The sequence below is a fragment of the Parambassis ranga genome, chromosome 14 (genome assembly GCF_900634625.1).
Source record: "Parambassis ranga chromosome 14, fParRan2.1, whole genome shotgun sequence".
In the NCBI taxonomy this organism is placed as follows: Eukaryota; Metazoa; Chordata; class Actinopteri; family Ambassidae; genus Parambassis; species Parambassis ranga.
In genome coordinates, this window is record NC_041034.1 from 10,341,115 (window position 1) to 10,456,262 (window position 115,148).

A 115,148-nucleotide genomic window follows, 5' to 3' on the forward strand; every position below is an offset into this window, starting at 1 on the left:
TGGGCCTTTTGAGAGTCGTTTTGGACAATTTAATCCCAACATTCATATTTTATATCAATGCTTTGTTTAAATTACTACTCTTCTTATTATCCAAGGTATTCCTGCATGTTGTTTAATGACCCCACTGCTGTGTCCTGGCCTGTTCTCACATACTATTCTCAGTGACCTCACAGAAAACCTTGTTGTCATGTAGTTGTCTATTTCTTTGTCTTGACAACATCCGGGTGCAATAAGTGCATTTCTTCAGCACATCTGTCATCGGCTTTGGGCAGAACATCACATGGCTCTGCTGCCATGAATCTTATGATTTTCTTCTGACAAGAGTGTGAAATCAAATGATTTTAAAAGCCATTCATCGATAACAATCAGTGTGTATCTGCATGAGAGAATGTATACATTGTACAAAGAAACAGATTTTTAAATTACATAACAGTTACACAAGGCACTATTTTTACTTCAGCACATGTGTATGTAATATTAAACAAGTGTGCATCATTCTGATTCATATTTTCCCTGCAATCTATCATTTTTCCTGCTGAGAAGCACACAATGATGGGACGGTTAGCTGAAAGATTCTCTTCTGCGACATCCTTCAAATGATTTGTGGCAAGAAATTACTGTACAGATTGTGAAAGATGTGCTGGCTCTCAATGAGATGAAAGAGGCCATGAGAGAACAAAACATGAAGTCAACATTTTTTGTGTCAACAAGTTGCACCTAGTGGAAAATGGCTTGAAAATAATTGGAATATTTTGTTTTGACAGTAATATATGTTCATATTTTCATTACATTTTAATAATTAATCACTGTCTGTGCAGTGTTTGTAGAGGTATGGATTGTGTGTTAATGTCATCACCCATTAGAACAATGAGTAACACTGCTTCACACTTCATATTTTGTCTCTTTGGGGGATTAGTACAGCTGCTCGGATTTCAGTTGAGCATGTATTACTAAGTCTTTCTACCAGCAACGTTAAATGAAGCATTGACAGAAGTGAATGGAGTTTGAATTAATCACTAGCACAGCGCTTCATTAAACAAATATTTAATTCCTCCAGACATCCTTGCATGAGCTGCAAGTGATACATGCCTGGATTATGCTGCATTATATATAGATGTTCATAACAATAACAGAGCAACTTGAGAAACACCTGGAGGGTTTCCACTGGAAGCCTAATGACTTGACCAGGTGTCAGACGGAAGCAGCAGCTCCAGCTGTCCTGACAGATGGAAAGTGACACATCTAGAAAGGAATGAGTGGTATTCATCCTGTATGCTTCATGTATTCACATTTGAAGAAATTCAAAAATATATATAAGCAACTGCTCTGGTCGTTATCATTGTGTGATACTCAATACTGAACTCCACTTAAATACACATTGGTCCATTGTTGTGCACTAGGAGCTTGGATGTTGTAAATCAGTGGCCCTGTTGTTTCACTCTGCCAGCTGAAGTCAAAACTATTGGCTGACTTATGCAAAGAAACATTCAGTCCAGGATCATTTATGTGATTTACACCGTGTCCTCCTGCACAGCCCTCTGCATCATTATCAAATACCAGAGTGTGACACTACAAATAAAAAGAATGAAGAATGTATATTTATCAGTGCTTTTTGAATATATACATATTAGCATTAGCATGAGTAGTAGCCTAGTAGTATCTGTACTCCTGCTACTTTCCCCATAAAGACACATTTGGGACAAATGTTCCTGAAACTCTACTCTTTGCTTGGTTTTGACTAGGTTAGGTTCGGTGCCAGAGAGTTCTGTTGTTGGTCCTCCAACTCTTAATTAAATCCAGCTGACCCATAGCCATGGCTCTAAAATTTATGGAGACTGAGGGTAGTCTCTGCAGAGACAAGAGCATAGTGCCTTCCAGGATTCACTTTATGATGGATGCACTGTGAAAGAGAGGCTACCTCTCCAAATGTGACACTTGTGTTTATACAGACAGTGTGCTTGGATTTGTCATAATAGATTTGAATGTTTGTTAGTCAATATATATCAGATCACATTTTGAAATATTATTTGCAGGTGTTTTTTTTTGCGCCCCATCTGTTTGGCGGCGGTTTTCTGTATGCTGAAGTGAGACCATACCTCCAAGAAGGGGAAAAAGCCCTTTTGAAAGATTACACTGCAAAAATGTATGTTATAAGCAATACTGACAGGAAGTCATTATAAATTCAAACTGTATTAATTAAATCAAAGCTGTGGCTTTGTTATTCTTTTGGATACGTTTTAGGCAAAGGAGATCACAGGTTCCTGGTTCCTCCCAAAGACATGTGTCTAAGGTTAAAAGGTGATTCTGTGTCCCCCAGACTGGTAACCTGTCCTTGGTGTAGTCCATCTCTTGTCCATTGACAACTGCAATAGGCTGCAGCACCCCCGTGACCCTAAAGGACAAAGCAGGTTAAGACAATGGATGGATGGCCTGTGTCATGGCCAAAGTTGGGTTTTGTGAACCTTGACATTTGACCCTTAAATCCTCAAAGTGTTAGCTACAAATTTACCTTTCTGAAATACTATGTACACAAGAACTGGAGAGACAGGCATACATGGTGATTGGAGCTCAGTGTGTGTGTTTGTGTGTGTGAGAGAGAGCGTGAGAGAGCCTGAGTACTGCACTCTCTCTCCATTATCTGCAGCAGTGTGCTACAAGTCGAGGAAGCCACTCTACACCTGGACCACTGAAACACCGTGCCTCTTCTTCTTTTGCTTTTGCTAGGTCATTTTTTTTGCACAAGGTTAAACCATGACCACATGATGTGGTGAACCCCGGAGATTTACACATTACTGAACTGTGTCTGTGATTTCCAACCTAAATGGACAGCAACACATGCAAACCAACACACAACTGAATCTGCTCCGCATCCATTTGTGCTTCTGGCCAGTAGTTCCTCCAGAGAGAGAGAGAAATTTATGTGTTTGTGTGTGTGTCTGTGGAGAGAATGATGTCATGCCTCTATGCCCTTTGGGAGCACAAGCCAAAGAGCCTGAATGTGTGTGTGTGTGTGTGTGTGTGTGTGTGTGTGTGTGTGTGTGTGTGTGTGTGTGTGTGTGTGTGTGTGTGTGTGTTGAAAAAAATTGATACATGAAACTGGCATGTAGATGCTTGTTGCTTAAAAAGGCATGATGCAATTTATGGATTTGTATAATTTTCCTTCACAGAGGTTCAACACACACCTACGTATTTGCTTAGCATCTTTATTTCAGTATTTATTCTTATTTTTATTTGTCCTTATTTTTTGGAATTAATGAAGGTAAACTCCCGATTAAAGTGGATTATTTAAAGACAGCTGCTTACTGCTCAGCCTTGACCAATCTCTAACAGAGAACATGCACGGTGAGATCATTCAGTTCCAGCCATGATCACAGGAAGGATTTTCCAAGGAATCAGAAGGGAGATGGGGGGGGATTGGACTGGCAAAGAGCCAAAGCTGGAAGAAGACAGAGGAAGGGATGTGAAAACACAAAGGGAGGAAGGCTGTGTGCTGTCTGTCCCATTTCCTGATAGCAGTGACAACGCAGAGACACCTGCTTTATGCATTGTAGTGTGTTGTTACTGACCCAATGTGTGGACGGGCAAAATCATGGCAAAATCATGCAGATACTTATACATTAAAGTCCTGTATGACTGAGTAGCCAGGCATAGCTGCATTAGAGCCTGGTTGTGCTTTTTATTGTGTAAAGGAAAGAGCAATTTCATCTGCCACAACACATTGTCGTTGAAAGACAATGGAGGTATGTGCGATCAAGTTTGGAAGTACAGTATCTGAATATAGAAGGAAATACTGGAATATTTGGACAGTGCATTTAACACAGAAAATGAAAACAGCTCTTAATGTTTATGTGCTGCTGGACCATTTCAAATGAGAGCTGCTTGAATTGTTTAAATAGAACAGAATTATTTGCATTAATTGGTTTGGCCTGCATCACTGTTGATGCTATTTACACGCAAGAGCATTACTTCTTCCTACTTAGATTTAGTGCCCACCCACTTTTTCAATACTATATAAGACACAGGAATCTTTAAGATTTCTGTTTAAAATGTGGCTCACTGGCAGAGCAACCCAGCAGCAGGTCAGCTTAAACTGTGATTTACTGCCACTCACTGTTATAAGGATTTTACAATTTTGTAAGGTCACTATTTTCTTTTAGGTATGTGCTATATTACCATAGAGTTGTTCATTGTCAATGATATTTACATTATCTAAAGGGGAATAGAACATCCCACGCTTTATTGAAAATATATTCCTAACAGTATCTGTACACACAAACACAAATAATTATCCTCTCATTTGTTTCTCAATCTGTATTCAACTGTTATTTTGGCCTAGTAAATCGTATCACCCATTCCACACCTTGGATTATTTGTCAGTAAATCCAGAAAACTCAGGCTTTGTATCACAGCTCGATAAGTGAAATGTAATTTAGCTCCATATTCTTCAAATCAAACCCATGTGAGCCTCTATCGAAGAGAGCTTTCAGTTCCAGACTTGATTGTTTCAAGGCATCTGTTTTGTGGAAACACTTTTAATATGGCCTATTTTGAGAAAGTACGTTTTTCCATAGTCATTTTTGAGGTTTGTCCTTTCACTTGCTTTGATTTTAATTTAGCAGATGATGTAATTTATATAGATAAATAAACAGAACACTGGGCATGGCCTAATCAGTCTCTTAGTTTTCCATAAAAGCTGCCTGTGGCATCCTCTTAGTGCAACTCTGACTACACATGCTCTTGATTTGGGTTTAATGTTTTTCATACTGTAATATGCCACTGGGGTCTCAAAGAAGAAAATGCATTGTCTTTTCTAACAGATCAGTACATGTCCTCACCAACCACAAATTCAATCCCTTCCTCAAAAGAACCTCTGGTAGGCTTCCGCCCAGGGACTTCTGCATTTTCGGGTTCCTAGGATCTTGGTCCAGTGAACACAAACTGATGAAAAAATAACACCTATTTTCCACTCCCTGGGTTATCTTTTGTTCCCCTGTGTTCCTGCCTTTTGTGATTGTTTGCCCTGTGTCTTGTTACCTTGTCTATTTAGGTCCTGTGTTTCCCTTTGTCTGTGCCGGATCATTTTGTTACCTTGTTACCCTGTGTCTCCTGGTTTGTTTCAGTTTCGCCTGGGTTCTTGTAAATTGTTTGGATAGTTCCGTAGTTGTTTTTTTCATGAGTTAGTTTTTTTGGGTTTTACTGAACCTGCGCCTGAATCCTCTTAACCAATCCTGACAGTAACTTTGTGCTGCCCCTCCCACTGTCTGACATGAACAGGTCATCAGCCTTCTGGGCTGAATGAGCTGGCATGTGTTCACTCTGTTTCTCTTTTCCAACCACTTTGCATCAACCTTTCTGTAATGTTTAGAATTAATGATTTTATGCTTTATGTAATTTTCTTCATAATAGCCACATTTTTTCCGAGTTTTGTGACAAGCAAAACAAGCACAGTGAAGTCAGACTTTCAGGAGTGACACTGAAAGCACACACAGTTTTCCAATTAAAAATGTATTGATACATGCACAACTAATAAAATATGTTGATTGTTGTTACATTTGAATTGATTTTAACCCAAAGATCTTTAATAGAAGTGTTGACATGTAGAGTAATCAGTGGATACTGGAGCCAAAATCTTCAAGGTATTCTGGACATAACTGATTATAAAACAAAAAAATAGGCTCTTATTGACAAATTCTGCATTATAAATAATAAAGATACACAAATAAGGTACTTGTGTGGTTTAATTTATGTTTCTAAACAACTTTGTCAGTTTTGTTTTGTTTTTGTCTTTTGTCTTCTGTCTATTTTGTCTGTTTTCCTCCTGCAGCAGAGAAACCTAATAACAGCAACAGGAGAGAGCAGCAGCAGAGTCACTGCAGTCAGCATCAACAGCAGTACATCGATATTATAGTACGAGTACCAGGGCATCTTGTAAGCTTCGGTACGCAGATGAGCAGCACCTTTGTGGCGCATCACATATTCTACCCAGAAGACTGCCTGATCCATCGGTGCTAATGGCTGATCTCTGTGCAGACGAGACAGTCTTTGCATGTTCTGCCTGTAGCTGTCTTGATAGAGCACTTCCTTAATGCCTTGCTCAAAGCTGTGACCATTAACTTCACCCAGCTGAATGATCTTTCCAGCTCCTCGCTCCTTTAAGCGTAGCAGATTGTCGTACTGGTCGAAGAACAAAGGTATGCCGAGCACAGGGACCCCATGGTAAATGGACTCCTGCACTCCGTTAGTACCTCCGTGAGCTACAAAGACTTTGACCTGAGGATGACCCAGGAGATCTCTCTGCGGCATCCAGTCCACTATTCGAGTATTGTTGCCCAGCGTTGAGGGACGCTCACCTTTGTGTCTCCATATAACCTGAGAACAAGAAAATATGAAGTGACAATTTTGCGCACCAGACATAATAGAATAAAAATGTTCATAATTAGAAAGAAATAGAGAAATAAAATTGTGTGAACCACGCAGAAGGTGAGCTTACCTTCTGAGGCATCTTGGCAAAGACACTGGCAATTTCATCTGCAATGTCTTTGGGCAAAGCATTAACCAATGTTCCCAGAGTCATGATGATGACTCCATGCTCCCCAGCACTCTGAACAAACTCCTCCAGGTCTGCTGGCAGAGGCTGGGCTTCTTTGCACTGGAATCCTCCGATGTAGATGACATTAGGCATGGTGGGCCGAGGGAAGTCAAACACAAAATCTGATCTGAACAGCCAAATGTCTGCATCCTGAAGAAGTGAGATGATGTCACATCCACCCTCAAAATATTTTTCACAGACGGCATCATAACTTGGTCCCACTAAGAATTTCTGCTGGAACAATATAATACCATAAAACAATAGGTTCTTGACCCTTTGGAGGAAGGTCATTTTGTCGGTTAAGCCTGATCCTGGCACTGGGATGTAAGAGAGAGGTGAGGGAGCTAAGACAAAGTGTCCTTCTCCACTGGTGATCCAACGTACATTCAGCACTAAGGGTAGTTTGAGGTATTTGGCTAGTAAAACCCCTGGCCCCATGGCTGGATCAGTGAGGACCAGGTCATATTGTGAATCTGTTAAGCTTTTGACCAGATTTTTATCGTCAATGATTTGACTCATGCCATCAACCCACATTGAATGGGCCAGAGCAATCATGGAGAGGAAATCCTTGGTGAGTTTCAAGAATGTCAGAAAGGAAGCCCCTTCTCTCTGTGCCTAAAAGAATGGACAAGACAAAATGGTGGAAAAAAATGGTAATAACTCATTCATTTACAAATTATTATATGGTCCAATACTTACCCTCATATTCTCCTGCAGGTACACATCAAAAAAGTCCTCCATACTTTCACCCATGTCTAATGTAATGGACGTGTAGAGTGGTGACTTTTCTGGTATGTACCAGCTGGTGGAGGCCCTGATCACAGTGAGGTTATGTCCTCTGGCATGAAGTTCTTCCAGAAGGATCTTCATGTTGATCCAGTGGCTGCCATCCACCGGGAACACCAAGATGTTTCCACCATCACAGTGTGGTGTGAATGGAATGAGACATAAACTGAGGAAAGCAAACAATCCACACAGACGGCGCAGTGACATGGCTCCTGAAATATCAGAATGGACTTTCCTCAGAAAGACACAACATAAAGACGCAGTGATTGCTCTTTAAAACATGAAGACAGTGTTTTATATTTGAAACTGAAAATGACTTACCCATGGTAAGGAGATGTGACAACAACGGCAGCTGCCAGCAGACTAACAGTCCATCAAAAGAATAGAAAGTACAAACTCCAGTGCGAGGTAAATGAGTTACATGTGGTACGTGTCACTGTGGCATGGCTTTGAATGTCCTGCAAATAACAAACCAGGTGATGTTTTCTTTTTTGTAATGGTGTAGTATTTATTCATCCAGTTAGAAATGTTGTTAAACAGTTGATAGTATCTTTTACAGTGTATTATGTGTAGCTTTTCTGAAGAGGACTTGCACCATCCAAACCTATGACCTCTTCCATAAGCATATTAAAGGTGGTTATGTAATTTCACACAAGACACACAAGTTTTTAATGATGTGTAAAAGTTACCACTGAGTGTTCTCAAGGTTCAGTGTTGTATTCTTTCCTTCAAGTTTTGAAATACGGTTTGTTTACTATAACTTATGGTACTATGAGATAAGCTGAATGTAGGTAGCGGGTCAAAGAACTGAACGTATCATTGAAAGCTTAATCAAACTATTTAAAATACACACAAGGCCCCTGTGTGTTTTTATATTATTACTAATGATCGAATGTTCAGTATGCAGAGAAAAGAAGTCTTTGCACAAATCAGCATGTTGTTTCTTACCTGACTTTTGATGTGTTCTTCTGTTTGGGGATTTGGTGCAAATGAATTAAACTACTGGAAAAAAAAATCAAACCTTTGTACGTCTTGCGTCATGAGGAAGAGGAAGGAAATACTTTTAAATCTTTTTTTTTAATCATAAAGTTGCAGAGATCATGCTGCCTGTGTTTAGGATGTCTCTACACTGTGCTGGTATGCTTTAAAGATAACCTGCAAACATGTGAATCAGTTTTTATAGAGCCGCTTCTTTCTGTTTTGGAATCCAGAAAAACCTGGTCTGGAGAAAAAAAAAATCCAGGAGGAAAAAAAACACACTGCACTCATTGTTCAGACTTTGCTGGGTCCTATTGCCTGCCTGATATTTTTCATTTCTTAAGGATTCTTATAAATAGAGAGAAAGAAACGTCTCATAGTAGGTGCACAGTGACCCTCGGAGGCAACACTCAGCTGTAGAATCTGGAAAAAAAATCCATCATTTCTGCATGGAACAAGGAGCAGCAGATAACTGTTTAGTCTGTGGTATTTTGGCTGGTTAAACCTCATATTAATACGAGATGGAGGAGACACTCATATGGAAGGTATGTTAGAAACAGGTCTGAATAACTTCACAAACGATAAGGCCCAAATGTGCTGACCCATAGTATGCAAATTATCTTCTTCATGTCAGTCGGAGGAAAGGTGAATCAACACCATCATGGGCAGCATTCCAGAAAGAGTTAAAACAGGCTGATATGCTGTTATCAAGTTTACGCACTCATGATAACATTTAATGCTTTATTTGAGATCATCGAATAAAACGTCTGCACAGGATGTGTAAAACAAAGACAACCTGACAGATGGCGTCAGCCACAGGTAATGACATGGTTTGTAGAAATAAAATGACAGCTCAGAATCACTTTGTAAACACTGCTGTTTAATTTACCCCCCGAGCAATTGATCAGCTATTACAGGAAACTGCTCCCCATCGGCTTTTATAGTTTGTGTTCCATATTTTTCCAGGTGTTTCCTCTTTTTGGATAGTTGATTTTCTCTCCAGCAATGAGGACTAACACCAAAATCTGACTGTATCTGCTGCCAAATAAATCTGATTCAACATGATTAACTGCAGAATGTACACACACGTCATATATCTTTAAATCTGAATAAATAAACATTGCCATTACAAGGTTAGAGAGGTTATTTGTGTTACAGTCTGTACAAGCAGTTTTCATTTTTCAGTAGGGCTCTGGACAGGATAATGACCACTGTGAAAACAGGGATGTCTGACTCATGCATCACTGAGGGGTCTCTGCAGCCAATGCATGACAAATGTGAAAAGTCCAAAACCACGCTCGGATTGTAAGAGCAGATGCACAAATGAATGAGAAGTTTCTCACCTGTAGATAATTTGTTCAGTTACACAATCTGTTTCATTTATTCTCTTCATTTTTAATCAAGATGTTTTCAGTTTAGAGAAATGGGTTTAGCCTTTTTTGCAACTTTGTAAATCACTAATTTGTTTATGACTAAGGTTGTGCTAAATTATTTAATCATAAATATTAAACCTATTAAATCAAAGTGTAACTCATTAATGCAACTTCCCAGAAGTCATGGAAACACACTGTTGGAGCCAGATTAATTTTGAATAGACTTAAATGTGTTTACAATCAGAATTTATGTTGCTACTGATTAGATTAGGATTTTAATTATTTTTATAGATAAATGTACTTATTGTATAGAATGAATGGATCACTCCTCTCTGGCAATCAGCTCTAAAACACCTGCAGACAGGTGGGGCAAGGTGTGTGTGTAGGAGAAGGAAGTCAGGAGGAGGAGAGATACGGTTTTATTACCGCAATTTGATTTGATTAGTACTTATTTTGAATTACTTTTTGTGAAGGACAACTATACTATAACTATAGAGAAAATCATTTTTTGTTAATAAAAGAGACAAGGAACCAAGCTGTGGATCTCCGCAAGTGCCTTTTTTTTATTTTGCGAGTCACAAACCTCCAAACAAAGGGCCTGACCACTGGCCGTAACACATGAGTGTGTATACATTGCACTGCTTATAGGCTTGGTTTCAAACAGGATGGCACATCTCTTTGCAGATGATGCTGTCCTGCTCACTTAAGTGGTTTGAGTGTAACTTCTGACTTTAGCCACACAAGTGGCTGAAGCTAATTGTCAGGGAGTTAATTTTCTTAGAATAAAGTATGGACAGACAAACACTGCCAGATTTTGCTCTTCCTCTTTTGTCTTGAGTAGAGGGCTAAACAATATATTCTTATTAATTAGTTACTGGGAAAAAGTTGTGAGACTAGTGCTGAAAACCTTGCCATTGTTAAAGTCCAGATGCTTAAAGCACCTGCAGAACAAATATAAAACACTCACTGGGCTTTGTGATTTTTATCAAGGTTGATCACAAGCACTCACTCCTCATTGGAAACAGATAAAGAAAAAAAGGAAAAATAAAATCACCACTGGAAAATAACTTGCAGGCCTTTAAAATTCTGGTTCGTAAAATTCTCAACCTGGTCAGACAAGTAGAGCCTCACTCAGTGCTGTTTATGCTTTGTTTCCATTTTCAGACATAAAGAATGCAGGCATACACTTGCCAGCCGACTATTCCATCATAGTGACACTATGTGTGTCTATCTGTGTGTAGGTGTGTGTGTGTGTGTGTGTGTGTGTACTCGCAACAGAGCTGTTCAAGTTTCCTTAGGGTGGAGATGATGATGATCTCAGTGTGTTATAGCAGAATCCTGCAGCTGACAGATGAAAACCTTAAAAACAAACATGACTGCTAGAAACACCCTGATGAAGCTCCTCCCTCGTGTGTTAACCTGCTCGAGGAAGACGTGCTTCGGTGTTTCAGTGATGGATGTCTTAAAAATTAATAATAATTATTCCAAAAAAATCTAATTCTTTGTACTTTGCCAACAATAACTCTCTTCAGGAGTATCAGGAGCAAGACTGGCAACGTTGGTGGACATGGTTACTCATACAAGAGGTTGTGTTATTCATACACACCCATTACTGACCTTTAATTTTTCTAACTTCCTTAAGTAAATGACAGATCAGAAAATACAAGTGATCACAGGCTCCATTTTAGCTTTGATTTATCTTTGTGTAGGTGCTTTTATTTACACATTGAAGGATAATTAGACACAGCAGTGTTTCCTTTTTATCATAAAATTACATGCAGCTCACCATGAGGCCAAACATGTCTGCCACAGGTATACATGGACAAAATATTGAGGTACTGTCTTATACAGTATACTACACAGCACAAAACAAAAAAATATTTTCAAAAGATGCAGTTATTACAATAAGTTGTCTGTGTGATAGTCTATACTATACAAAAACATTAGCATGCCTCTGTAGTAACTGAAACTGTAACTTTAAAACTTTAAAAAATTATTCTTCCTGATGTCTTGCCAAAGAACCTTCTTATAATACTTCATTCCTTATTCATTATACTTCTTTTATTATCTGACTCTTGATTAGAAAATATGGATCCACTGAAGAGAACAAAGGAGATTGCATGATGTCTTATTCCTATTTATTACTAATGTAACAGACAGATGTGGCCAACTATCTGTTCCAAAATCTATTTGTGACCTCTCATCTCAGATGTTTTTAGAAGAAGCTTTTAGAAGATGTGTAAAGACAAACATCCTTTACCCAGTCAACAACATATGGTGCAACATAAGGGGCCTCACACATGTCTTTTTTAGACTGTTTACATATAGACCCCACACACTGAAAGAGACATTTATCATCTTTTACGGGTCAAGGGCAGATGTAACTGATAAAAAAAGACTGTGTTGATCTGTGTTGCTTTTGACACACAGTTCGAGATGTAAAGCACATTTTAATGATGACTTTGAATGTATTTATATCCACAGACAACAACATCTACAAGCAAAATCTGAATTTACATCCACTGCATTCACATCAAGTTTAGCAGCTTTTGACAAAGCTCTGCTTTATTTTCTTCTGTGTGGAGCCATCTGGGAAAGATCAATAACGCCTCATGGTTTATGGTTCCTGTTTCATCATCTTCATTACTGAACATGATGAGCGTAGCACCTTAGTGACCTCTGCACATGTGCAGATGAACGCAGTCACACATGTGAAAGCACAAAGGTTGATTTCTATCCATAAGGCTGTATCCGTCTGTAGAATCTCACTGAAGCACTGACAGCACTCTGGTCAGGGTATTCAACTGTACACATGCAGCACATATAAACACACTTCTGATTTAGCAGTCTTTCAGTATAAAGTTTCTTTTTTAGATGACTCTCAACATGCGAATAAATGGACGTCCTATATTTGACATATTTGACACATAAACGTTTAAAATGTGTTTAAAATGTGTAAAATGCTCAGTAAATCTCTTTGGCACGCCATTCCTCAGAACTGGCTGTCTGTCTGACAGCAGAACAGATCGCTGAAAGCTCTACAGGTAGACATTAAGTATTCATCAGGCTGACTGACAGCAGGAATGTACTGTTTTTTTTTTACATAGGCCCAGCAGGATTAAAAAAATCATCAATGGTTACATGTGTAATATGATTGTCCCTCATGTGAAGTAAAGCTGGAAGGCTCACAGTGACACTGGAAGCCTAATCAATTCTGATAGGCACCCCTGAAACAATTCAAAACGCATTGTTTTTTTCATGCTTTACTGAGCATTAAATAAAGAGTTAATGCAGACAAACCGCAGTTCTTTGAACAGCCACTTGATGCTGGCTTGCTTGAAAACACCTATGATAAAATGTATTTTGCAGGTGTTCACCCTTTGTACAGTGCACGTACCATTACACACATTTTCAGTGCTAAACTGTCAAGAAAGCTATTAGAATTTACCTTCTAAGGACCACAAAACAACAAGCTTATTGTAACACATCTTGAAAATTGTTCAGACAATTGTCCCTCGTAATTCTCTTTACAGAAAGCAATCTGTGCAGGTTATTTTGCACATAATCTTCACAGACAACGCTTAGCTCTGTGGATAACAAGGAGCATACACAGGAAGAGGAAAGGGCATGCCTACCATGCGTCATCCCTCATGGGAGCAACATTTGCGCTCTTTAGTAAAATTCCACTTTGTTGAAACACTTTAATCACTTAACTGAATCCTTTTCTGAAAATACTGAAAGCCAAAGTTGAAACTCTGCAGCGCTCCAACTGTCACACATGATCAAAATATGAGTTTTGCATTATGCATTGTGCATTGTGCTTAAGGGTAAGCTTTGTGGATGGTTGTACTGTACCTCTGCTGATTGCTGCACATTCTTTTTTTCCCCTCTGTGTATGCTATTATAAATGGCAGAATACAGCACAATTGATGTGGCAAATGTATAAATTATAAACATATAAATAAATACATTCTCTAACCTGGTTTAAGAAAGCTGCACTAAACATGTTGTTTCAATTCTTTGAAGGTGTTTATGACTTGAGGGACTTTGGATTGTTCAGTGTTTAACCCACAGTGTGTGAGAGGTCACGCAATCTTATCAATGAAAAACCTGCTATCTATTTATTTATTTATTTTGCTTATGCTTTATTACATTATTGTCATTTTATGTCCCGTAAAATCAAAAAGATACTTCATAAACAACCATTTACAGCAATTTTAGAAACTTACATCATGGATCTTGAAAGGAAATATTAACAGGCCACAGGTGGGGGGGGGAGAAAATAAAAAGTCATGTATGTTGTGTGTGAGTGTGTAATGAGTGTGTCCTGAGCCTTGCATGAACCAGACCTGTGTTTAGACATGTGGACATCATGCAGAACACAGAACAGTTCAGTCACAACTTGTTAAAAGTTCTCTGTTACTTAATGTTTACACTGGAGTGTCCCACCATGATGTAAGCATTGGAGAGCTTGTGACCCTGCCACCTGTACACACACACTGTACTACACTGTGCAACACTGTTTTGTGGTGTTAAATGGCCAATGGTGAGGTAAATTGGGAAATTACAAAAAGTTGCAAACAGACAGGAAGAGTTATGTTATTTATCCATGTGTACAGTAATATAAACAGATGTAAATAATAAACAAATACAGTACTAAAAATATTAATGAAAATTCTAATATTATTGATCATTTTTTTAACTCTTATGGCAGCATAGAAAGAGCTTTAAGGATTGTGACCGTCAGCAACTATGAAAGGAAAGAAACATGCTGTATTATTCTGTATTATTCACCCAAATTGTTTGATTTATACATATGCTGTCCGGTATTCAGACACTATCTCTGCAAATCCTGCACCCGCGCAGCATCTGCTGAGTAGTTTAACAGTTTTTAAAGTTTTTATTCACCCACCTTAAAATCCCACTCCGGATCAGTTGAAGCTGTAATTACCTCCCCAGACCCCAGGTTCAGACCTGTTCCGCCCACCCCCCAGTGTCATCTGTACTGTATCATAACCTGGACACACGTCAAACACCTTTTAACGATCCAGCCCACAGAAAGAGCCAAATATCTGTCTCCTGTTCAAAAGGAGTCTTCACTCCCACTCTTCAGAGTATTACGACGCCCCTGTAATCACAGGCTCCATAGGTCACGTGGGATGTGTGCAAAAGATATCGTGTGTACGATATTCATGCTCAAATTGTTTTTTCAGACTGTTCTCACAACCTCCTACACCACACACACAACCACACACAGACAAACCAGACCTCAGTGTAGCTTTAATCTTAATATATGTCTGCAGTTACACAAGTTATTGGACTTGAAGTCTGTCCATGTCATACTTTATGTACATAAAAGAAGATAAAGTAAACAGGTCTCAGCCTTGACTTTGGTCTCAGTTTTTTAACAGAAAAAAATTAGAAGATCTTTGAAAGCTTTTTTTGTCTTGTTTCATCCACACTCACATTGGCCGTTGTCGGTTCTATATCTTAGATGGAAAGCAATATTTAGGCCTGCTCCAAGACCATGTCAACTACTATTTACTCACAGCTGATGAACTCTGCGTTGCATCTCATACAGCTAGCTCTCACTTCTTTTTTTGTTCTTCTTTTTGGCCCACAGTTTGGTCTTTGAGGCCCAACACACAGATCAGGAAACAGAATGAAGGCTGCTTATAACACAAAACAGTGCTGAATTGTGACTAGAAGACTAAACTTAGCAATACCTGACAAAAAACAGCCAAAAAAAGAAAAGTTTGCTGGTTACATGAAGGTAGCTCTACCTTACAGTAACATAAAATGTTCCTATTCCCTCCTGTGTTGAAACATGTTCAAACACATGTGTCTATACACATATGAATGCACACATACAGTGTGATGAGTGTGCTGAATGTGTTTTTAAATAGAAATTCCATCCATTTTATAGCAGTGATTGACACGTTGGACTTGTTCCTTGACACAGACCAGCCTGAGAAAATGCTACTCTTATCATATCCGCTCTTAATCAACTTACTAGAAACAGAGCTTTTTCTATTCTTGCAGCATTAATCATATTTTCTGTCAATGCATAGACTTAGCTTTAAACAAATTACCTTTAAGGGGAAATGACTCATCCTAAAATAAGACACTCACACTGACTCATTTATCATTAACAAGACCAATACTGTATATTATCCTATTATCTTAAGAGTGGGAGCTGGACAGAGCTATTGAGCTGTAATACACTGGCTTCCATCACTGCATGAACTTTTTGAGGTTTCTGGTCATTTATCAAATTACTAAGGCCAATTTATGTGGTCAGTGAGTCAAGTCTTACAACCAACAGATGATTTAAAAAACACAGAAAATTCCCCTGATGTGCTTTTACTGGAATATTATTTTGTCTCCAGACAGAGACGTGAGGCAACAGCGTCCAAACAGACATGGCCATTGATGTCAATGCACAATGCACAAAACTCTTCTTGTTCTCTCTTTTGCCGCATATCTTTTTTTTTCTCAGTTTTTCCAACATCCACTCTGCTTGACAGTTTTGTTGAGTGGTTTTGAGATAAGGAATTCTCAATTAATCCGTCTCGTTGGTGTTGGTTTTGCCACAGGCTGATGTCTCTTGAGACTTCTCCAGGGGGCTTGTTTGAAATGTCTGGCACACGTCCAATGAACATCCAAACCTGGCAGCTGGATTGGAGGGCAGACTTAGGACACTGTGATGACAAAAACAACACAATTCTCTGTTCTTACACTCACATTGATTTTTGTATTCACAGTTCAGTTGATCTGCACCTGTGCTTAAAATCAGTACTCTGTTCCTCATGGATACAGTAGCAGAGTGTTTTATTGCTGGTCTGTGCTCTTTGACACCCTTTTCATCACTGCACCTATTAACTGTCAGTGTGGTGTGGTGCCAGCTGGCCAGTAGTCTGGTCTGAAACTGATCTGAAAATGTGAATTTGATGTAAATTTAAAGTGTTTAGATAGTTTAGATACAGAAGCCCAATGATGGGCTCAAAATGACTCACTTCACATTGTCAGTTATATTGTCATAGTACTTTAATAACTTGTAATACTGAAGTATTAATCCTCACACATCTTTTAGTGAGCATGTTATACTTGAGTTCACTTGACACCTGCATAGTCTTCATAACAACTCTGTATGTTGTGGTATCTATATAATAAGGAGTTGTGTCAGTGTGTGTTGACAGACACATTGACACATGATGTTTCTATGCATGCTGGAGCAGAGTGAAAGTCAGCATGTGATGTTTGCGTTTGATGATGCTTGCATCAGGCATTTCAGTAAAGTTTAGTTTCCTGAGAGCTGAGGCATATAGTTGTACAAGCATGCTGCACCCAGCTTTATGTCAATTAATAAAATCTAAATCACATTTCACAATAATTGCAGCTCTCAGTTGGGATGCCATAATTCTTTACCGGATAATCTCTCAATCTAATAATCATCCAAGCATCATATTTCCTGCCGGTGCCTGTAGTCTGTTGTTCGTTTGAAGGTTGACTCACATTGGATATGGTTGTGGATGATTATGTAAGGCAAGCACACAAGGCCAGACCAAACCAGACTTCAGCTGCTGGGCCCACTTAGCATCGTCACTCAGTCACTGACTGAATGATGAAGCTGAAAGGGGAGAACCATGTGGCCTGCTCTGATGTTACATACTCAGGTTTCACTGTACTGATTTACTTACTGATGTGTTCAGTAATAGCATGTTCTTATTACTCTTGTGGATAAAGTGACAAATGACTTTTAAATGACTTACATCTTAAGCTTTACACAGTTTGGGTGATTTAGTGAGCTGAAATAATTCTCAGTGTAAACACTTCGGTCCAAGTGAGGTATAATATGCTGCGGTGCTGAAATGACTTTTTAATGACAACTTTACAGACTTTGGGTGAAAAAGTACAAATATTCCAACAAAGTAGGAAAGTCAATTAAAAAGTGATTTAATCACAAAGAATAGGATACATGTGGTTTCCAGCTTTACAGTTCATAAGGTTATAGTTTGTTTTTGTTTGTTTATTTGTAGCCAACCTAATAACAGGGAATGCCGTAGTCTTATTCTGATTAAATAGGTAATTGGAGCCACTTTTTACCGCAGTTCTCTGGGGATCATATAAACTGGGACATTGTTAGTCCAAAGAAACATTGCTGTTGAGCTCTTCCAAATGTAAGTTTTAAACCTACTACATCAGTGTGTGAAGATAATGGAAAAATAGGTTTACCAGTTTGGGGAAGTTTGTTGAAATGATCCATCATGTTTTAGATGAAAGATAGTTCACACTGTTAATGGATGTTCATGGTTGCTTAATTCCGATCACTAACCTTGGCCAGGCTCTTTGTTTGGCATGTGTTTAGAGTTTGAGTCTGGAAGCTGATTGAAGAGAACTCTTATTGATTTGGATGGATAATGCGTCATGTTCTTATATGCTTATAATTTTCCAGAGAAAAACAGTGAACAGGCATGCAGAGCTCAGTTAGGCTCCTATGTGACTAACTAGTTACACAACCGCTTTAGAAAAGTGTTGATGAGTGATGGATGGAGGCGTGCTTTTATGTCTGTGCTGCTGTTTATTGTCAGGGTGGTGGAAGATTGCATGTGGTAATATTTGCCATGGTCAGCTCAGATACATACAGCACACAACAAGAAGTGATTTCTTCTAACAGCAGCTAATTCACTTCTTACAAACATTCACTACACGTAATCACATTGTCACCTTAACATAAACTGATCAATACTTCCTTACAAGCTTACATCTTACTTCACTTAAAACTGCACCACTATAAATGATGTCATCTTGACATGAGATGATTCTAATAATTTCTTCATTGTTCTGTAGCCTGAAGTGAGCAAATGTTTTGAGTTAGTTATTTGATTTAGCTGAATAAATATGAACAGTTCGACATCAACACATGCTGAGGTAAAAAGCCCCGTATTTGTTTGATACATACAATACAATACAATACATCATTCAGATATGACACATGGTTAGGTTTAAGCTAACAGTTGTATTGCCCTACAAATGTTACATTTATGCTAATGGCACGCATGATTAACTTGCCATCATGGAACTGATACAGTCGCAAAAGTCCCAGTAAGGAGGCAGGTTGTTGATGGTAGTGAGTCTGAGGTTCAAGTCCCCCTGACATCACAAGCTGCTATGTTTTCTGGCATAAAGAACCTATTGGTTAAGGTTAGGCATTAAAAGGAAAACCTCTCCTGCTCCATTTCCCGCCCCCATGACCACATCCAAATATACATAAAATATTGACCCCAAGTTATGATTTGATTTAATAATTATGATGATAATGATTATGAGGCCTATAGTTTACAGTAAAGGATTTTTTTTAATCAGGTCTCTCATTGTCCACGACTTTGCCTCACTCTACCCCAAACATTTGCTTAACATCTAGAGTAATAAGCAGTTGAATATAATATGATCTCTGTTTGAGCTGACATCATAGCCCAGTCACTTTGACCAAACAGGCCCTTTATGAGCTGTACAAGCAAATATGCACATTCTAGAAATCATTCCATCCATGTCGGACAGGTTTTGTTGCTGGTAGTGGTTCCAACATTTTTGGCCAGTGAGGTTATGTGACAGCAGAGGTTAAGTGTATATGAGGGCTTCAAGGTTTATTTACAGAGCATACAGAGCTTTGTGATTACTGCAGCATAGCTCCTCTATTTGATGTAATGAGTGATGTGCTGAACTACACACAAAGTAAACAGATGTGAAGCACAAACTGCAAATGATGTTTATACTGCGTTTATTACTTACGGAAAAATATATGTTTTCTTGGTATGAACTGAAAAGTTCCCTGAGTGTTGCCTTCACTCATATCAAGCTGCCACCACTATTATGAAACTCATTATAAAACTAAAGGGGTCCTGTGACTCAGGTCATCGTCACTCTGGACAACCAAAGTTTTGCCTGCTATCAATAACCTGGACACAAGCACAAACACCTGGAGTATAAAGTTCATGCCTGAGCGCATCCCCACTCAGTCACAGACCTGGAGAGATTTGTTTTTGGCAACAGTAAAAGACAGGAGAAAGGATGTGGAATGCTAATGGGCTGTCACCGAGTTCAACTGGGTTCATAACAGGGATGGGATTCTGAGTGTTTCTATCGTCTCCAAGACACAAGAGACGTTCTCCATCCAAGTCTGTGTTCACTTGACACACTGTGAGCGTGTGTTTTTCACACAGCATCCTAAAACTGTATTTTGTTATTTGAATGGGTACCTGTGGAGCAGCAGGATGATCATCATCACTCCTTCTAATTCATTCTTACACCCCAGAAGAACCACATCAAATGCTACGTGGGTGAGAGTGTGTTTTTGCATCGGGCCAATGTTTTCTGCGAACCAATTTAAAACAGATGAGTAACAAAAAAGTGTCAAATTGAAAAGAAGCATAGTCACCCAAAATCTCTGACTTCAGCTCATTGTAATCTTTTGCAGAAACACCACAGCTCTGAAAGGCAATCAACACAAAACAGTACAGTCTGAATCTGAGCCAAAGGTGATATTTTGGACAGATTTTCTGTGCCTCACATGAGAAAAATTCATATTGCAATTGTAAATTTTGGTCCCATTAGAACAAGTAACTGCACTGCTTGCCTTCCGTCCAGTGATCTGGCTTAGTGGTCACATTGTGACATGCCGAAAACCTGCCTTTTAAAAAGGCATAGTCCCTCTCCAACAAACAAGACAAATTTCTCCTTAAGGGGGATTAGTGGGGCCCTGCAGTATAAAACTTCTGCAACAAAGGAGCCATAGTATCAATTTCAATTATAAATCTAACCATCTTCCTTTATGCATTTCTTTGGCTTTTGCATGCTGTCTGTTCTCTTTTCCTCGTCGCTGGAATTTGTCCCAATGAATCAAACATATGAGGTTATGCAATGAAAGAGAAGATCTCAAACATTACAACCCCTGAGGACCAGGCTGAGTAGGTTAAGTGATTCTGGGACTGTTGGGTCCTCTGGATACTGTTACTCGCAGGCTTTGTTTTGTAGATGAAAAGGGAAGGGACCTGTTTGTGATTTGGTTCACATTGCCTCAGTCCATCCATGCAAATGTTGAACGCTTTTATGCTCTCCTTAACTAGTCATCACTTTTTTCAATATAGTACCGTTATCATGATTTGGCTCTTAATACAGCCCACCCTGGCGGCACATGGCATAACCATCCACTGATTTTGTCATGTAGCACCCATTGTTTTGAGTAGAAGCCTCTGCTTCTTTTCTTCTTCAGAAAATCCCTGGATGAACACAAGCATGTTAAACACAACATCTTGAGCTCATTCGATCTATATGTGAACCTTGCACTGTGGTCAGTGGTTTAAATATAATCGGCCCATTTACACTTTTCAGTCATAATTTAGAAGCTTTCATTATAAGCTGTTTCCATTCTCAGGTTTCTGTGTTTCCCCCCTCACCTGATTACATGTAATTCAATGTTTACCACAGTAAAATCTCACAATTTCCAGAGAAGTGCTCTTTCCATTCAAGATAGCAAACAATGAGTCTGGCACTGGGTGACTATTATGCAGGTTTGGACAGGCCATGGCTACAGATTCATGCATGCTGGACTGTCTCTAACTTTACTCCAAGGCAGTATCCATCATTATGATAAATACATTGGAATGTTATCTAACACCAATTAAAAAAAAACATGTTTAAATCCTGCACCGGTTACTTGGCCGCCACTTCCATCACCCCAGAGAAGAGCACAGCATAGCCAAGGCTATCAGGGGAATGTTGGAAAAGAAAATAAGAGCACACTATAAAATAAAATGAGATACAGTATTATTGATATATAGTTAAGAAAGAACCGGCCTACTATGTTTTGAATTATCTGATTTTACAGCTGGCATGACTGTATGATTCTGTGTGATAAGGTTTAATGATTGCATGCAGACAGCAAGAAGCATAGTGAAGAACTAAATGCAAGATATATGTATTTAAACAAAATATAATCTTAAATTAAGAATTAGCATCTAAATAAACATAATGTACTGTATACAGTAACTAATAATTCAATTCAAGGTGGTCTAAATATTCTATGAACTAACACTTATCCAAGTCATAAATCAAAGGGTCAGCAGTTCCTGGGCGAGACATGAAAGCAGCCACTTATGACAAGAAAGGGGTATAAGCGATAAATTTCTCAGATCCCAGAGTTATGAAGTTTGGGTGGGAGAAATGGTTGAGCTTCCAGCAGCCTGAGGCAGCCGCTCATCAGTCTTTGTCTTTGGCAGGCAGCCCTTGCAGCTGGAGTTCTCCTATTTAACATTCAGCCTTCAATAGTAAAGAAATGTTGTATAGGGATCTTTGTTTCTCAACTTTTACCTTTGACACCTGAATGATGGCAAAAATATATATGCTCCTGTAAACATGCTGAATACAAACACATAGTTAAGTCAATATCATCAGTCACATTAGACTGATGCAAACAAAGGTGCAGTGAACAGTGGATCAGTGGCCTGTTCCCCCATGTTCAACTATACTCCCAGACATATTGTAGTCCTGTATAATCATTCCTTTTCAGTTTATCCTTTTTTTTATTATTCCTGTTCTTGGTTAGACTCCCGAGGAAGTTGGGAGTCACTTAACTGTGTCTGTATTTAATGTTACACAGTCACCAAACTGACCTCAGCAGATATTTTGTCTTCCTATTCAAACTTTCCTTCCATCATGCATTATACATTTGGCCAGAAAAGACAAAGACAAAAGTGCAAATTAAATACAGTCCAACATGCTGAAGCAGGATATTACAAAAGTTGATGTTTCAGTGAGTCACTCTGTGTGTCAGACTTCTTTATCCAGCAAGATGTGGCTTTAAAAGAGAGCAGGACAGAGACTGGATCAGACATGAAGGAGTTCATTCAAGTTTGGAAGTCCTGAATAGGCACGAAGACTAATTTATCAATTAAATAAAATAATAAAATATTTTTGGTTGGATCTAAAATAGCTTGTACATGTGGATATTTGTCACTAAAAGTTAGCGTAGAGTCACAAAGGATTTCTTCATTGCCTTAAAGGGATGCTCTCAGAATTTGGTTTATTTGCAATCCAAAAGTCTGCTGTGAATTCAGCAGGTATTTCAATAAACTCCTTAACCTGTATGCAAAAGAAGCAAAATATGTCTCTCCTGCCAAAAACTGAAACATAATAAGTCTCAAAAGCACTCAAAGTCAGCGTGCCGGACCAGTGTCAGTTATTCCAATTTATGGAGCCCTTTAGTCTATGTGTTCTGGCGAGCCTCATAACATTGTTGCCAGTGAATTGTGTGTGAGGAAAACACAACTCTCACCAACCTGTGCCATGATACAGTTGTACAGAAATGTAAGGCCTCAGTGTGTGCTGTTTAGCTAAAAGAGTTTCTGTGCACTCAATTCATTTTTCACAATATTAGTGCCTCATTGTAACATAAAACACAGCAGATGTCACCCAAAGCACTGAACACAGCAGGTACAGTAACTAATAATGATGAATCAGGTTTCTTGGATCTTCTTTGGAGGCTAATAGTCCGATGGTCATTATAGTTACATGACAGCACTTTCCATTGTTGGATATGAGGCGGTCGTTGTACAAGCGTGTGCCCTCGAAAGTCCAGTTAATCCTCTCAGACAATTGCAGCTGGAAAGTGGGCACAGTGGTAATGGAGTAAACTTGTCACTGCGTTGGAAAACAGAAGATATGTGTTCACTCACTGGCTCGCTGTGTGTTTCTCTTAGCCAAGACCTCATGCAGTGTTGTCCCATCAGGCCATTCCTGTCTGAAATTATTCCTGGCTTTCTCTCCTCCCTCCTTCTCATTATCTCTCTCTCACACACACACACACTATCTTACACTGGGTTTGGCTCTGTTTAAAGTTTGATGTTAGTGGAGCTCTACAGTGTGTTGAGACGAAGTCAAAGGTTTGCCCACACAAGGATAGAGTCAAAAACAACTGATTCATTTCCAGCACAGCGCTCTGTATAATAAGAGCCAGCTCACACTTCAGAGTGACTCACTGATAACTTGCTGAGTCTGGCTGTTCCAGATGTGTACCTTGAAGGACAAAGACCTGCACACCTGTTGGGATGCAGTTCATCATGATTGCCGTGTCCTCTTGTGATATTCATCCCTTAGGGAGACAGGTTTGTTTAGACCTGCACTTTACCTGCTTCTTCCTTTGCCATGTTGTTTGATGTCATTTGTTTCACTCATCTTCTCTGGTTAAATGTATTTAAGATGGAAGTTACGACCATGTCTGTAAATATGTGGTTTCATTTGTCACAATAAATCAATTTATCATTTATTTGTACTACAATCACATCCCCTTTTGTTCTTGACACCATGCAGTGGAAGGTTTAATCCTCCTGGGACATAAAACAAACAATTTTGTTAAATGGAATTTCCTTCTTGTCTTCTTTTCCGGCACATATTTCAAGTGACTCATCAGACTAATGCTTGGAAGAACTAATTTTTTCCCATTTAGACAATTATGGAAATCAAACACATGTTCTCAGATCTGCAAAAGAAGATATGATGTGCGATTGTTCTCTCTTTTTCTTTTGCAACCTCCGTGTGTTGAATTACTGTGGCATTTTAGTGAGTTACATTTTAGTCACTGACACTGGAGGTTGTTAGAGAAAAACATCTGTTTAATCACCCGATGGAAGGTGGTATTTAAAAGCAGATGTGCTAGTTCACATGTTTTTTGTGTGTATTGACTTTAAAATGAGTGGAGGTATCATCGCTTTTAGATTTTCTGATTTTCTCCGTAATAAAAGAGAAATTGAATTAAGGCTTGATTGTTATGCGAATTGACCTTTTAATGTTTAACATGGCCATGTGTCAGACCCGAATGTTTGCGATACGAGTCACGTATGAGTTCCTGAAGGGATTTTTTTTTTGTTGCAGTGACCATTACCTTTATAGCTTTTCAACATGTCAGCAGCCACAGTCACAAATCCTGCCTATTTCATGGCATACATTACATCCATGCAATGGTGTGCATGTGTTATTCAGATAAACTTTGGCCTTGTGGATTTTTGTCACATTCATCCAGCTGCATATCTGGAGGAAAGAAGCAGAAGATCTGGAGACACAGACGACACCTGTGTGTGTGTGTGTGTGTGTGTGTGTGTGTGTGTGTGTGTGTGTGTGTGTGTGTGTTCTTTTTGTTTCTTTAAAGCTACACTGCAGAGCTGCTGTCTCCCCCTGCTGGCAGTAGGGATGATTGAAACACTGACAGTATGTGGGTATGCTATACATCAGGGATGTCAAAGTCAAATACACAGAGGGCCAAAAAAACAAATTGGCTATAAGCCGAGGGCCGGACTGATTCAATGTTTATTAAAACATATTGAAATGATTGCACGTAGCCTATTGAACCAAGACCTAACACGGTGTATTATTTAATGATTTAAATGATTTTTCAGCAATCACACAGACAAGAACAAACTGCCTTCAAAGAAAAATCACATGTCCTGTACATTCTTCTTCTGTAGCCTTTGTTCGGTGTCCATATTCTTGTCTTTGTCTGTGTGTTTCTTAGACATTTCATTGTGCCTTCTTAAATTGTATTCTCATTACAGCCAAACTTTCTCCACACAGAAGACACACAGGTTTGCCATTTACCTCAGTGAACATGTACTCTGCCTCCCACCGAGCTTGAAACCCCCTGTTCTCAGCATCCACCTTCCGTTTAGCCATTGTTTGGGGAGGAGGTAGCTGAAAGTTGACATCTGCTCTGACTGCTAATGAATGATGAAGCCGAAGTCCGTTTGCTGCGCTGCAGTGAGTTCGCGGGTTGCTGTTGCATTGTGGGAAATGTAGTATTGGTGCGTGCAAAACACCAGTGGGCGGCTACGGCCTGCGGGCCGGTTCTAATACTAATCAAATATCATCCTGGGGGCCATAGATAATTCATTAGCGGGCCGGATTCGGCCCGCGGGCCTTGACTTTGACATATGTGCTATACATAGTGTACACATGGTTGAAGGTGAACTTATCTCAGAACAGCTAAGAATAGCTAAGTGGGATGTAGGGACTTTTCTGTATTTTCTGAATTCTTCTGTATTATTATTATTCGTGTTTATCTTTTTTTAGAATGTAATCTATTCTCCAACATGTTTGTATTTTATTTTTATCTGAAGCATCAGAAACTGGTCTTGGATTCATTAAACTCCTTGTTGTCACAAACTGACCTAACTACAATGGTCAGTTCATGACAACAATAATGAACTCATCCGCTGTGTGTTGGAAGCTGTGAAGAGAAAACATCCTGTCATCGCCTTTGTGGCAGTTCATTCTCTCTGAAGCTTCATAGACCTTCTCTGGGCTTGTTTCCAATCAAACTGTGAGAAACTGACTACTTCACACGGAGCAATTTCAGCGTGTTGATTTGATAATTGGCACAACAGGAAAACGTAGGTAGAAGTTTAGTCAGTAGTGCCAGCTTAGAGATGTCTTTTGTCTTTCTATACCATATCTTTGTTTTTATTATCCAAAATATTTTTAACAGTATGTTCATATAAAAATGTAGACGATAAGTGATGTAGTAAGAGAGTAAGAGTATTGTGTATTTCGAATGATTGCAAAAAAATACAGTAAAAGTAAGTTAAACAAGGACTAAATGGTTTATTTAGCCAGTGAAGACCTCATTACACTAAATCAGTCAAAGCTGTTGTTTATTATGGCTCCACAGGAAAAAACTGTCCAAGACTAATAACCGCGCCATGCCCGCTAAAATCAAACAGTGTTTGTTGGTTTGGACATCATCCATGTCTCATTCTGTTCTTCCCTCGACCCCTCACACCACAATCCCCCTCCCCACATATCCCTTGTTCCCTCCTGCCTGTTTTGGGATGATGTCCAATACTGACGTTGACTCACACTCATCCAGCATCTCTTGTGCTGCTTCTCCGGGAGCGAACCACCCCACAAGTTGTTGCCATTAACCACAGACAAAGCCAAAAGGTCATGGAAGGTCACTTTATAGAACTGTAGACAAGTAGTCTGCTACCATGCTGTAACAAGAAAAAAGGTCCAACTGCCAAACCTTCAGGCCTTAAGACTCAAGTTTCCTTCTCTTAAGTAATTTTATTATGGCTGCTCCTTTTATTTCTAAATGTCTCAAAGGGGGGAGGATTTCATATCATTCTCTTCCCCCCAGGAGAAGTACAAAAGTAATTAAAGGACAGAATTTATTGATTTGGTCATCATTGCTGTGGGTGATGGATTGGTGAACTTATTTAAACCCTTGTCCATCAGAAGAAAAGGAAAAAATATGGTGTCGCAAAATATGAGAAAATGTTCTTGAACACATGACAGCTGCCTGGGGTGTTTTACTACTGTGTTGTCCACATCCAGCTGCGATCTCAGAGGGACTAAAACCTGCCCATCTCTGCATATTTTCTCCTAAACAGAAATAAAAATGTGTTCCTGAGAATGTTGGATTTAAAGTGTAACTGAAGAAAATTACCAAGAAGCTGTCTCTTTATCTGTGTCTCCCTCTCTCAGCTCTGTCTGTTGTCTGTGATGGATGATGTCAGCCCAGACCTCACATAGTGAAAAGCTGCTGAAAAAAAAACACACAAACAACTGGATTCATTTCTGCATGTGTTTAGACAGTGTCACAGGGACATTTCTCTTTCACTACATTGCATATAATTACATTAGCACACTACTTGCCTGAGCTTTCAACGCCATTGCTTGACCACATTTAAAACATATTGTCATGTCTGTGTGGATGTGTATCTAACATCAAGTTTGACTTTGCATAAAAAGAAGTGTTTTGCTTTTCTTACCACACACATTGGTTATATTTCAAAAAGAGTAAGCTCATTCATCTCACTGTTGCTACCGGCCAACTCTCTGTGGGTCCTTTGCTCCTCTTCCATGTGAAATCATGAGATTTTTCCTCAGCAGTGTAATCCTATACAACGAGGCCGAATAGCTCATTGTTTGGAACAAAAGCTGAGTCACAAGCTCAGTGTGCACAGTCCAGATATGCAGATATAATCCCCTCTGGACCACAACTGAACCCTATAAAGTGCATTTGGTGGCTTATGGCACTACAAAGCTGTTGCTTTTTTTACAGTTATGGAGCTAGCTTTCTGCTGTACACTTTTGAACATTTAATCTTCATCTGTGAAATTAGAATGTGGGATGATGAGAGGTGAATTTCACAGTTAATAGTGCATAAAAACGTATGTCTTATGAGAATACAAAAGAGAATATGTATTATAATTATCTGAGTGATAAATAGTAAAAAGTACATTCACTCAGTTATTGTACTTATGTGCACATTTGAGATATTTGTAATGGAGAAATTCAGTTTAATGAATCTTAATCCTTTCCAGGGTTGAATACTGGATCCTCAAATCTGCTACATTTATGTAACAGATTAAATTACTGTGTTCAATTACAGCTGCTGTCCTCATCTCTTCACTCCGGAAGGAAAAAAAAAAAAAAGCTGATGGAAACACCATCTCTCCCACAGGTCCTATGTTTATCAAGGTGAGAGAGGCAGTGGAGCATTACAGACACGCACCCTTCTAGATTTCACAATTTGTCTGCATATTCTAATGCCACAGCCCTCACTTATTATAGTGTGTGTTTTTTTTCTTTCTATTCCCCCCACAGATTATCAAGTTCATGGCAGAGCAAAATAATGACTTGCAATGTCACTGCATCTGGATAAAGCCCCACTGTCATCTCTATAAACAAAACCAGCATGGTTCTTATTGTGAAAGGCTTTTTATGGTGAGTGATCTGTCACACCTCAATGCTTTTTGGATTTGAAAGTCTCCAACAGTTTAGACTAAAAAGCCTGCTGCATATTAGTAATTATGAGCACCATTGTGTTCTTTTGTTCCCTGCAGTTTTGTCAACAATTTAGCATGTTTCAAAAGGGAAATAGTATGAGCCAGACAGCTCAGACAGTGTCAAAACTCAAAAAGCAAAAAACAAAAAAACACCAATATTATTTGGTTAGATTTAGGAAAATTCATGGTTTGGGTTAACTTCTCAAAGGAAGACACACGGTTATGAAAACTTCATTTCATTTCAAATCAACAATAATCACAATCAACACTAGGATGCATACATCCTGTGATGCATACATCCAAACTGACAGTCCATGTTCCCCTGAGGTCCTGACTCTGGATGCACATATGAAAACATATGAAGTCGTTTACAGTGCAATCAAAATGCTTACATAGACACCCCGCACAGTAAGTCTTCAGCCCTGGCCACATTGCCACCGCTGCATTGCCTGAGAGCAGCTTGGATGAGTTAAATAAATGATTGCAGATCCACATCTGCGCAACACAAAATCCTCAAATTAGAGTTCATTTGTATTGAACTGTCATATTTAATTTGTCAGGACAGAAGCATCAGCATAAGACAAATTTACACTTGATCCAAGAGTAGCTCTTAGATACATATTGAGGCCTTAAACAGTATGTTAATGTGCACAGACGTCTTCAACAATGTTAACAAAACAACATCAAAACATGCAGAGTGATTTTAAATGATCTCTTACTGACTACTGACCAAAAGAGAAAAGGGGTGATGTTAGATGCATTGTACCAGCTTGTTGCTCACCTAACTGACTGCCAAACATTTTCCCTTTCACTGTGTGCCTAGAGTCATATTTATGATCATCAAAATGGACCTTACTTCACTTTTAATATTGCATTCAGAATAACCATGCTTGGAGCAACTTAAGGAGATTAGTGTGACTCTGCTTCTTGACACACTATAAAAACCTCCAATAACACTTTCCAAATCTAGAAAGGAAGACTTATCTACAGTTGTGTCACAGTGTTGCACAGATCTCCAACTCCTTAGCTGTTCAGAAAATATGATTATTCAAACCAAGTTCCAACCAGTATACCAAAGATGTATATCAGTTCAGCATCACAGCCTGGGTCTTGGCTAAAGTTCTGGCAAAATATTAAGCTGGAGAGATCCCGTTCATCATCCAATGGGAAACAGACTTTTCCTTCCCTCCATTTCTGTATATATGCATAAAATGTTACCACATTTTTTCTATTACTGTCCAGACAGCGCTCCTGCAGTGATGCCTCATTTCTGGTCAATTGGTCACATAATACAGCTCCCTCTGGGACTGTATCATTAAGAGACATTTATTACTGAAGTAATCCAGACTAAATTAATTTGACAAAAACAAGAGAAGTGCTGGCAGCACCCGCCATTGAAATGTAACACTGAAGCAAGATTTATCATGTGTATGTGTGTGCGCGTGCATTCATGTACTGGTCGTAACTGCAACCCCACCCAGCACCTCCCTGTACTAACATAAAGGAACCACTTTTAGTGTTGAAACATTGATGTTGAGAGCATGGCAGACAGCCTGTAGTGATAAAACATCCTTGAACTGACAGTGGTTATAATCCATACATTCTTCTAACAGTATCACATCATGTCATCTTGTTATATATTAGAATTATATATTAGAATCTGCTGTGCAAATTACTGTGTGGAGACCTGAATTCGTCATACCTCTGTGTTTGCAAAGACACATTTGGAGCTGTTACAAGTTATTTTCCTCTATGTTGCTCCTGCTGGCCTGTGGCTTTCAGCCCAATTAATCTGTTGTCCTGCTCCTCCCCCTACTGTACAACAATGGCACTTCATCCAACTAGTACGTGTATATACACCATGTGCATGAGAGTCTGTGGTCTTTAGGTCTGTGTCTACATTTTTTTATGTATGGGTCTATCTATCTATTTATATGTCTATCTAAACATATCTTAGCATCCCAAATAAAGCAGACTTTTTCAGCTTCTTATAACAAGCTGTGCAGTGTTTAGATTGTTTTTCATATTTGAATACTAGTTGTCTCTAGATATGTGATAGCATACTGATTCTAAAACTTTCGTGTTTTTATATGAATGTGACTTCTACTGTTCTTTAAAGAATTTATTTAAAAAAAAAGGTAAGGGTAAAATTTAAGAGTATATTCTATGCAGATTCCTTATATCAGTATCTCTTTGCTTTATTGATCAGGTATCAAGCATCAGTTGTGAAGTGGGAGCTGATCGTGGCTCCGCCCACCACGGCTCAAACCGGAAGTTTAGCTGTTGTTGTCACACTGGAAGAAAATGGCTGCTGCTCCGACTTTTTTTCAATGAAGACACTGATATTTCAATTTCATTTAGTTTTCTTGCATTGGAGCTACAGTCGACCGCTATGCAATCTCGAAGGCAAGTCGATCCTGCTTGTGAAGACTGACGTCGCTTTGTCGGCTTGTGTCTCAGACGACGTAAGACCATTAGCGTAGCTAGTAACTTGCAGCTTGCCCACTAGGAACGGGCTAGCATGCTAACGTTAGCTATGTTAGCCTCAACGGTCAAGCATCAACGAGCTTGTTGCTATTCAGCCACTCTTGTGACTGGGCCCACAGTCATCAGAGTTTATTAACCTCAGATATCCTATTCTGTCGACTTTGGGACATGTGGTGCATGTATTTATTTAGTCCAGCATTTCAGATGTGAGCAGGTATTAAAACAACTTAAATAGATTACTTTCGCTCGTCAGTCCTCTTAGCTGTTGGTCTGTGGCATCTAATTGAGTGCCAGACATGATAACTGGCATTAGCACTGTCCTTAACAGCCTGACTGAGTGTATGTCTGTTAATCTACTTATTATCTGCGTTTGTTTTGATACTCTGCTTCCAATGCTGCTGCTGTGCAGGGTGTGAATGGTCACTCTAGAAAGGTGACAGTGTGGGGCAGAAAGGACAGCATCGTCTACCGTCACTCGCCTTGCAGCTGGCGGTGGACCACAATGGTAAATTTACTCCTGATCGTTTCATATTTCATATCTTTATATTGTAATTTGGCACTGGAGGTTTTCTTGTTAAATAATCACTTTCACTTTACACATCTTTTTCCCCCCTAAGCAACAAGTTTTGGAATATGCATTGGATCGAGCCGAGGTAAGAAGATGTGATGTCGGTCCTCTGTGTTTATGTATTTTAATAGTAAAAAAACATGCCTATTCATGTATGTGTCCAATTACTATGCCATAATCACGTTGTCTATCCCATCATCCTTTAATACTGTGTGTTATGGTTTGTTTTTCAGTACATCGTTGAAAGTGCTCGACAGCGGCCAGCCAGAAGAAGAATTTCATCTGGGGGGAGGAAGAGTTTGTATCAGAAGCTCTATGAGCTCTACATAGAAGAATGTGAGAAGGAGCCAGAATTTAAGGTTTGTTTTACAGAATTCTTACTATTGACAGCGGATTCATTGGCATATGTCAAACCTTATTTGTGTCAATCTAATAATAATGACAGAAAAAGGCAGACACTAGTTAATCAAGTTAAAGTTATCTTAATACTTATTTTTAAACATGTGTGCGCTAGTGATCTGTCAATGTCATGAAGTTGTTTATTTTATTTCCTCATAAAATGGTTTTGTTTACAGTGTTTGAAATTGAATATGCAATTGAAGTTCCCATCTGTTCCCATCTGGTCTTGCAGACATGATCGATTAAGCTTCTGTTAAAGTCTTATAAATACAGTTCCATCTAATATTTTTTTACCCTAAAAAATAACATACATATAATATTTAAAGTAAGATAATTAACTTTTTGTCTTGTTTTGCCATTGTTCTGAAGAATTTGAGGAGAAATGTGAATCTGCTGGAGAAGCTGGTGTCTCAGGAGTCTGTGTCATGTCTGGTTGTCAACCTGTACCCTGGGAATGAAGGCTATTCTTTAATGCTCAGGGGCAAAAATGGATCTGGTAAGAGTGGGTCACACAGATCCTTTCAGTTTTTTTCTGTGGCGTTTCTAATATTTGTGTTGCCTCCTAGATTCTGAAACAATCCGTCTGCCATATGAAGAAAGAGAACTGCTGGAGTACCTCGATGCCGAGGAGTTGCCTCCTATTCTGGTGGATCTCTTGGAGAAATCACAGGTGTGTGCACCAGATTTAAAAAAAAATTGTAAATTTCTCCCTTCGTTGTAATTACCATTGGCTGACAGCGACTTTGTGCATGTCCCAGGTGAACATATTCCACTGTGGCTGTGTTATAGTAGAGGTGAGAGACTATAGACAGTCTGGTAATACCAAGATACCCACCTATCAGAGCAGACATGTCCTTCTGCGGCCAACCATGCAGGTAATGTTGTCAAATACTTGCAGTTGACAGAATGACCGAATAAGTAATAACCTGCAGTTTACTGTATGATGTGTACATAATTTTACCTGATTTTACCAGACACTGATCTGTGACGTCCATGCCATGACTAGTGACCATCACAAGTGGACGCAGGTGATGGATACTATATTTTACACAGATTTTGGCACAGCATAACAAATGTATTTTTATGATTTCATGTAAGATTGATTTTGTTTTATGTAAAGTATATCTAGATATTATATGTTTTTAAGTCCGCAATCCCACCCTTGTATGCTTTAGCATGCAGCATTAGCACAGGTGTTTTCTTTTAACATTCTTTTTCCACACTTCAGGATGACAAATTACAGCTGGAGAGTCAGTTGATTTTGGCCACAGCTGAGCCTCTGTGCCTGGATCCCTCCATTTCTGTTACTTGCACAGCCAACCGCCTGCTCTACAACAAACAGAAAATGAACACTCGCTCCATGAAACGGTACACTCACACTCTCATCAGTGTTGGAGTATTTGAATTCAGTCATGCCAGGATTTATTCCTTTTTTTAAGAAATGGAGATTATGAATAGTAAAATCTGTGACTGTGTGAAGGGAACAAATGGCCTCTATCATGTTAAGGACCCATCCTTTTTTTATTCGTCACAGCTGTTTCAAGCGACACTCTAGAGCTGCACTCAACAGGCAGCAGGAGCTGTCCCATCTGCCCATGCCACCACAGCTACGACTCTACGACTACCTACAGAGGAGGAAGGAGAGGAAACCTGCTCCTGTCATAGACCTGAAGATCTCCAAGGTCGGAAATGTAAGTACATTCAGTCAATGTGTCTCAGACATTTTAAAATCATGGCAGCTGGAGTCATAGCATAGTTTTCTGAAGATATTTTGCTCATCCAAGTTCAGCAGAACTGATGAAGTTGCTAGGGGAGTGGCAAAACATCTTCAGGAAACTATGCTAGGAGTCCCATGATGATAAACTCTTGGATATCAACATCCACACAGTTTGACATACACACAAGTCTATTCATCCCAGTTACTGTGTGCCAAACTACTGTCAAAAGAATAGCTGAGAAAAATATCCTGACCTCTCTTAACTCTCACTTTTTTTCTCTGCCACTGTTGTCCTGTCTTCTCAATTATCATCACTTACAGTGTGTTGACATGTGGAAGCAGAACAACTGCCAACTAGCTGTACCGGAGGAAATCGATGTAAGTTACCCAATGTTCCTTTATAACACTGTCACCTAAACACATGAGCCAACATTATGTAAAATCCACTCAGCTCATCTGGCAGCTGCAGTGCAGACCAACCCATTTGGTGCATGTGTTGGTTTCTTTAGGTGGAAAAATACGCTGTGGTTGAGAAATCTTTGCAGCTGGAGGACTCTCAGCCCACTGTGATCTGGCCTGCTGAGGTAAGTATGGCTGGAGCATTAACTCTTCATGACAGCACACATCAATATTTGCATCAGAAAGTGCATGAGTAGTATTTTTGTTGGATTTAAAAAAAATAATAATAGAATTTATGCCCCGATTTTTTTATTTTTATTTTTTTTCAGGCGGTCGTGGATGACTACACATTTGAGTGTGAGGTTGGGGGCCAAGCTCAGAGGACCAAGGTGTCTATTTTTCAGTCAATGGGGGACCCCCTTGTGTATGGGAAGATTTACTGTGCTAAAGAGCCAAAAGCAGAGGAGGACAGCACAGATCTGAAGCTCATACATCCCCCGTAAGGACACTCAAGACAAGTGTATATCAACAAATGTTACAGTGCCACCATGAGTGATTCCATTTGTCTATATCATTCACAGTTTCCTCATAGGGTCAAAGATAGATGCAGACCGGTGAGTCTAATTAATGGCTTTTATGCATTCACAAATATTAGCAATATGCTATATTTTGAGAGAGTGACACATTTTTTAATTTTATAGGTTTCTTACTCAGTACAAAGGAGTGTATGAAAGAGATGTGAAGTGTCAGGTCAAAATGTCCCATAACTCAGGCAACGTGGGACAGGGGCCTCCCTCCCCCAGCAAAGATGAGGTAAGTACTGTTCGCTTCACTCATACTGTTGAACGTTTTTGCTCTGTGGTGGAGTGGCGACCTGTTCAGGGTGTACCCTGCCTCTCACCTGTAGATAGCTCTGACAGGCTCCAGTCCCCTCCCCTGGGACCCTGTATAACAGGACAAAGCAGGTTCAGAAGATGGATGGATGTTGAACGAATTGAGGCATTGACTTGGTGCACTATGGCTAACAAACGGGTTTAAATCTCATCCACAGGGTGATGGCATTTCTCCTCTGGTCCAAACATCTGTATTGGGAAAAGGGGTCAAGCACCGACCACCTCCCATTAAACTGCCTTTAGGATCAGGTAGCAGCTCCTCAGGTACTTCTGCTGCTTTTGACAAAGAACTGTACCAAAGTTCCTCCTCACCCAGAAAGGGGGAGTTTGTAGGAAAATGATGTCATTGAATATGATACTTTGCTTAACATTCTTATGTTATAAGTTATTATATATTTATTACAATATTATATATTTTAAATCTGAAATTATAAAGTGATGTTAAAAAGTGCAATCAAATCTGCTCCTAGTCATCACATTTTTAAAAACACAACATATCCTAATTGATGTTTTCTTTTCAGGTAATCCATATAGTTCACAAACTAGTGGTCTACTTAAGTGTCCTACGCCCCCTCTGCCCAAAAGCCAGTCTCTGAACAGGAAGCACTCTGTGGAGCTGGGCCAAGTGGGCCTTTTGTCGCCCGCCTCCCTTTCCCCTATGGGCTCAACACAAAGTGAGTACAGCCGAGTCCAGCTAACTTTTAAGCTGCTTGCTTTCATCAAGCTGTCAGTTCCAGGTCTCGGTATTTGTCTGACAAAATCAGATAAATTACCTTGACAAGAGTCCAGGCCTGTGGAAAAACATTTTAAAGAGCATAAAACTACAGGGACATATCAGGAAGTGGACAGCATACAAAATATTGCAACACCACATGCACTTTTCTCTGTAGTATTAAGTATACTAAGGAAAACCAGCTGACACAAAAGTTTCTATTTAGCTCAGAAGCATTGCTAATGAAGCAATGTTGACACCCCTGCAAATTAAAGGCATCATCACTGAAAAGTATCTTGTGTTGCCTCACTTTTCTCCCACAAGGATCGGGGACCCCCAAGCCATCAACACCCACGCCCACCAACACGCCATGTTCGACTCCACATCCCACCGACTCCCTCCCTGCTCCTCTTTCTGTGACCCCTACCCCATCAGACCCTTCTCTGGTTCAGAGCCAGTCGCAACCCGCCCTCCTCACGCCTTTCGCCCAGCAGCCACTGGCCCTAAGCCAGCCCCTGCCTGTCATGACCATTCCCCTGCCCACCATGGGTACGTCCATCACCACAGGAACCACGTCGTCGCAAGTGATGGCCAATCCAGGGCTCAATTTCATCAATGTGGTCAGCTCTGTCTGGTAAGAAAATAAATGGCCTCATTGCCACACTCTTAACTGTCACAGCCACTTTTCATAATGATCTTGTGCTGTTTGTGTAGCAGTCCTCAGACTTTGATGAGTGGTTCCAACCCCATGCTGGGTCCAGGCCTTAACCTGAGTGGAATCCTGCCACCTGGAGGGCTAATGTCCACCATGCAGTCTGCAGCCCAGGCTGGTAAGAGATTTATTTTGCTTCCTACGCTACTAACAAGTTATTGTACAGAAATGAGGTTAATTACTTTTTTCTCTTTGTTCTCTAGGGAGTCCTTTTGGCCTGAACAGCAGTGCTGGGTTGAGACCACTAAATCTACTGCAGGTATGACTCCGTACCAGTTATTGTGTAAAACTATAAGGAGCATGCGTTGGATATTGTTTGGTGTGATAACCCTTTCCTTATCCTCACCTGTGTCCCCGCACCTGAAATAGTGATGTATGAGTCTGTGGTGCAGCCTAACCTCACACTTCCTTTTCCTGCCCCTCATTGCTAATGAAATATTGGTGATCACCCCTATTAAAGCTTGTCTGGCACCACAAAGGTGCTCTAACTGACTACTCATCATGATGGCATTATTGCCATCTCTACCTCTTAACAAAGGCCTTTGCTATATGGAATAGTGGCAGTAAACACAATTTATAACTACAGGAAGACTACTGCCTGTGCTATTCCCTATTATAGCCTTCTGTAATTATGATATTCTGATAGTGGTAATAGTCTGTGTTGATTGCTTTGTTAACTCTCCTGTTTCCTTCTTCCTCTTTTTCACTTACATGTGCATTATTCCTTTCCCTCTGCCTTTCCTTTTCCCGTATCCTACCCATCCTTGTCTTCATATTCCCTGTGTTTTTACTCCCCCCCACTTTTTTGTTTGTTGGTGTGTCTGTATTTTGCATCTCCAGATCCCCACTGGTCCTCTCATCTTTAACTCTCTGCAGCAGCAGCAGCTACCCCAGTTTTCTCCCCAGCAGAGTCAATCAGCCACCTCCAGTCCTCAACAGCAGGGGGAGACGGTGAGACATTTTTAATCAGAGTATAGATGAATTTTGTCCATGTTTGCACCATATAAGTTTTCAACATGATTGCACGTCAAAATAACAGGAAGTCTACACAGACACATCTGAAAAACATAAAATGTTGGGAGATCCAACATTCATCACAGAGTTTCAGAAAAAGCCAGATGTACAAAGGATGCTCACAAAAAACAAACTTGGCTTTAATGCAAGGAAAAGAAAACATTTGGGTGACCCTGCTAAAGCCCAGACTTGAGCCACAATGGAAAATCTGAATATCTGACAGCTGTCGAGACTTTTCATCGTACAAGAGCAGGTTTTAACAAATCTGTGAGGAATAGTGGGAGAAATGCCCAGAATGGAGGAAAAGCTGTAACCACTGCCAAAATACTTCTCAGTTTCCTCGTTTTTTTTTTTCCGTTTTTGTCTGGGTCATCTTTGCCACTTACAACAGATGTAACTTCTACAAGTTTGTTTTTTGCAACTTTTTCTTAAGACGAGCTGGATAAATAAGTTTTTTCTTTATTTTTTTAGAGTGACCAAGGGTCTGATCAGAGTTTAGGAAACCAGCAAACGGCTGTCATCAACCTGGGAGTCGGAGGCTTCATGTCTCCACAGGCAGCAGGTACAAGCCACACACACGGACAGAAAGATACACATTAAAACCACTGCATTTCTCTTCATTCAGTCTTGTAACTTGTTTCCAAACAGAATGACACCATTACACTAACTAGTACTAATGAGATAAGATTTACTAATGTATTCATAATTGTAATTATTGTTCATTCAGACTCGGGCTGTAACTATACACAATCATTTTACTGAAGTTAGCTTTTGTTCCTCTATGGAGCATTTAACAACTGACAGGAGAGACTCAACTTCCCCTTCTTCTCTGCTACATTCTCTTTTTTTTCTTTTTTCCTCTGTTGTATTTTGCCCCCACCCTTTTGTTCTTTCCTCTCACACTGTCTCCCTGTTCATTCATTCCTTTCTGATTCATTCAATTCCTGCATTTTTCCCATCATCTGCTTTTTACAAATCTCCCTGGACATGGTCATTTCCCTGTGGCTCCGTCCTTTTTACCTATCTGTCTTTCTTTATTTAATTTCTCTTGTTGGCATCGCCCCTTTATTCCCCCCCGCCATGTCCCCCTTTCACCCATACATGTTTTTTCTCTCATCATACTACATCCCATCTTCTGCTTCTCTCCTTCTTGCCATCACATCCTTCCCTCTGGGGCTCCCTGTCTCCCTCCTCCCCCCTTAGTGCTGTCCCAGTTGGGCTGTGGGCTGGACGGGTCTGGGCCCCCGCTGCCTTCTCCAAGGCTTCAGCAGCAGCACCAGCCACAGATCCAAGTAATACAGCAACATTAACATCCATATACACATACAAGTTTATGTGAGCTAAACACAGACACAAGATTCATCAGCCAACTGTCCATGCCTTTATTTAGCAGGCAGGTGTATGTTGTGCTATACTTTAAATTAAAACAAAATACTTAGTTAAATTAAGTGTAGTTAAATATAAAGATGATGAGTTTAGTATTTTTATCAGACCTGAGTAAAATTGAGATCATTCTTTTCCAAGCAATAGTGTGTTGTATGTCACAGTAAAGGCATATCTTATGGCCCCAATGGTGCTGAATCCTTACAACTATTTTAACACATCAAAACCAACCTGCTATTGGATCTTAAATCTTTCATTAAATTATACAATATATGCTAAAGGAACATTGTTTTTACTAATTGAAATTGTTTGATCTCAGGTCTGATTTTCATTTCTTCAATCCTCCTCCACATTTTTCGTCGTAGATCCACATCATTCTCTCCATCATGTGTTGTATGTTTGGTGAATATGTTGTTTGATAAAGACCACAGTAGTCCAGAACAACTTCTCCCAGCAACCCACAGTGCTTGTGACACTTCCAATGGCAGCAACTAACAACGTGTTGAACTGGGAGGCATGTTTTTTTTACATGGCACTTAGCTGGAAAGGGTCTGAATTATTGTCTTTGGCAACACACTGAATACAGATGCTGACTGTCTTGAGATAGAGGTGTTACACTGAAAGCATGACAAAAGAGTTTTTGTCGCCCAGTTGAAGTTGTTAATTTACTCTGAGCAGAAAGCACGGCCGCTAAGCTGCATGTTTTCCGAGAACACAGCCAATAATTTGTGTCTCCAGAAGCCACTGGTGCTGCTTGACTGTATCTACCTCACCCCCACCCCCAACCTCCCCCAAATCGTTGTCTCTTCCTCTCCTTCCCTCCCTCTCTGCAACCCATTAACCACTCTTCTGTATTTCTCCGCACACTCCTCTTGTATGTTGTATGTACCAGGCTTTAGTTCAGCTTGACTAACCAATGCCACTTCTATGACGCATAGTGTTATGAAGATGAAGAATTTGAGTGAGGGAGGCTGCTCAAAACCTGTGCCAGTTAACCATACTGCAGATGCGTAAACCTACTGGCAATCTTTTTGCTGCGTTTATTAATTTATTTGAAGTAACAAACTGAAATCTGATTTTTGTTTCCATCTTTTTTTTCATGAAACAGTTGCAATTCTTGCACCAAATGCAGCAGCAGCAAATGGCTATGGGAGCAGCAGCTCCTCAGGGGGGAGCACCACGGCAACATACCGCCAGCCAACCAAGAAGTAAGAGGAAGAGGAGCACACCGCAGCCCCTCCCTAAGTCATGACAGACTAAAATCACACTAAAACCCCTGTCCTCCCAACTACACAAGGACGTGAATGATCCATACTGTGCTCTTTGTCTGCCTCACTGTGGAGACGAAAAAGACTTTTTTGTCCTTTCTGTTTGTCTTTTTCTAGCTGACAAGTTTGTATGTAATGATTGTCAGAGGTTTTGGAGAACCAAAACTGTGTTCATCATTAAGGATGGGGTTTTTAGAACAGGTAGCCCTAAACTTATAGAACCTTACGGATATTTTTTGAGATGAAACAAAAGAAGATGGTTCTTGTAGGTTGTGGGCTTCTACAAAAACAGAAAGACTTTTCTTCATGAAGGCCCTGTGTCTGAGAGGATCATGAATGCACATTCTCAGAAGGGTACCTGACGAGGCTGCCTGATCCTCCTGCCTCCGTTTGGTTGACCCCGGTAGAAACTGCCCTTTAAGGATAGATCCCAGCTGAGCTTGTTGACACCAAATCCTCCATATAACCATTACATGTGAAAATGCAAATCTGATCTTGGCTTAGTGCCTGGGGGCAGATCTCTACCTCTCAGTCTGTTGAAAGTCTTTCTTCTGTTAGCAGTCCCGGCACAGGGCTCAAAACAAGATTTCAAGATCAACATGCAAGATGGCGTACCTGCTTTTGTACAGCACATTTTCAAAAGGCATTTCCTTTTAATTAGTTCAGGAGCCATGAGCGTATTCTTACAAGACATCAACCCAAGAGTGAGTGTGTGCGTGTGTGAGAGACATTTCTGGACACTGAGAAATAATTTTTTTAAGCAGTCTTTGTCAGCAGTTTTATTGTTATTAAAAAAAGAATATATATTGACAGTGGAAAATACAGCTTTTAGATAAAAGGCGTTGTCTGAGACTCTTTAATGCATTGTCTTAACACTTAGTATAACTTTGTCAATGAGTTTTTGGATCTCTCTCTGTCGCACTGTTGCTCGGCTGATACACTCCTGTAGCTTCTCTCCCGACAGTGATGTCCCACCTGAGCCACAAGGAAAAATGGTTTGCAGCTTTAACGATTTGTATTTTGTTCAGTGACGCTCATTTGCAGCATGATGCTACTCATGTATGCTATATTTTTGAGTTGCTAATGGGTTTCTCTCAGATATCAAAAAGAAACTACCCTCCTGCCAAACATCTACACAGTGAGAGTGCAGAATCAATATAGACTGACCTGGTTTGTGTACAGAGCAGAGTCGATCTTCCTCATCTGTCACCACAGTGAGCTGTGCTGTCGACAGAACCTCCTCCTCTGCTGTTGGGTCTACAATCAGTATGGAGCTGCACAGAGAGCACACCAGGTTTAGAAATGATATGACCGTACTACAGTGAATTTTTATTCTGATGAAAAAAAAACTTACTGATCAAAGACACAAAAAGAGGCACCAACTGGATGTTTGTGAATATGGAGCCCATGTCTCTTTTCTAAATTCACCTCCGGTGTACATGTCTCTTGGTTGATGGTGATTTCTGGGAGTTGTGCTGTCGGACACAGGGACAATGTAAATATACAAAATAAGCACAACTTACTAAAAATTACAAGTAAAAATGTGACAAATTGTAAATTCTGTCACAGTTTTTAAGCTCATACTGTTTTTCAGGGCAGCCAGCAGGGCAATGATACATGCATCCAGAATGTTCCCATCATAGTCGAGACACATCATATCACAGTAGAGCACCCAGCAGAGCTACAAGCAGAATAGGCAGACTTGAGTAACTACAACCCAACATTGATCACCAGTTAACATCAATATATGTGCATGTTGGATTTACCTTTCCTCTCTCAATGCACAAGTCCTCTGTCTTTATCACTTCAGAGCTGCAACATCCACATAAACAAAAACTTTATAGAAGCAGTGGCAGGCACGTCTACTGTTGATAATTCATCAGTGTGTATCAAATTCTATCACACCTTTCTATCACATCTGCTATGAACTGGCTGGCAGCCTGGGCCTGCTCTCCCGGTGGGCCTGGCCGAAACCTCGAGGAGCACAGAGGTGGCAGGTCCACGTTGGGCACTAAAATCAGACACAACAGGTGGAAACACCAAAATAAGCACCACTATTCATTGTCATATGGCAGCTCAGAGAGAGATACATATATAAACCCTCAACTTACCAATGTAACCTTTGTCAGGTGCCTCCACTGTAGGGTTTGCCAGCTCCTGCAGATGAGGAAGCAATCAGTGAACATTTATTTATCAACATTTAAAATAAGGTTTGTGTTCTGGAGAATTTACTGCTTTGATTCCACAGATAATTGTGGTGTTTCCCATCTTCACCAGGGCTGAGCCATCTGCTGTGGATATGGACCCTTAACAGGAAAAACATAACACCGTGTATAATAAATAAAATACAGTAAGACTAAAAATATACAGTGGTGAAAACAAGACCTTTTACTCACCTATATTCAGTGTCGTGGTTCTGAAATCAAACAGCTCCCTTCCATCTGGGCGACAGTTTTCTTTCTGAAAAGAAACCGTTTAAATGTTATAGTTCAATTAATGAATCTGGGTATACAATATAAATATGTTAAGTTATGTCCACTGTGGGCTGAATGCGTGTTTACCACTAACCAGAAAGCTTCTGTGGTACTCCAGAGGCTCAGCAGTCCTACAGATGTGTATAAATTATCAAGTAAGAAAAGTGATGACACTAATAAGTTACTGTGATCAGACTAACCCTAACTAATAAACAGATAAATAATGCCTTTAAGAAAACTATTTAAATATACATGGTGACCTTAAGTACAGCACTGGATACCCATGGTGAGAATTACGCTGTTAAAGATTACCAATACGAAGCGTATATTAATAATGTATACCTTGTTAACGCAATCAATAATCAGAACCAGCATAACACTAACGTTAAGTTTATTTCAAAGCTGAAAATAACTTAACTAAAAACCGGTATTTATGTTCACAAAAACTAATTTGTATAATCTTACTTGAAACCAGCCGCCATGATGTTTTGTTTAACCACGTGGGTTTGAGTTACGCACTACGGAAGCCAGTAGAGGAAAGCGCGCAGGCGCAATTGCACCTAGAGAAATATTGCTTGCAGCATTTTTCTCTTCTGACATATGCTGCTCCAAACTGTCGTTTCTATGCTTAACATGCGTAATTGAGCGTCAATAAAAGTGGGCCTGTTCTGTGATATGTATGCAAATAATTTGAACCTTTTGTTGTTTATTAGTTTTAAATTACCCTCCGTCATTCCCATGCCTAACCGCTGGATGGCGCTGTCCGTGTCGCTGCAGGCTTTTCTGTGTTCTCTTGTGTCAAAGGCTAAACTGATGATGTGTCGAGAAACAGCAGGCACTTCCGCGTCGCCGTTGTGTTTAGTTGTGATTGGAAGTGGAGTTCAGTGAACTGCCCACAGAGTAATGAACATATTACTGTTATTTAGCGCTCCTCAATTCTAAACAACATTGGAAGCTTGTACGTATTGTAAGGCAGACTCGAAGCATCTAGACACGACGCACATTAAGGAAAAAAGGAAGCTAGCTTTTTAGCTAGCCTCTGTGATTGGTGGTCAGTGGCTGCAGGGTGTCTTGATGGAAAATGGATTTCCTCTGTGAAATAGTTCAAGCTCTCGTCGCATTAGCAGTTCTGGGTTTGATTGTGGTAAGTAGTTATGACACTTAGAACTGCGTTGTTGTTGTATTTGTTCTCGATATTTGTGTTAGCAAGTGATTGGTGTCAATAATGCGAAGGTAAAAGCTGTTCAAATGTTTTCCACCCACTGTTTGACAGTAAGAGTGACTGTGGATTTCCTGTCTTTTTCCTTGTCTTTGAGTGTTACAGTCTTATTCTGTTTGTTCATTAATCATACGATAATTACATTGTTTGCTTTCCAAAGCAACCACAGCAATCTGCTTTAACGAGAAAGAGAGAATTCTCAGAAGTAGTAAAATCTGCCATAATTTAAGGTGATTAAATTTAATTGTGCTAAACATATCACATGAGGAATCAAGCTAACCTAACACTATTATAGCATAAGTTGCAAAGAAGAAAAAAAAGCAAAACAATTAACCATGACACTAGAAGTGGTCTCATTCCTAATGAGGTTAACGTTAAGATTGCCAAACCATGTAGAATCTTTGATATAGTATTGCAAATGTTCTCAATTCATTCCTGTTCATCACTCCTGAGAGCAGGAGTAACCAGAGCACCATTCTTGTATTTCCCCTGTTATGTTTAGGTGTTTTTAGTAGCACATTTATCTGCTGGAATGGCAAACCTGACACGCCACGAAAAGGAGAAATACTTCCTCACTGCCTCAGGAGAGAAGGAGCTCTTCCCTAGCCTCCATGATCCTCATTCAAGGGAGCTCTCTGTGGTGATCCCAGCCTACAACGAGGAGCTCCGGAGTAAGCAATACTAGATTATCTGTAGAAATATCTGCACATCAGTTTGAATGCTGATGATAAAGAATTCCATTGAGTAATCCCCTGTGAATAAAATGCACTGTAGTAAATTAAACCTGAATTGTGGTGCAGTAAATTGACCTCTAGAAGCAGAGTTACCATACCATAATCCTCTCCTCTCAGTTGTCATGTCTCCTGCCATTAAAAAGTTTGTTGCTATGTGTCATTTCAGTGCCTGTGATGTTGGATGAAGCTCTGGAGTACTTGGAAAACAGACAGGCAAGCTGAACATCTACTGGACAGTGTTAAATTCAGTCTTAGTGATACGTTTATTGTATTCACAAGTCTTAATTTAATCAATGCTCTCCAAAGAATAGCTGCTTAAATAAATGGGAGCTTCCTCTGCCAGCTAGAATGGATGAATGTTACTCTCAAAGCTACCAGTAGGTGGCAACACTTACATTAAAAAGACATGTTGTGACACAAATGCTGCATGTTCTTTACTCACTGCAGAAACAAAACCCTTCTTTCACCTATGAGGTCATCGTGGTTGATGATGGCAGCAAAGACAAAACAACAGAGGTAACATTTTAAACAGGTTCTAGGAATATGTTCTATTTTAGCTTACTCCATTTTAAAGTTATGTCAGTAAAGGTTTGTTTTGTAAGTGAAGATTGTTGTTGTTCCCTGACAGGTTGCTATGCAGTACACTAGGAAATACAGTACAGACAAAGTGCGGGTCCTAACACTTGTGCAAAACAGGGGGAAAGGAGGAGCTGTGCGGATGGTGAGAATATACAGTGTCAAAATCTAGCACATATCTAATATAGATTTAACTGTTTTATTTTAAAATGTATTCCTGTCTTTTAGGGAACGCTAAGTTCCAGAGGGAAATTTATTCTGATGGCAGATGCTGATGGAGCCACAAAGTTTGCTGACATTGAGAAAGTGGAGGCTGGACTTCACAACCTCAACCCTAAACCGGTGTGGTGCTGTTTGCTTTTTGTTGTGTTGCATACATAGATTAATAGAACTGTGTTGACGCTCTAAACATGTCTCTGTTATATTTAGGAGAACATGGGAATTTCTTGTGGTTCCAGAGCTCACCTAGAAAAAGAGTCTGTTGCTCAGGTAATTGTTTTATTGTTGTATTCTTAAAAAAGTTTTGCAAATTGTGTCATTCTAACCATTTAATACTCATGTTGCTTCTCTGCAGCGATCTCTGTTTCGTACCTTCCTTATGTATGGCTTTCACTTCCTGGTGTGGTTCTTTTGTGTGAGAGGGATCAAGGACACTCAGTGCGGCTTCAAACTTTTCACACGTGAGGCTGCACTCAAGACCTTCTCCTCTCTTCATGTAGAGCGATGGTAAGGAAGTATACTCCACCACTGACATGATTTGCAATGTTAATTAGCTATATGACATATTTTTATTGTTGTGAAAGTGATTTTATTTAGTTTGACAGCAGAAAAAACTGGCACACATGGTAACGTTATTTGTTGTCTTTCTTTACATAGGGCATTTGATGTTGAACTCCTGTATATTGCCCAGTGTTTTAAAATCCCCATAGCAGAGGTGGCAGTCAACTGGACTGAAATAGAAGGTAGGTTTTAATGGAAAATGTGGACATGTGTCTTCTCACTGTGCCACTTATCTGAGCCTCCATAAATATTTCTTGTGTGTGTGCGTGTGAAAGTCAACAATTGGTTTATTGTGCTTTTTTTCCTTGAGTTATTCAGTGTTGTAATTTTCTGTTGTTGGAACTTGTACATTCAGGTTCAAAAATATTTCAACAATGGTATGTTTTTTTTGCATTTGGGCTCTGTACAACACCATAGAGTGAAGTCAAGAAATTCTGCTTTAATTCAAGGGTTCTGACATTAACCAATTTAGGAATTGTGGGCAATTGTTAGACGCAAACATGGATGAAAATCCTTTGCAGTCAATGAGTCTGAAGTCTGGAACCCGTAGACATGACCAAATGCTGAATTTCATGCAGCTGCCTTCAGCTTCATCTTGTTTGTCGCTGATAAGATTGAGGGCAGAAAGTGAAAAGCATGCCCTAGTAGGTTAAGATCAGGTGACTGATTTGGTCAGTCAATTTCTTTGCCTTGAGTAACACTTGGGTAGAGCTGTCGCTGTATGTTTTGGGTTATTATCCATCCGATTTAAAAAGCATAAAGGTTTTGCAGCATTTGGCTGAATCTGAGCAGAGAGCATAGCAGTGAACAGCAGTGACCATGTTCCATTGGGAGACATGCTCATGCCACAACACTGCCTGTTGACTGACCAAAGGCAAAAATCAGAACCACCTCTTTGACCTTTATGTGCTTGAATATCAATGGAGTAATGAGAGGACAGGCCACACCTGATGTGCAGTGCAACTACAACTCTTTTGCTGTTGAATCTGGTGGTGTACAGAGGCTAAATGCCAAAACACTTATCCTTGTTTCAATAGTTATGAACCTGACTGTATCAGTGTATCTTTGTGTAAGCTGTCAGTGCTTCGGTATATGTACAAAGCTGCTTACCTAAGCCTCCCTGGTGTTTCTGTGAGAATCTTTCTTGTTATTATAGGGCCATAAAATGCAAAAATTCCCAATGAATAAAGTATTTCTATTCTATTCTATATAAATGTCAGCAGACTGGCATTTTTCCATTATTTGTCTTTTAAAAATGTCAGTTGAAAATTAAGTTCCTGTGTGTTTGCTCTGCTAGGGTCCAAGCTGGTCCCATTTTGGAGCTGGCTGCAGATGGGACTGGACCTGGTTTTCATTCGCCTGCGCTACATCACAGGAGCCTGGAAACTGCAGTCATCACATAAGACTGATTAGCCAATCAGACGAGCCCCTTGTGTCACAGAAACAGCCTGTGATAGGGCATCAAGCCTTTGGCTGGGGTGGCATTACAACTGTGTCTATCATTTGTTGCAAACAACAACAACAAAGTCTGAGTCCTTTCCAGAGATTAGTGGACGTCCAGCAATGACACAGTTGTGGCTTCCTCACAGTCCTGCCTTGTTTTATGTGGACACTGGCTTGTTATGGCCACTGTTACACATACACTTCTGTTGCCACAGCTTACAGAATGTCTGTATGACTGATCCATGTGCTAAGTTACTTCATGTATTTGTGATGCCCAATCAGATAGTGAAGCATCTGATAATCTGTCATGATTATCACAGCAAGAATGAGTGTGAGATTATCAAAGGGAAAAGGATTTTATTTTGAAGGAAACATGGTTGTGGTTTTGATGTACTGGATGACTTGAACCAAAATAAAAGTAAAAGCAGTCACTGATTTATGATTTGATAATAAATATTTACTAACTAGCCGGAGCTGCAGCAAGTTGTTGATTACTTTAATCAGTTTAGACTATTGATTAATCATTTAAATCATCTTCAAATTTGAGGTTATTTATAAAATATGCCCTTTTTCTGGGTAATTAGACAGAAAAAAATCGAATGTCTCATCTTGCAGCTACTTGATGGTGTGGGGGTGCATCACCTAAAACCAGTCGCCATTGTTAAATAACCTCATAATCTACCAGATTAAATAAAATAAAGAGATAAAATAAATATCAGAAATCTTAATAATCAAATTTATTTTTGCTGTTTACTATTTGGATTAAACTGCTGGAAACCTCAGAGTTATCTGGAATCAGCTTCACACTTTCACGGTAATTACGCCTGAAAGAAAATGGGACACTTTTACGTTATTTATGGGATTATATTCCATCACTTTGTTTGTATCCTAACCCTCATGTGGACGTGCTGGAAAGAGTCCAGCTAGCGTTTTTGCGGTCTGAGTAAATGAACTTTAATAGTGCTGTGTTCTTATGCAAGCCTGAGGTCTAGGGCTCGCGCTGATGTGGATGTCTCCGGGGCCTCCCGGAGCACCGGGGAGCGCATCCTGTTTGTGCCCTGCCTGCCTGCCAGTCTGTCTGCAGCCAGAGAAGACACAGAGGCGGTGAATCTGCACATTTCTGGTTTCCTGTGTCCGGAATCAGTTCTGCAGTTTAAGTGACGAATTAGAGATTTATGTGAGGAAGGTATGTCATTGATCTGAGTCAGCACAGAGGGTTAGATATAAACAGATACACTAAGAAATTGCCGGCTTGACAGCGCCACTGTTTTCTTTAAAAGAATGAATAAACAGGTTGTTTCTTCTAGTTTTTCCTTGCTATCATAACTCGAGTTCCACTTGGATCCCCTGGACCAGACATCGGAAACCTTCAGCACCCCCTTCTTAATATTTGTGGCAGATTATCTTGATGGTTCGTTTTGATAATTTACCTGATGACTGTTGGAGAGGGGGTTGAGGGGGGTTGTATATTTTTCATAGGATCCACAGAGTGGTTTCACTTCATGTTGGAGTATTGTTACGTTCCGCAGCAGTTGCTGTAAACTGTGAAAATGTCAAACTTGTAGACTCACTGTCGCCAGCAGAGCTTGCGTCATTAACTAGACCAGTCACGGCACTCCCAATAAAGGATCGTATCCATCCGCAATGAGAAAGACCTCTGCGCGCCTCCCAACAATAGACAGGGGAACAAAAGTTAGATTTAAGAAGGATTAAAATGAACAAAACTTTCGTTTCACGCACAAATTAAACACGCAGGGGAAGGCTGTGGAGAGTCCCCCGCTCCGGGAAGATGTGACATTTATTTTTTTATATGACAGGTGTTGTTTGATAGTAAATATCTGATCTATGATAAACAGTTAATGATTGTGAATCAAGTTAAACCTCAAAGTAGATAATTAAATCTGATACACATAGAAAAAAGAAAATAACTATGATTTATCTTTATATTTGATCAAACAGGTGTAACACTGACGCACAGTGTTCGGACACACTTCAGCCGTCGTCCCGGGAAAGTAATAACCTAGAAGAGGTGAACAGGTGTGCTTGTTTTCCTTCCTGCCTTTAGAGCCCACACTGATGGACGGAGGGGGGGGGGCAGACAAGGCTCAGGTGGCACGCGCGCACGCATGCACATGAATTTGTGGCGCGAGCGCAGCATCTGAAATCCCTGAAATCCTGGGAAAGTTCCAGGAGGGGGAAGGCGGAGGGATCTTGCATGCAGGCGCTGCGGTTCCAGCCAGGCTGACGCCGCCGAGGCTGTGTGGCGCTCGGCTGGGTCTGCTGGAGGAGTGGAGCCTCCGAGCTCTTCAGACCTGCGTCAACCACACCGCAAGGGACAGCACCGGAAATCACCGCACATCAGCTTTCACAATAAGGGCCGTAAATCGCTGTCTTCAAGTCGACTTTTGACTTTCAGTAACACCCATAATTGGAGTTGTTAATTACGCTATATTACCGAAATATACAAATATTATTAAATATATATTTTTAATCTACAGGCTAGTTGTCCAGACTACCCTAACAGACTTATCATGTATTTCACCTTATTTGTTTGTTTATTTCCTGACAAAGTAAGCCAAAATTTTCACGATAATTTAATGCGTAAAGATTGTGATATTCTAATTTTGTTTTTACAAAAGCAACACACTGCATGTTTGTTATAAGACCTTGTCTTTGTTAGGCGTATGAAGACTTTCATGCTTTTATTTTGAAATGACCAACTGAACGCATTTCTGCCATTGAGGAGAATTGACACTTAGGCGCACACGCCCACGGACACAGTCCACACACACACACACAGACAGACACACACCTTCGCAACCCTCGTGTGCTGGCCTGACCCACAGACAGGGAAGCCTCCACATATGCGGCTGTCTGCGATGCACTTGTCACTACAGAGGTGAGGAAAGAAACTAACAGTGTATTGTACATTTTTAGATATTATGAATGTGTAGTATATAATTTCTGGTTAGTACCACTGTTAAATGCCAGATTATCATTGATGCAAAATGTTTTCACTGTGTGACAACTTTGGTAGATCCGATGTTCTGTTATTATTATTGACATGAATGAGTCAGGTAAACTATAAATGTTGAAATTATTATTTTGAGCACTATTTTAAAAACATTAAAAATAGTTATTGCTTGATAGAGTGGAAGTTTATTTTGTAGGGACATGTTGTGAAACTTTAATCACAAAAATGTCATGGATGGTTTTCATGCCTGTGATCACATGTTTACAGTTAAGGTGCATTTAGATGTGACATGTCTAATGTCAGATTTTTGTAGCGGTAAAACGGCTCCATCCTTCTAGTACGTAGTAGGGTAGCAGAAAGGAAGCAGGCGTGTTTACTTTTTTGGGAAGGGGTGTCCTGGTGATAAAGCATTAGGTAATTAGCCTATCTGAGCCTGCAGACTGAGTGACGCCAGGCTCCATAAAAGCAGCAGCGGCGGCGGACTGATGCCGCATTGAGCTGGTGCGCTTTTGCTGTCATTGTAAACCCCCAGCTGTCCGTTTGTGTGCGCAAAACCACTGCTGGTCACATTTCTACCAGCAAGCGCAGAGCGTGTAGTGTAGGTATGCGGATTCTCTCTGAGCTGTATTTATTTTAGACAGCTTATTGTGTGAATTCAGTCACAAAGTCCAGAGAATTGAGAAGAAACAGCATGTTAAAATGATATGATGTGATGTAAAGAGTCATCCACAGATGCGCGTAAAGAGCACAAATTAACATGCAATAATAATCTCCAGCAAACACTTAAGCTATTTTTCCCACACAATACCTACAAAGAGATACTTTTACAGTCTTGTTTATCTGTGAAAACTTTCCTCCACCATTACGGTGATGCACACTTACAGTATACCTACAGTTAGGCAGGTTACAATAAAGTGCAATTTAAAGTAGCTTCAACCTAACTGCTGGCATTTGTACAAACAGACAAACATTAGCAGACCTCTCTCTCTCTCTCTCTGTCTCTCTCTCTGTCTCTCTCTCTCTCTGTGTGTGTGTGTGTGTGTGTGTGTGTGTGTGTGTGTGTGTGTGTGTGTGTGCCTCTCCCCCTCCTGTCCTGTGATGTGTTCTGGCCAGACAGTATGGCTCCTGGGCGTCAGTGGCATGATCATAGAAACAGAGGCCAGAAAGGACATTCCTCATTGTTGGTGAATCTAGAAATGAGTTTGGCCATCTTGCCCTGCTCTTTCTGAAACAGCAGCTCAGCTGCGTTTCTCCATAGAGAATAATAAGATTGCTGTTCAGCATGTGGGAGATCAGTTTGATGCAGGCCTCCTTATCATGGAAATCCTCTTCTAATGCCCAGTTCATTAAATCTGAGTCAGATTTTGGCGAAGTGCTGTCCAGTTGCCATCACCCCAGGACAGCTTATCACCTTAGAGACTGTGGCTTTATTCAAATAAACTCCAAGGTTTCTTTTCTACCTAACTGCTCCACTCTTTCTCCAGTCATGCATCTGCTTTGGCTAACTTGTCCTGAATACAGTCTCACTTCTCTTGCCAGATGATTGAAACTGGAACTGGAGTTCTGGCTGTGTGAGGAATAACCGTCCCCGCAGGAGGCTTTGGATGCAGTGCTGCTGGATCCCTTCGGTACCAACAGAAAGAGGGGATTGTGGGTTTGTGCTGCATTGGCTGTAGTCCAGCTCCACTGCCAGGAGCTGCTTGGAAGTAACAGTGGAATACAAAAAAACAGTCTCTGTTTACACTCATCACACTACCTCTTTTATCCTTACCGTCTGGTTCGTCTGCATCCCGGCCTCTCATTATTTGCCTCCTCGCCTGCACCCTTAGGGGAATTTTTATCCATCAGCTCATTTCTCCACCCATTTATCCATCTCGTGATGAACTCCTCTACCAGCATTACGTCCCTTTTCTCCTTCACCAGCCCGGCAGTGAAGCGACTGCTTGGCTGGAAGCAAGGAGATGAGGAGGAGAAGTGGGCGGAAAAGGCCGTGGACTCTTTAGTGAAGAAACTGAAGAAGAAGAAAGGGGCGATGGAGGAGCTGGAGCGAGCACTCAGCTGTCCCGGGCAGCCCAGTGAGTAGAAGTTAACTTTTGGTCTGACTTGTTGTTTGCTTGTTTCCTGTAAAATTACGTGATACTCAAAGGAAGAGAAAAATATTTTATTTGATGTTAAAAGATCATTTAAACACTATGAAACAAGTGCGTGTCTCTGTGACAAATGTGTCTTGAGATTAATAAAACACCTTTGTTTTTTTAATGCTGCCTCGCCATTGAATCTTTATTTCTAGGTAAGTGTGTGACCATTCCTCGGTCGCTGGATGGGAGGCTGCAGGTGTCCCACAGGAAAGGTCTGCCCCATGTCATCTACTGCAGGGTGTGGCGCTGGCCTGACCTGCAGTCCCATCATGAGCTGAAAGCCCTCGAGTGCTGTGAGTTCCCCTTCGGCTCCAAGCAGAAGGAAATCTGTGTCAACCCATACCATTACAGGCGCGTGGAGACTCCAGGTACACACATAAGCAGACAGCATCTCCTGAATCTGCTGTAAAAAATATGGTTATTATTGAGTTTTAGTAGAGTAAAGCTTGTGGGTCAGAAATACAGGGGACATGATTTAATATTGTTCCCAAGCCAAAACCATTTGCAGTAATGTGATCTCTTATAGCAGCATCTGGCTCTCTCTTTGTCTCCATCCGCTCTCTGTCTCTCTGACCTTTTTTTTTTTCTTTCTTTCTTTTCTCGTCTCAGTGCTGCCACCAGTTCTGGTCCCACGACACAGCGAGTTCAACCCTCAACACAGTTTACTGGCAAAATTCAGGAATGCTTCCCTACACAGCGAGCCCCTCATGCCCCAGAATGCCACCTACCCGGACTCCTTTCCTCCGCTGCCCTGCTCCTCCTTCTCCTCTTCTCCTTCTTCATCCCTCGCTCAGTCTCCCACCTCGCAGAGCTACCCCAACTCCCCCAACAGCTCTGCAGAGCCTGGTAGTCCATATCACATCACAGGTAAGAATCTAACATTGTAATCAGGTTGCAGTTTTGTCATGGCTCCTGCAGATGTGCCATCTTGTTTGATTTTGTCTCATTTCCAGCTGAGACTCCCCCACCTCCGTACAGCATGATGGAGACAACCCCTCAGGAGGATGTGAAGCCAAGCAACTCCACAGAAACACCAAAACTCACATTCTCTGCTCCACACAGAGGTGATTACACACTGTGCTGAAAGATTACCAGCATTAGCAAACATGTAGTGTTTTTTGCATTTAACTTAAAAAGACTCTTTAAAGTAAAAAATCAGTTTCTTTGAAGTGTTGTAGGTGGTACTTATCCACATTACTTACAGTAAGCGGGGGTTGACATGTCCCTGGTGAAAAGGAGCAAACAGGAGTACTGAAACAGAAGACAGGCAATGAACTGCTGCGGACACATCAACAGTAATGCATATTAAGACATGGACCACCTTTAAAAAAAGGCCTTTGCCATCTGCCATATCTGATAGGGAACTGTAAATTGCTAAGCTACCAGACAAGAACGCATTTTAACTCACAGACCTCTCACAGAGGCAAAGCTGGTCTACCATTGTGTAGATGGAATCAGGTCACTTGAAGACTGTATAGATAGATAGTCTATTTTTAGGCAGGTCTGCTGGTTGGGTAAAATGTATTGGCTGTTGACTCTAGCAGTTGTGTCAGTACTCCAGGTTGATCTAAATTGACAGATCTGATGGATACATTTTGACTTTTATTAATTTCCCACATTGATATCTCATCTTCTTTTCTTCCAGATTTAAGGCCCGTATGTTATGAAGAACCCGAGTACTGGTGTTCTGTAGCTTACTATGAGCTCAACAACCGTGTGGGGGAAACTTTCCACGCCTCCGCCCGCAGCGTCTTGGTGGATGGCTTCACCGACCCATCCAACAACAAGAACCGCTTCTGCCTCGGCCTGCTATCCAACGTCAACCGCAACTCCACCATCGAACACACACGCAGGCACATCGGCAAAGGTAAGCAGGGAAGCTTTCACAGGTAATTCATATAAGAAGTAAGTCTTTTTGCAGGGGCCTACAGAGTGTTTGTCTTTGTAAGCGGTCACATCCACTCAGCTTGTCTCCTTGTCATGAATCCTTCAGCCCAAATAATGTTATTTTCTCATGAAAGAAGAGTTTACAAAGCCTGTCTTTGTTGTTGTACAGACATCCAGCGTCTCTGTGGGTTACAATAAATTGTGCACTGTGACATTGTGTGTGGTTTTGAATGACAGGGGTGACACAGAGAGTTGGGGTTAGTTAGTCCCAAAGTCACGGACAATACTGACACCAGTTAGACATTCCTCATTTACAAGCATAGAAGGGTTTGGGACAAACATTTTCAGTTGGTTTACAGTGTTGTCCCTAAAAATGAAGTTGACTGTAGAATGTTTGCTATACTTTTTTCTGGGCAAAAATTTGATTTTGATTTCATCACCTTTTAACCCCCTTCTCAGGTTTACATCTGTACTACGTAGGTGGTGAGGTGTACGCAGAGTGTCTGAGTGACAGCAGCATCTTTGTCCAGAGCCGCAACTGTAATTTCCAGCATGGCTTCCACCCAACCACCGTGTGCAAGATCCCCAGCGGCTGCAGCCTCAAGATCTTCAACAACCAGCTGTTCGCTCAGCTCCTTGCCCAGTCTGTTAACCACGGCTTTGAGGTCGTCTATGAGCTCACCAAGATGTGCACCATCCGCATGAGCTTTGTTAAGGTAATGAAGTCCTTGTAAACCTAAAACATTTGAGGATACAAGTGACAGAAAGACAACCAGCATTTCTGCATGTAGCCTATATGACATTAATTTAAAGGATTAGATATCCACTTAGTGGAACTTAATATGCTGTCAATACTAATATATACAAGGTGAGACTACACTTTATCACATCATCTAGTCATCATAATAGTTAACATACCCAGCTGAGATTTATGACCCTATCCCCATTCCTCAGGGCTGGGGAGCTGAATACCATCGTCAAGATGTGACCAGCACCCCCTGCTGGATTGAGGTGCATCTGCATGGACCCCTGCAGTGGCTGGATAAGGTCCTCACACAGATGGGCTCCCCACACAATCCTATTTCTTCAGTGTCATAACATGAACAACAAACACACACTTTTTCCCCTTAGTGTGTGTTCTTGCTCCTTCACACAGGTGGTCGTAGATTCTATCTCTCCTGATGTTTCATGAATTACAATCATTACTAAATTAAACTTTCTGCTCATGTAGTTAAACAATCCTTACTTTCAGTCCAGTTCTGTATTTATCGTCCTGCCATTGGGACATGCCAACTGCACATGAGAAGGAAAAAAATGGGATATATTTGTAGGTACTCTGAAGAATTATGTGTAATAAGTATTACAGTAGTATGTGCTGTATGTACACGTGTTGACCAATGTTTGACTTCATGTACTGGTTGCTTTGTACTTGTTCCATTAAAGTTGTTTTTTTGTTTATGAAACACCTTTTTTATAGACTTTATCTGTGAACACAATCTGGGAACACCTTCAATGTTAGCGTTGGTTTTTAATTTTATATCCACAGCAGGACACACAAACACACAACTTAAACACAGGGACACACAGTGCTTTCTCTCTGCTTACATCTTATTTTTACACAAAAGCCAAAGAACTAGCAGACTAATACACATTGCATTTGTCTTTCTATTTTGCGAATTCAGCCATAAATTACTGCCGATATACAGCCTTGTGGTTAAAAGAACTCTTAAAGGCTCCAGCTAGCTGACGCTGCATGCTTATGTAACAACAAAACATTAAAAATGATGCTGGATTAAAAGAAAAAAATGAAACATAAAAATATTGATAATTTGTTTGTTGTTGTCTGCTTTTTTGATAAAACATTACAGACTGAACAAACTATATGGTTAGTTTGTTAAGATTAGGGATTACATAACTATAAAACAGTCATAATTCAAGGCCTTTGTTATTACTGCTACATGAGGAAAAATGACTAACACAAAGAACAGGACTTCACAATCTAACTTAAATAAATATAATAAGTTAAGTTAAAAAACTTGGCCTGTGTTTAGAAAAATACATTTCCCTATTAGCACCAGACACGGTGTAACCACATGGCCAGCGATAAACTTTCCCGTCATCGCCATATTCAGCATGGCTCTATGACTGCAGCTACCTACAGTGGCCTGCTACAATCACTTTATGCACCAGATATCAGTGTGTATATTTGCATTACAAATACTATAATTTGTAAAATCCTGACCGGCCGGTGTCAACATCCCTAGAACTGCTGCTGCTGCTGTGACTGGCTGCGGCTCTGCGTGGCCAGGAGCTGCTGCTGCTGCTGCAGGAAGCTGATCACCTCTGGACTCCTGAGCAGTGACTGTAGGACACAGACATCACAAATATGAAAAGACAATGCAACAAATGACAGCTGACTCTTTCTAACAGACCTATTTTGGGTTGATGAGACACTGGCAGTGTGACCTGTCTACTTACACGTGGGTATTTCACTACCTCTTTGTCTGTCTTTTATATCACAATCAGCCAGCTGGACTTACTTACCAGTCTTTTCTGGTTGAGGACCTGCTCTATTAGAGAAGGTCTGGCAGGACGGTCACCCATGGCCCCCAGACGTTGTTTGTTCACAGACACAGGCCTTTCCTCTGAGTTTTCCTGAGACAAAACAATCAAATCAAAATGTTTAATTTGTGCTATGGTTCACTAAAATGACTCATCTCATAAACTTGAGGATTTACATTGTTGTCTCTATCCCATCATGATGACTTACATCAAGTTTTCCACTGGACATGGCTTGATCACTCTTTTTCTTCTTATACTTGTCTTTGTACATCTTGTTGCGGTGTTTCTTGCACATCCACGGTTTCCTCTGCTTTGCCACTTGCGTGGTAGTCTCCGTGCATCCCTCGTAGGTGCACTGTTTGGGGGCGATGTCGCCCTCCGAGGTCTCCTCGTCGTTTAGCTCCTCCGGACTGGCTGCGCTGTCTCTGGGATCTGAAGTGTCCAGAATGTCACTCTCCTCGTCCAGATCATCCATGTCATACGAGGACACGTTGTTCTCTGGTTCGTGCGGGGTTATCACGTTTCTGCTGTCCACAACTCCGCTTTTACTCACATAGTATCTTTGTCCGTCTTTAGTGAGAAGAAGAGTCGAGTCTTTATCCTTATTTGCTGTTGCTGAATTGTCTTCTTCGCTCATGATTGGAGTGTACAAAAGCAAGAGCTAGCTATTAGCTACAGTCCTTTTGCAGTAATTTCACGTCAGCTAGCTAATACAGCCATTCCTGCACAGTTTTAAGCGATAAGAGTTTATATACGTTCTGTATATGAGAAGTACACCATGATATTTTAAGTAAATTATATAATTTCTAGTCCACTACAACGCTAAAGCTATTGCTATCAATAGTATTCACATCGCAAACACGGACTTCTTCTGTGTATTTGTTCCACATATTAGAGCGGCCCCAGTGGCCAAAGCATAGAATGCACGTGTGCATCATTATTACTCCTTGAAGACGTGCTGCCTAGTAAAACATACATTAATATAAAAAATGAAAGTGAATATTAAATGGTGGCAGTTTTTAAGACAATGTGCATGTGCACTGGCAGTATTTGCAACAAACATGTCCACAGTTTGGAGATCATTGGGAAACTTTAGTTGAGCGCGTTTCCGCGACGGGGATGCATTTTTCGGCAGACACACAGAAATGTATGGCAAGCCAAGACATAGAAATTGGCATAAAACCTGCTGCTGCCATTTGTACGCAACAGTGTTGCCAGTATCCACCGTTAGAGGGCAGTATTACTGTATACATTACTGTAGCCTCTCTTAAAAAGATCCATAGAAGAAGCGCTCTGGTCGGACTGAGGACTTGTGGGCTGTAAGTTAAGTGCTTTTAAACAAATTTTGAGTCCAGCCTGAACAGTAAAGGGGCCGTGTCGGCGTACTGTGCAGGTAAGAATGAATTAATGTGGAGAAATTACAGTTAAATGACCGTAAACGTAAACAGCTATCAAAATCAGCTAACATGTTAGCCACCTAGTTCAAAGGAAATGTGTGTTTTCTGGAAGCGTCCGCAGACAGCGGTTGCTATGGTTACACTGTTTTCCCGGAGAGTCTGAGCATTGTTCTTCCTCGTAACACTTTTTGGGTTTTTATTACGGATAAATATCCTGTCTTTCAACGTGTCTTTTTTAGGAGGATAGCTACTGTTTTAAGATGGTGCAGCTGCATGTTAAGCGCGGGGATGAAAGCCAGTTTCTGTTCAACACCACAGTGGACGCTTCAGTGGAAACTGTGATCCAGCAAATTTCAGTAATTTACAACGGGAGGCTCAAAGTGGAGAGAATATGTTCAGGTGAAAACACATGCTGCCTGTATTCACTGTACAGGGATAAGTAAATATAATACATTATTTAGAGTAGGACAAATACTAATAAAAACTTTGACAATGTTTGTGTTTTGTTTTTTGTTCCTTTGTGTGTGCCTGCAGAGATCCCAGAGCTGGCAGATCATGGCATCACCCTGCCACCAAGCATGCAGGGGCTAACAGAGGAGCAGGTAGAGGAGCTGAATCTAAGGGATGAATGGGAAGACAGGTGTATACCCAGTGGAGGGCCTGTATTTAGGAAGGATGAGATCGGTAGAAGGAATGGACAAGGTGAGCCTCTGGCTTTTGATGTGTGCAATATTTACTGTAACACCAAAGAAAACTTTGATATTTGATATTCTTCCTGATCTTCTGCATGTGGTTGTAGTTTTTAAACAATCTCCTTACTCTCTGCCAGCTCCAAATGACAAAATGAAAGAAGTGTTGATGAAAACTATGGAAGAGGCGAGGGCACTGGTCTCCAAGGTACGTATTATTGAAACCAGTATTTCATCTCATCCTGCTTTAAGAGCTCAAAATGATGAAATATGTCTTTCTATTCATTTTGCAGAAACAAGTTCAAGCTAACATCTGTGTCACTATGGAGATGGTAAAGGAAGCATTGGATCAGCTGAGGGGTGCAGTTATGATCGTGTACCCCATGGGGCTGCCTCCTCATGACCCCATCAGGTTGGAGTTTGAGAACCAGGAAGACCTTTCAGGAACACAGGTAAGACAGCTGAGCAGGATGGCCATGACTCTGTAATGTTAAATATGGTTTCAACATCCTCCTGCATCCCTCCTCTCCACGTGTCTCTCAGGCAGCATTGCAGGTGATTCCAGAGGATGAATGCCAGCTATGGTGGGCTGCCAAAGAGATGCAGAGATGCAAAAAACTGCAGGACTACATTGGCAAAAATGAAAAGACAAAACTCGTGGTCAAAATTCAAAAGGTCAGAAGGCTGTTTTTGAATGATATTAACGTCCATGTTGTGTTCAGAGACTTGGTAACTTCACTTCCTTCATTGCTTTTCACTTCAGAAAGGACAGGGGGCGCCGGCAAGAGAACCTTTGGTCACTGATGAGCAGCAGAAACAGATGATGATGCATTACTACAGAAGACAAGAGGAACTCAAGGTGAGGGAAATCTGTGTGTCTCTTGGTTGCTTGTTGTGAATATACATGCTAACTTTGTCCTCATGATGTTTTTTAGAAACTGGAGGAGGCAGATGATGATAGCTACCTGGACTCGGAGTGGTCAGACAGACAGGCACTCAAAAAGCAGTTTCAAGGACTCAATAATATCAAATGGGGACCCAGATAAGGACTATTCTCAAGGTACATATGCAGTTTGCCAAGGTGCCTTTTGGAGAATACTTGTCCTTTGTGCTGGAGTGTTTTACCATGCAACACCTGATGTATTTGTTAAGTGTGCTAAAATATGAACTGGACACATTAAATGACAGAACAGGCATTGGAGGCTGATATTATGATTACCCTGATTTATTTAAATATAAACCCGATCCCTGTATTCATTTACAGTTTCCCATGTTTTAAGCTCTGAAATAAAATAAAAACTTAAATCAGTACATGTTTGCTGTGTGAAAAGAAACGGAGAATAGGCTGTAAATACACTATGTTTATACATTTGTTCAACAAAGTCATTGTAACTGGATCCCATGAAGTGTGAGGACAAGGATGCAACACCTTTCCTCTCTTTGTCTCTTGTATGCGGCACACACACACACGCACACACACACACACACACACACACACACACACACACACTTATAAAAGTCTGTTCTGATCCCGGAAGTTACCACACAGTGGGAGTACATGTAGTTCTGTTTTAAAGACTACTCTGCTGTAATGTGTGTGGAAACATTTGTACATTTAAATCATCTTTAGCATCTTTAAACAGAAAGTGACCTTCATACTAATGTTACAGTTTTTGGCTGTTTGTGAACAAGAGATATGAAACTCAGTTTATTGGTCCCTTTGAATAACAGGCCATGCTCCCTGACATTTCTTTGGTTTACATGACAGTTACCGTTACAGTAATTTATAATGTATCTACACAATATGGGTCGCTTCTGACTTGTGAATTTTCCTGTTGTAACTTCAACCTTAGCTTCATTTGGTGGCGAATGGGAATAAATAAAACACTTGGAACACAAGGAATGAACACCCAGTTTGCAGCATCCTATATAGTACAATCTTTACAAAATTCCACAACAAAACAAACTGCATTTCAATGTTAATTTTTTTTGTGTAGTGACAATCGGCGTCTGAAGAACTGAAAGAAAAAAAAACCTGAAATTGTCAAACAGCATCCTCGGGTCACCACTCAGTACGAGCTGCCGTTCAGATAGGCGTTCATCCAGATCTCCTGCATGATCATGTCTCTGCGCTCAATCCTCTCTGCACGCTCTGCTGCCTCACTCACATAAGTCACTTCCTCCCAGGCGTGCATTGCCTTCCTTTCTGTGGCTGAGATTAAAGAACTTTCCGTTCCCTCTTCATCATCCTCTTCTTCTTCTTCCTCATCGTCCTCACCTTCTTCATCCAGAGCGTTACCAGTGTGGTTACTAGAATTCAGAGGGAGTCGGTGATCTCTGAGTGGCCGCCTTCTGCAGGTCACTCTGACAGATATAGCCAGCAGTGTGAGGAGGAGACCAACACACACACTAGAGGTGAACAGCAGCGCTGCCATTTCTGGATGCTCTGTGTGGGGAAATGAAGGGAGGAGCTGTATATATATTATATTTAGATGTGATTTCATCTGGCTGACGTTTACCTTTAATGTAGGCATAAGTCAGCAGAGAGTTGCTCATCATAGCTCCTGATCTGTCAGGTCTACTTGACTCTTTGGGAAAAGGCTCTTCCTGATCTGCAGGAGAGGCTGGTGTGAAAACGGGGGAAAAACAGGATTTGCAGGAGATGGGGTGATCCGTTACCTTTTTCTGTGTCCACCGTGGGAGGTGAGGTGGAGCTGAATATGTTTGGGTCTGCCTCTCTCAGTAAAGTCTGTGGAACTGTTGGAAGAAATACAGAAGAGTCTTTGTATTGATGTGAAAAAATTGACACAGACTCAATGCAGACCATTTGCACTCACACACCCAAACCGGGCACACAATGACATTACACTCAGAATCACAAAATACTATCAGCCCAACAACTGTAATGTAAGCCTAATACACATTGTATTGCTTTACACGGTGCCAACAAAACCTGTCAGAAGCTTTCTAATAGCACCAGGCTGAAGTCACAGAACTTTCCATTATAATACATAAACAATGTTTCCCTATGACCTCACTGGCATTTGTGCCAATCGCAGGAAGTTGACCAGGATGTTAACTTTAGCTGACAAATCTGAAATTCCCTGCTACAAACAGCTGATGGCTGGGATCAGCTGATAAGAATCCCCAGTAGTGCAGGAACTGTCACATAATGAATGAGGCCAAAACAACAGCAGGCATGACGTGAGTCTGCTCCTATTTTCTAAAACTCTCTCTCTCTCATTTATCCCTGATTATTTTTGTGAATGAGGAAGCAGAAAGGGTCTCACCACAAGAATAGATCACACTGAGGTACTTCCTGGTTCCTGGAAAGCAGGGGTCCCTAAATGTCTGGTTGCTGATAGCAACAGTGCATTTCTGCTTGCTGTAGCAGGACTTAGACACTAAGTGTACAGCCTCATGGTTCAGACACTCTGTAGGGAGAGGACAGAGAAACTTTATTGACATTTAAAGCCCACTGAAACAGTGACAGTGTTACTACTATTGTATTGTTACTACACTCATATGGACTCACCGAATGGGGGTGGTCTTGTCAGGTGTGAGGGGCAGGTGTCAGTCTGACCTAGAACTCGCCCATAGACAGCTGCATAGATGTTCAGCACCCTGGGGGGCTTACAGTGCAGGACCATGGTCTCTCCTTCACAGGCCACATGTCTTTTGTGTTCAGCTAAATGAGAGGAAAAAAAGTAAGGCTGAAGAGGTGGAGGGGCTGATGGAGGTGACGGGAAACAGAGTGAGATTTGTGCCTGTGAACTCACTGGGTTTACACTTGTAGTCCACATGGAGGTATTTGCTAGTGCCAGGGCAGGGGTCCTTCCCAAACAGCAGGTGATTGACAGGCAGCTGGCAGTCTCTGTGGCTCTCACACTCTGAGAGCAGCTTCTGCACAACAAACATCACAGAGCACAGTCGGCAAAAACAACGAGCAGCAAATCATATGCAAAAACAGATCCCATGACTCTAGAGAGTGGAAGAAAACTGTAGGGTGTTGCCTTTATTTCAAAACACATATGGTGTTAAACACACCCCAGTAAGTCTCCTGAAAACGTAGGAACACCCACTTATTAATGACTGACCCAGCAAGAGTGAAACGTGCCATATAACCCACACATTACATGCACCTGTAGAGCAGTAAAGGCCGAGCAGCTGTGGTTGTGGGCCCTGAGTGGAGGGTCCGCTTTGCACAGCTCGCCACTCCCATAGAAGGCAGACTGGATGGAGATGGTGGAGTGACGTGGACAGTGGAGTCGCAGAGGCTGCCCATCACATGCATGAGCAGAGTGGCTGGTGATGATCCTGGACAAATAGTCTGATACGCAACAGGCATTGGTTGGAATAGAATCAGTTAAATGGATACTGCTGAAATTATACACATAAAGGAGATATAATTCCCCCTATAATGAAAACCTGCAGTAATTTAATCATCCATTTTGTGTACAGATGAGGATCAGATTGTCTGGCCTCCTTGGAGCTCTGCTAGGTGTCTCATGTTGCTTTTAAAACCATTACAGTGCTGCCTGACTCTCTGCCCTCTTTCCTGGCTGGCAAATTACGCCAACTGGCATTCAACCAGTGTGACTGACCTTTGTTGTAGGGTGTGTAAACATGATTAAGTTACTTGAAAAGACCTCATCATGTTTAATTTTGCACTAATCACTAATGGTGGTGGTGGTGGTGGGGGGTCTATCTGATCTATCTGATCTATCTGCCTGTATTCTCTCTTCTTTTGGCATTAATAGCACCAAAATAGTCATCTTGACTTCAAATTTCTTGACTAAATTTATTCTTATTTCTTCAGTATATGTAAATAAAATATGTAACCCATGCCATCAGTAAGTCAACTTATGCATAGCCACATATATCTACAAGGCACAAGTTTTCACCCCCACCCTCGAATAGCTATTATTACACCAGCTATAATTGTGTGGTTCCATACCAAACCTTCTATAAGCAACTGCAATACTTTACTTATGGATTCCTTTAAGGCTCCCTCCCCCTCCTTCTTCATCTACATCATCATCATCATCTTACTTGAGAAGTCAGCCAGTCCACTCATGCGTCTAGTCCACAGGAGTAAGGTCAGATAGAAGAGGCTGTGGCTCCAGTCCAGTCCGTGGCAAGGACGCGTCCAGCTCCTGACTCGCATCCCCTGTCCGTGTGATCATATTAATAAAAAGACTCAAGAAATTTAGTGTAGGACTTCTAAGACTTTACAGATTTGTGCAGTAAGGTGCGCGCAGGTCCCAATGTTTAACAACATGGTGTCGATGAGAGAAAGTCACAGAAAAATACAAAAATAGTTTTGTGGAGAATAAAAGCAGCCGCTGTGTCGGTGCAGTCCTGGACCACAGAGGAGGTTTTAGAAATAGCAGCTGCGCAACAAGTTGTTCAGCACTGACAGACGAGCTGATTATTCCGACGCGTGGTGATTCCTCCCAGTCTTTACTTTGCTGCTGCTCAACAGCAAGAGCAGATTTGTGAATGGATGCATGTGGAAAGTGAAAGCGACTTACAGTAACAGCTGAGTGGGAATTGTGATGTGGGCGTGGCAGATAAAACTATTTTAAAAGGAAGAGGGGCGACACACACTCTGTGGTATGACGCGCTGGCTTTTATTTTTTTCTCCCCAGGAGGCGCATGTTTACTTTTTGGATTATGGTAAAGTGCTTTATTTCTCCTCATTTCCTCAATGCCTTTCATTCTTTTACATTTCCCCTCATCTCATATAAATGAAAAAAATGCACTTTTAATTACCATTTGTATGGTATTTTTAAATATTTAGTCTGAAGCAACCTTTTAAGAGTTGATGTATTTTGTTTTTGTTCTAGTTTGTTATATTTATCCAATCATAAAAATGAATGTCCTAATGTATAAAAGTGTAAAGTGGACTAGAGGTAAGGAGACCTGAGTGATATTTTGATTCTGTGTCTCTTCATACACCATTGATGCCCAGGCCATGCTGCCTTTCAATGAAGCTGGGGGCCTACTGGGTAAAATTACTCTCCAGCCCACATCCATGACCCACTCCATGGTAACCAGCCCGTCTCCATGACAGACTGCAGAGCAGACCAACGTCAGACTGACAGGGACCGTTGGGGTCTCCACGCTCGGCTCTATGGGGAAGGTTAGACTGGCAGGGGGAGGAACAGTGGGGTGATATTTTGCATACAAACTGGACAAGTTGATTCCATTCTCTGTTGCTTTTTAGCTTTGGGCACCAAGGGAGTGGCTCTGAAAACCTCTTTCATCTGCTGTTATCCCTCCAAAGCCTTTGGAATTCTGTTGTCAATCTCTACAGGTTTCCCACATGCTGTTTTTAAAGACATAATTTAGTCCATTGGTGTGAGACAGAGGAATAGCAATTGCACATAATGATGGGTATTCGATTCATGTTTCAAATTCTAAAATGTGTAAAATATAGAATTAGCCTATAAATAACCCTGTATTGCATTTTGTTCCTGCACACCAGCAATAGATGTATGTATACTATATATAATCTATGAGATAAATTGACAGTTATTATGACTCTGACGGACCTGATCAAAGAAAAACTCTCATTATATGTTGTTCAGATTGGAAACACTCCTCCATAACATAGCCAGGACCAGACCGTAAAGACAAAACACTTGATTGGTGTTTTGTGACAAACAGGAAAAGGAGGAGATGCAGGGAACAGAAAGACCTGCGAGACCAGCCTGTGAGTAGTTTGAGCCAGCCAATCATATAGGAGCTCATAAGGCTTTATTGTACAAGTTATCAGAAAGGAAAGAAAGGAGACTTTGATGGTCTGTAAGTTGAAAGTTAATTATCTTGACACAAAGACTGTTGATGTGAATGCCCATTTTTTGACAAAGTTAAGTAAATTATTCATTTCCAAAAACATATGGTTCAATGGGTCTTTGGTTGTAAAGAGAAAATTGGCAGCTGTTGTGCGACACACCACGAGAACAGAGATGTGAGTCATATTTATTATTCAAACACCAACAATATCACAGCTTACAATGACTGAAACATACACACATCCTTATTTAAAATCCACCATCATGTCAAGTTCAGAATCCAGTGCAGCCTGTCAGAGCAGAAACAAACAAGCATTTAAATTAAAGTAAACACACAAAGTGAACCTTCTACTAGACACTCACCAATTCTCTTTTTGCTTCCTCTATTTTCAGTTGAGCAAGAGAGGGATTCTAGTGTGGTTCAAAAGGGAAAAAATAATATAAACATACATTTTCTGAAAGTGTAAAGCAGAATTCTGTGAAGTCACTTACAAATTGAATACAAACATACCGGGCTTAGGTCCATGTAAGGCTTCAGTTTCGCTTTTAGGGGGATTATTTCTTTCTTCAGTGCATTGACTTCCTGTAGAGAGAAAAACAAGACCCTTCAAACTCAAAAGCAGACAACGTTACCTTCTTATTTCCATGGTGACAACAAGAGCGCATACGAAAAGGCTGAAATACCTCAGAAAGCTGCGCAATAGCCTGATGGGTAATAGACTTGTCCATGTTCCTGGATGCAAGCTGAGCCTGTGAGATTGAAAGAGCAAAATAAAACAGCTGACATAGATAATCTGGTCTCATCCTGACAGTGATACACAGAGCAGTAGCTGTTGAACCTGTCCGCAGCATCATCTCTGTAACACGATGCACGCATTACACTTTGGGTTACGATGACAAGGGAAAAACAAAGGGGTTACCCTTCTTTCTGTTTGGCTCTGGCTCAGATGTCATAATAATATGTGGTGCAGAATGTAACAACTCATGGACATCCTCTGTGTTAATACCATTACAAATATAATACCACAACATACCTCTAGCCTCTCCCGTCTGTTACTGAGCTCTTTAACCTTTGCTGTCACAAAGTCCATGTTGAGCAGCCTCTCCTCTGCTTTGGCACTCTCCACTGCCTGATTTCTGACGGTTTTCCTGATATCCCTGACAATAAAACAAAACATTTACACATCAAATGTGTGCTTCTGAAGAACAGTGATAATGTGGTTTGTAGCATTTTTCAAATGATATTATTTTTCATATATATAATAAATCTGCGATGTACTTACTCTTCTAAGTTACCCCGAACCACCAGAGTTGCGCCAATTTTCTTTCTGAGAGCCCTAAGTTCTCTCTCAAATTTTCTCTTTGATTTCTCTGCTTCCAGAAGTTCACTGGTGAGGTTGTTGAGAGCTGGCATAAAGCTACACAAGAAAAAAAATACATGCAGTGAGCTTTTTTTGACAATCTTCAGGAAAATTACTCACAAGAAGATTAACCCTCATGCATTGTTCGCAAACACTACCCTAATGTGTTGTTCGGGGACAAAAACGTCCCCTAACTTTAACGGTTTTAAAAATATATTAGATGAATATTTTTTTGAAATTTTTTTGTATAGACCTTTTAATTAACTTCAGTTCTAATCAACAGTAGTGAAAAAATCATTTTCCCCCAGGATTTTAACCCTTTAATCACTAATTTTATAAGGGGTGGTGCTGAAAATTGAAAAAAAAAAAAACACAAAATGGCTCATTTTTAATAGAAAAGGTGAATGTGGACTGGATTCTTTTTTACCTTTATTACAGTCTTGGTCATGTCAAACATCAGTAAAAAAATTGACTTTATTGCATTATTAGTTTTTGCACAGCACTGGATTTTCTTTTTTTCTTCCTAATGTGTTGTTCGTGGACAAAAACGTCCCCTAACTTTAACGGTTTTAAAAATATATTAGATAAATATATTTTTGAATTTTTTTTGCATAGACCTTTTAATTAACTTCAGTTCTAATCAACAGTAGTGAAAAAATAATTTTCCCCAAGGATTTTAATATGGTAATTAAGTTGTTAACTGTAAAAATCACAAATGTTACCTCCTACCAACAGGGTAAACCACCAACAATCAAGAATGCATGATTTAGTGCCATGGCTGTGCAGTCAAAAAAAGTGTGTTTATAATGTAAGTCTATGGGACAAAATGGGAGAAAAAAAGAAAATCCAGTGCTGTGCAAAAACAAAAAAATATTTATCTAATATATTTTTAAAACCGTTAAAGTTAGGGGACGTTTTTGTCCCCGAACAACACATTAGGGGGTAAAATTTGCCCACAGTGTACCGTTGACCTATGAAAATTTTTAAAATCATATTAACAAAATTTATGTAAAATTAAGCTTATTGAGGAAAAATGATTCAATTTGTCCACATATTGACAAAGTTATGGCCAAAATAAACCGAAAAATTTCTCTCAGAGGACAAAAATGTCCCGAACAACGCATGAGGGTTAAACAGTGTACCTGCCAAGGGATGAATCTCTCACTCCGAGCACCATAGCGTTGTCCACTAAAGCAGATAAATAGTCAGCAGTGGGCTTTGATAAAGTAGCACACGACAGGCCGACACTATGTAGGAGAACATCTTGAAGGTGAGCACCTAGAAGGAAAAGGCGGTGAGTATATTGTGCCTTGACAGTAATACTAACTCACATTTTAATAACTACATTCAGTGTTGCTTCACGATGTCGGTTACCCACCGTCAGCCTGATACTCTGATGCTTTCTGCTTCAGATCGTCGATGAGAACAGTTGTGTCACTGCAGCGGACTTCACTGGTCTTTGCTAGTTGGTACAGTACGTCTACGGTCCTTGTGTTTACTTCAAATTGTGGCACCGGCTGATCGCCAAACACGGTGCTGAGCCAGCTATTCACCTGATAAATAACCATAGTAAACATCAGCATTTACATTTAAAGTTTTGCAACGACCAAATGACAGAACATTACCTTTTTAATTTTATCACACATGACGACTGAAGAAGCAGAAACCGTCACAAAAACAAGATTCCTTGGTGCTCCAGTAAAAACAAGACAAAACTGTAAAAGTTTTCGCGCTCCGTAAAAGCATTCTCAAAACTTCCGGGTTAACAGCCAATAAGAAGACGTACCAGCCATACCAGCTACCTTTAGTAACAATTATATTTCCAACAATTATATTTTATTGAAAACAATTGAACAACTACTACAAAATGCATACAAACAAAGTAGTTAATTAACTAAATGAACACGAGAAAATAAGTTTCATCCGGGTCACGTGTCATCTCACTATCTCACAGTAAAGATAGTTCCCAGCAATAAAACACGACAAGATCTAACTGACACAGAAATGTATAAAAATGCATTTAAACATCAGAATTATACGCAGGGTTTTAAATTAAGTTTAACAAACGTTACTTAATTCTTTAAGTAACGTCCAGACTCGAAACAACATAAAACAAAACGAAAAGGAGGGGAAGGCGGAAGTACACAGAAGGGTAAATCTTGTCGCTGGGTTCTTTGTGTATGTAATGTTCCGCCGCCAGTCCAGCAGGGTGCAGTAGCACCCATACAGTCTGTTTACGTACGCCAATAACGTCCGTAGTCCGCTTCACCCGCCTGAGTTCGAAACCTTCGAAACCCCGTTTGTTTGGGAGACCCGAGCAGAAATGGCGACGAGTGAACTATCATTTTTGAAGCAGCGCTGTAAAAACGTAAATAACACGTTTGAAGTGTCGTGTAGTGTAGACTCTACCCTCGTCGAAAAAACGTTGTTGGGCCATGCAGACAAGAACGAGGACAACGAACCTGTGGTTTTCATCTGCGGGAAATGCAAACTACCTCTTGGAGATTCAACGTCCTGGGATGGAAGTGAAGACGGTCAAAACCAAATCAAACTGAAGCGTGAGTCTGGGTTTCAGAATATTTATTTTATATATGTTTAATGCGGTTTATCAGTGTGAAACTGACATGTTTGTTATGTTTTTGCTCGTAGGCGTCACCGACAATGTCCTCATCAACAAGGAGAGTCACCTGCATGAAGCAAACAAACGAGCTCTCTGGTAAGAAGTTGTCCAGTGATGAAGCAAAAGAGAATGACAATGTGACTGTTATTTCGTTAAAAAACTTGCAAATTAAAAGCTCAATTTGTGTAAAATTACACAAAATAATAATCATAATATAGTGCAAAGTATGGCAAAGTTATGTGTAATCCTGCAACCAGCATTTTATTGAACATTAAATAACAATATTGTTTGGTTTAATCCACTGCATTATATTTTGTGGAGTCAGATTGAATCAGTCTATTTTGGGTTCACCTTTTTTCCACTCTTACAGTCTGATCTCAGATCTCACCTGTCGTGGCTGCCACTCTGTGCTCGGTATGGTTTACACATCCACCCCTAAAAAACTGGACCACAAGAGGTTTACATTCTGGTTCAATGTAGCTGACATTGACAGGTAGGTTTAAGACTAAGGTCATTATTATAAATGTTTAGAGACACATGCATGTGTCATGTAGTGATGCTCCCACCAGGGTCTTCTTTTGATCAATGTTTTGACAAAGAATGAAGATATATCTGACAAAAATCTAAATACTGCATGAAAAATATCCTTCCTTTAATAAATTAACACTGACTGAATACAGGGGTTTTTGTTTAAGAACAGCTAAAGGTCAACACTACATTTTTTTTGCATTCCCAATTGTTCTTTATTAGTGCACATTCAGCACTGATGTTTCAATGTAAATCTTTTTTAGCTATGTGATCGGCTCTGCAGACCAAACTTTGTCAGCAGGGGGCCCCAAAGAGCAGCCAGTCACACTGGACTACAGAGGCATTGTTGAAGACCAGATAACAGAGGTAAATTACTGTTGCTGTTTTCTTTGTCTCATTTCTCTAGCTGTTATTTTATTAAAAATATTTTATTTACTCAGTAGAGTGTCCTGTCTAAACCTCAGTGCAGAATATAACCATGTGTATACCTCCAAACACAGATAAATTTCCAATATCTAAAATTGCTGTAGAAAAAGTATATAAAAAAAAAGGAATCTAGGCTAGTGCATGTGTTGTGTTACACTGTCTTGCTGACAGTGCTTTTCCATTGCTGTAAGTACAGCTTTCTCATTGATTATCAATGCATAGGTTGTACTGAGGATGACATCAGCTTAGTTCTGGGAAACTCTCGCTGCTGTAACGGGCAGACGCTTGAGTCAGACATGACCTCATCTGTCCTGCAAAGTCTTTTCTTTTTCTTCATCATTTATACCTTTTAATACATTTTGAAAATAAAATATTTTATTTAGGACTAAGGCATCTAAATATATTTTCATTAATAGTTATCTTAATATTGCAGCTTTACATTTTATTGCCATCTTTAGTGTTATACTAGTATATTTTCCATTTGTGCTTATGTGTTTTCCTGGAGTAGATATCCAAAGTTCTTCTTAATCACCCTTTGTTTAAAAAGAAAATCCATAATTGAACCAGTAGGGGGTGGTAGTGTGCAGGGCTACCTGCCAGCCCTCCAACACGCTTGGACCAGGGACAATAGATGTGATGCAGAGCATGTTGAGGAATCTTTGTTGGAGGAAAACATGTTTTGATGGTGAAGTCTTTGTCAGTATTGCTCAATGCACAGTATGAGGTTTATGTTTTATACTTAGCAGTAGCCTTCCTCACGTGACCCACTGTGACCCATTAGATTATCAATATGATTATCATCTTTGAAACTGTATATTTTAACCCAGGTTTACTTATAAGGAAAGAAAGACTAAAAAATAGGGCACATGTTGCAATAAGCATAAGAAGTGTTGTTTGGGCATTTTTTATGTGTAATAACACCATAAGTGCCATGTTATTATTCAGTTTGCTACCTGAATAGTTACAGCATATTTTACCTATATTTTTTTTACCTTTTTGTTATGCTGCTATGCAAATATTTAAAAATTAACCTTTCAGCTTGTATGACACAATGTAACCCAAGTCACACAAGTAAAAATGTTGCCAAACCAGACTTTAATCAAACAGAGCATGCATAGCGTGTAATCAAATGAATACACATACTAGCTGTGCATTGTCTGTGGTTTAAGGTGTAATTTGTTGGCTGTGATTAGTGCCTGTCTGAACAGGTAACACAATTTTGATCCAAAATTTCACTGCCCTGTAAACTGTTTCCGTAGCAACAAGTCAGGCCATTTCTGATTTAATAAGTGCAAATCTTAGGTTCATGTGGAGACATTTACTCATTTTGCTGCTTGTCTTTAGAGAATTAAGTGCTGAGAAGTTTGGCTTTATTTGATGTTATGATGATTTATGATTCAGTAGTTTTGCAATATTTATTGGGAAAAACATAAAATTCAACTTGCAATAAGCACTTTTACATTTACAGCACATTTGCAATAGTAATAGTAGTTTTGTGCACATAGAATAGATGTAGAACGTCACAATAATGCAGCAAAAAACACAATTATAATCATTAATGCACAGTCAACTAATTACTTTACAAAATAATGGTCAGATTATGAATTGAAGAGGCAAAAATAATCATTAGTTGCAACCTTTTCTCTGTTGTTGGCCGATGCAAAGATACACATTTAAACTCAGGTGTTGTGTCTGTGATGCAAAGCACTCCTAGTCTTTGTCCTCAGCTATACCTTATCTGATGGTGACGCACATTACCCCCGCTGCCATAGTTAATGTATTCTGTCTGTCTGTCTGTCTGTCTGACTTGTAGACACTTGTTTGACTTTCATCATGTACACCCAGTGACCTGTCCTCTCCCACCCCTCTCACTCTCTCACCACCCCTTCATACCCATTCATCCCTGACCACTTCCTCTATGGGATTTGCCATTTTTCCTCACTGTCTCCTTTTTTCCAATTATCTCTGCTCCTCCTTCCCTCCTCTTTCCCCCTCACTGCTTCCTGCTGCTACCTCCATTTCCCACCTGTCCAATTTCTTCTTCTTGTATCCGCACTCTCTACTTGTGTTTCTGCCCTTTGCTGTTTATCTTCACGTCACGAACGCTGCATAATTTCTTTTCCCCCCTGTCTCCCACCTGACCCTCCGTCCTTTGCAGATGAAAATGCTGGTCATATCCATGGCAGAGAGGCTGGAGGAGATCGAAGCCGGCCTTCAGGATGGCTGTGATAAGGTGTGACAATGAAGGACATCACCTTGTCTGAATGTGATATGTAATGGATTACATTATGTGCCCCCCCCCCTTCCCAAGTACATTCCTTCAGTAACACGTTTGTCCTAGCTTCACCTACTTACACACACACACAGCTTCCACTCCGCTTTGTCCTGATTACCAATGGTGAAACAAAGGCTGCCTGCGCCTGTAATCAATCATGTTGCCAGCTCAGCTCCTGCAGCTCATGGCACCGTCTTCTCTTGTAGGTCTCAGTGCAGAGAATGGGCGCTATGTGCAGAATGTTTATTTGTGCAGGATTTCATCAGGCAGGCTGCACACTCAGCACAAAGCTGTATTGATCTAGCCACTCAAAGCCACACACACTTTTTCTTTGTTCTCTTCCTGTGTGTTCTCATGTGTTGAGCCTTGAAGCTGAGCAGGATTGATGGACATGTGCTTGTAGTGGCTCTACTGGGGCCAGATCTCAACACCTTTTGATTAATTGATATTGAATTGTGTTTTTTCTTTTTAAAAGAATAAAAACATACAGTGTTAAAACTTGCCTATAGATTACTGGGTAATTCCTCACTTCAAAATGTTTCAAAAACTTTTCTTTCCGTGTCAGATATTGCTAGAACTGGGCAGCAATTTGCATTTGTTTGCTTGTCTGCAGTTGTTTTTTTGTCACTGTTTCCTCAAGGCTATTTTTGTAATAAAGTATTCAACTGTTACCAAAGTCAGTTTTACATCACAGATTAAACCAAACTCTCAGGATAATCTTTTTAAATGTTTCTTTTATACTTGTTGGGGATCAGTGGCTCATCCTTTGGCTTTGTGTGTAATTAGAAGTATCGCTTGGATTTAAGAGTTAAACAGCAAGTCTAAGATTTTTGGGGAGTCGGGTGGGGTTAGGTTGATTACATATTAAAACCTGAGTGCTTGTTTACTTACTGACCTCTAATGTGCCTAGCAACACTTTCTACTAAGGCGGCAAAGCAGCTCCATGCTGTACCACTTGCCCTCCCTCACCCACGAGGTTTCATCAGCCTCACAGAACAACAACAGTTAGAAACGTCCAACCAGCACGCTGTATCCAAGGGCAGGTTGCGATGGCAACTGAGAACACGTGCTATGCTGAGTGCCTGTTGCCATCTCGTCATCGCGCTCACTGCCGGAGGAACAGCCAGCCAGCTCGCTGGCCATCATGCCTGTCAACAGACGTTATCCCCCGCTCATGCTCAGACACACAAGCACGGGGAGGAGTCCAAACTGAGCACCCCCCACCCCCCACCCCACAACCCTAATCTCTGTGAGATGTTTTTCTCTCTCTCTAAACCCCACCCTCATCTCTCTGTCTCCCTCCCCCTTCCTATAATTCTCCCCACCCTCCACTGTTGGGGGGAGAAGAGTCAAAACAACAACAAACAAACCGCATGGTGTTTGTTGTTTATGGTTGTCGGGGTGTTGTCTTCATCCAGCTCTCGCTTAAAGATGAGGTGCCTGCACGCATCCTGCGGGTGGGTGATGCAAGCCAGCTGGCCAGATGTGCGCTGCTGCATGCTGTAGCAGACTCGTTTTGGAGTCCCAGTCCAAGTTTATTTGTTTGTTGTTGTTATAAATAAAGAAAGCTTAAAGGCTGGTATCCGTATTTGTAGTCAGCATCTCTGTGAATGGTTGCCTGAAAGAAACTGAGCTCATTTAGCTGTTTTATATATAGACATGTTGTTGCTGGATGCATTGCACTGCTGAGTGCAATTATTGCACCGGTTTCACCCTGCTCACCTCTTATGTCTCAACCAATCATTACTACCCAAACCCAAGACCAACATAGAAACACACACACGCAGACATCACTCAGTACGTCTACACACATTCTACAAGCACTCAGGGACAAAGGATGAATAATGCAGAGGTAGTGTCTGAGCGAAAGTCGCCTCCCCTCTTTCTCTCCTTTTCACCTTCCCTAAGCAATAAGGAAGCAATGTTGCCATGGAGGCAATGAAGCCTCAGTACACCGGCAGCCAATTACAGCCTTCCCTGTGTGAAACAGCAGACCAATGGCTGCTCAGACCTGATCCTGCTATTGCCACAGACACTGAGATCCTATTGGCTGTTCACTGCTCTTTGATTGAATTTCTGATCTTGTTTTCGAGAGCAAAAAATATCTCAAGGATTGCCACCTGTGTACCAACTTATAAAAATATGTTTGTTTTTTTCCATGGAGTGAAAAGGATTATTTAGTGAGAAGAAAAATGTTCCTGTTTTATTCCTTTGAGACATTTAATTAATTGCCATTTTTGGATCTGTAATAAAGTGAGGAAAGCAACAATGATGATGAGTCTAGTGTTTTTGGAAACTAAGAGCTAAAAAAAAAAAAAAAAATTCTACAACAGCAGATAAAATCAGTACTTGTTTCTTTCATTTAATACAAATTTTCTGCTTTCCTATCATATAATTCGGTTTTCCCCTGACAAAGGGCCACACCCCACCAGTTGCTCACAGCCCATTCCTAATTTAACTCTCCACAGCACTGTGCAAGCTGCATGTCCACTGTCTCCCTACAGTTAATCCTTGTCCAATTAAATTATTATTAATTACATGCTCCCATAATATGAATGAATGAATGACATGAAAACATGTTATTAGGAACTTTACCTTATTAGTTAAATCTCCCAACTTTAAGTCAGGAATCAGTTTGTGTAATCTTCAGGTGAAACTTAGCCCACTTCTTTTACTAATTTGGTGAAGAAGCCTGTGATAAGCCACAGCCTTCTCGTTTCAATAATCACCTTCATCTGTGTCAGTGATTGAACTGTATAGCGGGCTGGTCAGTGGCTTGTCTGACGGTGTAACCCAAATCCCCTCTGAGTGCCCAAAGCCTCCGTCTTCATTAGAAACATCTGCTTGTTTATCCCGCCCCTCCCACCCCACCCTTGCATCTCTGTGTGTATGAGTGTCTGCCAGGTAGTCTATCACTCTCTCTCCTTTCTCTGCCTGTGTAAGACCTGCTGAGGAAAGTACTATCTGGTCTGTTAGGCTGAACCAGAATATTCAGGTTGCCAGTGTATATGTGTGTGTGTGTGTGAACATCCCTGGGGTCCGCCACTGTGAAGCAGGTTAATCGTCTGTTTTTCTCAGACACAAAGGCTTGTCCCGTTGCCAGCGACACCCTGTTGTGAGTGTGTGCGCGTATATGTGACGAGGAAGGGGCTGAAAACAGGATTAGTGTCATCAGGATCTAAGCCTAAACAGATTGACAGAAATAAAGTCCTGCTGGACATTAAGTGATCAGTTTGGCCACACGTTAAAAGAGAATACCACTGATCTGGAGACTGAACTTTTTTTCCAATCCAAAGAGAGTAAATAAACAGACAGACTGATAGGATCACACTGTATGATATATATATATATATATATATATATATATATATATATATATAGGTGCATATATAAGATAAACGGCTTGGTAGACTTTTGATATTATCATTTTATTTTTTATTAATTTAAAAAATAAAGTCTTACACAGATCTGCTTCTTCTATGTAATTGTGTGTCACTGTGTGTGTTGTTATCATCCTGTTAAAAGGATTATGATGATTAAAAAAAAAATCAATTTTTTGCCCGTCTATTGGGATGGTGGTGATGTGGGGGTTGTTTATTACTCCTCACTTATGACTCCTCACTGACCTGTTTACACTCAGATTAATTTTAAAATAATCTGTTTGTCAAGTAAAAATGACCCCCCCCCCCCCTTTATCTCATCAGTATGGATTTTTTTACATTGATGCCTCCTGAGACTTAATAACTCATTGCTGCAGGCAGAGTTTTCTAACAGGCAGTGTGTGGCTGCAACAAGCCACTTGTCATAATCTGTAAAACACATAAAACCCAAGAATCAGCAGAAAAGCTGCAAATTCCTCTCAGGTATAGGACTACTGTTTAATAAATTCATTGTGATCATTTATGTTTAATTGTCTTCAAATGTAATAATCGCCATTACTGTCTCTCACCTGTCTAATGTTATCTTCCAGGAAGAGACTAATTACAAACAGCTCATGATCCTGTACAGGTGTTACCAGAGCAGTGTGAGACATCATGTACAAGTATTACCTGTCTCTGCCTCATAATATCATTTCACTGTGTTTAAGCCACTGTACTCATGATTGCAGCCTGTTTGTCTCACCAGACTGCCTGGGGATTTTGACTAACTGTCTGCCTGCTTGTGATAAACAAAAGGCTCTAATGCATTTTAGGGCCACTCTTGCCCCTCTGCTTTTATCAGCTTAGCCACGCCGATTTAATCGGACATCCATGTTTGTGTTGTACTGTATATGTGCGTGTTTGTCTCAGAGCTCTGATGATCCCCTGTCTTTGTCTCGACAGGCCAGTGTCACCCAAAGAGATTTATTTGGGGGACGGGGGAGCCACAGCTGAGCAGAGATTAGTGTCTGCAGAGTGTGTGTGTGTGTGTGTGAATAGGGAGGGGTTGTAGTATGTGTGTGTATGACTCCTAAGGATATTTCAGCTGTTGAATGGGAGTTGTTTTTTTTTACCCACCACAGGTGTCCTGTGGGAAATATGGTATGTGAGACAAGTGGCACATTGAGGTTGTAAAGTAACAGCCCGCGTTGGAGGAACCAGTCGTTATTACGTCCTCCAGGAGCTAAAAGCTTTAGGAATAAATTATTAGCCCCAGGCTCTGTGTAAATTGTACATACATTATCATGAATCTTTGCTTCTGTGGGTTAAAGTAGAACTACTTACTAAATTATAGTATTAATCTAAGTGTATTCACTTTATGTTATCAGCTAATAAACTCCACAGAGGACATGATGTCCAAGGATGAAAGCCAGACAGTAAGCAGGTTCAATTTAAAGACCAGACAGACACATAAAGAATTCAGTATAAATATTTAAAATACTTTTTACAGGATAGAAATCTCTTGACAGTCAAACAAAACCCTCCATTACAAAATCTTACAAAAGACCCCCCAAGTCTGTATCAATCTCAGTATCAACCAGGAACAAAAAAGTACAAAGACATCATTTCAAATGTTGACAGTACAGTTTGACTCATGCAACTTTTCATGTGGACAGGAAGAGATTCTACAGTAGGTTTAACAGTGAGAAGCCTCATGTCCCTCTGGAAGCCTTTGCTTGTTTTTTCTTTTTCTTTTTAAGAGTCAACTACGGTAGATATTGTGAAGCTCAGACAGGAGCACAGGACTTGTATTGTTATTTACAAGTAACAATTATTACATCTTTCTTAGAGAGCTCTTGGCAAATACTCGTCATTGCAGTTAACACTTAAGACTATTGCACAAACTACAGCATTAAGACAAAAGGAAGTGAATTTTAATCAGAATGTAATGTGATCCTAGTTTACTACCCTCAGCCATTGGCAGTGGTTGATCAGTTTCATAAGGCTTTTGATGCTCTATTTTTATTTTTTTTAATTTATTTTTCAAAACTGTCTGAACAGGTTTATCCTGCTGTGAGAAAAGTTGTAAGACTGTTTGTGTTTCCCTGTGGGTCTTAGAGATGAGTGATGTGTGTTATTTAACAGTGAGTTACCTTCAGTGCTGAGTGACTGGTTATGAGTACACTATAAAAAGTGAAAGTATGTGATCCTACTCTTGTAACCTACTTGATTCTAATGGCAATGCTTAGACACTGCAACGCTGTGGCACAATCCACACAAAGCACGTCACTACCGAGTGCTCCAATACATTGATGTATGATAAATGCAGTGAGGTAAAAGATGGTAAAGACCGTTGTTACTATAGGTTTTGGTTTTTCAAGAATAGTGCAGTGAGCTTCTTCATCCAGTCAGCATTTAGGATACAGTGCCAGCCGGCTGGAAGTCAGTGGCTATCATACAGAGTTTTCACAGAGACAAAACACTTACACATGTAATCAGGGTTAGGGTAAAAGTTGGGGTCTGTTAGCTGGTGTGAATCAGTTTCCGGCTCAGTTAGTAACCAGTTACAACAATATTACATAAGTTGGTATCTCTAACTTGGTCTATAATACAGTGTTGTGTGTGTGTGTACATGTCAGGGAAGGCCTATTACATGATGTCCTATGTCCACTCTGTATCTAGGACACAGTGAGGTTTACTCATACCTCAGGGATCAGTTACGAATCTCATCTTCTCAGTGTCGCCACCTCTCATTACATAACATAGTATGAGCAAGTAACAAGAGGTAAATTATTTCATACCATCACCCTTTTTTTTCCTTTTTTTTCTTTTTTTAAATAATCAAGTCTGTTGTGAAAAGTGGCTCAGTAAAAGGACAGTTCACAGTTCCAAAAGGCCGCTCTGGAAGACCTCTCCAACCTAAAATGTTAAGAGGGGCCTTGAGTTCATTCTCTCTTTCTTTCGTTTTCTTTCATCTTGAATCCCTCAGCAGAGGGTCTTTAGTGCACCTGAAGCACAGAGGAGAGTCTGCATCGGGTATGGAGGTGGGGACACCACTTCCTCAACAACTTGTTCAGGCCGGAATGTAAATGGCTGCAGCTGAACCTTCTTCTTTAGAATCTGTCCGATTCCCATTGAGGGGAACTTGCTGCGGTGCGTTGGGCTCTCAGGATCGCTGCTACTACTGTTGGAAGGAGGACTGAATGCTGAATTGGGGTTTAAAGCACTAAAGGCAGACTTCGGAGGGCTGAAAGCTGAGCTACCCGGGGGGCTTCCTATAGTACTGGGGGGACTGCCACTGGTGTCAGAAGAGCCGCACCAATCTGATGACGTGCTCTTCTTGGGCTGCGGGTTGCTGATGAGGACGGGAGGACTGGGGATTGTGGCCTTTTTCAAGTAAGAGGAGTCAGGTTGGAAGGCAGAGACGTGTCTGGGCGGGGACAGAGTCCCATTGGTCAACTTGTACCAGGGTGAAGCTGGGGTGTCTTCGATTTGTTCGGCTTTGGACAGGGAGCCAAAGGAATGCATGCCAATCGGTGACGGTGCCGGTGGAGCAGGAATGTTGTGTTCTGGGCTTGTGTTGACTTGAGGGAGGGTGGCCAAGCGCCTCCGTTGTTGTGGGGTGTTAGGAAAGAGAGGGTGGATCTCTAGATATTCCATGGAAGAGGAAGCTACAGTGCCGGGTGGTGCCAGAGGAGAATTACGATGGCCACCAGTTATGGCACGTAACAGACCTGAGGAGGAAATGAGAAAAAAAAACCATTAATATTTCTGAAAACTATGTTTTGCCTGCAGATATAGCTGATTATATGAGAACTCATGTCTGGCTGACTGTGTCTATGTTCTATATGTCACGTACGTGTTTAGCTGACAATGTAGCAAGCAGGTGTAAAGGCACAAGGACATTCTGTACTGATTCTAACTTTGTTAAGACTGGCCCCTCTTGACAAGAAGAGCCTTTGGGTGTTTGCAGCATTTACGTGACAATGGGGAAAGGGGCTTTGGGCCTCAACTTTGCCCCTGGTGCTTGTCTGTCACTTCTAAGCTAGGGATTATGTTAAAAATTCTACACCTGGTGTGAAAGATCTGAGTATTACTTGTGCAGCAAGTGTTGTTCACTTCAGTTAAATCCTAAATGACATGCTTTGGTTAGCACTCTGCTTTCTCAGTGATTTTATTTGACTTTCAAAAGGTGAATTAAATGAATGATTGCGTCTTTGCCCCGTGGCTGAATAGGAAGTTGTCCAAGATGTTCCCTCAGATGGATGGATGGATAGGTAGGTGGTTGGTTGGATGGATGGATGGATGGATGGACGGACAGACAAACAATGGATGGATGGATGGATGAAGGGATGAGTGGGTAACTATGTATGTGTTGCTGTACAAGAACATGCATGCTCTGTCAACCTACCCTGTATGAATAAAAGTAAATAAAATACAGTGAATATTCTGCATGATATTTCCTTCTTGTTAATGTTAATGTCTTGTTTTTTTTGTAATGAAACCTCACCTGTTCTGTGTTTCTTCTCCTTGCTGGGCCCCTTGCTAACAGCCAGGTACACAGGCGTCTGTTTTGGGGGGATGGTGAGCTTATCGACGTGCTTCCTCCACTGGGTCTGGTAATATTCACTTTTCTGCTTTTCTCCTTTCTTTTTCTCCTGGAACTGCATCTCCTGAAACAGACAGAGTAAATAATGTTTTGAAACAGGCCTTTCCTGCTGTGAAACTAGATTTCTATTATTTTAAATTTTGTCCGGTTTTCAGAGGTTAAGCACAGAAATCCAGGTGACACCATTCCTTTAGGCCACGGACATGATACATGCACTGGAACCATCAAGAAAATGATTCTGCCTTCTATTCTATTACATCTTAAATAGGATCCCCTTACCCTGTATTCTTTGGAGAGTCTCTTCATTTTCTTGTTAAGGAGAAAATAGACAGCTAATGTGTGGCAGGCACGATTTGTGAGGACGGCACTTAGCACCTCGCTGTGCTTGTAGCCCATCTTCTCTGTCATATGCAGTAACACTGTATGGTTTATTTCTTCAATGTGGATCCTATACACGAGAAAAGGGAAAAGTTAATACTTTGAAATTATTTAAATTAAACATAGAAATGATTGCATTTGAAATGTGAGTTCACCTGTTGAGGTACGGAGCCCCTGTGTTTTTGTTGGCCAGCTGCAGCCAGGAGTCTGCCATCACCTGGTGGATGTTGGGACGCTTGTTTGGGTCTGGCTCAAGAAGCTTCTTCAGTAGGCAGATGGCAGCTGAGACAAATGCAGGCAAGTATGAGTCAGTGTGTAGTGTGGAAAGGTTCCCAGTGAACTAATACTATTTCAATCGCTTTTGCCTTGACGCAGCACTTGTAAACACAGAGCCCTCATCCTCCTCATCCTCATTCTTAGCCCCACCTAAACCTTCATTCACTTCTTGCATAACTCGGATGTGATGGCATTTTTGTAACATTAGCTTAATTAATAGGTGCTTATGCAAGTGGGTTAAGCCATCTTTATATGCACATTAGCGTGCGTAGCACTGTGAGACACACTAAGGAGGAGTGGCAGGAGTATGATGTAAGTGACACAACTTCCAGTGAAGTAAATATGACACCACCTTCCCGTTTTACCTTAGCAAGTCCACCCCTTAAAGTCACATACACTTCTGATGAACTACTATCTTTGAAAATAGTGTATACTGATATACAGTATACTAAATATAGAGAAATTCTACTTGAAGTGTATGTATACTCTTTTTAGGCTATCATTTGTTTGTTTTGTCAAACCTACAGTTATCAGTTTGGTAAATAATGATATTTTCTGAGGAAACATATTAGTGTCAAATGATCAGTTTGAATCAGTGCCAGCAACTTCCCTGGAAAGGTAATTGCGTACCTGCCAGCTGTTTAATGTTACAAAACACAATAGAAGTTTAGTCACCTGTTTCCAACAACTAACAATGGAAATATTTTCTACAGAAACTCCTGCTAACATTGTTGAATGATTTGCTGAAGAAGAGTAATAGTATGTCAATCGGTCTAAATCGAATGAAGTAATTCCCAGAGCTTTTTCTTCCTCATTTTATTGTCATTTAAAAAAAACGGAAACCATTGTATTTTGTTAGAAATGGAGCAACAATTCAGCAATTATTAAAATAGTATATTTACCAGTAGAAAGCGAGGGAGGTAGAGGGTTCATCTCCTTATCCACCATCTTCTGGTGCAGGGCTCGAAGGCTGAAGGGCTCCACGGTAAAAGGAAGGGTGCCAGTCAGCATGGCATACATGTTCACACCACTGGAAGACCAAAATACACTCTTAGCTCTTTGTGCACTTATGAAATAAATTGATTTTATTTATGATTAAATATATTTGTTGAATGGGAAAGTTGTCTTACATGGACCAAACATCCACCTTCGGCCCGTATTTCTTCCTAGAGAGCAGTTCTGGGGCAGCATAGGCTGGACTTCCACACTGCGTGCTGAACGGGTCTGAGTATCCCAAGATGCCAGCGCAGTTACTGAGGCCGAAATCTGAAGCACAAGAAGAGTTGGGGTGTGAGTGGTTTCTGGGTTTATGGCCGTCTTTTTAAACAAATGACCTCATCACAGTGTTACACCAGCAAACAGAAGCAGATTAGCACTATGGTGAGAGCTTGTAAAGGTTTTAACTGGACATTAAACTGCTCTTAGCACTTCACCTTATGTGGGACACCCTGACAGCTAGGAAAATCTTTTTTTTTTTATTTAAACTGTAAAGTGAGCATCTGTCTTCTCTTGTGTTACCTATGAGCTTTATGTTGTCCTGCTCATCCAGTAGGAGGTTTTCTATCTTCAGATCCCTGTAAGACAAAGACAGACAAAGGAGATGTCAACTGTGTGCATTAGATAACTTATCTAAGCTGCTGTAGTGTCATTGTGTTAAGGAGGGGTCGATGAGAATCTTAACCCCCCACAAAACTCAGACACACACACACATCACCGCTACCAGTGTGGGTCATGCTGGTTGATTTTCAGTCTATTGTGTCCTTCCTCAGTCTTCCAAATCCTGTTACACAGTTATCTACATAGGCCATCTCCCCAGGAGAGAACTTTAGTTCCCAGGCTTTGAGGAACAAAGACATGAATATATTTCTGGGAAGAGTCATATAATTCTAATTTGAATTTTGATTTAGAGATGCAACTCATATAACATTTTATCAATATTTGTTATTGTGGATTAATAGTATTGTAAACAAGAAGGACTTAACCCACACTTGAGAAAGAGGATCATGTCTGACTCAGAGACCTTAACGTCAGCTTTAACCCATAGACATGAGTACATACATGAGTATCAATGGCAGTATATTCTGAGTATGTGTACAAAGTATTATCTTTACTTTCTGTTTACCTGTGCACTACACCTGCCCTGTGCAGGTGCTCCACAGCCAGCACCAACTGACGGATATATTTCTGAGTCTCCCTCTCATCCAAGCGTTTCTTGTCATATATGCGGTTCATAAGGTTTCCACCAGGGCAAAGCTCCATCACCAAGTAGTAGCTGTTCTCTGTCTCCAAGATGTCCAGCAGCTGCGTAATGTTAGGATGGCGAATCATCTGCTGGATGTGGCCCTCCCTTCGCAGGTTCTTGGTTACATACGAGTCCTTCTTGGCCTTACGTTTATCGATCACCTTCACCGCCACCTGGAGAAACACAGGAGAGGAGAAAAGACATCAGTTATTTTAGGCAAAGCACAAACTTGGCAGCTACAGTCTTACTCTTAAACCTGCCACCATATGATATTATGAAAAATACCCATGGAGAACTGGTCCACTGCCATGTCTCAGGAAGGATTTCAGGGGGTGTAACAGGTGATGAGATACTCAATCTCTATTGCAGCCTAAATAACTCGACACTGACCTCTCCCTTGCAGCTGCTCCCACTGTGGGGCAACCCAGGCGTTATAGGGCCCCGGGGCTGCAAGATGGGGGAGGTATGAGTATGTGTATGTGTGACTTTGCGGGGTTACTGAACCATCATAAACTAGGGGAAAAACAAATGTTACCCTATATGTTGTGAGGGTGCTAAAGACAAATGGACACTTGAAATTCTCCCATTTGCCTCCTTGGAGTTAAGTTAAATAAATATGAGAAATTGTGACAAATGAAACAAGGCAGTGCTACTTATTTTCTGAAAACAGATTCAACTGGCCAAGAACATGTGTTCAATGTTTAATCTTTGATTACTATTCTGTGTCTGTTCCTGGTTAGACCTGCAGTCTCCTCATAAAAGCCACAGAACATGTCCTTTATCACAATGACAAACACTGTAGGTCCCTTTGTAGATAATTACATTCAATAACATGCCCATCTAGAGTAGTTTATCTGCTGCCCAAGTCTCCTTGTAGCGCGTCTAGACTGGGTTCAAGAGCATGGCTACCATACACTGCAAATCATCTCAAGGAGAGTCCACAGACATGGAGAGGCATGTCAAATGAAACTAATCACCATATCCATTAATGAAATGGTGAGGGCCATAGTGGTGGTGTGTCTCTTTTCTCCTGCCCTTCAGCTTGTCTTTCATTTTTACTTTCGTCTTTCAGTCCTGATAATTGATTCACCTCTTTTACAGCTGCTAATTAAACCTGGCTGTGTGTGTGTCTGTGTATGAGCCGTCACAATGCAATAGACGGGTCATGTTTACAGCAGGCAGCGTGGATAAGAGAAGGGGTGCAGGGTATATATGGGGGGATGGGGTACTGTATTTACAGTAGTCTATATATATGAGGAGAAGGGTGGGGTATGGCAGGGGGAGGGGTGCGCCCTGCCAGGGGGCTTCTTGGGGGTGGGTGGGGGGAATCAGTTGTTTATCAGGCGCCCCTCAGACAGAAAAGGGCGGGGGGGGGTTGTATGGAGGGGAAAGTGGGTTACAGACATCAAAAACACATGAATATGACCTCCTCAGCCCCCCTGACCATGACAGCACCATCTCTCACCTCTCATCACTTTTAAACACACACACACACACTCAGTGCCATCTCTGCATCCACACTGACTTTCTAGTGATGCTAAAAAAAGGCCGTGGGAGTCCTCCTGTGTTTCCTTTACCCCGACTACCCTTTTGCTTGAATAAACTCACTGCCCTCCGCTCCCACCCTGTGCCTGTTGGCTGCATGTATTTAAATGAATGAGAGAATACAGGGGGAGAGAAAGAGAGGGGACTGGCTGTGAGATTGCCAGTGTTTGCATCATCCTCAACAAAGACAGTGAGGGAAGGGGGAAAGAGAGGAGCGTTTTCTTTTTATTCACAGCCACAGAAAGAAAAAGGGGGGAGGCGAGTAAGGGTTAATATGTTGTACTTATTTTTAAAATGTAAATCTGGATTTGATTGACATCTAGCGCTGATGTTATCTTCAAGTACACAGGCTTTAGAAGCAGGAACATGTAGCAAAAAAGGAAGAACTTGTTTTTCTAATATGCAAATAATCTGGCTGCTTGTCAAAAAAAAAAAGCCTGAAGAGACAAAGGCAACCAGTGGCCAATGGTTGCCCATATCAAAGCCCCTGCGCTGGCGGAATTATAATGAGGCTGAAGCCCATTTATCAACGACATCATTTCATATGAAAGTAGCAGCTCTGCTCTCTTATAGGCCGGACAATTTCCCCCCTCTGTCCCTATCAGAGACTTGCGCGCCCACAGCACCGAGACGGTGAGCTCACCAGCAGCAGCAAACAAAGCAGAGCCTCAGAAAACACACCACAGAGCGCACAAGAATGTTATCCAACGTGTTAAAAACACAGAGATCTTTCTCTCTCATACACAATAAGTAAACATTGTCATTGGAGCATTTCTGCACATAGTGTGACTGAATTCAACAGCTGGTGCTGCCGCATGAGCTCATTAACAAAGGCTTCCAATGCAAACGGAGCCGGAGACTTTGAGTTCATTAGTGATTAGTCACACATTAACACTCAATAGTGGCATTTAATAGGTTGGCATGCAGGAGTGAAAAAAGAGGAATGCAAAGCAGGCAGGCGACAAATGACATGCTGACACTGTGCACTGAAAAACATGTTAAACCAACATGCACGTTGTTAAATTTCTGTAAAACGCGAAAAAAAATAATTGAATTAAATGTTTGTGTTAATTTTGCTTGCATTTGAAATGATCACTTTAAAAAGGCCAAAAGATACAAAAAGCCACTGCCGCAGCTGACGCATGCTTACCTTTTCTCCTGTTAACGCGTGCAGACCTTCTCTAACTTTGGCGAAGGATCCTTCTCCCAATTTCCTCCCGATCAGATAGTTCCCGACCCGTTTGGTGTGGTAAAAGTTCTTGAGGATGTCCGCTGCAGGACTGCATAGAGAGGCCGAGAGGATGCCCTCACTCCCGGCACTATTTGGGGTTTTACCCTCGTGTAACGCGTGGCTGTTGTCCACTACCATGTCGCTGTCCGCTACTGGCATCACAGCTCCCTTGTCAATCGTCTCCTTTTAACAAGGGAGGCAAAATAACGCACCTACCCACCTTTAAAGGCAGGTATTAAACGCTTAACGTCCGTTGAGATGCGTTATAACTCCGTTGTGTGCGTGTCGTCACTAATAACAAATTAGAGGAACCGGAGCTTGCGCCACCTGTTCACCCAAAGCATCCAGTCAGCGCACTCAGCAGTTTCCGAGAGGACTGTATCAGCCCAGATTAAAATGACACAAAACAATATGACACTCACCAATGGAAAGTTTGTTGTCTAAATGACGCAACCTGTCTTAACACTTGTGAGGATTTAAAAAAAACAGTGGCTCAGGCAGGCAGAGGTAGGCTGTGCGCTCAGCGGCTGAATGTCTGTATATGCAGGCAGCGTGTTTTCCAGTTTGAAGTGACTTTCCCGGTCCTGTGGGTGGGCGTTTCTTAGTGTGAGGGTGAAACATAAAAAAACACAGTGGTGGTAGCTTGGGTAAATTTCAATCCAATCAGCACAGGCAGGCGGAGCACATGTGAGAACAGGGAGGGGGACAACTCTATACCCGGTACCACCACCCCGCCGTTCTGCTGTACGCGTTTCGTGGTGCGCACAGATTGTACATGTGTGTGAACAAAGAACACACTTGTAGATGGAAAGGACCGATCTCAACAGAGTCACAGAAAACATGTATCTGTTTTTATACACACAAGAGTTCTGGGCACCTGGCTAATTGATTTATTGATGTAGATCTGTGCGTAAAATATCCTCATTTTATCCACATGGGTGGCGCACACTAGACGTGCAATCAATTAGACTGGTTCTGGTTAGTAAGTTATCATATTTAAAATCTGTTTAAGTTTTTTATGGGCTTTAAGATGCACCACCATAGATCTTTTTACTGATTGTTGAAGTTGGAGCTCTGCCAACAACAAAAGTTCAAGCTACACCAGCTTCAGACAAAGAATCATTTCTCTCCTTGCTCACTGAGGTGTTCACTGGCCTAATTAACATGGTCTTCATCACTCAAAGGAGGACAGCTGCAGGGAGGGGCAGCACTGGCTTGCTGGGAGATCTAGTTATGTTGCTGTAATTGTAGTCAGCTCAGGTTAATCTCACCTGATATGATTTGACTGTATGATTTCCAGCAGTAGGCCTGCACACCTGCAAGAGCTGCACAAAAAAACCACCTGAATCCACTGAATACCCCACTGCAATAAATATTACCAACAGGAAGCTGGTGTTCTCTTGTGTGTTGGAGAGGTGTGGATTCTGCTTGTGGTCTGACATGATGTGTGTGGCTGGTCGTGTTATCTGTTTGTGCTGTGTTTTGTTCATTCCTGGTATGGACACCTTGAATAATCCACACAGATTATTGCTTTCTAGATATGCAACACTAGGTACTACGACCCCATCTATTGGATATTCTTTTGTACTGCAAGAACAAATATAATTTGACATGGTCCATCTTGTTTTTTTTGGTCCTGACACACACACACACACATATACATATATATATATAAACATGTCTAAAATGTTCTCAGAAAAGCATTTGGTGGAAATATATATAAATAAATCTAGAAATCTAAAGTTTAATTGAACCAAATATGTAGTACAATGTGTATGAGCCTTTTCAAAGCTCAGAGGTGGCAGTTGTGTGTTGGTGCTATAGGAAAACATAATTAGAAAAATCGAATAAATTATAGCAGTGATACTGTTATTGTATGTGAAAACTGTTATTCATACTATTCATAAATATGAATCACTCGATTCTAAACATTTGATCCTTATTATTATACCAGATTGAGTCCTGGCATATCTTACACATACAGTTTGTGCATTGTAGGGAGACTGGGGCAAGTTGTCACACTTGCAATAACTTGACCCCAAAGGGGGTCTACTTAAAAGTGGAATACTAGTTTTGTGCTTAAACATAATGTAATGACATTATGTGATGTTGCATCCCTTCTGGGAAAACCAAAGCACACTGTCAACTGAGGTGAGGACAAATTTCCCATTTTTCAAATATGAAAGTAAAAAATACCAACTGAACACATGTCACATATGTGCACCCCCTATTTAAATGCTGATACGTCTGCACAGAATAGAAATATCAAAATGAAATGAATACAAAGTTTGTGCCCAAGACTTTGTTCTTTCATTTGGTAAGTATTTTTAACAATCTGATGAACTCATTTTAAAATATATAACAGTATAAAAAGTGTGACAACAAGTCCCGGGCCTCCCTATATATTATTGTTTTCTTCTTTCCTGAAATGTTTTATTTGGAGCAGTGTAAGTTTAATAAATAATTTATAAAGTGAATCTTGCACATCACACAGGTTCCTATTAACTGGCTTGTTTGTGAATATTTAAAAAAATATTTATATGGATCTATATCTAGCCAGATTAGAGTCCAGTCAGTATTTAGCAAACTGTGGTTAGCTGTGTATTATTAATAAAAAGCACTAAGACGATGCACATACACAATTCCTGCAGCACCGCGCCACCCAGTGGACAAAAGCTAGAACATCAAAACTGAATCCCAGCATGCTTTGCCGTGCCCGCCGACCCGAAAGCTACCACTGCGAGGCTAGCTGGCGTTAGCTACTAGGAGCGGACATGTTGTACCGACCCTTCCTTGGATAAATATCGCCGTGAGCGGATAATTGGGAGCTAAGGGGAAGGCTTGGAGCGTCTGGCAATCATGGATGCCGTCAACGCCTTTAACCATGAGGTAAACTGTCTGCAATGCTCGCTGAGACCCAGAACTCACCGAGTATGGAGGAGCTGGTCATGGTGCTTCTGTGTTGCACTGAGGCTAGCCGTGCAGGTTGGCCTACATGGCGAGCTAGCTAGACATCTTATTTGACTCAAGCTAACATACGTGTATTGCAGCTGCAGTAAAAGTATTGAAATGAATGGCTATTGCCCACCATCTAGCATGCTAACTCACCAATTCAAACGTCAACAGCGGCTGCAATATCCGCCAGTAGGTTAGCTTGTAGGAGTAAGTTATGGTTGCTATGTGTTGGTAACAATGCTACTAGCAACCTCTTGAGAAAACACACCTATGCTGTTGCCATTGTCAGAATGCAAGTTTACACACTAAATGTGACAAAACAGCATATATTTGTTGATGAGAAGTCATGTTAATTTGCTGTATGGCCTGACTGCTGATGCATAAAGAGTGCAGCCAAAACACAGGTCAAATGTATCACGGTTGTTTGTGGGTTCTCTTTTTTGTCCTACGTGCTGTAAATCCTGCACTCTAATTACTGTCTTGTCTACGCCCACATAGCTAATTCCCATTTGAGACAGAATGTAAAACAGTGTAACACAACTAGCTGGACCTCATCTTGATCAAACAACAGGATCATTAGAACCTCAGGGCTTTGAGCAGTTTCTGGTGCGTTTTTTTGTTGTTGAAATAGCAGTTTCTGTACAGCACATAAGCACTGTGCAAAAGATAAAGACATAGATCAGTGTTAGATGTGATCATCACAGCAGTGGATACTTACACTGTCAGTAAACTGTTAGGTGAGCAATACAATGCTTGACTGTCTTGTCTGAGCAATATCCATTAGCAAGTTAAGACATGGTTAGGAGCATATAGTAGAAGGCTGTATCTTGTTATTTTATGTTGTGTTTTGGATTCACCTAAAAGCATTCAAATTGAGTCTCTGCAGATTCAGGTGAATTTAATTTCTGTGTCCATCTGTAGGCAGGACAATTAAGCACAACATGGCACTATGGTAGCACGCCTGCAATGTCACTTTTAGACCCACTAATAAATTGTTATTGTCCAAAAATGTCAGTGAAATTTCTTCAAATAACTCAGTAAATTCAGTAAAATCATAAGTTTTGATGAAGATCAAGTGAACGATAATTTGAACCTGTCTTGTAATATGCAGGAGGTAATGTATTAGATAAGCTCAGCTAAAGTGTTGCTGTGTCTTTGTATTTTTCTTTCCTTCTGCTTCTTGACCTCACTGATTATCCGTTCTGTTTAGTTATTCTCTTTGATGGATTCCAAGCCCCCAATATCTCGGGCAAAGATGATCTCCATCACCAAATCTGCCATCAAAGCTATGAAAGTAAGAATAAGTTAATAAGTTGAAATCAAAACGTTATGTGTTATTATTTGATGAACATCTCTATACGTAAGATAATATGCTCACTTGGTTCTCTCTTTGTCAGCTCTACAAACATGTGGTCCAGATTGTGGAGAAGTTTATAAAAAAGGTGAGCCAGAGCTGTCTCAAAGTTGGTTACAAACCAGTTTGTCCCAGACAAGCCTTCTTGATCAGTCTTGACCTTTTAAATTTTTCTCTTCCTCCTCTTTCTAGTGTAAACCTGAATATAAGGTCGCAGGCTTGTATGTGGTGGATTCCATTGTCAGGCAGTCCAGACACCAGTTTGGACCAGACAAGGATGTGTTTGGTCCAAGGTTCACCAAAAACATTACAGGAACTTTTGAGAACCTCTGCCTTTGCCCCATAGAGGACAGGGTAAGAACAGAGTGGTTTTTTTGACTGAAATGCTGACAATGCCTTTAAATAATTTCCTTTACTATTTCTTGGTTTTGTTTGTGTAGAGTAAGATTGTGCGGGTGTTGAATCTGTGGCAGAAGAATGGGGTGTTCAAGATTGAGGTTATTCAGCCCCTCTTGGACATGGCAGCTGCCTCCAGCAGTGGTGCTGCACCCTATGCAGACACAGATGAGCCAGGTAAGTTTTCTGTATTTGCACACTAAAAGGAATAATTTAGCCAGGATAGATTTTCTAGGACAAACAGTCTAACAGATGAAAGCATTTGTGTGCTTCACAATCATGCCCTTAATGCCTTTGTCTTTCCTTAGATTCTTCCCCACCTCCAGCCAAAGAGCCAGTTACTGTTGTAACGGCAAACTCCACTATGACATCTGCTGCTCAGCTACATAACTCTGATGCCTTTGCTGCAGTGGCACAACTCTTCCAGTCCTCACAGGGTCAACAGGTGTGTTTGTACTTGTACAGGCTGGTCTCATTCATTTGCCATTTCTTATACAGCTCTCATATTTTTTGTTTCTAACAATTCATCCACTGGCTTTTAGCTTCAACAGATGCTCCAGAACTTTCAGCAGCAGCCATTGAAGCCCGAGACCAACACTCCTCTCCATAGTATTCAGACACATAGCCAAAACATCTCTACTGTGTCAGCCATGGGTCCTCCACAACCACTTCTGCACTCCCACCCTATTCAACCTACCCAGCAGAAATCGGCCTTTGACAAGGTGACACAGTGCATTTTCCTGTTTCCTTGTGCCATCATTACCAACATGGTAGCAATCAGGCACCAGTTAGACATGCTTAGAGCATTGAAAAAATTGAGACAACTAATTTGTTTTTTCTTCTTAGAAGTTGCTTGACCGTTTTGACTATGATGATGAACCAGAAGTTGGGGAAGAAACAAAGAAGGAGGAAATCTCTGCACAGCCCTCCTTGTAAGCCCTTGATTTATACTGTGCACTACAAATTGTCTGTGATTTTTAGAAATGGAATGAAAGCTGTGAAGCTGATGGGGTATTTCTGTCATTACAGAATGCAGCAGCCTCCAGCCTTCCCACAGCACATGGAGCACTTTAAACCACAGATGGTTAACATGTCGCAAGACCTCTCACAGCAGGTAGGGACTATATACATGGACTATATATATATATATATATATATACTCTTTATATGTGAAAAACAAACCCACTCTAAAACAAAAGAAAAATTGTATGTGCACAATATTTATTAGACTTGTTTTTCCAAGATCCCAGTTCCTCCCAATGGCCAGGTTTGCGGATTGCCACCAGGGCAAAACTTCTCAATGACAATGACTCCAACAGGGCATGCTCTGCCAGGACAGCCCCTTCCTGGTTCTACAGGGCATCCAGGGTTCCCAGGGGTGTACACTCCCCACAATGCAACCCAGCAACAACAGGTAATGTCTTCAAACCATTTTTAGTACCACACTGAGTATAGACAGCGAATTTCTATCACATATATCAGAGTTCTGTCCTGGAAATGCTTACTTTGTGACCATATAAACTGAATGAACTGATATCTGAAAATATGTCCTATCAGGACTTGTCAATGGATATGGATCATTCATCTATGAGGGATGGCAGACATGGTCAAAGGTCACACTCGGGCTCAAGGTGAGCATCCACCTTCATGTTTCTGCCATTCATGATTTTTTTTCAATTTATTTTACCCTGTGTAGATAAAATGCTGAAGGAAGTGCATAGTATTAGGTTGAGTGCCTTTTTTGTGTTCCCTCAGATCCCCAAAGCGGAGGAGGTCACGGTCTAATTCCCGTACACGACGATCTAGGCACAGGCGATCTCGCTCACGCTCCAGAGACCGGCGCCACTACTCCCCACGCTCTCGCTCACAGGAGCGCAGGGACAGAGAGAAAGAGAGAGAGCGACGGCAGAAAGGCCTTCCACCACTCAAGACTGAAACGCTAAGCAGTGAGTCTGACTCTATTTCTGTTTATGCAAGTAAATTGACATCAAAATAATTATCTTTTTTTTTTCATTATTTATTTTTCAGATAAATATTCACATCTTTTTACCTTTTTCTTTGTACTTTCCTAGTTTGCAGTACAACTCTTTGGGTGGGCCAGCTAGACAAGAGAACACAGCAGCAGGATGTCGCCTGTTTGCTAGAGGAGTTTGGGCAGATAGAGTCCATCAATGTAAGTGGACTTATACATCAGTTACATTGATCCAGCTGTATCCGTGTTCTGTCTAAACATATTTTCTCATCCAAATATCGACAGGTTGGTTGTGTCCTGTGGTCACCTTGTAGTAAAGTTACTTGTTTTTAGGTAACTTCTGTGTTTGTCCTCTCTCTTGTTAAGATGATCCCTCCACGTGGCTGTGCTTATATTGTCATGATACATCGGCAAGATGCCTACAGGGCTCTTCAGAAGCTTAGCAGAGGATCGTACAAAGTTAACCAGAAAGCCATCAAGGTAAGTGAGCAACACAGACAGGTGCTCAAAGTAATGTAGAAATCCAAAAGTTGGCAAACAACAGACAAAATGAATGACTTTTCAATGTTCTGACAGATTGCTTGGGCTTTGAACAAGGGCATAAAAGCTGAGTTTAAACAGTACTGGGATGTGGAGCTGGGTGTCACCTACATACCTTGGTCTAAAGTTCGAGAGGACCAGTTGGATGAGCTTAAAGAAGGAGGAATAATTGATGTAGAATCCTTATCGCCAGGTAAAAACTTAAATGATAAATCAAAACTGTAGTCATACAATATCAATATCTTGATACCTAGTCTGACAAACCAAAATCTTGATATCACAATGTAGGTACTGACTCTATTAGAAATTAGCTTTTGTTGACATGTCATTCTTTTCTAGAATGGAGTGCAGCAACTCTCAACCACCCAGAGGAACTCGCCCACAATGGGCGTCCAGAGCAACAGCAGCCTGAGGAGACCCCAGTAATGCCTCTAGCTGCCCCAGCTGCTCCCACTGCACAGGTAAAGGACTGCAGCAAGATTTGTTTTACACTTGTTTTAATACGTTGTATTGGACTGCTCTTGTATTAAAATGTCTTGTAGAGTATGTTTTATAATATGTTTGTAATTGTAATTGTTTGAAGGTAACTTTTGGCATCGCCAGTAAATTCTCATAAATGTTCTCAGGTTCCAATGCAGCAGCCAATGGTTGGTGTGGGTTCTCTCCAACCTCCCGTCTTTCCTGGTCCTATAGGCATGCCTCCACCTTCCTTCCCTCCAGGCGTCCCCCCTCCTCCTTTTATCAGACCTGGCTTCAACCCCCTGCAGATGCCTCCAGGTAGCACCTCCTACAGCTGTCATTTGGCTTTCAGTCTTTCACACAGTGACCCCGTTCAGACTTGTGCAATTGATTTTTCTCAATCTGAACAACGCAAAATCCGGATAAAGATTGGTTTCAATTCGGCTAGATCCACCTCTCAGAGGTGGGTTGAGCCGAATTCGCTGATATCTGGCTATGGTCTGAATGCAAATGCAGCTAGCAAATCCGGCTAGTGACATCATACTTCCGGGTTGCGTACAAAAGCTGTGCGTAAACATCTGTCAAACTATGGAAGCTTACAATAGCTGTGAAGGAATCTGCCTTTCTGACCACCGAAATGAAACTTAAAAAGAAAGAATGAAACTGCACAACACATGCACGCACCCTGTCTTGCTCCCGGTCTGAACGGAGTGGGAATTTTATGATGCGGATAACAGCAATGACGCCGGATTGGGCCCGACATGTGTGTGCAATAGCCAGATTTGAACATAGGTCTGAACATATCTGGCTTAAAAGCAATCCCGATTCGATCCCACTCTATCTGGATTGACTTTCCCCAGTCTGAACAGGGTCATTGTTTACTCTTAATTGTTAACAATTGTTAACAGCAATGCTGTTATACACATAATTACTGGTCTGTAGTGTTCTTTCATATAAATGACACATAACTGACACAAAGTAAAACAGTAGGTTATACTCTAATATTAGAAAGTTAGGAAAATACAGATCAAAATCAAATGAGCCAAACTTAACAGACTTGAAACCATCCTAACTACTTTACACTATCTTCTCCCAGGTTTTCCTCCCCCAGCTGCCTTGCCTTTAGGTCTCCCACCTCTTTCCAAAGGTGGAGTTGAGGACCCGCCTCTGGACCCAGCAGGTCTGGGTAACAGGAAAAATGATGACGTTCTTGAAAGTCCTAACATCTTTAACAACCAGATGGGTCAGTCTGATTTTCTGCTTTTACTCTTCTCCTGGACAATGACAAAAAAAGCTTTTAGTTGATGCTTTTTTTCTTGTCTGTATTGTCTGTTTTTTTAGATAACTGAGCTCAAATGTATTTGTTTCCCCCATTAGGTAACCAGGTTGGTGGACTTCCTGGTGGTCCTCCAGGTGCACTTCCAGGTACTCACCTAGGTGGACTTCCTGGTTCACTTCCAGGTGGACTTCCTGGTGCACTTCCAAGTGGTCCTCCAGGTGGACCCCCTGGTGCGCTTCCAGGTGGTCCTCCAGGTGGACACCCTGGAAATATCCAGCCCCCCTCTGGTGGCCTCCTAGGCGCACGGCCTGGCATAATTCCTCTCCAGCGTCCTCCAGTTGCCCCTTCACCACACATGCAACGATTCCCTCCACCCCACGGGCCTCGACCCCCTCATCCTAACATGCCTCCTATGCCTCCACAGATGATACCCAGGGCTCCGCATCCTCAAATGGTGCAACATGAAACACCTCTGCCTAAGACAGGCTTTGGGATCCCCCCACCACACAATATGAGAGCCCCATTCCCTCATAGCCATGGCCCTCCTCCTCAAGGTCCTCCTCCTCCTTTTATCAGACCAGGAGGTCCCCGTGGTATGGAGAGGCCAGAGGAAATGGATGGCAGATCATTCAGAGGAGACCGGCCTGGCTTCAGGGACCGAGAACTAGAGCGGGATAGAGACTGGGATAGAGACAGGGATAGGGAAAGAGGTTTTGGAGGTGGAAGACGGTCATTTGGTGACGGAGGGAGAGTTGGAGATAAAATGGATGGCAGAGACAGGCTAGGAGGCTGGCAGGAAGATGGAGGCGATAATCGTGGAGGAGGATGGGACAGAGACAGAGACCGTGATCGGGACAGAGACCGCGATCGGGACAGAGACCGCGATCGGGACAGAGACCGAGATCGGGACAGAGACCGTGAACGGGATAGAGACCGTGATCGGGACAGAGACAGAAGGGACTGGAGGGAGAGGCGAAGCAGCCTTGATCGAGACAGAGAACGAGGAAGAGGTGATGATGGAGAAAAAGAGCGAGGAAGGGGAGAAGGTGGGAGTCGAGAAAGAGCCAGAGGATCTGAAGGAAAAGGGGACAGACCACGACGAGAACGGCGAGAACGGATCTCACGGTGGGACAAGGATGATCGATTGGCGGAACTGGAAAACATGGAAAAATTTCTGACCTCTAATAACACAGAACCAACTCGTGTGACTCCTGTCTCTAGTGCGGAAACCAATAAAGAACCAGGTGCTGAAGCTTCTCAAATGAGACCAGAAAAAGAACTGTTAGCTCTGCCTACAGAGGTAACTACTGCTACTGAAGACCTGGTTCCTTCTGAGCCTTTACTTTTAGCTCCAAGTGAGTCTGCAGAGACAAAACCGGAAGTAGCATCATAGACTGCTCCTTTAGCCAGAGACTCATGTGAAACCACTGATGGATAAAGAAAGGTGTTTTCTGATGGTCAGTCTCAGCTCTTGGGGGCAGATCATTTCTAACAGTTTCAGTTGGGTAATTGACAGTATCTGGGCAGCATATCTTGACAACGAAACCTAACTCCCACAAATAGATGTTCTGCTTCATGGGTTATGATAAGAATAATTTGGCCTCTAATCTGTGTCATACATACATGAAGATCAGTTTGGAAAAATGTGTGTATATTGGCTATTTAATGTAGTTTTTCTCCTTCCTCTAATATGTAAGAGTGAACAGAGTGTTTGCATGTTAACCTAGGTCGGTCCATGTTTTTTTGTTTTTGCTCTAGTGGGTTTGCAGACGGATAAATGCTACACAATTATTTTTTATTACAGATATGATACACCTTTATTTTTACTTCATGCCCTTATCTATGGGACAGCAGGAACTTCTCTTGGGTGCGAATTTCTTCTTTTAGAAATACAGTTTTTAAATTTGCCAAAGCGTCATGTGGAATACTGTACAGTCGTCATTATTTCCTCATTATGTCAACATCTCACCAATATCACAGCCAGGAAGGTTCAGGTTTATGAAAAAAAACTAATTATAGTGGCCTTAAAAACAAATCCAGATAATTTATGGCATTTTCAGTGAAGGTCATCTGGATGTTTGTGGTAAACAACTGAAATTTAGACCTGGTGATTTGTTTTTTTCCTATTTTTTTAATATATTTTTTTTTCTCCCACATAGATTATAGAGCTCTTTGTGTGTATTTTCACCTTTCAACCACCCATTAATTCAGCTAGATAGAGTGATGACATTGTACCACACCCAGGGCTGTAACTGTTCACTCAGTGACATGAGGTGTCCTTGTAAATCCACTTTCAATATTTTGTTTTATGTGAGCTTTTAGTGCATCACCCAGAGACTCTTTAAAACATAGGGGCTGCTCAGATTCGCGTTTCCTCACAGTTTCTGTGAGTCTATGTATTAGTTACTACATTTTACTGATAACAGGAATTGGACTAGACATTAACTCCTCTGCCATTTTTAATTTTTTTACATAATCAAAAACACTGGCATACTGTGCTCATCCAGATCATAATGTTTAGTTCTGTGTGTGTATTTAATATTATTTATACAAATATTGGATAACACAAACTGCTATAAGGGGTTAAAAATGATCAAATTTGTTTTGCTTAACATTTCACACCAGACCTAACATGACACTGAAAGGCCACAGGAAGTGAAAAGGTGGTTGATCTTATTATATAAGTGGGCTTTAAAAATTCCTCTGTGAACAAATATATGTGTACCAAATGATGCACAGCTTTTTAAAGTCTGCTGGAAAAAAGCTAAATATTTTCTTTTAGAGTATTGACTGTTGAAAAAAGTGCAAATTGAAACTTATAGGATTAAACCCTTTACTGTCTATATTTTCAAATCTTTGACTTAATATGTACGTTTTATTTTTCAGTCAAAGAACTTGTGTAGATTCAACATCCGTTTTTTTTTTCTTTTTCTTTTTTTTAAGTACTGTCGACTTGTGTAAACACAAGTAAGAGGCATATTTGATAATTCGATATTTTCCCTGTGTGTACATTTCATTGAACCTTGACAAAATTAGAAATAAATTACTATTATAGGTTTTTTTTCTTTGATAAACACAGCATGCAAAGTATTTGTTTTTCTGAAGAAAAACTATATTTAGTTGTTAAACTCTGAAGCCCAGATTCTTCAAGTGCCACTCTTGTTTTGGAATCATTTTTACACTGAGGCAATGATGGTAAAGTGGAAACAAATGAAGCGTGTTGTCCTGGTCACTGCTGTAAATATATGCTTGTATCACTGATCTAAAGGTGTTATGATCATTGTTGTTAAAAATCTGTGTTTATCCAAGAGAAAAAAAGTGATTTGGAAGAAACGCCTTTACTTTAAAATTTGTAACTCCTAGTGGTTTGAAAATTGACAGATGTTTCTATGATTTGTTAAAAATACAAAAGACATGGACATAAAATCTTCAATAGTTCAGCCATAGGAAATTGTTTTTAATAAACTATTTTTGTACCAAATGGATTTGCTTTCTCTGCTTAATCCATGCTCATCTGTTAGAAATATGTTTAATTTCTTGTACACAGTTAGCATGAAGTGCTTAAATGGCCGAGGTCCAATGTGTGTTTCTGTCATTAGAGCTCTAAATTAACTTTTATGTTTTTCTATTATTAGCTTATTATCTATCAGCAATGCAACCTAACAGTCAAACATGGGATACACATGTTAGGGTATGAGCTTATAGTAATGCTATTCACACAAATGTCACCCATAAATATTGTTATATCTAATTATATAATATATTTTGACACCTTTGAAAGGGTTCTACCACAAACTATTTGTTTTTATGAAGCGGATACGACTTCATGGGCTTGAATCGACGTATTTGCTTCTGACCAATCAAAATGTGTCTTCGATGGGTTTTGCTTCTGATTGGCTACCGTAATCTTTGGCCCGCCTATAAGTCACATTATGAACATAGAAGTTGGTTGTCTCTGGCAAGAGCACGCGCGACAGACAGTAACTTGGGCGTCCGGTGAAACCGCAGCGAAGATGGTGCTGAAAGCTGTCTGTGTTCTGAAAGGAGCTGGAGAGACCAGTGGGACAGTTTACTTTGAACAGGAGGTAAGGCTTGCTGTGCAGCGTTTAGCGCAAATGTCCTATGAGTCGCGTTAAAAAAGAAAAATGCTCGAGAGATTTAACATGCACTACCTTCTGGGAGCTTCGCACTCGGATGCTAACCTAGCTAAGTTCTCCAGTCAGTAGCCAGTAGTTAGGTTCTGAGGCGATCTAGCTAGCTAGCAAGATGTTACGTGAGAATAACAAGCCATCGAACTTGGGGACATAGGGCAAACCCGGGATTATTTGCATGGGTTTCCGCGTGTTATGCACACTTATGCAATGCAAATTAGCATTTCACTGCACAATGTTAAACGCAACTTGACGTTTGACAGGTGCTGCGTGTCACATTTTATTCAAAATAACCTACTTGAGTAAACACAGAATTTCTTGATTTAATATGGTGGCTGAAATAATTCTCCTCAGTCATAGAAGTCGTTACCTTTGACCGCTTCAATGCTCGTCCTTGTTAATGATTCTCACTGTGTGCATTTGAACCGCCTGTTGCATAAGCTCGACGTTTATGTCAGTGTCTTACATTGACAATCTGTGGTTTCGCTTAGTTACACGAAGTCACTCCTGTTTGTTGGCGTTTCTTTGCTGATCGCAGAGCAATATTTGTTCCATTTAAAAAAAAAAAAAAAAAAAAAAAAAACAAAAAAAAGCAAACACCAATTCCGTTTTTTGCTGAGTCATTTCGTGCCTTCGTTGATGCCTTTGTACACATTTGGCCTTGTTGATAAGCGTAAGGCTGGTCAACTGCGTGTCATTGAGTGTCTGCAAACAAACTGTCCACAAAAAGACAGATTTTCTTTTGTGCTATGTCGACTCTTTTAGGTTTTTATATTTGTAGTATGCATTTGATATGAACTATGTTTTTAATGAATATGCTCAGCAGTTGCATATCTTCTTAGGACTTAATTTAAAAAGCATTGGCCACCTAGGGCAGAGCATGCCACTGAATGAATGCTTTGTATTCGCTTCCAGCCCTTCTAACCACCTGGGTTTGATGGGTCTTTTTTGTTTGTGCCCTCCTGATACATTGTGTTGTTTTTGATTGCTAGAATGATTCGGCTCCTGTGAAACTGACAGGAGAAATCAATGGCCTTACCCCTGGTGAGCATGGTTTCCATGTCCATGCCTTTGGAGATAACACAAATGGTAAGCATCTGATATAAGTGCATGTGACATTATAAAATTAATTTGCAGAAGACTGACTTATGTTTTCTCTTTTACAGGGTGCATCAGTGCAGGCCCTCACTATAATCCCCACGACAAGAAACATGCTGGTCCTAATGATGCAGAACGGTGAGGCTATTTAAAGGGGAGAGGCGTAGTTTACGGAACTATTATATAGTTACATAGCAAAGACCCATGTTCAGTAATAAATATAAAGGTTTTATCCCCTTGGACATAGTTTTTTATAGCAGGTAGAGGCAAAAGGTAATATGTGTTGTATGGTTTCTGTTTAGCAGAGGTTATATATAGGTTATATATATATATATATATATATATATATATGCTAAAAAAGGTTGTTCTTTTGCAGAGTTGCTTGCAAAGAGTGAGGGACCTTCAGAATTTTTTGTACTGGAAATAATTACCGTACACATAAGTACATAAGAATGTCAGTCATTGACTATTGGTCTGTACTCTACATCAACTTGCACAAAGTATATAACCAACCTATTACTGCTGTCAGAGTTTTGACTATTAATAGCAGACAAAAAACACAGGTGAAATTAATTATGTTAATTATTGAATTCACTAAGGGTGGAACAGTTCACAAATTTCAGTTTGTATCTCGGTTTTCGGTTCGGTTTACATTGTTGAGGTTTTTTCAACTTTTAACACTCAACATATATTGTATGCCAATCTATGGAAATACCATAGATCAGCATACTATATATCCTAATTATCCAACATTTGCCATATTTAAGAATCAGTTCAGTGTTTTCCCTACCATTATTTGGTCAAGTCAATTTTATTTCTTCTATAGCGCCAGATCATAATAGTAGTCAGTAGTTTAAGGTTAACTTATCTATAGAACCTTTACTTTGCTCAACTAGCAGTGTTGGGACCAGCAGCAGCTTTGTGCATGATTGTACACAGAGTGGTGTGGGTCTCCTCTCTGCTGTGACTGCAGCCACTAGATGCAATCACTAGAATGATCACTATTGATATATATTCACTAGCACTTTTGACAAAAAAGATTTGGAAAGTCGCCAAATTTAGCGTGAGTGTCGTCAAGTTGGCAACCCTCATCTTCATGTTGTGGTTAAAAAAAAAAATACATACCCCGAACCAAGACATGCTTAGGATTCACCCTACGTCTGGTAGAAGATGATGTGTACCAAGTAACTTTCTAATAGTATAGATCTGTGTTAAGGTGTATGACATGTGCATGAACATCACAGAATGTGATGTTCAGAATATGAGCAGTTTTTCAGTGAAACTTCAGAATTATTTCCTACATTACGGTACATAAAAACCGGTTGTACAAAAACCTTCCTTCCATGCCTTTAGTTTCAATCAAATACTATTATCAGTCAAAATTGAAAATGCAGAGAAAATAAACAAGTGACTTGGTTTCTGGGAGCACATTATGAGTACAGGAACACATCCCAGTTTTCTTTTCAGTGTTTAGTACAGGTTTAATTCAAGCTATTTTTAATGTGAGCAGACATGTTGGAGACCTGGGGAACGTGACTGCAGGAGCTGATAATGTTGCTAAGATTGACATTACGGACAAGGTGATCACCCTCACAGGTCCCTACTCCATCATTGGCAGAACCATGGTGGTAAGAGTACCAGCTGTTTTGGTCTAAAGTTATATTTTTCATCTTTAGCTCCAAACTGTATTGTGGCTATAAATTGTTATTGCTGCCCTGTGTCTTAGATACATGAGAAGGGTGATGACCTGGGAAAAGGAGGAAATGAAGAGAGCCTGAAGACTGGTAATGCTGGTGGACGTCTGGCCTGTGGAGTCATTGGCATTACCCAGTGAACAATCTACCACCAGGACATTGAGCACCCGCTTTTTCCTCATAGCACTTAAAAAGACCAATCTAGCTACTTGATGTGACAGTTTGTACTCTCTCTCTCTCCCTCTCTGTACTCTGACTTTGTTGACTGATGAGGAGTAGATAAGCCACGCTTTGCCCTGCCTGTTCTAAGTGACAGTTGTATGTGCGAGTTTATATGTGTTCGGATTAGTTTTTGTCCCAAAGAATTGGTAACGCACAAGTACTAAACAGATGTATACAATTTAAATAAATTGTTAAATCTGAATCCTTTGCAGGCGTTTGTGTAAAGTTGTCGCTACCAAAATAGATGGTATTTTACAGCACCTGAAGTTGTAGAATAGTAAAAATACAACAGCAATGCTGCTGCAATGTTTGTCATGCTACTTCTCTTTTGCTGTTGGCACTGAGACATTTCTGGCTACTGGTAAAAAAGGGGCAAACTAGATCTTTGATCAGCTGCACTGTGCACTATCCTCCTCTAGAGGGCATTGCTGCTCTTAACTGAAATTGCAACATACTTTGTGATGCTCTCGCAGCGCAATCAGATTGTGTTTTGTCCTTTTCCTTAAAGATTAAAAATGCCTTCATGGGAATTTGTATCGTTTTCATCATAGATGTGTTGGTGTACTGTGTGGGAATGAACATGAGTTTAGTTGTTCCCTTTTCCACATTGTGTTGCACAAGGGGGAAAATCGGGAAAACATTAACTTCATGAACATTTATGCCAGGCCATAAAATCCAGCCTGATGAAATGTAAATACCAGCTCTCACATGTGAGCAGTATACACATCACTATTTATGGATAGCCATGCTTAAACTGAAAGCTTTTTCATTTTTAGAGAAAATGTAACATCCTCTGGTGTTAAGTGACACAACTCTGTGCTCTTCATATGGAGGAAATGGAGGAAAGCCCAACCCTAACAGTAGATTTTGTTCTGTCTGTAAATTTCAACCTTGGATACAAGTCAGTTAGGATGTTTGATAGTCATCTTCTTTTGAAGTGTGAGATAATGCAAATGGTTTTAAACTGTGCCTGGGTACCTGTAGTGATGATGTTGAAGTAGGAAGAGCTGTATTAGTGTCGACAGATGCAGCCAGCAGAGCAGAAAGACAGACTGACTGTAAAAGCTGGTATAAATAGCCAGGGAATGGAGGTGATGAATAATAGAGACTAGCAATGCAGCTGACAGTGAGGAAGAGGGGCCATGACGGCAAGAGAGTCCAACAAGAACATAATAGAAATCCACTCAATAGAATAATATTGGTAAAGACAATGGGAAGTATCCAGCCAGCTGTTGGCTGAAGGTAGGATTGTATGTCATGATGTTTAAGTATAATATTGGCTTTATTGTAATCAGATTTTAATTGTATTACAATCAGCATATCCCTACTTTTTCTCTCAGATGTAATTTAAATGATTTTACATTTTAATTTAACATGCAAGTACATATGTAAGGATTGCCAAGAGAACACACAACCCAAACACATAGTTGGCCTGGCAATTCATTGACATAATAGGATGCCAGACAGGCCAACTGTACTTGCGTAATGCTCGGTGCATGACTGTCAGTTTTTGTCACCTGTTCCAAGGTGCTTCAGGCGTATTTCTTTATTGCTTCTGGGTTCGCCAGCCAAACAATACCAGTGAACCAGTCTTACAGGATTCAGTGGTTGTGTTCCTTACGTAGAGTGAATGCATGTGTATGCATGTGCACAATATTAAAGAGAAATGGAAAAAATGTACAGTGTGAAACCCCACACCTCACATCTACACAGTCACACTGAGGTGATGGGAAGTCTGGCTCCCTAGTGTTCACAGAAAGATGACTCAGACATGGAGGTTCTTCTGAACCACGTTATGTAAGAACAGGAATGTGCACTTCACCATGTGTGTGTTTGTGTGTATTTGTCTGCCTCTGTGAGTAGGAGTACCCTTGTCTGTGAGTGGTCACACGTTTTTTTTTTTTCTAATAAGCTTCCAGCTTTGCTCTCTGAAGCACTGCTGACATGAACCAGTGAGGTCACATTACTTTATGAAGCTTTTTTTACTGTTTTCCCCAGGGCTGCAGTATAAGGCGCATGGCCAAACACTATCCACGCTGTTACTCCTTAATAACTGCATATTGTAGGCATTGTTTAAGTCTAAACATTATGACCAGCAAGGTGTCATGAGCTTTTCCGTCATTCTGATTATTACATACTGGGGAAAGCAACATGCTTATGTGCATCAGTGTAGCCCTGAAAGACTGGGTTACATTGCTGATTGGGTAAACAAAAGAAAACAAGAAGCAAAACAAACAGACTTACGTAAAACACCTACTGAGCAAATCTCAGTGAGGATAAAATTTGTATGATTTAGAGAATGATTACTTTCTTGATGTGTGGGCTGCCACTACATGCACACTGATGAGATGAATATAGAACCCTATTTGATACTCCAGTCTGCATGTTCCCATTAAGGTATTGGCCGTCACTCCCCCCTGACCTTCTCTGTTCTGTGGGGTGACAGTTCACTTTCTGGTACACCGTCTACTACTGACATTGTGACGATATTTTAGAGGCCAGGAGCCATAGGTCAGGGGTGAGATGCCGTAAATGGTACCCATCCTACGTGACATGGTTGGTTGGTAGACAGACTAATTACAAGGCCTCTGTGACCTAACCTCTGACCCCTGAGCTGTGTGTCATGGGATCATGGGAGCGAAGCCTCTGAACATTGCGGAGGTCTTTAATTTAACAGCTTGTCTTCTTTCATGGTCAGTTTATTTCTATTTGCGGTCCAAGTGATCAGCAACAGCAGGGTGTAGGATAGGGCTTCATGTTTTATGTTGCAATGACTCCAAGACCTATTTAACACATTACAGCATCTTTCTCATCCATGGTCAAAAAGCAGTCTAGAGGTTTGACCTTTGAACTCTAACCCTGCATGACCATAACTCTCACCTTTACTCAAGGAAATGCTTCTTATTCTTTCTAGGATCTGTAGCACCAGTTGGAAGATTAGGACGGCAGGGAGACGGACATGATTGGACATTTGGCAACTGAGTACTTTGCCAGATGCTGACCCTGTGTGACATTCCATAGATGCCTTTGTGTCGAACTTTTGAATGGTCACTGCCTGGGAGATCCCATAACATGACACACAAAAGTGTATGTTCTTTGCACATGTACAAAGTGCGAATGGCATTTTATTTAGGCTTGTCTCAGTTTAGTGGTGGCATGCTTCCGAGGCTGCATTTTCAATGATTGCCTTATAGCACCACAACCAGGCTCTTTAGTACGGTCATTGAAATATGCTGGAGAAATGCAGCCTCCTTTTTGGTGGTAGTATTAAAATTGTGATAAAGGATAACACACACTGAAGACAATACAGGCAGATTGTCTTGCTAAGCAACAAGAGCAGCATTGTGTGATGTCACGCTAAGAGTTGTCATAGCTGGTGATGCAAGAGGAAATACTAAAATGTCTCATTTGATGTCACCAGCTTTGTTGATCTCTGTAAAACTAAACTGCTTAAAATCATCCATTTTTAAAAATGTGTGTGGTCGTCAAAACACCTTTTTATATATTGTAAATGGAATATTTTGGGAGTGTCTGAGTCTGCCATGTAGTGACACTGAATTTGTAATAAATGGCAAAAACAGTTTGCCATTGCTCGTATATTAACGCTAACGCTGAAGGTGATTGCTATTAGTTAACATGACATCTGTGTGAAAAGTATCCATGAGAGAAATAATAGAGATATTAAGTCTTCATCTACATATTTTATAACTATCAATTTGAATATTAAATGACCCCCTCCTGTCCCCCCAGCTCTTTGTTTCCCTGGGTGCATTCATGCAGATTTTCTCCTGCAGACTCTGGATTCCGTTATGTAAATTCAATCCCTGTTCAACTGCTCTAAAGCAAATATTTAACAGAGTGTTACAGAAACAGGAAGTGTTTGTACAAGATAAAGACAGCAAGTCAGTTTTTCCAGCTTAAACCACTGACAACAGTTAGAGAAAATAGTTCTTGACAGAAAGCACTACTAACATGTTCAGGGGTCTGATCAGAATGATAAATCAGTCTTTACTCACACTTATCCTGCAGCCCGTGTTTGCTGTCTTGAAGGTGACCTGCCTGTATAGACACACAGATTTAATAATTTTCTCTTGAAACGTACAGTGTGCAGCACTTGCATGTGGGCGTTGAAGAGCTTTCCATTTAAGACTCTCATATGTGTGTGAGATGTACTGCAAAAGTGTGAAGTGTTCTGCAGTCCTCAGCAGAATAATAGACCAGTATACACTCCTCTTTTTGTCAGGGAGGACTGAAGGAGAGAACAGAGAGTATGAAGGGAAGAAATAAGGAGAGAGGGTCACTGATGCTCCTTGCAGAGAATTGAAACTACATTGTCCATTTCCAGACTAGGACTGCTTCTCTCACAGGCTTTTTCTTCTGCTCTTTCATTCTCCTTTCTGGCCATTACAGATAATGGAGAGAGTCTCGGCTCTGACCCCCACACTCTCTGAAATGAAGGAGGAAATTACTCTGCTAATATGCGCATATTTTGCATTCTTTTGAAATACCCGGCCCAAAATTATACACTTCACCCCATGTTTTACTTAATTATTCATCTACTTGTGAAGCATTTTTTGGAAAGTAAAGTATATTCAGGGCTCAGAACTGTAAGAAAACTAAGGCTGCATCTGGTGGTGATTTTCTCACTTAAATGTTTGACCTCGAATATATCAGGACAGAAAAGCACAGAACATAGATTTACATTTTTTTATAAAAAATATTCATCAATTAGCTTGCTTTAACAGTAAAGAAGAGAAAACGTGACATTTCAGAGATTTCAGGTCAGCAGTGTGGATTCTCCTTCTACAGACGTGAAGCGATGGTCACCAGTACTGCCTAAGGGCTCATTAGCAAGGGAAGTTAACCTCTGCTGCATACCAAACCTTACCCAGAGATAGCCTATGTAAATCAGCCAAACTTACCCCAGTCAGAGGTATTGTTACAACAACAGTGTGCACTATAATACTCATTCTCCTATAGATGTTGGTGACACACACTGATCCATACACATGTAATTGCACCTGTGTGTGTGTGCAGTAAAAGTGTGCTCCTGTTGATGTTTAGCGTTATCGTACAAATTACCAGCGGTGCCCCCAGTCTTGTTAGTCCTGGACAGCAATTAACCTGTTTTAATTTAACTCACAGTGCCGAAAGGGTTGAGACAAAAACTGTGATTACAGAGAGGAGGTTAGAGTGAGAGTCATTAATCTGCAGTCAGCAGCTGGTTTCATACACCTTTAGCTATGCTTCTACTCAAAGTAGTCTTCAAGAAAAAATGGAAAAGAAGTTTTTTTAATGCCAAAATAAAATTAAAATAACATCAGGGTAAAGGTCTAATATAGAAATTTATGGGAAAAGTGGTTTGTGTTGAACCAGCTCTTACGCACCTTTGCTGGATCAATAGCTGCTGCTCATTAACTGTGACTGTGAGGCCATGTCCTGCTTAAGTTGTAATTCAGAAATAAGGGAGAGGTGATCAGGAGGGCAGTTTATTTAATTCTGGAAACATACCCAGATGTTTTGCCGTATCAAGATGAGTAAACATTTTGTGTCAAATGAGATGAGGAACAGCAACTTCTGCTTCCTAAAATTTAACCTTGCAATATCACCCAGAGCAATGGATCTGTGTGTGTGTGTGGGTGTGAGTACTTCTTCATACATGCGACTGCATAATTGAAACATATGACCAGTGTTTTCTATCTACAAACTGAAAATCCATTTTCTAATCCACTAATTCAGTATCACAAATGTCACAGTAATTAAAAGAAAGCTCATTTGACAGAGGCTAAGGGTACTGATCTTTACACAGATCTATAATGTAGATCAATAATGATGGCAACACTAAATGAGACAATACATTAAGATATTAAACATGTCATTATTAGAATGGATCTGCGTAGCGCACCCTATCTCCACAGCACTGGAAAGTGGTCTGGCTGCACTAGTCATTATATATATATATATTTATTAATGTCAAATGGCGAGATGAAGTATGGCTTGTCTTAAGGCTTTTTGGGGTTCACTGAGCTTAAACCGCTCATAGCTTGGTAGCAGTTTTCAGCCTCACTAAATCCCTTCCCTGTCTGCCTTCTGTTGTCGGCCTTTTCCTGGCTGTGTGCGCTCCTAATTATTTGAGCTTGCCAGCTAACGCAGCATAAACCTACTAAAGCACTGATGTGTTAGCAGGGTCACACCAGTCCAAATCTGCCACAGGCATGGGAGTACAGCAAAAGTACTCTGGTCCTGTTTTCATTTTTTTCATAGAATTGCACAATGGTTTCTTGTGGTTTTGCTGATGTATACAGAAAGCTTCTAAGGTGGAGGATGCAGCGCAATGTCAGGCATCCTCAATGCACAGTAACATCTTATACAATAGCTTACCTCTGCCGTGAGTCGTACATGTATGTACACATATGTTTATATATATATTTATATGTTTTAGTTCATATTTTGCAAAGTTTTGCCTTTGGATGCATGTCATTCTACCATGTCACAATGCCTGAGGAAAAAAATGTGTGTGTGAAAAAATGTGTGGTTGTTTTTGCACATGTGGATGTTTGTGTGCAGGTGTGTCTCATTTCTCTCTCGCTCACTGTCTCGCTCTTTTTCTGTCTGTGTGTCTCTCTCAGTGGGTGGTAACTGTTAAACTCTTCCATTTGGTGGGATTACTCCTCCAGTCAGTCCTGTGGGAGCAGCCATCAGCCCGTCATCTTTCAGATGAACACTATACCTTCTGATGCTTTAAGCCCTTCTTCTTCCCTTGCCTCCCCCCTCCTTTTCCCACACTCAACCTCTTAACCTCATCTCCCATTTTCTCTCCCCTCCCTCCCTGTCTTTCTGCTGGTGCTGTCAACTTTCCGCTGAAGTGGCTGAAACTCGGAAGACACAGCAGTGGCTGTGGTAAAAAGCTGTGAGGTTACAGCTCAGTCTGATGTGTTCAGCACCCACATGGTGCTGCTGTCAGCTTTGTATTAGCACAAATCTGATAAATAAAATGCTAAGGTAAGTTTGTTATTTATCAAAACACCTGCCACACAGAATTAAATAACACGTTACAATATTAACCCACATGTTGAGACTTCATTATGGAATTTTGTTAAATTGTCTTTTGCTGTGGCAGTCTGAGAGCAGCTGAATGGGTTTACATGTGCATCTGTGATGGCAGTTTGTTATAGCTAGTGAATGATGTAATCAGACAAGCACAACTCGCAGGCAAGAAAAGGTCTAATTCTGTCTCTGCTGCTTGACCTGGAAACATCCCATAGAGCAAGATTTCTTAGATGAGCAGGAGCTGTGTGTGTGGGTGTGTTTGGGGTGTGTGCATCTTTGCGCTATGTAGCAGCTGTATTTCTGTGGCCATTAGCTGACCATCAGCTCCATCTGTCACTAAAATCATCACTCAGAGAGGAAAACTCATTCACCTATTAATCGATTTGTATTTATTTATATATCAGTGCTTCAGGCATGTGGCCTATCCAGGATGCCACATCAGAATCCATCCTTCTCCTTGTCCAAGAGCCTTTTTGAGACCTTTTGATGTGTGAGGCTGTAGCCCCATAAGGATTTGAGCTTATGTGTCTGAGGCGTGTCTTAATAACAAAAGCGTGGAATGATGTGTGTGTTTATGTGAATAATGAAATGGGCTGTGCAGTTTGCACTCATGAGTTTATGACAAGGTCAGGAGGTTGAGTGGCGTGTGTGCAGCCATCTGAGCACTGCCACAGCCTTGTTTGTCTCCCTCATGATGTTCTCTCTCGCAAACACTTTTTTTCTTCCTTTGCTGTTCATTGTTTATTTCTTAAGCTTTGCGTGAAAACAAAGAAGACATACAGATTGTTCCCACCTCTTCCTTGGACTGCATGACCCTAATTATTCATATTCCCTGTTTTCATTAAGTGGATATGATACCATGCATTTACTCTGCTGATCTGGAAGCTTCTGTCATGTATGTAGGGCAAGGCCTTTTTTATCTGAGACTTGCTGGTTAGATTTGCAGTGATGCTGATTAGGCTGCCAAACATGCTGAATTCCAAGCAGTGCTTCTTTCTCCACCCAGATAAAGTGTATGTGGCTCTGACATTTCTTGACTCGCCTAATTTATTAGCTATTTTTGGACTGGAGTTTTGTTTCTGCCTAAACAGTTTATTTTCTCTTCACATTAATTGCTCTGCAGAACTACAGATGGATAATGGATGGATAATGGATAACATGGATGCAATTGATTCACTGCTGAAATGAGTCATATCCTTTGTTCATTGGTTTTTAAAAGGGTTTTAATATAAAGCCTGCAGATACATCTCCACTGACTCTTCTGAGTATCATGTGTGGTGTCTATTTACTATTTTAGTCTCAACCCACAGTGGACACTATTTATCTTAAACCTATCTGATCCTGAAATGACGCCATGCTGACTGTAGTATTCTGTCTTGTTTTATTCATCCTTCTGTTTATCTTAGCATAAGCTAGAATGGGGTTTATGTACTGTGTACTGTAAATGTGTTTGCCGAATTAATTCAGTTGTGTCTTCAGGGCAACAATTTGTTGTTGTGTGTGAGGGACTGACTGCAACTTCTCTGTGTTATCTGATTATTGGCTGAACAGCGATGTCGAAGTGTGTCAGTGAGTGCTTTATTAGAATGGATTGAAATGCCTGTGTGAGCTGGTTGTAATACAGCCCATTCATTTACAAACTGAATAGGGTTTACAGTCGAACATTCATACTAACAGCTCTGATACAAAAGTACAATTTGTCATTTTTACACACTCATTTTATTAAACAAGATGTTTAAGCTACCTGGCTTTAGCTATCTATTATTCTCTAACTGGCCTGAAGAACAACAATTAACAACAATGTGAACAAGCACATTTTGCAAAATATCTTCAACAAACAACCAGACCTGGACAAAGCTCACATTCAGACACAATAGGGATGTAAATACTAACTCTGTATGTATTTGTTTTTTTCAGACAACACACACAAAGGGCTGAAGGTGATGTTTCTCTGCACTATTAACAAACCAACATGTGTGCAGCAGTGATTTAGGAGCAGAATAAACAAAACAATATACAATGTTCGCATTTACCACACTGCAGGTAATGAGCTAACCTCTCCCTTCATGAATATTCATCATCGCTCTGGGCTAATGCTGTGCTGTATGACCTTGCAGTTTAAGGAAAAGACCCCATTAGCAACATCAAACTGTGTAGTGAGTATAGTGCTTCTTTGTTCAACTACTCAGGCAGTGAGAAAGCTCCTAATAATGAAACAAAATTCTTTTTCTTGCTTGATGTATATGCATCACATCCACAGAGACAAATACAGAATAATGCAAATCACCAAATATGGTGGATAAGTCCTAGTTTGATGTATATTGTATATACACATCCACTTATACTTCCTTATACCTGGTGATTAAAATAATTGCCATTACACCCAGCTGCCTGCCATGGTGTTACACCTGATGCAGGTCAGAGCTTCCTTGTGTCGATCATGGCGGAATGCAGTCCAACACCTGATGCCTGCTCATTCTCCAGTTTGAAGGCCTGTCAGTCACATGTGTCATCACTATTAATGAGTCTTCCTGTATACCTGTCTAATTTATTTTTCTGCCTTGGACGTGTGTCTGTTCAATGCGTATTCCACACATGCTACTGTGCATGTGCATATACAGTGGCATTCCATGCTAATGGGAAATGTAATGGTGCTAGACAGGGATTAGCTGATATGACCCTAAGCAGTGGAATCCGCTAGCTAGTGTGACTCTAAGAGAAAGGTAGCAAGCCAGGAGGGATATATATACTATTGTGGCCCAGCTCTATACATTATTCATCAGTTCTTCTCGCATGGCTGGTGATAATGATTTTATCAAATCTGGCATTGTGGGTGTCGGTTGGGTGGAGAAAATGGGCGTGCTGACTGTGTACATGTGCATTGCCTTTTTTCTTTTGTGGTGTTCATGAATTTCAATATAATATGTTTAGCAACGGAGATGGCAGGAAGCATGAAATGGGAAACCAATCTCATTTTGTTAACTGATATTGCCACCCACACCCACACATACAAGCTAATAACATCTGATAAGGACTGAAAGGTGCAGTCTGTCTTTGGCCGGCTCAGGTGCGCGTCTGCATTTGCAAGCCTGTGCTACCAAACAGGCAGGTTTATTCAACAGAAAACACAGCTAGCTTTTCATATTAATTTGCTGCAAGCTGAGAACAAACATTGTGTGTGTTCAAATTAGGAAAGCAGCTTGCCAAATGAGGAGAGCACAACAAGCAAACCAACATCCTGTGATGTTTCGGCTCTCCTTTCTGCTTATGTAACATCCTCCACCTGCAGTTGTTATTGTTACCTCCTCTTCTTGCTTTTCAAACACGTCATCTCATTCATTTCTCTGTTAGAACTGAACATCTAATGTCTTCCCACTCCTTTGGATAATTGCATTAAACCCCGATGACATGACTATGAGGAGTAGTTTCTGTTCATCCTGCTGGATTGGTTATTTCCTGTTTCAGGAAACACAACCTTCTCTAGCAGCTAAAGATAACACAGTCAGGGAGACAGAAGGGAAAGGGGATAGACTGGGCTGAGAATTAGGGGTGATGAGTAGACGGGAGACACATGGCCTACAGTAAGTGCATGCACATACACACAATCTTCACACAAAAGCACTGTGATAGGCAAGAAGCTCTCCAGTTGTATTGTCTGAATAAGGTGCTGAAATGTCACCATGTGCCTGGGGGCAGAAATCTGTGTGTGTTGTCCGTGCACCTGTGTGTATGTATGCTACAGACTTTGTGACTGTCTCCACTCTTTCCCCTGTGGAGGCTGTGTCAGTTCCTTTTGTTGGGTAAATGTGTTACCTTCCCTGCCCTTTGTCCCGACATGTTTGCCTCAATAAATGTTAAATACCCAAACACCAGTTATTTCAGCAGATTCACGGTGTGCCAGACACAGACAACAGGGGATCATCAGTCTATTATGTAATTGTCCCTGTTTTTCTCCTAAATTCCCATGTCTGCAAGCCAAACATTTTGCTGAATGAGCCTGAGAATCATTTTGTCAGAGGATGCTGTCCTCGGAGTTAAGGGAAGCTATTTGTTATGGGAGCGTGATTCAACTATTTATTTCTTATTTATTGGGGACTTTTCTTCAACTGACACTGACAAGTTCCTTTGAAAGTGCTCTGTGGATGCTGAAGCTCTCTGTATAGTGCTGAGGATGAGTTTTTGGCTGAGTAAATCCCAAATGAGAGTTTCTGTCTTTTGATCTTGCTGCTACGTGTGAACTTGCTGAATCAAATGAATGCTGAGTAAATATGAAGTTTCCGGCAGTAGCTCTAAAGTAAATACTTCGCCAAAAAACATGAGCATAAATTTTAATGTAGCAAACACAGCACGTAAACTACGGGAATATACTGTCCAAGAGAATGGAGTGTTCTCTGCTGTAAATAAACTGGGTTACTTTGAAAATCCTACACAATTGTTGTGAATCCAAGCTGCTACTATTACCACTGCATATTAGAGAATGGGCCATGCTACGAACATAAAACTTAACATGTGATGTGCTTGATGCATGCAAAACATTGGAGAAAACAGTGAAAAATACACCTTGAGGGTTGATGCTTTTTATCTGAAGCTTCTGTTACAAAATGCCTGGTATAGGTTATAAGGCAGAAAAAGAAGGAAGGATGAGTGAGTGAAACAACAGCTTAACACGAGCAACAGCAGCTCTCATGGAAGGTTTCCAAGAGAGAGATGGATTTCTCTTGTACTCCACTGTGCACCTTGTTCATCTTTCTACTCAATATCTAAGGTAACACTGGCCTACTTCCTTTTTACACTCACTGTTTACATTCACATTAGTATTCGATATGGCCTACACACAGCAGCCTGTACTGAATTAGGGATATACGGTATGTGTTTTTTTGTTTGTCACTCTGCATGTTGCAGTGTATCTGTAAAATAACACAGACTTTTCTATATATGCAAGACTTGCATATCAACAGGTTTTTGAGCAGGTGCAAATATTGTAATGCCTGTTATAGGAATGAGGAAAGAATGGAGGCTGCTGCTTGTAAACACTTATGCTAGTGCACAGCTTGTACAAGCTGATATTCTGGGAATAAATTTGACATTAACTGGAACATTTTATACTCTAAACATAGCTGCTGAATTTGTTTGGATGATCTAATGTGTTCTTTTTTTCTTCTTTTTCTACCTTGCAGGCTTATGCATTTATGTTTGTACATGTATTCATATGTGTTTGTGCATGTCCCTGCCTGTCTACTGTATCTGTGTGCCTTTGTTTTTTGTGTAGGCCAGAGAGCCAGCAATTAAAAAGAGGACTGGGACATCTAAAGGCTTAGAGGCACAGGGCCCAGCACAC

The 115,148-nt window shown here is 40.7% G+C and overlaps 13 protein-coding genes across 19 annotated transcripts; 7 read left to right on the forward strand and 6 right to left on the reverse strand.

Moving 5' to 3' along the window:
• Positions 1 to 5,489: 5,489 nt before the first annotated feature.
• Positions 5,490 to 8,559, reverse strand: ugt5d1 (UDP glucuronosyltransferase 5 family, polypeptide D1). Its single transcript, XM_028421965.1, has 5 exons — positions 8,324 to 8,559; positions 7,697 to 7,833; positions 7,289 to 7,587; positions 6,491 to 7,204; positions 5,490 to 6,369 (listed from the first exon to the last, which is right to left on the reverse strand). Exons 2-5 carry the CDS (start codon positions 7,698 to 7,700, stop codon positions 5,764 to 5,766), a joined length of 1,623 nt encoding a protein of 540 aa, XP_028277766.1. The 5' UTR covers positions 7,701 to 7,833; positions 8,324 to 8,559; the 3' UTR covers positions 5,490 to 5,763.
• A 22,313-nt stretch (positions 8,560 to 30,872) lies between these two features.
• On the forward strand, positions 30,873 to 40,955 carry supt20 (SPT20 homolog, SAGA complex component). 5 transcript variants are annotated; one of them, XM_028421948.1, is made up of 24 exons: positions 30,873 to 31,030; positions 31,462 to 31,557; positions 31,670 to 31,705; positions 31,854 to 31,979; positions 32,389 to 32,515; positions 32,586 to 32,689; positions 32,778 to 32,894; positions 32,994 to 33,047; positions 33,248 to 33,387; positions 33,554 to 33,710; positions 34,058 to 34,114; positions 34,246 to 34,320; positions 34,465 to 34,634; positions 34,717 to 34,749; positions 34,837 to 34,948; positions 35,187 to 35,292; positions 35,550 to 35,702; positions 36,065 to 36,374; positions 36,455 to 36,570; positions 36,656 to 36,711; positions 37,293 to 37,403; positions 37,938 to 38,028; positions 38,670 to 38,758; positions 39,958 to 40,955. In XM_028421948.1, exons 1-24 carry the CDS (start codon positions 30,896 to 30,898, stop codon positions 40,099 to 40,101), a joined length of 2,715 nt encoding a protein of 904 aa, XP_028277749.1. In that variant the 5' UTR covers positions 30,873 to 30,895; the 3' UTR covers positions 40,102 to 40,955. The 5 variants fall into 5 exon arrangements, with proteins under 5 accessions (XP_028277749.1, XP_028277751.1, XP_028277750.1 ...); XM_028421950.1 differs by having other exon boundaries at positions 37,329 to 37,403; XM_028421949.1 differs by having other exon boundaries at positions 36,458 to 36,570; positions 39,958 to 40,101.
• exosc8 (exosome component 8) lies at positions 40,866 to 43,116 on the reverse strand. Its single transcript, XM_028421983.1, has 11 exons — positions 43,057 to 43,116; positions 42,686 to 42,722; positions 42,514 to 42,577; positions 42,350 to 42,423; positions 42,229 to 42,274; positions 42,023 to 42,128; positions 41,884 to 41,929; positions 41,702 to 41,798; positions 41,472 to 41,592; positions 41,285 to 41,391; positions 40,866 to 41,092 (listed from the first exon to the last, which is right to left on the reverse strand). Exons 1-11 carry the CDS (start codon positions 43,071 to 43,073, stop codon positions 40,974 to 40,976), a joined length of 834 nt encoding a protein of 277 aa, XP_028277784.1. The 5' UTR covers positions 43,074 to 43,116; the 3' UTR covers positions 40,866 to 40,973.
• Positions 43,117 to 43,407: 291 nt separating this feature from the next.
• alg5 (ALG5 dolichyl-phosphate beta-glucosyltransferase) lies at positions 43,408 to 47,812 on the forward strand. Its single transcript, XM_028421980.1, has 10 exons — positions 43,408 to 43,735; positions 44,313 to 44,481; positions 44,711 to 44,757; positions 44,992 to 45,060; positions 45,173 to 45,265; positions 45,349 to 45,462; positions 45,550 to 45,609; positions 45,695 to 45,846; positions 45,997 to 46,082; positions 47,198 to 47,812. Exons 1-10 carry the CDS (start codon positions 43,673 to 43,675, stop codon positions 47,311 to 47,313), a joined length of 969 nt encoding a protein of 322 aa, XP_028277781.1. The 5' UTR covers positions 43,408 to 43,672; the 3' UTR covers positions 47,314 to 47,812.
• Positions 47,813 to 49,613: 1,801 nt separating this feature from the next.
• smad9 (SMAD family member 9) lies at positions 49,614 to 55,805 on the forward strand. The gene is made up of 9 exons (XM_028421967.1): positions 49,614 to 49,722; positions 50,024 to 50,242; positions 51,857 to 52,392; positions 52,608 to 52,823; positions 53,065 to 53,322; positions 53,409 to 53,519; positions 54,101 to 54,322; positions 54,802 to 55,058; positions 55,297 to 55,805. The coding sequence occupies exons 3-9, from the start codon at positions 52,197 to 52,199 to the stop codon at positions 55,438 to 55,440; spliced, it is 1,404 nt and encodes a 467-aa protein (XP_028277768.1). The 5' UTR covers positions 49,614 to 49,722; positions 50,024 to 50,242; positions 51,857 to 52,196; the 3' UTR covers positions 55,441 to 55,805.
• A 45-nt stretch (positions 55,806 to 55,850) lies between these two features.
• Positions 55,851 to 57,780, reverse strand: rfxap (regulatory factor X-associated protein). Its single transcript, XM_028421988.1, has 3 exons — positions 57,113 to 57,780; positions 56,887 to 56,997; positions 55,851 to 56,704 (listed from the first exon to the last, which is right to left on the reverse strand). The coding sequence occupies exons 1-3, from the start codon at positions 57,539 to 57,541 to the stop codon at positions 56,603 to 56,605; spliced, it is 642 nt and encodes a 213-aa protein (XP_028277789.1). The 5' UTR covers positions 57,542 to 57,780; the 3' UTR covers positions 55,851 to 56,602.
• Positions 57,781 to 58,155: 375 nt separating this feature from the next.
• On the forward strand, positions 58,156 to 60,216 carry cfap298 (cilia and flagella associated protein 298). 2 transcript variants are annotated; one of them, XM_028421981.1, is made up of 8 exons: positions 58,156 to 58,297; positions 58,541 to 58,700; positions 58,836 to 59,003; positions 59,131 to 59,198; positions 59,284 to 59,442; positions 59,534 to 59,665; positions 59,754 to 59,849; positions 59,926 to 60,215. In XM_028421981.1, the coding sequence occupies exons 2-8, from the start codon at positions 58,562 to 58,564 to the stop codon at positions 60,034 to 60,036; spliced, it is 873 nt and encodes a 290-aa protein (XP_028277782.1). In that variant the 5' UTR covers positions 58,156 to 58,297; positions 58,541 to 58,561; the 3' UTR covers positions 60,037 to 60,215. The 2 variants fall into 2 exon arrangements, with proteins under 2 accessions (XP_028277782.1, XP_028277783.1); XM_028421982.1 differs by having other exon boundaries at positions 58,171 to 58,223; positions 59,926 to 60,216.
• Positions 60,217 to 60,220: 4 nt separating this feature from the next.
• On the reverse strand, positions 60,221 to 64,526 carry eva1c (eva-1 homolog C (C. elegans)). The gene is made up of 8 exons (XM_028421968.1): positions 64,043 to 64,526; positions 63,133 to 63,320; positions 62,770 to 62,893; positions 62,526 to 62,678; positions 62,281 to 62,424; positions 61,670 to 61,747; positions 61,510 to 61,602; positions 60,221 to 61,436 (listed from the first exon to the last, which is right to left on the reverse strand). The coding sequence occupies exons 1-8, from the start codon at positions 64,155 to 64,157 to the stop codon at positions 61,060 to 61,062; spliced, it is 1,272 nt and encodes a 423-aa protein (XP_028277769.1). The 5' UTR covers positions 64,158 to 64,526; the 3' UTR covers positions 60,221 to 61,059.
• Positions 64,527 to 65,965: 1,439 nt separating this feature from the next.
• Positions 65,966 to 69,019, reverse strand: haus1 (HAUS augmin-like complex, subunit 1). The gene is made up of 9 exons (XM_028421984.1): positions 68,777 to 69,019; positions 68,530 to 68,704; positions 68,294 to 68,429; positions 67,074 to 67,208; positions 66,825 to 66,948; positions 66,475 to 66,540; positions 66,302 to 66,373; positions 66,154 to 66,201; positions 65,966 to 66,080 (listed from the first exon to the last, which is right to left on the reverse strand). Exons 1-9 carry the CDS (start codon positions 68,795 to 68,797, stop codon positions 66,036 to 66,038), a joined length of 822 nt encoding a protein of 273 aa, XP_028277785.1. The 5' UTR covers positions 68,798 to 69,019; the 3' UTR covers positions 65,966 to 66,035.
• Positions 69,020 to 69,398: 379 nt separating this feature from the next.
• mis18a (MIS18 kinetochore protein A) lies at positions 69,399 to 73,501 on the forward strand. The gene is made up of 5 exons (XM_028421989.1): positions 69,399 to 69,709; positions 69,801 to 69,867; positions 70,142 to 70,264; positions 70,563 to 70,665; positions 72,884 to 73,501. Exons 1-5 carry the CDS (start codon positions 69,475 to 69,477, stop codon positions 72,962 to 72,964), a joined length of 609 nt encoding a protein of 202 aa, XP_028277790.1. The 5' UTR covers positions 69,399 to 69,474; the 3' UTR covers positions 72,965 to 73,501.
• Positions 73,502 to 78,105: 4,604 nt separating this feature from the next.
• On the reverse strand, positions 78,106 to 86,799 carry hunk (hormonally up-regulated Neu-associated kinase). Its single transcript, XM_028421963.1, has 9 exons — positions 86,560 to 86,799; positions 83,745 to 84,037; positions 83,141 to 83,196; positions 82,753 to 82,888; positions 82,525 to 82,652; positions 81,502 to 81,628; positions 81,248 to 81,416; positions 80,870 to 81,032; positions 78,106 to 80,093 (listed from the first exon to the last, which is right to left on the reverse strand). The coding sequence occupies exons 1-9, from the start codon at positions 86,797 to 86,799 to the stop codon at positions 79,345 to 79,347; spliced, it is 2,061 nt and encodes a 686-aa protein (XP_028277764.1). The 3' UTR covers positions 78,106 to 79,344.
• Positions 86,800 to 89,375: 2,576 nt separating this feature from the next.
• On the forward strand, positions 89,376 to 98,856 carry scaf4a (SR-related CTD-associated factor 4a). Of its 2 annotated transcripts, none has more exons than XM_028421940.1 (19): positions 89,376 to 89,529; positions 90,806 to 90,889; positions 90,993 to 91,037; positions 91,142 to 91,303; positions 91,390 to 91,522; positions 91,654 to 91,790; positions 91,888 to 92,067; positions 92,192 to 92,277; positions 92,375 to 92,459; positions 92,589 to 92,759; positions 92,903 to 92,976; positions 93,101 to 93,291; positions 93,418 to 93,518; positions 93,684 to 93,797; positions 93,894 to 94,050; positions 94,197 to 94,318; positions 94,484 to 94,634; positions 95,413 to 95,559; positions 95,694 to 98,856. In XM_028421940.1, exons 1-19 carry the CDS (start codon positions 89,500 to 89,502, stop codon positions 96,986 to 96,988), a joined length of 3,465 nt encoding a protein of 1,154 aa, XP_028277741.1. In that variant the 5' UTR covers positions 89,376 to 89,499; the 3' UTR covers positions 96,989 to 98,856. The 2 variants fall into 2 exon arrangements, with proteins under 2 accessions (XP_028277741.1, XP_028277742.1); XM_028421941.1 differs by having other exon boundaries at positions 92,195 to 92,277.
• A 666-nt stretch (positions 98,857 to 99,522) lies between these two features.
• sod1 (superoxide dismutase 1, soluble) lies at positions 99,523 to 102,967 on the forward strand. The gene is made up of 5 exons (XM_028421990.1): positions 99,523 to 99,680; positions 100,739 to 100,835; positions 100,913 to 100,982; positions 102,355 to 102,472; positions 102,571 to 102,967. The coding sequence occupies exons 1-5, from the start codon at positions 99,528 to 99,530 to the stop codon at positions 102,676 to 102,678; spliced, it is 546 nt and encodes a 181-aa protein (XP_028277791.1). The 5' UTR covers positions 99,523 to 99,527; the 3' UTR covers positions 102,679 to 102,967.
• Positions 102,968 to 115,148: the final 12,181 nt, after the last annotated feature.

What these genes read in the sequence shown, in the direction of transcription:
- exosc8 (XM_028421983.1), bottom strand. An exon ending in AGTACCACAGAAGCTTTCTG is followed by an intron (nt 42,578 to 42,685) that starts GTTAGTGGTAAA and finishes GTTTCTTTTCAG; the next exon opens with AAAGAAAACTGTCGCCCAGA. An exon ending in CTGCTCTGTACACAAACCAG is followed by an intron (nt 41,093 to 41,284) that starts GTCAGTCTATAT and finishes CTTGTGGCTCAG; the next exon opens with GTGGGACATCACTGTCGGGA.
- cfap298 (XM_028421981.1), top strand. Translation starts at nt 58,562, where the DNA reads ATGGTGCAGCTGCATGTTAAGCGCGGGGATGAAAGCCAGTTTCTGTTC. An exon ending in AAGACCTTTCAGGAACACAG is followed by an intron (nt 59,443 to 59,533) that starts GTAAGACAGCTG and finishes CGTGTCTCTCAG; the next exon opens with GCAGCATTGCAGGTGATTCC. An exon ending in TCGTGGTCAAAATTCAAAAG is followed by an intron (nt 59,666 to 59,753) that starts GTCAGAAGGCTG and finishes TTTTCACTTCAG; the next exon opens with AAAGGACAGGGGGCGCCGGC.
- hunk (XM_028421963.1), bottom strand. Translation starts at nt 86,799, where the DNA reads ATGCCAGTAGCGGACAGCGACATGGTAGTGGACAACAGCCACGCGTTA. An exon ending in ACGCGTTAACAGGAGAAAAG is followed by an intron (nt 84,038 to 86,559) that starts GTAAGCATGCGT and finishes GTGTTTCTCCAG; the next exon opens with GTGGCGGTGAAGGTGATCGA. An exon ending in GGAGAAGAAACACAGAACAG is followed by an intron (nt 80,094 to 80,869) that starts GTGAGGTTTCAT and finishes TTTCCTCCTCAG; the next exon opens with GTCTGTTACGTGCCATAACT.
- scaf4a (XM_028421940.1), top strand. Translation starts at nt 89,500, where the DNA reads ATGGATGCCGTCAACGCCTTTAACCATGAG. An exon ending in TTAACCAGAAAGCCATCAAG is followed by an intron (nt 93,798 to 93,893) that starts GTAAGTGAGCAA and finishes ATGTTCTGACAG; the next exon opens with ATTGCTTGGGCTTTGAACAA. An exon ending in CAGCTGCTCCCACTGCACAG is followed by an intron (nt 94,319 to 94,483) that starts GTAAAGGACTGC and finishes AAATGTTCTCAG; the next exon opens with GTTCCAATGCAGCAGCCAAT.
- eva1c (XM_028421968.1), bottom strand. Translation starts at nt 64,157, where the DNA reads ATGCGAGTCAGGAGCTGGACGCGTCCTTGCCACGGACTGGACTGGAGC. An exon ending in GGACTACAAGTGTAAACCCA is followed by an intron (nt 62,679 to 62,769) that starts GTGAGTTCACAG and finishes CCTCTCATTTAG; the next exon opens with CTGAACACAAAAGACATGTG. An exon ending in CAGTGTGATCTATTCTTGTG is followed by an intron (nt 61,748 to 62,280) that starts GTGAGACCCTTT and finishes TTCTTCCAACAG; the next exon opens with TTCCACAGACTTTACTGAGA.
- supt20 (XM_028421948.1), top strand. Translation starts at nt 30,896, where the DNA reads ATGAAGACACTGATATTTCAATTTCATTTAGTTTTCTTGCATTGGAGC. An exon ending in ATCTCTTGGAGAAATCACAG is followed by an intron (nt 32,690 to 32,777) that starts GTGTGTGCACCA and finishes TGCATGTCCCAG; the next exon opens with GTGAACATATTCCACTGTGG. An exon ending in AACACTCGCTCCATGAAACG is followed by an intron (nt 33,388 to 33,553) that starts GTACACTCACAC and finishes TATTCGTCACAG; the next exon opens with CTGTTTCAAGCGACACTCTA.
- haus1 (XM_028421984.1), bottom strand. Translation starts at nt 68,797, where the DNA reads ATGTGTGATAAAATTAAAAAG. An exon ending in ATCAGAGTATCAGGCTGACG is followed by an intron (nt 68,430 to 68,529) that starts GTGGGTAACCGA and finishes TTTTCCTTCTAG; the next exon opens with GTGCTCACCTTCAAGATGTT. An exon ending in CTATTGCGCAGCTTTCTGAG is followed by an intron (nt 66,374 to 66,474) that starts GTATTTCAGCCT and finishes TTCTCTCTACAG; the next exon opens with GAAGTCAATGCACTGAAGAA.
- sod1 (XM_028421990.1), top strand. Translation starts at nt 99,528, where the DNA reads ATGAACATAGAAGTTGGTTGTCTCTGGCAAGAGCACGCGCGACAGACA. An exon ending in CAGTTTACTTTGAACAGGAG is followed by an intron (nt 99,681 to 100,738) that starts GTAAGGCTTGCT and finishes TTTGATTGCTAG; the next exon opens with AATGATTCGGCTCCTGTGAA. An exon ending in GGTCCTAATGATGCAGAACG is followed by an intron (nt 100,983 to 102,354) that starts GTGAGGCTATTT and finishes TAATGTGAGCAG; the next exon opens with ACATGTTGGAGACCTGGGGA.
- smad9 (XM_028421967.1), top strand. Translation starts at nt 52,197, where the DNA reads ATGAACTCCTCTACCAGCATTACGTCCCTTTTCTCCTTCACCAGCCCG. An exon ending in CAGGCGCGTGGAGACTCCAG is followed by an intron (nt 52,824 to 53,064) that starts GTACACACATAA and finishes TTCTCGTCTCAG; the next exon opens with TGCTGCCACCAGTTCTGGTC. An exon ending in TAGTCCATATCACATCACAG is followed by an intron (nt 53,323 to 53,408) that starts GTAAGAATCTAA and finishes TCTCATTTCCAG; the next exon opens with CTGAGACTCCCCCACCTCCG.
- mis18a (XM_028421989.1), top strand. Translation starts at nt 69,475, where the DNA reads ATGGCGACGAGTGAACTATCATTTTTGAAGCAGCGCTGTAAAAACGTA. An exon ending in GCAAACAAACGAGCTCTCTG is followed by an intron (nt 69,868 to 70,141) that starts GTAAGAAGTTGT and finishes CCACTCTTACAG; the next exon opens with TCTGATCTCAGATCTCACCT. An exon ending in TTGAAGACCAGATAACAGAG is followed by an intron (nt 70,666 to 72,883) that starts GTAAATTACTGT and finishes CGTCCTTTGCAG; the next exon opens with ATGAAAATGCTGGTCATATC.
- alg5 (XM_028421980.1), top strand. Translation starts at nt 43,673, where the DNA reads ATGGATTTCCTCTGTGAAATAGTTCAAGCTCTCGTCGCATTAGCAGTT. An exon ending in ACAACCTCAACCCTAAACCG is followed by an intron (nt 45,463 to 45,549) that starts GTGTGGTGCTGT and finishes TGTTATATTTAG; the next exon opens with GAGAACATGGGAATTTCTTG. An exon ending in TCTCTTCATGTAGAGCGATG is followed by an intron (nt 45,847 to 45,996) that starts GTAAGGAAGTAT and finishes TTCTTTACATAG; the next exon opens with GGCATTTGATGTTGAACTCC.
- rfxap (XM_028421988.1), bottom strand. Translation starts at nt 57,541, where the DNA reads ATGAGCGAAGAAGACAATTCAGCAACAGCAAATAAGGATAAAGACTCG. An exon ending in TGTCCAGTGGAAAACTTGAT is followed by an intron (nt 56,998 to 57,112) that starts GTAAGTCATCAT and finishes GTTTTGTCTCAG; the next exon opens with GAAAACTCAGAGGAAAGGCC. An exon ending in TCCTCAACCAGAAAAGACTG is followed by an intron (nt 56,705 to 56,886) that starts GTAAGTAAGTCC and finishes TGTGTCCTACAG; the next exon opens with TCACTGCTCAGGAGTCCAGA.
- ugt5d1 (XM_028421965.1), bottom strand. An exon ending in ACCTGCAGGAGAATATGAGG is followed by an intron (nt 7,205 to 7,288) that starts GTAAGTATTGGA and finishes CCATTCTTTTAG; the next exon opens with GCACAGAGAGAAGGGGCTTC. An exon ending in TTGCCAAGATGCCTCAGAAG is followed by an intron (nt 6,370 to 6,490) that starts GTAAGCTCACCT and finishes TCTTGTTCTCAG; the next exon opens with GTTATATGGAGACACAAAGG.